The sequence below is a fragment of the Astatotilapia calliptera genome, chromosome 1 (genome assembly GCF_900246225.1).
Source record: "Astatotilapia calliptera chromosome 1, fAstCal1.2, whole genome shotgun sequence".
NCBI lineage: Eukaryota > Metazoa > Chordata > Actinopteri > Cichliformes > Cichlidae > Astatotilapia > Astatotilapia calliptera.
Genome location: NC_039302.1, coordinates 14574145 through 14714173, shown reverse-complemented (window position 1 = coordinate 14714173; position 140029 = coordinate 14574145). Strand labels below are relative to the sequence as shown.

The 140029-nt window shown below is 41.2% G+C and overlaps 10 protein-coding genes across 25 annotated transcripts in view; 6 read left to right on the top strand and 4 right to left on the bottom strand.

Moving 5' to 3' along the window:
* The window catches only part of tmco3 (transmembrane and coiled-coil domains 3), a 14630-nt gene extending 1737 nt beyond the window's left edge, over positions 1 to 12893 (bottom strand). The window contains exons 1-14 of one of the 4 annotated variants that reach the window (XM_026165457.1): positions 12874 to 12893; positions 10681 to 10833; positions 5926 to 6242; positions 5037 to 5204; positions 4520 to 4699; positions 4229 to 4429; positions 3997 to 4125; positions 3802 to 3894; positions 2500 to 2686; positions 1298 to 1415; positions 1015 to 1210; positions 734 to 884; positions 544 to 623; positions 303 to 452 (exon numbers count right to left, since the gene is read on the bottom strand). In XM_026165457.1, coding sequence (XP_026021242.1) covers positions 303 to 452; positions 544 to 623; positions 734 to 884; positions 1015 to 1210; positions 1298 to 1415; positions 2500 to 2686; positions 3802 to 3894; positions 3997 to 4125; positions 4229 to 4429; positions 4520 to 4699; positions 5037 to 5204; positions 5926 to 6183 — 1911 coding nt within the window. In that variant the 5' untranslated portion in view covers positions 6184 to 6242; positions 10681 to 10833; positions 12874 to 12893. Of the gene's footprint in view, positions 1 to 302; positions 453 to 543; positions 624 to 733; positions 885 to 1014; positions 1211 to 1297; positions 1416 to 2499; positions 2687 to 3801; positions 3895 to 3996; positions 4126 to 4228; positions 4430 to 4519; positions 4700 to 5036; positions 5205 to 5925; positions 6243 to 10680; positions 10834 to 11444; positions 11545 to 11564; positions 11629 to 12873 lie in introns of those variants that run through there. The other 3 variants (XM_026165431.1, XM_026165438.1, XM_026165447.1) reach the window with 3 other exon arrangements.
* Positions 11756 to 18328, top strand: dcun1d2b (DCN1, defective in cullin neddylation 1, domain containing 2b). 3 transcript variants are annotated; one of them, XM_026165474.1, is made up of 7 exons: positions 11756 to 11819; positions 14624 to 14840; positions 14914 to 15082; positions 15240 to 15370; positions 15456 to 15538; positions 15848 to 15944; positions 16485 to 18328. In XM_026165474.1, the coding sequence occupies exons 2-7, from the start codon at positions 14666 to 14668 to the stop codon at positions 16562 to 16564; spliced, it is 735 nt and encodes a 244-aa protein (XP_026021259.1). In that variant the 5' UTR covers positions 11756 to 11819; positions 14624 to 14665; the 3' UTR covers positions 16565 to 18328. The 3 variants fall into 3 exon arrangements, with proteins under 3 accessions (XP_026021259.1, XP_026021251.1, XP_026021269.1); XM_026165466.1 differs by lacking the exon at positions 11756 to 11819 and adding an exon at positions 12568 to 12645; XM_026165484.1 differs by lacking the exon at positions 11756 to 11819 and adding an exon at positions 12656 to 12914.
* Positions 18329 to 19711: 1383 nt separating this feature from the next.
* adprhl1 (ADP-ribosylhydrolase like 1) lies at positions 19712 to 29736 on the top strand. 3 transcript variants are annotated; one of them, XM_026165373.1, is made up of 9 exons: positions 19712 to 21657; positions 21760 to 22010; positions 23211 to 23375; positions 24620 to 24745; positions 24933 to 25073; positions 25170 to 25297; positions 25391 to 25523; positions 25608 to 25773; positions 27122 to 29736. In XM_026165373.1, the coding sequence occupies exons 1-9, from the start codon at positions 21515 to 21517 to the stop codon at positions 29196 to 29198; spliced, it is 3330 nt and encodes a 1109-aa protein (XP_026021158.1). In that variant the 5' UTR covers positions 19712 to 21514; the 3' UTR covers positions 29199 to 29736. The 3 variants fall into 3 exon arrangements, with proteins under 3 accessions (XP_026021158.1, XP_026021174.1, XP_026021166.1); XM_026165389.1 differs by having other exon boundaries at positions 21756 to 22010; XM_026165381.1 differs by having other exon boundaries at positions 19712 to 22010.
* Positions 29737 to 32087: 2351 nt separating this feature from the next.
* On the top strand, positions 32088 to 40605 carry grtp1a (growth hormone regulated TBC protein 1a). 3 transcript variants are annotated; one of them, XM_026165421.1, is made up of 9 exons: positions 32088 to 32106; positions 33766 to 33893; positions 35665 to 35816; positions 35898 to 36056; positions 36965 to 37089; positions 37697 to 37793; positions 38394 to 38566; positions 39860 to 40045; positions 40164 to 40605. In XM_026165421.1, the coding sequence occupies exons 2-9, from the start codon at positions 33823 to 33825 to the stop codon at positions 40254 to 40256; spliced, it is 1056 nt and encodes a 351-aa protein (XP_026021206.1). In that variant the 5' UTR covers positions 32088 to 32106; positions 33766 to 33822; the 3' UTR covers positions 40257 to 40605. The 3 variants fall into 3 exon arrangements, with proteins under 3 accessions (XP_026021206.1, XP_026021197.1, XP_026021188.1); XM_026165412.1 differs by lacking the exon at positions 32088 to 32106 and adding an exon at positions 32231 to 32249; XM_026165403.1 differs by lacking the exon at positions 32088 to 32106 and adding an exon at positions 32556 to 33507.
* Positions 40606 to 43173: 2568 nt separating this feature from the next.
* lamp1a (lysosomal associated membrane protein 1a) lies at positions 43174 to 50926 on the bottom strand. The gene is made up of 9 exons (XM_026165365.1): positions 50540 to 50926; positions 46750 to 46856; positions 46444 to 46663; positions 45401 to 45562; positions 45122 to 45315; positions 44865 to 44990; positions 44716 to 44779; positions 44448 to 44615; positions 43174 to 43819 (listed from the first exon to the last, which is right to left on the bottom strand). The coding sequence occupies exons 1-9, from the start codon at positions 50589 to 50591 to the stop codon at positions 43680 to 43682; spliced, it is 1233 nt and encodes a 410-aa protein (XP_026021150.1). The 5' UTR covers positions 50592 to 50926; the 3' UTR covers positions 43174 to 43679.
* Positions 50927 to 52530: 1604 nt separating this feature from the next.
* Positions 52531 to 63515, bottom strand: cul4a (cullin 4A). Of its 2 annotated transcripts, none has more exons than XM_026165354.1 (20): positions 63380 to 63515; positions 59727 to 59842; positions 59166 to 59269; positions 58453 to 58522; positions 58288 to 58361; positions 58049 to 58211; positions 57879 to 57968; positions 57718 to 57800; positions 56607 to 56674; positions 56271 to 56389; positions 55961 to 56153; positions 55688 to 55792; positions 55465 to 55575; positions 54747 to 54832; positions 54425 to 54532; positions 54189 to 54302; positions 53978 to 54083; positions 53719 to 53891; positions 53461 to 53613; positions 52531 to 53359 (listed from the first exon to the last, which is right to left on the bottom strand). In XM_026165354.1, exons 1-20 carry the CDS (start codon positions 63477 to 63479, stop codon positions 53264 to 53266), a joined length of 2232 nt encoding a protein of 743 aa, XP_026021139.1. In that variant the 5' UTR covers positions 63480 to 63515; the 3' UTR covers positions 52531 to 53263. The 2 variants fall into 2 exon arrangements, with proteins under 2 accessions (XP_026021139.1, XP_026021128.1); XM_026165343.1 differs by lacking the exon at positions 63380 to 63515 and adding an exon at positions 60881 to 61536.
* On the top strand, positions 60497 to 72776 carry tgfbrap1 (transforming growth factor, beta receptor associated protein 1). Of its 2 annotated transcripts, none has more exons than XM_026165331.1 (13): positions 60497 to 60713; positions 63936 to 64646; positions 65946 to 66140; positions 66752 to 66906; positions 67087 to 67169; positions 67717 to 67897; positions 67972 to 68132; positions 68657 to 68714; positions 68812 to 68955; positions 69207 to 69350; positions 70229 to 70388; positions 70586 to 71037; positions 71228 to 72776. In XM_026165331.1, the coding sequence occupies exons 1-13, from the start codon at positions 60542 to 60544 to the stop codon at positions 71414 to 71416; spliced, it is 2805 nt and encodes a 934-aa protein (XP_026021116.1). In that variant the 5' UTR covers positions 60497 to 60541; the 3' UTR covers positions 71417 to 72776. The 2 variants fall into 2 exon arrangements, with proteins under 2 accessions (XP_026021116.1, XP_026021108.1); XM_026165323.1 differs by lacking the exon at positions 60497 to 60713 and adding an exon at positions 62309 to 62559.
* Positions 72777 to 76600: 3824 nt separating this feature from the next.
* Positions 76601 to 87920, top strand: LOC113020962 (F-box/LRR-repeat protein 3-like). 3 transcript variants are annotated; one of them, XM_026165309.1, is made up of 6 exons: positions 76601 to 76929; positions 81457 to 81661; positions 83459 to 83623; positions 83733 to 83855; positions 84429 to 84600; positions 84818 to 87920. In XM_026165309.1, exons 2-6 carry the CDS (start codon positions 81458 to 81460, stop codon positions 85456 to 85458), a joined length of 1305 nt encoding a protein of 434 aa, XP_026021094.1. In that variant the 5' UTR covers positions 76601 to 76929; position 81457; the 3' UTR covers positions 85459 to 87920. The 3 variants fall into 3 exon arrangements, with proteins under 3 accessions (XP_026021094.1, XP_026021096.1, XP_026021095.1); XM_026165311.1 differs by having other exon boundaries at positions 76916 to 76965; XM_026165310.1 differs by lacking the exon at positions 76601 to 76929 and adding an exon at positions 76979 to 77474.
* A 2607-nt stretch (positions 87921 to 90527) lies between these two features.
* On the top strand, positions 90528 to 97320 carry LOC113020943 (LIM and senescent cell antigen-like-containing domain protein 1). Of its 3 annotated transcripts, XM_026165306.1 has the most exons (11): positions 90528 to 90729; positions 91808 to 91964; positions 92117 to 92183; positions 93649 to 93769; positions 93952 to 94101; positions 94255 to 94405; positions 95833 to 95925; positions 96107 to 96155; positions 96293 to 96368; positions 96567 to 96742; positions 97087 to 97152. In XM_026165306.1, exons 1-10 carry the CDS (start codon positions 90533 to 90535, stop codon positions 96703 to 96705), a joined length of 1200 nt encoding a protein of 399 aa, XP_026021091.1. In that variant the 5' UTR covers positions 90528 to 90532; the 3' UTR covers positions 96706 to 96742; positions 97087 to 97152. The 3 variants fall into 3 exon arrangements, with proteins under 3 accessions (XP_026021091.1, XP_026021085.1, XP_026021093.1); XM_026165300.1 differs by lacking the exon at positions 97087 to 97152 and having other exon boundaries at positions 96567 to 97080; XM_026165308.1 differs by lacking the exon at positions 96567 to 96742 and having other exon boundaries at positions 90530 to 90729; positions 97087 to 97320.
* Positions 97321 to 101265: 3945 nt separating this feature from the next.
* Positions 101266 to 110260, bottom strand: nkpd1 (NTPase, KAP family P-loop domain containing 1). The gene is made up of 6 exons (XM_026163594.1): positions 110182 to 110260; positions 108186 to 108249; positions 107146 to 107262; positions 105384 to 105712; positions 102522 to 103979; positions 101266 to 101782 (listed from the first exon to the last, which is right to left on the bottom strand). The coding sequence occupies exons 2-6, from the start codon at positions 108202 to 108204 to the stop codon at positions 101495 to 101497; spliced, it is 2211 nt and encodes a 736-aa protein (XP_026019379.1). The 5' UTR covers positions 108205 to 108249; positions 110182 to 110260; the 3' UTR covers positions 101266 to 101494.
* Positions 110261 to 140029: the final 29769 nt, after the last annotated feature.

Sequence of the window (140029 nt, the reverse complement as noted above, 5' to 3'; positions counted from 1 at the left end):
GACACTACACATGAAGATCTGCCCAGCTACTGTTCAAACCTGTTTTTGGGAGGGGCAGCCAATCAGAAGAAAACTGGCTGAAAGGGAGGGGCGAGTCAGCTACAGCTCAGAATAACATAAAAGTATTGACCTGGAACAGGGTATTATAGGTCTCGTCTAATTCTGCTTTAAACAATCATTAATAAATGATTATTTAAGGCAGAAGACGAAGCAAACAAAAGTCAAATTGAGCACCTACTATATTCTCCTCTGTCTGAATAGTAAAACAGATGCCAACACTAACATAAGAGGTAATCACTGACCTCTCTGGAGATGATGCCAGCTCGACGCGCACGACTGCCCAGGACGAAGGAGAATTCGCTGACCTGAGCGAGGCCAGCAGAGACGATCCACTGTATGTGCCGAGACCCTGGAGGCAAGATTGCTGACAGCACGAGTACAGCCATCATAAACTGGAAGGAAATAAGGAGTCAAATGAAACAGAAACTGGAGCTAGACAAAGAAAAGCAAAAAACAAAGACAAAACACAGGAGTAGTCTGTACCTTCATAATGACGAGTGTGAGAGTTAGCGCCAGCAGGATGGTGAGTTCATACAGCACAAATGTCGGGAACACGTGGAAACCTGCAGCATCACACAGACACACACTTACCATTCAGTAAAGTCACGGTAAACAACACAAAACTAACGCAACACCAAGGTCAGATCAGTCACATGATCGCGTTCAGGCTAACCGATAGAAGCAAAGAAGATGATGGCAAGGAAGTCTCTGATCGGCTCGATGCATCCCATGACCTCTGCTGTGACCATGTGACCCTGTGAGGACAGCAAAGCTCCAGCCAGGAAACAACCGAGCTCCATGGAAACATCCAGCACCTCAGTTACCTGCAGCATGAGTCAGCAAGAAAAGAACCAGCACAGACACACGACGGGTTAGACAAGAACATGAAATACATAATAAGTGAATAAAGTGAGATCTTTATCTAAAAGAAAAGGTTAAAAACAGACAGCATACTGTCAGCATGAAAAAGACAAAAGCTGCCATCCCCAGCACCAGGATCTCCCTGTTGCCTTTGCTCTCAGTGTGAAGCTTCTTGTAAAAGGGGCCAATCAGGAATGATCTGAAGAGCAAGCAGAGCAGAAGCACAGCAGCCAGCGACACCAGGACCTGGGCCAGGAGATAGAGCACGTGGAGGCTGCCATACAGGAAGCTGCGGTGCACAGAGGGAAGAGTTTACAATGCTGTGTGCGTGTTTACACAGAGCACACATGCAATAACAACAGAAAGACCAACACACCCGTCCAACTCTCCACTTTGTGCCTGGATCAGAGTCGGCATGACAGCGATGAAGAGGCCGAGCTGAACATCTTGCATCACCAACATCCCAAGGAGAACGCTGCTGTAGTCCAGCTCAGCTGCCACACACACACAAACACGTTAATGATCACTGGCTAAGGAAAACACTCCTAGTAATCAATATTGTATAAGCGGATGTAGTGTGATATTAAATTTGCCTACATTAAAATGTGTAAATTACCTAGAGTAATGGCATGGGAAAAGGCCTGTGGATAGGCAAGCTGCTCTTAAATGTAAAATAAATGTGATTTTTCTTCACTGTGAGCAAAAATCATTTACCGCTGCTGTGCTAGCAGAAGTCAACACAGGCATGCAGGTCACAAAATCCTACTCAGCTATATACTATCAGAGGTAAGGGAGGATCTGCTGAATGCTGCTATAACTGGTATCTGAGGTATGCTTAACTTTCTGGAATGTGGCCAGAGGGATAAATATAGATTTTCTCTGTTTTTTATCTTTGAAATGGAAGTAGTGAAGAGGAAAAACCAGCTAGTCACATCTCATAGCAATTAAATGCAACCTGTTCTCTTCATGTAACAGACACACACGGTCTGTTTCCCTCAAACGCTTTAAACAATCTAATGAGAAGACTTTCAAAACACTTGTGTGAAAGTGCATACTTCTAAGGTTTTATTATAGAACATAACCCCTTAGCAGGTCATAAACTAGGTTAGTACAACCGCAAGCAACATCAGCCTCAGGTAAACAACAATACAAAATATTATACCATATCATTATTTATTGAACAAAACTACAGGAAAATGCAGAAGCAGTGTGTGGAAAAACTAAGCACACTTTCCTGCTTTCATAGGAATTAGGAGGTAAGTAGCATTCAGGTACTGCTAATCAGATACATTTAACTGATCATCAGCAAGTGTGATCACCTCTATGAAAGCAGAATTTTTGTCAGTTTGTTGGTCTTGAGCGTTTCTCCTGCTAAAGGTGGTTCTAAAACCTAGAAGCTGTATGAGGTGGATCACCTCATACAGCTTCTGCATTTTGGCTTCATTCTTACAAAATACACAAGGACACTGTGTAATGTATCATGTGTTATTGTTCATCTGATACTGTATTTACCTAATTTTAGGACCTGGTAATAACCAGATGATTGCTTTATTATGTCCTGACACATAAAACACAAACCTTCCTTATCTCCTCTGCTTCCTCCTGCCAGGAAGCGGGACACCAGTGGAGTGCTGGACAAGGACAAACAAGTAGAGATGAAGACAGTCTGGGTGGGTCGAATATGCAGGACTTGTCCCCACAGCAAACCGGCTCCTACCATCAGCAGACTCAAAGAGCAGGAACCCTGAACTGAAATCTTCCATACCTATGCACACATAGACAGGTTGATGACTGGATGATGACTGTCCATAAAGTAAGTAACAGAGGCTTTAAAAACAAATGGTATTAAAACAACTAGACTGTGAGCAATAGTGGATTTTACAGAAACATTCTAATACTGATGTGGAATTAAATCTAGATGTATCAGCCAATATTCTTCAGCATGTCCGCTGCTACTTAAACTTTTTCTAAATTATCCCAAGCATAAAAAAAGCTTCTATATTAGCACAAACTGGACAGTAATTACACATTACATTGGCAAACATCAGCTGCTAACATCCAATATATGTCTGCGTAGTTTCTCGGTCATCCAGGTCACTGCTGTTTAAGGAGGTTAGAAAGAAAGCGACCAGACTTCTTTAAGTTTTCTTTTAAAATCATTTCTCTTCTCATCCAAGAGGCTTCTTCACTTCTAAAACCAAAAGGTTGAGAGTCCCAGGTATTTAAACCCTTGTGCGGTCTTCAAAAAACGTAAAGTCCAGTCGCCTTCTTTTCAGCTCTAATAATATACCAATCAGGCTCTAAACCAGGGGTCTCCAACTCCAGTCCTCAAGGGCCGCTGCCCTGAAACTTTTCCATGCGTCCCTGCTGCAACACACCTGAATACGACTAGTAGGTCATTAGAAGGACTCTATAGAACCTGACTGCATGCTGAGGTGGCAACTCAGCCATTTGATTCATGTTCCAGTAGCTCATGAGTGAATGAACATGGTGCAATAAAAGTACATTATTCCTAACACTTACATTTACTTAAACTGACATGAGTAGGGTTAGGGGTTGCCACCTCAGCATGCAGTCAGGTTCTATAGTCTTGCTAATGACCTACTAATCGTATTCAGGTGTGTTGCAGCAGGGTCGCATGGAAAGGTTTCAGGACAGCGGCCCTCGAGGACTGGAGTTGGAGACCCCTGCTCTAAACCAAACATTGAAGGACATAAAAGTATTGTTTTAAAAGTTGCTTTCATACTGATGTTGGTTAATTCGTGTCATGCTGCACCACCGCAATACAACACACAGAACAGTTTGACCATGTCATTGGCATCAGTGCCAGACTTGCCTTTGCCTTTGCATTATTCCAAAAGCAAAATCTTCTTCATTTACCTTTCTGAGGCGCTCAGGTGAGAACTCCAGTCCGACCACAAAGAGAGTGAAAAACACACCCAACTCCCCGAGAGTCTCCACCTGAACCATAGACTGCAACAAGCAAAGCCGAGCACAGATATAAACAACAAGCACAGAAAGTAGAAAAAAAGACTGATTTAAAAAAAAATTAATTACAGTCTCGCTCTCACACACCTTGATGCTGTTGAGCCCAGAAGGACCAAGCAGGACCCCGCAGATGATATATCCAAACATGGGAGGAAGACCCGCCAGAGTGCAAATCCAGCCACAGGGCAGAGACAACATCACCACTGAAACCAAGTCCTGCACATACATGTTTAAAAAAACCCGTCAATACTGACTAAAAACGACTCAAAACAAATTAATACAGAGTATCTGCTTCTTATACACGCGAGGAATGACTGACTTTGATAAAGTGGTGGTCGGCTCTCGGCATTGTTGAGTCTCGCGGTTTAGTCAGAACATACTGGTTGTTCTGCGAGTCAATGAGCATGCTCAGTCCCAGGTCATCCTCCACTTCCTTTTGCCTGGACTTGTTCTTCCTCTTGCTTCCATTCTCTTCGTCGTCTTCCACTCTCAGCACGGCCTCTACATTCACTCCTTTCATCTACACAGCACACAGCACGGAAGGAGCTACAATCACTATCATCTTCAGTTTTTGAGTAACCAAAATATGTGACAGTGAGTGTCTGCAGACCTGCTTGTTGTTGTCAAAGGCGTGCTCTTCGATCTCCTCCTCAAGTCGGTCGGCTGCCTTCCTGACATCCTCCAGGATCTCATCCAGGATGGACAGAGTCTTGTTCTGGGCCAAAGCGCTTTTAACAGCTTCCTGCTGATGCTTCTCAGCCGCCACCAGCTCCACGTACTCCTGTTCTTCCTGAAGTGAGATAAGAGGGGCCATGCATATGTTAGGAGAGATGAATGTAGGAAATGTGTATTAAAGATTCAGTCTTAAATTTTGAGGTCTGTAGGATGATCATATCAACAGTCTCCTATATTCACACAGGACTTATTTGATAATAAATTTACATTTTGGATAGTCTTTTTGGGAGTTTCCATTTCTGCTACAGGTCTCTTCCTGTTAAAAGACAGTTTTTTCTTTCCACTGTCACCAAAGAGCTTACTCATAGTGGGTCATCTGATTGTTGGGCTTCTGATATTTCCCTGTCTTTTGAAAAACTGAGATACAAATAATGAAACACAGCTGACTTCACCTTTATGGCTGCCTCCCTGAGGGCCTCCAGCCTTTGTCTGCTGCTCTCCTTCATGTTGACCACATCCTTGTAGTCTCCCTGTAGCGCTCTCTGCAGGCTGTGCAACGCCTGGAACACGAGGTGCTCGCTCTCATTCAGCTCCTTCTGCAAAACCTCCAGAGTGTGAACCTTAATGCAGACAAACAGAAACTTGTCAATCGGTAAAATGTCTCTGGTCATCTTTCACTGAAGCCACCGTGTGCAGTGCAGTTTACAATTCTTCATCGGAGACTGGACATGACAAACAGGACAAAACAGATTGTGATGAAGCAGGTTACAATAGGATGAAGGTGCATTTTATGTGACTCTCGGCACACATCAGAAGAGGCACTTAAACACAATAAAACAACTGAATGCACACTATCCGTATATGCAGAATAAATATGTGCAGAAAGTCACATGTTGAATTTAGATGGATGTCACAGCTCTGGGGAAGAAACTGCCTCTCAGTCTGGTGTTGTGTTTTAGTGAGTTAACCAGAAGGCATTTCATTCAGATCGTTTCAGAGGTAAACTCGAAAAAAAAACTTTGAAGATTTGAAGAAACCACATTAAATTTAAATGTGTTTTCAGCTTGGTCTGGTATAAAAGTCTAAAAGTGGTGCTTAGCTATTTCTCCTGTTAGTTGTTTTAATCAAACCAGTCATCTTATCGCTACATGCACATATCATAGGAAACATGAATTATAAGCATGCACAGTCATTCTGTGCAACAGTCAGAGAGGCAAACAGTTTAGAGACCTAAAGAAGAATTACAGGTTATGCAAAAGTTAAATGTCTCTAACTCTTCAGTGGATAACAATTTGAAAGGAGCTCTTGGCTCCATCAGATTGCTTTTTCTCAGTCTGGTACCTGGAAGTGTTTCTCAGTCTCTGAAAGGCTCCGGTCTTTCCCAACAGCATCGGCAGCAGCCTCCAGCTTCTTGAAAACCACATTTTTCTGACGTAGGAGGCCCACCAGCCGCTTGCAGTTACCAGCCACCCAGCTCTGCCCGTGTGCAGCCCTTTTACTTCGATAGAGCTTGACGGCATGCTGGGCCACCTGGTCTTTGTGGACCACGGCAGATGCCCCTGCCAGGCTGAGGCACAGCAGCCAACATACAGCCTGCATCCAAAGTCCTACTCGCGTCTTCACCAGGGTGTGAGGGGGACTGAAGACGGGTGTGAGGCCTGGATATGGAAAAGGTTTTTTTTAAAAAGTAAAAAAAAAAACAAAATAGTATGACAGATTAAGATGGGTTGAGTGTCAATGCAAATATATCTATATATCAGCCAGTCATATGGCAAAAATTCAATGCATTTGTTGACATGGTTGAGACAACCTTCTGGAACTGAAGCTGAGCATCAAAATGGGAAAGAAATGTGATTTAAGTAATCCCCTTAAAACCAAACTACCATCTACCCATCTCCCAATGGCTCCTTCCTGTAGGATAACACACCATCTCACAAAGCGCAAATAATCTCAAACTGGTTTCTTGAACATGACAATGAGTTCACTGCACTCAGATGGCCTCCACAGTCACCAGATCTCAATCCGTAGAGCACCTTTGGGATGTGGTGGAACATATGACTCAGATCATGGAGCCATGTGTGATGCTGTCATGTCAATTTGGACCAAAATCCCTCTCCCATGTTTCCAGCACTTTTTTTTTTAATATAAGCCATGAAGAATTAAGGCAGCTCTGAAAGCAAAGTGAGTGTTGTTATGTGAGATACAGTGTGTACTTATGCAACCTGTATATTTACTATTGTTATACCAACAGCCTGTTCAGTCTTTAAGCAGGGTGTGGTGGCAGCTGAACATGAGTTCCGTCTTGCTAGCAGTTCTTATTATTAAGCTTCACCTTAATGTGACTGAATGCTTAACCTGTAAAAAATTCCAGAGCTGCTTCCTCTGCTGCCTTCATCAAATACGCTGCAGTGTATATAGTGAGGGAAAGGATTGTATTTAAAAAAGAAACAACCAAAAAAACAAAACATCCAGTGTTTTGAAGGAAGGAAGGTTCAGGGCTTAAGCAATCAGCATCATGGGCTCATCCGGTTAGAATAAGAATAAGCAGTCATCTAATTATTCTCAGGGTTTTCCTTTTATTCTCCAAATCAATAAGGCAAAGAAGGAAGGAAAGAAAGACACACATGGACTGCTCTCTCTCAGCTGCCGCCCCATGTGGGAGTGAAGAAAGAGTGAGGGGTAGGTGAGTGCAGTCCTTATATACTGTGTGACATATAATGTGTGACAGGTGAGTGCAATTAAGGCCAAGCACCACACCCAATCAAAGGTGAGGAAAAGAAACAAGGTGCATCTGGTGAAGTGAATGTGCTGAAAGGTGAGCCTTTACAACAGCCGCCCCCATATTTCTACTGAGAAATATGTTCAAAGGATTAGAGATGCTCCTTTTCTCAAAGCGGGGGCAGAGGAATCAGACATGCTACAGGTCTACTATAGGTCCAGGGGGTCAACCTAGAGGTCGACAATGCAGGCTAGACAGTTCAGGGGGCCGACCATGTAGCCAGCGGTGGCGGCAAAGCAGGTCCAAATGCCAACCGCGTGGGATGCAGTGGCAGGCCCAGACCTGCAGACCGTTGGGCAGTTTTGCAGGTGCTGGGGGCAATGTACGGGGCTTGGCAGAGGCAGGACCAGGTGATGCAGGAGCAGGCAGCGCCCTGACCACTGGCGGAATGGCAGCCACAGGCGGTGGAACTGGTGATAGTGGCACTGACCGGTGACGACATAGGTACTGCTGATGGTAGAGTATGAGGTGGCTGAATGAATTCAGAGCCATCAGCAGATACAAGGATGTGCTGGAGCAGTTCTCCTGAACCTGAACTGGAAGATGTGAACAAACATTGGGCATGTGTGGAACTGCTCTGGGGTTGGAAGTCTGTGATTGGACCTTGGAGTGTCCATCCTAAGCGGGTTTTGACTGCTGCAGGAGATCCAAATGTTCCATGTCTAACTGGTGCAATAGGCGTAATAAGGTGGGTATGATCAGAGCCTATGAGCAGTAGTGGAGCTGCTTTGTTAATGAAGGTTAATGGGATACCTTGAAGATGCTTGTATCTCCGTTGAAGAGAGGATACGGGGTAGGTGTGGTCTGAAAGTGCTAAGTGACTTGTAGCGAAGGCATTATTAATTGTGTACGTTTTCTCTGGATGTGCGATGGGTGAGATTTTGAAACTTACGGAAGAACCTTGAATAGTTTCAACTTCTTGACGGACAGTTCTAAGTGATAATCTCTCTGCTTCCCCAGTTAGGTGGAGATGCTTAGCTGCAGATGTCAGAAGCATGGTACGTTGGGAGCCATCGTCAAGTATTGCATATGTTTCCAGGGTTCTTTTGCCATTACGCAGGAGCACTTTCACAACCTTTAAAAGGACACTGGGACAATCACTAGGTCTATCAAAGTGTAGTGTCCTCACTACAGGATTAGTTTCAGTTTTAGATCTCTTATTTACATCACATAGGATCTGTAGATGTAGTCCCATACAGGTGGCACATGCTTTCCTCAGGTCACACTTTGCGGCCTGATGAGTCCTAGCACAACGCCAACACCGTTTGTTTACTTTTATCCAGTTTATTTTCTCATCCTTTGTCTTCTGAATGAACTCAGGGCACTTGCTAATGTGGTGTTCAGGTGAGCAGCAATATGCACATCTAGCCTTAGTCATTATGATCAGTTGTGCTGCCTGTACAGGATCGGATGCATTTGTCCCATGTAATATTGTTGTGAGTGGAGAGGTGTACTTATGGGCAGGTCGTGGCTGGTTAAAGGATGAAACAGGACTGTCCTTTCTTGGTTGACACTTGCATTCAATTTGCAACCAGGATGAGAACAAAGGTAAGTCATACGTCATATCTCCTTGTTCCCTGTAAATGTGCCGTTTGAAGCGACTGGAATGGTCTGCGGGCAACTTTTCAAGTAGGCGATCGACATGGGAGCCACAATTTAGTTCTGTCCGTCCTTGATCACCCATAGTGCTAAGCAAACCAACTAAAGCTTGTACACGAAGAGCAAAATTATCAAGACTCTGACCATCACCTGCTCTGATAGGAGGAAGCTCCAGTATATTCCGTAGCTCTTTCAATGCTAGCTGTCTTGGTTGCCCATAACGCTCATCAAGAGCTTTGATGGCTTGAGTGTATGGGTCAGGAGCATAGGAAAAGGAAATAGCTAACCGTTTAGCTTGGTCTACTTTCAGATGATCAAGAAGGACATGATATTTGAAATGCTCTGTGTCATGAGGGTCAAGCAGGTTAGTAAGGGCCATTCGTAACAGCCTATACTGGATTTCATCTTCTCTGGTAAGGTCTGGGAAAGAAGGACCCTCAAGTTTATACACATGTGTTCTCGTGCTAGAGGAGTGACCCGAGCTAGCAGTACCAGGTATCAAAGGTTTCTGTTCATGCAAACCATCAGATGTAGCTGGTTGCTGCTTTACAGGGGGGTGCTGCCTTGGTTCTGGAATGCAAACGAGAGGTTGAGCGGGGTCTTCATCTAGAGGAACAGCAGGTTGAACACATGAAATCTGGTGGGGACCTTGCAGTGGCGTGGCCAGGAAATTAAAAGGAGTCTCATCTGGTGTAGGAAAAACTGGTCTAGGCAAACCACTTGAAGGAACTGCAGCATCTAATATTGTTGAATTAGGGAAAGGAGGGCTAGCAGCCAGAACTGCACCAGAGTGACGGCTAACCTGGGGGGGCTGAGAGGGTGATTGACATGTTGCTAGATCAATCACTGGGAACTGCTCATGTTGCTGATGTGTTTGGGGAATGGCTTGTAAACCGCAAACAGAGGATTTGCTCTCATCAGAGACAGTGTGAATTGAAGATCTGGAGGAACTGCGAGAATGGGGAGGAGATAACTGAATCATGAGTTGCCTAATCTCCCTCATTGTCATCAGGAGTTCCCTCATCACCTCATCTTGATTGGTGGGTAAAGGAGCAGGGGATGTCTCTGGTTGTCTTTCTGACTCTCCGACAGGATCCTGCGGCCCATGTGTGTCTTTGTCACTATGCTGGCATTCAGTTTGGCTCTCTGTCTCACATGTAGCTCTTCTAGCTCCAGGATACTGAACGTCATACTGCTGCAGGTAGGCAGGAGGTCGACTATCACGAATGGATCTTCTCAAACCTTCAGTCAATGGCTGCTTTGAATCCATGACGCTAATACCACTCCGGCTCGGAGGACCATGTTTTGAAGGAAGGAAGGTTCAGGGCTTAAGCAATCAGCATCATGGGCTCATCCGGTTAGAATAAGAATAAGCAGTCATCTAATTATTCTCAGGGTTTTCTTTTTATTCTCCAAATCAATAAGGCAAAGAAGGAAGGAAAGAAAGACACACATGGACTGCTCTCTCTCAGCTGCCGCCCCATGTGGGAGTGAAGAAAGAGTGAGGGGTAGGTGAGTGCAGTCCTTATATACTGTGTGACATATAATGTGTGACAGGTGAGTGCAATTAAGGCCAAGCACCACACCCAATCAAAGGTGAGGAAAAGAAACAAGGTGCATCTGGTGAAGTGAATGTGCTGAAAGGTGAGCCTTTACAACATCCAGGTTGCTTTACATTTAATCTTTATCCACACCAACACTGAATACATTCAACTCACAGCCAAGGCAGTCTGCACTGTTGTGAGCATGAGTCAAGCTGAGAGATGTTTACTTTCCAAACTCCTCCTATGTCCTTCTTCCTTTGGGCTAGGCTGCAGACGCTCTGCCACTGCAGCTAGAAATCAGTAATACCACTGTTCCGTCTTGAGCTGCTGAAATGGACAAGCACACATACGCGCACACACAGGTTCTCAGATTTAAGGCATTACAAACTTGAAAAAAGCCATGTCACCCTCAGAGAATTTAATGTAAACAAAACCAGAAGTGCAGTTTAAACATTTCCCCTACATTTCCTTTCACTTTACAAACGCTTGATCTATGAAAAAAGACCGCGTATACACCATGAAAAACTAACAATGTTAAATGACTATATAACAGGTTATGTATGTTAAAAATAAAACACCAATGCCATTATAAACAGCCTCCATTCTATTATTATTACTGACACAGTAACATTAAAGGTTAATGTTTTATTTGGTTTCGATAGAGTAGATTTTTAAAAATATAATACATTGCTTTGTATGACAAAGTCTTTGTTGTTGTAGTGATGTAAAAAGAAATACTCAAGTAAAATGAAAATGTTCCTTCCCACAGGTGATCTGCACTAAACTTTGGACTCGTACCTAAAACTTGAAGTTTTACCTTGTCAGGATGTGCATAAAAAACACATAAAAAATGGAGCACAGACGTGTCAATGTAAAATAAAACGGGGAGGACATTTAGCTATCTTAATAACACACACCGCCAGGTATGAATGACATACCGAGGAAACAGCACGGACAGCCAGTGAAATCACCCATTTTCTTCACTGTCCCAAACACAGATTACTCGACTTCTATGAGTGGGTATATCAGCAGAAACAGATGAGTAAAGAAATCACTACCTGCGAAATGTGTGTACTGTCCTGGCTCTCAACTCCACGACTGAAGGAGCAGCAGAAGAAGAAGGAAACAATCGTGCTGTTGTGCCGCACTACCACCACCCCTCCTCTCCTGCCACATAGCTGGAGACAGCGTCGGTGCAGGCGTTCACCGGTTTTTACTTGGCCACCAACTTCATGTTTACTCCGACCTCCGGGCCGTCGGTAGCAGTGTCGGTGCAGGCAGACAGGAAGGGGTAACAATACTTTTTTCCCCAGGTAGGTACAAACGCCCAGTCCCTAAAACAGCTGAGTTAGTTCTAGTGTGGCTAAAGTTGAATAAGCTGTTAGGTAAAGCTAAGTTAGCTTCCAAATTGCCCGGAGCTGTCAGACCAGCTCCAGCCAGCTGAGTCCACACACACACTTGTGACACAGCCGTTAACGCTATCTCAACTTTGCTAACATTAGCAAAGAAATGACAGTCGTGTGTGTCGACAGCGGATCCCCTCCCCATTTACACCAGGCGCAACTAAAACTAAACAACCCCTCCTCTGCTTTCAGAACATATTCCTGTCGATAAAAATTAAAGATCCATCTTCAGATTACTTCCGAAACATCTTTATCAGATTTGATATGGGAGTTGTAGTTCTCAGGTGTTTTGCGTTTTCGACTCGACTCTTGCGTCAAGTGCTTTTACGTTATGGTAGCGCTTCTCCGTTTTTTCTTTTATTTTTCGGTTATGACACATTTTCACTGTTGTGTAAAGTCGTATTATTTCGGTGAAGCGAGAAAAAATACCGTTAAATTATCTCCACGCCTAGTTCTATGACCCGTCCCCCTCAACAAGGGTTATACTCACGGTGTAGTATCGCAGTAATAGACGCGGAGTAATAATGAGACTTTTTAGGCGGTGTCAGAGACGTTGCACAATATTTAAGAATAAAACAAGTATTTTACCGAAGCGGGGATTGTATCTTGAATTTCAGCGGTGCTGAACTACATTACCCACGACTCCAATTGCCGTACAGTAGCCCAGTTCTTTTGCGCATGCGTGCCTGGGGGAAATTGGATCTCAAGTTGGCCAAAACAGCGGGTGATAAAAATGGTAGGTGAGATTAAAAATGAGAAACCGTTAGAGTTGTTTATCCCCGTTTATGAGCTCCTCAGACAGTAACAGCTGTCTCTGACGCTCAGGGGTCACCGCAGTGTGCGGGGTCGGGGTGTCCGCGGCCAAGTGTCGCATCGTCAGAGATGTGTGTGAGGAATGTGAGGGGAGACGGGAGGTCAGTTGTTGATGTTTTTGAGACGGGATGCATGCACTTGCGCCACGTACCTTTGCCTTTATGGGGTAGCTCGTCTGCGATGCTGACCCAGGTGAGGATACCCCGTGAAGGATCCCTCCCCCGTGCCTAGAAGGACCAGGTCGACGAGCTGTGGCCTGCCATAGTGCGTTTGCTGTTTGATCATCGCGTGGGTCAGGTCTGCAAAGACGGGCCACATGATCAAACAGCATATTCGTGGACTAACCGAACCTCGTGGCCGTGCATTTGCAAGTGCTAACATCAGCGCTGTGGCACACCTGGTTTCCAGCCTTTTACTTTTTAATTACATGCAAAGCTTAAAGTAGTGAGAGACCGCACAGCAAGTTTTCTGTGGAGTTTCTAGTGAAAGCCTCAACTTAAAGGGAAGTCTTTGCACTCTAGCGTACTCTAATAGCACTTACCCTGTATGTTTGAATGTTGGTGTGCAGTCTGATGATGCATGGCAGGATTACCAAAGCTGGCGAAGTGGGGGACCTGTCCTCCATTACCCCAGGACTTAGAGGGGTCCAGAATTTGTAATGTTGGTTTGATGAGCATTATTTGAATTTATATGCAGCTTGAAATATTTTAATTACTTGAAAGAAGGGCCTGTGTCTAGGGATGGGTATTGATAAGATTTTCACGATTCCGATTCCATTTTCGATTCTGTTTAACGATTCGATTCTTTATCGATTCTCTTATCGATTCTTATTTTTAAAAAAGGAGAACACTAAGGTCGATTAGCTTAGAACTTTGTTTTATATCTTCTCTTTGAACAAGATAGAAATTTAGGAGTAGCATGGCCTTACAAACCCAACAGTGAGATCTTAAGAGGTCCAGCCTATGGCTCTTCAATGGGGTGTCACAGGGTCCCCAGGAAAAAAAAATTGTAAATGTAAAATAATAAAATAAATATTATCCCGTTGCAATAACAAAGTGTAACATAAATTATTCTGTAGCAATTACACAAGAATATCCAGTAATGTCCCTGCCTACAATTAAACACATTCACTTACCAAAGTGAAATCGGGGGCATCTGCTGTGGCAAATAGGTTCAAGCCTTTGACCACAAACTTAGTCACTGCTCGGTGACATTCGTCTATCCTGGCCTGAAAGGAGACGCTATCGGTAGACTGCAGCGAGAACTGCCAGCATCTGAGCCAGACTCTGTCTGTCTCTCTCATCATGGTCACCTAAATGCACAGTAATAGCAGGTTTTGTAATAAGGCAGATCGCGCTAACATAATATGCACTGTTAGTTGATTATTTACCTGCCGCATTAACGGGAGAGGACGTGCAAACGTTACCGCTGCTGCTGGGTTGAGATTCACGAGTCCGGAGCGGAATTAAAAACACGACATTCATTTAAGGTCATCGCGTGTTTTGTGAGCAAATGCTTTTGCAAATTCGCAGTGTTTCCTCCCTTAAATTAAATCTCTACTTTGCAAGTATTGCAAGTTGCCCTGTTGTCATCCGTTCTCATAAAGTATAACCAAACTTTTGAGCATTTGAGCCGCTTAGGCACCGTGTTTCCTGCCAGGTAAGCAACGCTCTGCAACGTGGTGACGTCATTCGGGGCGACTGGAATCGATAAGGGAATTGTTTGCAAAAATGGCAAACACTTTCAAGGAATTGAAATAGTGGGAACCGGTTCTCAACAAGAACCGGGTTTCGATACCCATCCCTACCCGTGTCTATCTTACCTTATCACATTTGATACTCTTTCCTATTTCATTTATATTTTGGCCCCTGCATTCACCTGCATCCCTCCTTACTTTCCAGCACAAGCTGAAGTCATCACAGAAGGACAAAGTTCGGCAGTTTATGTCCTTCACGCAGGCAGGCGAAAGGACAGCTGTGTACTGCCTGGCACAGAATGACTGGAAACTAGAAGTCGCCACAGACAACTACTTCCAGAACCCAGACCTCTACTACAAAGAATCCATGAAAACCTCAGTGGACCGCAAGAAGCTGGAGCAGCTCTACAACAGATACAAAGGCAGGTGTCAGGGATTGAAATCGGAGCGATCCGCTCATTCCGTCGCGCTCATTATTTTCGGCTTTTGTTGTAGATCCCCAGGATGAGAACAAGATAGGCATCGACGGGATCCAGCAATTCTGCGATGACCTGATTCTAGATCCGGCGAGCATGAGCATACTGGTGGTGGCGTGGAAGTTCAGAGCAGCCACGCAGTGCGAGTTCAGCAGGAAGGAGTTCCTGGATGGCATGGCTGAGCTAGGGTGAGCAGTAACTGGCTTTGAAATCTATTTTGTGATTAACTGTACTGCATTTCTGACATAAGAGTGTATGTACTGTGCCGTTTGTCTCTGTAAGACGAGTCATACGAGTATTTAAGGTTTCATATTTCAGACTTTACATCATCATCATGTCCTACAGGTGCGACAGCCCTGAAAAGCTTAAGGCCATTCTTCCCAGACTAGAGCAGGAGCTGAAAGACTCAGGAAAGTTCAAAGACTTCTACCAGTTTACCTTCAGTTTTGCCAAGAACCCAGGCCAGAAGGGGTTAGGTAAGAATGACAGTGTGTAGGGAAAACACTGTTTTTAATCAAAAACATGAAGCATCCACCCTTAAACAGATTTTCTGCTTTCTAGACCTGGAGATGGCCGTGGCTTACTGGAATCTAGTTCTCACAGGTCGGTTCAAGTTCCTGGATCTGTGGAACCGCTTCCTGCTGGTGAGTGTGGGATGTTCTGTTGTCTCCCCGTTCTTTTCATTTTTGGATCAGTGGGACATTTGGGTATCTGACATGCATGAATCGATTTCCCTGGCATTTCAAGCATGCTTTGTCCATCTTGTTGACCTATATAAAAGAAATAATCCAATCCCCCACATTGATTTTTGACAGTTTAGAGTTATGTCACCTTTAATTGAGGCTGTTTGTTTGTTGCCTTTGTAATTTTAAAAAAAAAAGTGGTTTTTTTTTTAGTTTTTTTTATGATCACAATGAAACTCCAAACGTTTCCTGTTGCTGTGCTGCATTCAGGAGCATCACAAACGATCGATTCCCAGGGACACATGGAACCTCCTCCTGGACTTTGGCAATATGATTGCAGACGACATGTCAAACTATGATGAGGAAGGTGAGCTAACGAGTCTGGATGAAGATGATCGGTGAACACATTGAAAGCTCATCAGTTGTAACATTAAATACGAATAATTCAGGGTGTTGTCTCTTTGTCTGCCCCTACGCCAGCGCACAAGTGACTTGAAGTACTGTGCAAATGCTTTGAGCCACCAATAATTGCTTTCTTTTGCTTTAAATGAGCCAGATTTTCTAGTAGTTCACATTTCTTAAGCTAAATCTATGATAAAGGCCAACAATAAGTCAGTTTGACAGGTATAAAATTGTATTTTTTCAACAGCTAAACAGCTCTTAGCAAGAACTGGGTATATCTCAATAGCGTGTGTTGTGAATCTAAAAAAAAAATGAAGGAAAGTTGACAAGTAGCGGGCAAAAGAATTGGCAGGCCGTTAAAAACCATCTACAGCAGAGTCACTTCCTTTAAGGCCACCCTTTTATCTAACTTTCTTATCTCTGATGTCTTGAATCGTGATTTCACTACTTAAATCTTGTTTATTTATTCCCTCTAACATATTCCCCTTCTGCTCGCTCTCCTCAGGGGCCTGGCCCGTCCTGATCGACGACTTTGTGGAATTTGCTCGGCCGATTGTGATGGGGACCAAACGCAACGTGACATAATGTTTGTCCCGGCTTCATGCAGCGGATTGAGTTTCGCATTTCTTCCTGTTTTCTTTTCCTGAATGAGGTTTTTGATACAAACGAGCCAAAAATGAGACTACTTCTAATTAAGCCTGACTGCAGCTTTTTCCATTAGGATTGTTCTTCCAACTGCATACGATGCCTCTGAAAGGGAGAGACCCGAACTTTTAAAATGGAAAGCAGGACGGGAATCAGCCAGAAAGAGAACTTTTTTTCTTTTTTTAGTTGTTGTTTGCTGACACAAACAGCAATGTGAAGAGGATGTAAATGCTCAAACTTCTCACCGACAGGTGTAAAACCACACCTGTGGACTCACTAACCAGCAGCCTCGGTACAGTGACAGCCAGAGAGTCGGTTGGAAGTTAAACTCTGCATGTTTTGTGAGCTAGTGTGGAGTGGTGCCATGATGTGTGTGTGTGTGAGTGGGGGTGGTGCTATTAAGGTTATTTTCACGGATGTTGCGAATGTGTTGCTCTCCAAGTTACAGTGAGAGCAGACAGAGGAAGTGAGCTTGAGTGTGTTTGTGTGTGTGTCTGTGCATATTGCCTTATTTACAATACCATCCCACATATCTTTGGTTTTGTTGATATGTAAAAAGCTGGAATAATTCACCTTAAACTCCACATCTTGTGTTCAGAGATCTAGGTAGAGAAGCACGTTTGTTGAGCACCAGCAGAATCACAAAGGCTTTATCGATCTGTTACAGTGGTGTCACTTTCATTTCATCACACAAACCCCACTGAACGTCTGTCTCTGTCACTAACTGCAGGCTTTCTGTGCTGCTCCTGATAGCTCTACCTCCTGCAGAGGCTCAGAGAGGGACGTCTGTGTTCTGAATTAGGAATTACCAAAAAAAAAAAGCATCGTAAAAGGAAATGAAGTTGATGAGATAAACATGTTACTGCTGTTTGGGGCATTCTCAAGTGAGCTGAGGAGCTCGCAGGTGATTGCAGAGAGAAGTGCAGCAGTCAGTTAATGTGCTCGTATTCAGACTGACGCCGGTAGATTTTTGTTGTGACTTCTGTGGCTCGCTCAGGCCTGAAGCTCTTCTAAAGGAGCTTTAGAAGAGCAAAAACAGGTCGTGGCACTTTTTTTTGTTGTTGGTGCAAAAGCAGCATTTGGGATGCTGCAGCATTACACTTGTTGGTTTTATGTCTTGACTTTAGCAGCGATTAAAAGTACGAACACAGAGAGAAGCTGAGGGGCGCCCTGACTCTTTCCTGTCATCCCGGTGAGGATGACTTGTCACCTCTACAAACTGCACTGAAGTACACTTTTTCTGTTGTAGGATTATACGTTTTTATTTAATCAGACGGCACTGTGTGGAGCATCGGAGTTATTCGCGTTTCGTGGCAGTAGGTTTCTCTCACGTGCTAACGTTTTTATAATGAAGTTGTGCATCGCAGCAAGGAGTATTTTAACTGATTGTTTACACGGCTGAAGATTGCTTTTTATAGATTTGGTTGAATTTATTACATAGGACAACATGAACACTGCTCAGGCTGCCATCTAGTGGTGGCAGTGGGCTATAGCATTTCTCACTTTTCTGTAGTTTAATGAAGACTTGAGCCTTTTAACACTTAAGAGATCAGTGCAGCAATGCTTATTATTATTATTATTATTATCATTATTAATAGGATTAACTGTTTCTCTTTAAGTGTACCTAAAACACTCTACATCCCAGAGTATGGCAGAAGTAGGGGTGCAACAATACACAAAATTCACGGTTCGGTTCGATACTTTGGTGTCACGGTTCGATATTTTTTCGATACAAAAAAATGTTCATGCCTTTTTAATTTGTCATTTATTAAAATTATAAATATATATTTTAACTCAAAAGTACAGTTTTTAAATTTAACCCTAACCCTTGTGCGTGTTTTTTATTTTGACAGCGAATGCGCACCTGCGGACCACTTATGTGCAGCCCTGGTTATTTAGCTCGTCATATTGCAGCCACAGAAATTCTTTTGTCCATGAAACCATAAAGCTGCACTTTCTTTTTGCCTTATAGTCTGATTTGTCATAACTTCTCCGTTTTGTGGTAAGCTTTTCTTTGGCTGTCACTTCTTCACCCTGACCTGTCTTATTTGGCTCAGCAGAACTAAAATATATATCTGTCTGTGAAGGTTCTCAGTCATCCAGGTCATCGTAGTCAAATATAAATCCTGCTGCTTTTACACACGCACTCACATAAGCTCAGCGATTCTCTGCGCGATCAACCTCTCACATGTTTAAGCTGCAGGAGATTTCACTTGTCATGTTTGCATAGTAAGCTAACGATTAATAAGACGATGTCAGAGGAATTGGTGCGCAAATTATCATCACTCACAGATCAGTGCTGTCGCTCTCTATACACAGTTCGCACGATTGCAAAGTGAAAGCAAAAAAACAAGCGCAAATTCAAACGCGACTTCAATATGTCACATATTGACAGTGGCTCACCGATGCCAATGACATAATTACCCAGCTACATTTCCGAAAGAATGCAAAAGCATTGACATATATTTTTCCTTCCTACAATAGCCTGACAGGCAGGGAAGAGATAGATTTTGGTAGCCCGACTGAAAAAATCGCTAGCCCCGGGACGTCGGGCTAGCGATATTGCGAGCCCTGTATCTGATTGAGGAATCACTCATCTTTGGAAAAGAGAGTTTATTACAGAGAAATGTCTCTTTCCAAAATAAAAGCTATACTATCCGCTTCTTCTGGGCTATATTCTCAGCAGCATATTAAACAGCTGTCTAAATGACTCGGCTAAAGTTAGTAGCATGCTTGTTGTTTTTGTCTTTGCACTAGGATGATGTCGGCGTAAATGTGCAGTCATATTCGTTGTGTTCCCACTAGTGCTTTCAGGTTAATCTCGTTGAAATGACGTTAACGCCACAACACGGCAAATCTCCGTTAACGAGCTACCGCCAATCGCCCCGTGCATGGGGCTAGACGGCCAACACGTTAACGAGTGAATCTGCGTTTGACTACTCCGCCTAGGCTGCACTGTCGACCCTAGGCGGAGTAGTCGAACGCAGATTCACTGAGCGCTCAACACAGACAGCATCGTCAGAAGGAAAGTTGATAAAATAAATTACAAATTTTGTATTGTTCGATACATATGCGTACCGAACCGAAAGCACTGTATCGAACGGTTCAATATCGATACGAATATCGTTGCACCCCTAGGCAGAAGGTACCAGAGCTCAGGTCCCCGTCACCCTCTCCTCAGTCAGGGTGAGCTGTGCGGCTTCCTGTATTTGTCAGTTCTGGTTCTGTCATGTGTTGTCACTTCAGTTAAACCATGTGCTGAAATAAAGATAGTAATTCTCTTGCATCTGCAGCTACCTACAGGGGGAAATAACTTGACAACCTGGTTGGAAATGCTCATATTTATGTAAACACAGTCACTCATAAACTGTGGTGGTATGTGTGTGAATGTATCATTTTCTTTCTTTCTTTTTTTTTAAGTTCAAGGTAAATCGGGACTGGATTGTGGGTTCACTTCCAGACTGATTATTGCGTCACAGTGTTTGCCGTTGTAATTAAGTTAGACATCTTGCTTTAATAACAAAGTTTCCGTCCTGTCAGCATCGCCACCGTCAGCCAGGGTGGCTGTTATCTAACACCTGTGGTTCAGGAGTGACAAAACAACTTCCAGTATTTAGTGTTCTGTTACATTCAGTGCATTTTTAGTTGTCGAATGTGCGATCGGCTGTTTCTAGTCGCACGTGGTCATGGTCTTTAAGACAGTGTTATTTTTGCTGGCAAGAAAACAGGTATTTACAGAGTAATGTTTCTGCTGCAAAAGCATACCGAACATTGTTTTCTTGATAAATGTTGTCAATAAAGCATGTTGTTTTTAACAATCTTGTAAAAGGTGGGTTTTTTCACAACTATTTGTAGTTTTTGATTTTAGTTTAGTTTTAATTAACTACAGTTGCCTTGATCCAGTGACCTTTGTATATTTACCCCTCAGAGTTTTCAAACAGCTAGATGGTGATGGGCAAAATGCTTGAGAACTATGAACATTGAAGTTTTATTGAAAAAGAGAAAATGATGTCATTGGTAATGTGCTGGAGAGGAGTCGGAGTGCCCTCTGCTGGACAAACTATCCGATGACCCCACTGTGAAATGATCCCATGCCTCTTTGTTTTACTTTTTTTTTTTTAAAGTTCTTTCAGCTCATATTGAACAACACATACCAATTTATAATAATAATAATAATAATAATAATACATTTGTGTTATATAAAAGTTGTTTATGTCCAGTTGCACTTAACACAAACCCAGCACAGTGATTTCAGAGATGTTTTTAAAAAAATCAGCAGGAAATGGGAGGGGAGAAAACATCCTCCTGCTGAGGACGAGTTGCCCATCATGTTTGAGTGTATGTAAAATGGCTACTTGTTAACAGTTGCCTCTTATCAACTTGCATTCCTGCTGTATATCATCATGATCATTGTTCTTCTGGTAATGCTTTGTCTAGTGTTACTCTGAGTATAATAATAAGGGCAGCTGATGAATGTAAATAAGGGTTGGGTGTGGCACATTTGTGTAATTTGCAGTCAACCAAGTAGGGATTAAAGAAACTGAGAACAGGTCTCTACCAGTGCACATAATTGAAGCATAGATCAGCTGCTGATGTCAGAGGAGGTGATGAATAAAGATGCTTAAAACACTGAAGGAGGGATTAAAGTGTTGAGCTCTTGAGCTTATATGGTATCAGGGGGTCACTGATGCTCCCCTCTTACTCCTCTCTCATGGGACAGGAGGATTCTCAACAAGGTCCAGCACCAGCTGACAAGCTTGCACTCGAGCCCACAGCACATTAGCATCCTCTCCAGTGTGTCCGGCCCCTGTTACCATTCCACACCAAGCTTTGGTACCGGGGGGATTGCCTTTTTAGGAGACACCTGATCACTCACCACCGCCCAGCTCAATGAAGCTGAGGCTGATAACACGATGCTTTCGTGTTTGCCCGCCCTTAAGAGTTTGTCTGCTAGAAACTAATGAGAAACTACAAGAGAGCTGCGAGGATGGGGAAGGCAGTAGAGCTCTGATGTGTCACGAACAAAGGAAAATGTGAGTTTTGACAAAAACTTCGAGAGCTGGAGAAGCTTTTTGAACTTCTTTAGGATGTTTTGGGGGAAGAAAGTTTGATCTGTTTCTTGTTTTTTGAGGTAGTAAAGTACACCTAAAAGGACCCAGATCAAAAAGCAGCATGGAGAAATTCAAGGCAGCCATGGTTTTAAGTGCTGCAGGAGATGCCTTGGGCTACAGAAAGGGCCGTTGGGAAAGGTGCACCTCGGGAAAGATAATCCAAGAGGAACTGGCCTCTCTGGGGGGACTGGCGGCCCTAAAACTGGATCCTGATAACTGGCCCCTAAGTGATGCTGCGCTGATGCACATGACCACAGCAGAAGCACTTGTAACAGGTACGTTTGGGATTAATGACAATTATGATTTATGATTGTGATTCTGATCAAGATAAAAACACATATTTTACACCCAACTTCACAGAAAACCAATAATGGTCCGTCTTTTTGTGTTCACGGACGCAACCCTGATTTGATGCAAAAATAGACACGTAGCATCTGGCCTGTTCAGACTGGCTCTAATCTCTCTGTGCTCAGAGGGACCAGAATAGCTGCTTCTATACGGGCAAAGGAAGCTGCTAATCACGTTTTGGCAAATCAAAACTGAATGACAAAACCTCACATACCCTGATCCATCTCTGCCACAGGGGGATCAAAGACAAAAATCTTAACGGGAACCTTACTATGCAGGCCTTCACCCAAATGCCCTCTTGAGCTCCCGCAATGTGGCTCGAAGTTTCCAGGACAGAAGAGTCCAAAATAGACTACTTTGGAAAAGCCTGTCCTCTGCTCCGCTGTCGGGAACAATAGCAGGCCTGACTCCTCTGTAATCTGCTGGTATCATGTGTGCCTGCAGATGTGGCTCAAAGCCAGTGACAGTGGTCCTGAGAAAGAATGGTGATGACATATTTTGAGATTAGCAAGCTCTATTTAGCAACAATCCAACATGCCTGCACATATGCACTTATGCACACATACACACAGCAGCCAGATAACAGCACATGGAGTGTAATGTATGCTGCGCTTCTCAATGTTTGCCCTGTCACTGGACTTACAGGGACAAAGTAAAAGCAAATGTTACAGCAATTATTACTCATTAAAGTAATTACATTACACAGTCTTCTTTAAAGCAGTGAGTAAAAATTTAATCTGAAAGAAAATAGTTCATATTTTCCCAGCACCTTCTTTCCACACATGCATTGGAGTGGACAGACTTCTTTATGAGTGAAGGTCTGAGTCCTTCATCACAAGTTATGAATCACTGACTAAAAGGTGGTTCTTCTCTGTCCACACGGACACTCTCTAATCCACACACACACATGTACAGTCCACAGATTCTAGCACACTGTCTGCGGGCTCTGCTTGTGGCTCCCAGTTGACCTCATAGTGTGTGGAAGTGACTCCATGCACGCCGCTGCTAATCAGCAGTGTGGCAGGCTGAGGCTAAATTTAGCTCATCAAAGCACCACTCAGCTCATCTTCCACGCCAGGCATGAATGACTTTGACTCGGGGGTTTGTGTGTGTGTGTGTGTTTCCAGATTACTGGTGTCTGGAGGACCTGTACAGAGAGCTGGTGCGTCTCTACGTTGAAGCCGTGGTGTCTCTCCAGGGCCGAGTCCCTGATCCCGCCACAGTGGAGAACTGTGCTCATCTCAAACCTTACAACTTTCTGCTTGCCTGGCACACACCTTTCAATGAAAAAGGTCACTGGAGATTTTAAATATATATATATGTAAATTGTATTTTAGAGTTCATGATCACATACGGTTCACATGCAGTCATCATGGATTTGTAATAATTTCTTGTTCTAATGTTCCAGGTTGGAATGATTGTAAGTTTGAATTTATTTTCTGTAATTCACACAGGGTCAAAAGTATACATACAGGCTCACTTATGTCTTTAAACTTGACAAGGTCTATTAACTTCTTGCTAGTGATCATGGTTGACTGTAACAGGTAGTTTCTCTTTGTGAGAATAAAAAGGATTTATTTGACAGGACTCACTGGATTGACCAATACTCAAAACAATGGGGAACTCCAAGGAACTCAGTGAAGATATTAAAGGGGGGAACTGAAGATTTATACAAGCTGAAAAGGTCTCTTGGAGATATTTCTAAAACAAACTGCAGAATCCAGGATCATCAGTTCAAGCAACTGTATGTAAATACAAGGAACCACCCAGGCTCGAGCCTAGCAGATACAGAAAACTGCTGGAACACCAGCTTCGTCATCCACAGCGAAGCCAGTTTTACATCGCCTGTGATCGAAAGGGTGCAGACCAAGAAAGAAGTGCCTTCTCCAAAACCAACACCTTTAAGCTGGACTAAAATATGCAGCTGTCCACATAGACAAGCTAAATCTCTTCTGGAGAAAAATTTTATTTGACCACAATGACAAGGACAAATGTAAGAACACTGTACCAACTGTCAGGCATGGTGGTGGTAGCATCATGCTCTGGAGCTGTTCCTCCCAGGAATAATAGTACATTGCACAAAGTGGATGAACGAAGGAGAACTACCTCCAAATTCTTCAACTTCACCTAAAATCAACATCTTGCACAGTTAAATGAATTCTGCCAATAAGAGTGGTCAAATATTCAGACACAAATATGCCAGAAGTTTGTTGACGGCTGCCAAAAACTTGTTGAGATGCAACTCGCTAAGGGACACTTAACAAAATATTAGTGGGGGTGTATTTATATATATTTGACCCTGTGTAGATTGAATTTATTTTGGTTTTTGTCCAAACTTGTGCACCCAGTTTTTTTTTAAAGTTAGTAAACATGCTGTACAATCATTTGACCTTGGACAAAGAACAGTTCAAAGAAATTAAAAGCCTCAAAGTACCATGACATTCATACCCATGATGAGCTTATGTACGTAAACTTCTGACCACAGTGGTTGATACAGTACAGAAACGTGTATCTGGATACATGTCTCCATGTTCAGGGTCTGGGTTCGGTGCAGCTTCCAAGGCCATGTGTGTGGGCATGAGATACTGGCAACCAGAGAGATTAGATAGCTTGGTGGAGGTCAGCATTGAAGCTGGAAGAATGACTCACAACCACCCTACAGGTGACGATGTTAACAGCTTCTAATCCTAAGAAATCTGTCACAGGCAGATAATTAAGCTGCTGTTTGACTGCGTAGTATTTCTATTTTAGCAGCAAGAACACAAATTTATTATGGATGTAACTGGTGAGCCTGAGCTATCAGCAGACTGATCAGGCGAAGTGTCTTGTGATCTCATTTGTGGCTTCAGGCTTTCTAGGTTCCCTGACAACGGCACTATTTGCATCCTACGCCATCCAGGGAAAACCTCTTGTGACATGGGGTCGTGAGCTCTTGAAGGTCATCACACGAGCTGCGGAGTACTGCAGGAAAACCATACGGCACATGGCAGGTTAGGCCGGGCCTGTCTGTGGTATGAAAGAAAAAGCATTTAATATGTGCACAAATGTCTGTGAAAGTTGATGTGTGAATGTGTATTCTAATGCAGAGTATCAGGAAAACTGGTTCTACTTTGAGGCCAAGTGGCAGTTTTACCTTGAAGAGCGAGAGATTGATAAGGAGGGACACAACAAAGCTTTGTTCCCTGATCGCTATGATGCTGAGGAAACAGACAAAGTAAGGCTTTTCTTTCAGAATTTCATGCCAATAGATGATAGTTCCTAACAGGCATGTTGCATGCCCGTTAACTCTGTTTTTCTGTCAGTACAGATGTACAAGCGTTGGAGTTCAGAGGGCCGCGCAGGCCGGAGAGGCCACGATGCCCCCATGATTGCCTATGACGCTCTTCTGGCCGCAGGAAGTGACTGGGCTGAGCTGTGCAAACGAGCCATGTTCCACGGAGGTGTGAGCTACAGCTCTGAGGTCCTTCACAGTGCTATGAAAGTGATATTTAGTGTAACTCATACTCTTTGTAACTTAATTATAGGTGAGAGTGAAGCCACGGGCCTGATTGCGGGATGTCTTTATGGCCTCCTGCACGGCCTGAGCCAGGTTCCCCCAGGTCTGCACCAGGATGTGGACAAAAGAGAACGCCTGGAGGAGCTGGGAGAGGCGCTGTTCAAGGCATCATCTGCAGAGAAATGCATAGACAAGTAATCCTGATATTCACTGGCCTGAACTCTGCTGGCTAGCAGCGACTCTGCACATCACTCTAGTAGTTTTAAGTTGTAGCCTGCTTCCTCCTTACTACTTTTGTCGTGCTATCCTTGGTTTTCCTTGGATCAGTATGTACAGATCTAGTTGCAGATCTGTCATGAATAACCTTTTATTATGGGTCACACTATCCAGCGTACAAAGCTGAGAGGAATGCTTTGTGTGGGATTGTCTGTTATCTGTCAGTCTAATATTCAGTTGATGGTAATGCAACACCTTAAGTGCCATGGAAAAGTATTTGACGCTTCCCCTGTGTGAAAAAGTATTTGGGCCCCTTGTTGAATCATAATTAACCACAGGCATGATTACTGGCAGACCTGTTAAAAAATGACTTAAATAGAAGTAGGCTAAAAGATCTCAGAAAGCAACACTAAAGAAACAGCTGAGAGACTTCTATCAGTCTGGAAAGGGTTACAAAGCTTAAAGCTTTAGGATCCCAACGAAACAAGCTTTGAGCCATTATCCGCAAATGGAAAAAACTTGGAACAGTGGCGAACCTTCCCAGAAATGGCCGGCCTACCAAAATTACTCCAAGAGCGCATCAACGAGTCATCCAGGAGGTCACAAGGGAGCAAATATTCTTTTCACAGCACTCTAGTACCTCACATACTAACGACTAATGACATGCCTCAATTATACTGAAATGACAGAGCAGTGGGGGAAAAAAGGTTATTTTATAACCTGCTTTAACATGAACTATGTACTTTTTAGTCCAGATTAAATGTATTTTTAGCGCATGTGAGATGTGGTTGGGATGATTTTAACGTTTTTAAGTCATAGAATATTAATTTTGTGTTCTAATACCGTGATTATTATTGATGCTCTTGTCAGCAGCACATTGTCAAAGCACCTCTACACAGTTAATATTAAAATGACGTGACAATTAAAGTGTAGTTATATCACACGTAAAGTGCCCAGCTCTCTTTGTCGCCTTAATTTGATGCACAGCTTCATAATTCTATCAGACTTCCTTCTTGTTACACAAATCGCCCTCACAGTTTCCTGAACTAATTATCTAATTCATGCTGCTTTGCTACCAGTCTGGACATTTTGCTACGGGGTTAAAATGACTGCTGGAACTCCCATTTACAGCAAAAGTATTGTTTTTTTGTTGTTGGTTTCTTTTGCTTGCTGGTGAAATAAAACATGAAATCAAAGACATGCAGTTCTAAAGCACTTATTCTGGCGATTACTCCCTTAAAGCTAACTCTAATGTCCCCCCTTCTCTGCTGTAACGACTGCGCTTAAACAATAGTGGTGGTTTTACATGTCCTCTATTCTCTGTAGACAAAACTCTCAGAAAACTGCTAACATCCCGGATGCCAGTATGTTGAAGAAGTTGATTAGAGATCCAAAATGCCGTCCGGTGCTCCGTGGGATTCTCGAGAGTCTCCTGCAATACCTGACACAGGATCTGCCCAAGTGGATCACCAGAAATAGAAACTCGGAAAAGCCAGATGTAGATAATATATCACAAAGAAACGCAAGAAACAAACATCGTTCTGAACCAAGAAATGAGTCTTCAGTGAAAATGGCTCAAATTCAGAGAAACTGTGAAATTGTTCACCTGCCTGAACCGGAAAAAATAACCAGAGGGAAAACTGCTGAGACAAGTTCAAACCTCTCGGAAAAGCGCTGGGTGGAGACGCAAAGAAACAAAGGAAATCATACAGCAGGAGACTTAATACCCCGACGCCTTACCACATTCCAGCTGCTCCAGTCCAAATTCATAAGATCCACACCCAAACCTCCCATCACCCATCAGAGGGAGGTGGGAACTCTCCCCTGCAGTAGAGGATTGCTGGGTAACATGAACCGAGACAGCGAGGATGGCACGCAGAAGAGGGAACGAGCCAAAAGACAACGGAAGAAAGAAGGCGGCGTGAAGGATATGGTGGCCAAGTTTGCCATGGCTGAGCAAAAAGAGCAGAAAGTGCTGAATAAACAGCCGGTCAAACCAAGACTCATTGGAAGAGGGATCCTCTTATCTTCCATTATTGAGAAGTTCGAGACCATGGCGACTGTGTGTCAGGGAAGTGATTTAAAGATTTCTCATGAAAGGAGTTCTCAAGGAGTCAAAGTGGCAGTTAATGTAAAAGACAAGGTAGCTTCTCTTGAAAGAGAACAGGAGGGCGTCCAAAGTGTCCACAAACCAAACGCAGAGAATCAAATTCTTCTCGGGCCGGAGCCGAAAGAAGATGAAATTAGAAATGTGCAGGATGACAAGAAAGATCGGGCACACTCACACTCGGGTGACAGAAAAGATTTGACGGCAGAGCAAATGGGAGAGAAGAGCTTAGATGATGAGGTTTGCTGCTCATTAAAACATGTGAAGGCTCAAGCTTATGATTTCAGCGTCCAACGGGAAGAATGTGATGATGAAGAACATTGTAGCAACAACAGACTAAAATATGCACATGTAGAGCTGCTCTGTTCAGCTTCTGTGACAGAGTGGTCGTTCCCAGAACCTTACAGGCTCTTGCCTCAGGTAGAGTTTCCACTCAAGTGGCATGTGGTGACAATCAGGACCTGCTCTCCTGTGTGGTCCATGTGTGTAGATTCCTCTTTCGAGCAGTTAGAGCAGGAAATCAGTCCAAATAGTTCAGAATGCCCAAAACAGGACAAGACAGCGAGGATAACAACAGCTAGTCCTGGTGGAGATGTGCAACAGTCTCTCAGTGAATCAGCTGCAGGTGAATCCTCCATTGCTATAACCAAAGGCAATGCAAAACCCAGTATGAAGGAATTTTCTACACACGCACACATCGACACCAATCACAACATAGAAGCAAATCCCCGAAGACCTATGGCAGTTCAAAGCAGGTTGCCCAGGTATGTCATCCCACGTGTTTACAGTTTTGGTTATCAACAAGGTCCCGATCAGAATAATCCCTCCTCTCAATTAGCTCTGCCCCCACAAATCATAAATCCTATCGATCCACTTCCACCAACGCAATCTGATACGTCTTTGGCTGCTCTTAGCACTGCACTAAAGACGCTGGAGAACTTTCAAGACACTAACCCAAGCCTGCGTAATGGCATCAGCCTCCCTACACACAGAAGAGGAACAGCAGCAGAGGGTGAATCACAAGAAAGAGACGGGGAGGTCGAAGAGGAAACAAAAGCAGCAAAACCAGTGGACAGTAAAGGCACAAGTACGATGCAGAGCGTTCGACTTTTAGAAGATGCTGCCAGTAAGGAAACGTTTGAAGACAGTCAGGTCTCTGCTGTAACTTTACCTCAACACAAGAGAGAGGATGCAAAGCAGAGACCGAAGTACACGACAATCAACTACGGGGATCCATCAGTCAAGCAAACATATAAACCCAAAGTTATACGATTTACTGACACCTTCACGTTCTAGACTGATAAATTCATGTTTTCAGTTTGCCCTGACAATACTGACTTACAAATGAACCACCAGGTAACTAGTATTATTCAATTAATATTATAAACAGCAAATTAGCTGCAATCCACAGGCTCATACAAACTAGGAAAAAGTCAAAGTCTAGTGCCGTTGGGTATCTTCTGTCATATTTATGGTATATTACAACATACAATATCCCTCCCAAGAATACTAACATTTTTACTGATAGACCAAATGTGTGTCATGGTTGAGTTGTTGCCATTTAAATCTGTGCGCAGACAAACAACACTGATGTTACACTCATTTGTCTTTAAACTGCTTTTCTTTCTGAAGCTGTGGTCTGACTGAATTTACTGTAAATGTGCTCAATGAAATGTTCAGGAACTGTACAGTACACACTGCTGTTTAAGTTTAACTGTATTCTGTCTACATATTTTACATGCAATACCCCTTTAATGCAATATCCCTTCTATTTGTCCATGAATAAAATGAAACAACACAGTATTATATGTTAGTGAATCTAGGTTGTTCATTTCTTTTTTTCTAAATAAATGCAAAACAGGACAGGAGCAGAACTCTAAAAATCTAAATTTTCCATTTTCATATGTGTGTCATTCAGGTCACCGACAGCAAAATACAGCTGACTGGGTTAATGAAGTTCTTAGAACCTTAATAGTGCATCTTAATAATATTCATTCATTTGTATAGATTGTTGAGTATAACTGAGACAGAGGGAGGCAAAAGTGCTGTCCACATCTGTTAGCCAGGTAGGTGACATGTTTGTAAAGTTTTGTATTTATATTATTTTAGAAAAATGGGCAAAGTGTTCTTTAACCTCCTAAGACCCAAACTCTTTTATGGCATGCATTTTTAATTTCTCATTGCTATTTGGGCTGATTGGGACCTAAAGAATGTAAAAACAAAGAATTACCAGAATTTGTTTTTGAGAAAAATGAGATCCACATATGAGGAGATTCATTTCAGATGTTGATAGAACAGTGGCATAATGTCCTCCTAAGTGCATATCAGGCCCTTGTAGAGAGTATTTTGGTCTAGACGTCCCAAAATGTGATGTCCACATATGTGCCAGGTCCTAGGAGGTTAAATACAATTTCAAAATGATTAAAAACTGAAATGTTAAAAATGTCAAAAAGTACTTTCTTTCGTGCATTTTAGCTAAGCAGTAAAAATCATGTGCTCCATCACTGAAGGACATGTGCAAACTCAAATTGTTCTTTATTGTTATTTTTAAGCTGTGTGGTTGTCAAAGGCCCTTTGACATAGACTAACATGGTTTACCTATTTAACTTACCAAGGGCACAAACACATGCCCTCATATGAACGTTTCAGGGTCATCAGAGTCTGTTCTGAAAATGTGGTGGTTTAATCTTGTTCAGTTCATTCTTCCTGTTCCCATGTGAAGACGCTGATACAAGAACTGAACTGCTGCAAATGCACACTCTATATGGCTAACCATAGAGTAGCCTGTATTTTTATTTAGGTCTACCTTTAAAAAGTATTTGCTTTTGGTTGTTCAGACAAGAAAGAAAAAAGTGTGGTAACTTTGAAGCACTAAGAGTAAGTAGTATATACAGAGATGTGAACAGTCAAACAGGGCCTGGTAGGTCCGGATAGCTTTTTTCACCTTAATAAATGAAATCATCATTTAAAAGCTACATTTTATATTTACTCGGGTTATCTTTTTCTGATATTACAAATGTGCTTGATTGGAAACATTTAAATTTGACAAATACACAAATAATAAAATAATAATAAAAATAATGGGGGCAAATACTTTATCACAGCACTAGACAGGTTGTTGTAGAAAAGATAGAGGCTAACCTGTTCCATTTCCTGTACACCTCAAGGCTTACCCTCAGAGTTACTGGTGATAAAGAGCGTAGCTTCATTGTTACTGTGTTGAGAATAGTTAAAACTACAAATTTGGTGTGTCTTTAATGTAGATCCATTAAATGTCTAATATTAAGACTCAGTCATGCAACACAAACACATACTGATACTTCTGGCTGCTGTTTTGGTTAGGAATTTCTGTCATCATCAGCCTGGGTCAAATTATTATGACTGCTGCTTGTTTGTCGTTGCGTTTGCTGTCCACAGATTCAAAAATAGTCATGACTCAGCGCCTGTTCCTATGACATGACATATTAAAAATAGGTCCAGGTAGAAGAGCTGCATTAAACAGTCACAACAATATTATTGTTGTTTTGAAAGGCCTTCCTGGAAATCAGTTTTTTTTTATCAAGGTTACCACAGCCATAAGAAGGAAGAGTGGTTTGATGACATCACAGAGACATAATATGACACCAGTGTTGGTCAAGTTACTTGAAAAAAGTAATCAGTAACTAATTACTGATTACTTCCCCAAAAAAGTAATCCCGTTACTTTACTGATTACTTATTTTCAAAAGTAATTAATTACTTAGTTACTTAGTTACTTAGTTACTTTTTAAAAACACGATTTACAACCTGAATAGGTGATAAAGCGATAGATCTTTCAGCCCAATTCTACTTTTTCTACATAATCCATCATACAAAATGTAATCAAATGGAAAAGTCTCTTTTTTAACTTGTTTTATCATTTTTAATCTTTTAACTTTATGCATCAAGCAAAAATTTAATTATATGCAACATTCTGTGACTTGAATAAATGAGTTTAACATTTAAACCTATTTTCTGCACATTCCAGCACATAAAATAAAATAATTTTTTGTGTTTACACTCACTCTTTCAAATAGATGCAAGTAAAACACAGCAGAACATAAATAAAGTCAAAGACTCAGCGGTCCTGTTGCTCTATTTTCACCTGTAAAGCAGGACTGCAGTAGGCGGAGGTTTACCCTGGTGCAGGTGTGCAGCGGTCAGTGGAAGGATACGGCAGTGTCTCTGTGAGTTTCCCATTACCTCGTTGCACACTCGGTGCTTCCTTGGAAGTTTAGGGGTTTTTTTCGCTGTAAAAAGAAGTTTTCTTCCCACGCACGATGGACGCTAATGTTTTTGTCACTTTTTATGGAATCAAACTCAAAGTAAGGTCAGTACTTCCACGCTTTAAACGCTGCATGCTCATACTCTCTCCCGCACTCGATATGTGATCCATTGTTGATCTGCACACAGCTGTTGTCACTAACGGCGCACTCGCTTACGTCACTGTCGTGAGACATTCTCGCAAAAAAACACGGTTTTAGTAACGCAGTAACGCAGCGTTCCTACGGGAAAATAACGGTAATCTAATTACCGATTTTGCAATAGTAATCCCTTACTTTACTCGTTACTCGAAAAAAGTAATCAGATTACAGTAACGCGTTACAAGTAACGCGTTACTGCCCATCTCTGTATGACACTAGCTTGATGTTTATGCTGTTTTTATTTTTCAAGAGATTTCAAACTAGCCTTAAAAAGAGTGAATGTTATTTTAACCACTCATGGTACTTTTTGAACATGAATCTATGCTGAAGGAAGGACGACAAAAACTCAGGTAAACCGATTAATTTGATATACTTTGACACGTATTTACTTTGAGCTTGGCCTTTAATGTTTATTTATAGTTATTTTTGTAGTCCCGAGTCACCAAAACAGCATATATTAATTTAATTTCAGGCATATTTTGTACGACAGAGCGGCCCAACACGTGGCTACGTTCACCTGTGTGACGTGGCCTTGCAGGGAGAGCTGCTTACAATTTATGATGCTTTTACTTGCAGTAGGACATATTGGTACTTTTAAGACACCCTCGTTCCAGTGCACGAGTTCAAACAGTGTTTGGCTTATTATTATTATTTTTTATAAGTAAGTTTTAATTTGCTTATAAGCTTTTTATAAGCAAAAATATAGTGCGTATAGTGGAAAAATAGTAGCATTTTTAACTTTCCAGAAGAAAGGGTGTTTTACTTTTAAAGCAGTTATTATTGTGCGTTTCTATACCTGATGAGCAAAGCCTAACCTGATTTATTTCAAACCTTAGAACAATGCTTACATCTTCTCCTTTTCTTTTTCTACTTCTCTACAGCTCTGCATCGTATTCCCCCAAAGCCTCCTGAATGCAACATAGCTGATAGTTTGTCCCGTGAGAGCTTTGAAACGGGATGTTACGGAATCCCTCGAAAGCAGCATTACGGATTGATTGAAGCGCGTGTCCCGGGACATACGTCACATGTACGAGATCCTCCATGACAACGGGAGTGGAAGTTACCGAGCACCCGAGTGGCTTTTAGAGCGGGGATAGAAAAAAGGGAAACCGCAGTGTTTGCTTGTTAGCTGCACTCTATCGCGCCTGGGACCCGCAGCAACAGGTGCATGTAGATGGCGATAAAACTCGAGAAAAACTCTACTTTTTCACCAAACACGGTCTGACGGATGGGACGACACTAAACAACTTGTTAGTTCGCGCGAAAGACAAGAATGAGTCTCTCCCCAATTCCGGGGAAAAGCAGCTGTGTCTCAGCAGGTTTCCCACCGCTCGCACACATGGGGGAAAAAAGTCAGGCTTGGGGCTAACTTACCCTAACTTTGATTTTCTTGTTAACTGTGAGCTTTTTTTTTCTTTGGAGCAAACAACACGGCGGATACATACAAGGGATATCACCGGAGCAGGACTAGAGGCGGTAATGGAGAAGAGCAAACCGAGCAACGGGAGCCGCTCCCCCGCCGACCGTGGAGCTAAAGACAGGGTGGACAGGTAACGTTGAAAAATGGTTAATAATCACAGAAAGCTTAAAACAAACAAATAAATAAATACGACTTGTTATTATTTTTCTGCTCTCAAAGTTAGTTGAGTTTCGTAAATCACGAAGCAGATATCACTTTGTTTATTTGAGCTGTTAGGTACTTCTGACGGTTACTGTAATAGTAGCTTAAACCTGACTAAAGCTAACATATATAAACAGGAGTCAGGTTATTAGTCAGTGTTAGCATCACAAAGATTTTGTTTTCAGGCCGCCAAAACTGATGTTGACTGTATTTAGTATTTTTATTTAGTATTTTTCCCCACCATGTTCACATATATCAAAAAGTGTCTACTGTGAGTACTGAAGTATTACAGAGTATTGTACGTGTGTAAAAAGCTTAGGATTAAATTACAATTACTTGAAGTTTACTCCACTGAATAACTGCCACGTTACTGAATTCACCCAAACTAATGCAGACCCATAATAAATCCCACCTTCATGAGAATTATAATGTTAATGCTTTGTTAACACTCTTCTACAGGGCTTTGTTAACTTTGACTTCATTGTAGTGGTCATTTGGAGGCTGTAATTTTGGATTTTACTTCGTCCTGTAAACATTATTACTCAAAAGCTACATATCGTACTGATTAATGGCTCCACGTTTTTATATTTGGATTCTACAAGAGTAGTTCTGAATAATTTACCGTAAAAAATAACCCTTACTTATCTTTTGCGCTGCCCTGGTGTCTGATTGGCTGCTCCTTACAAACAGATGGTTTGAATAGCGGTTGAGTGGGGTTTCTTTGCTCATAACCAGAGCAAGGTGCCTGTCATCATAAAGACCCAAGAGTAGAAAAAAAATGTCTGAAACTGAGGCTCTGAGCTTTCACAGACTCACTCCATGTTTACTATAAGCATGCACCACTGTAAGCATATATGTTTATGACAAAATAAGAAGCTGTATAAAGAGTTTACTCTCTAATGGAGAGTAAATTTAGAGCCATCACACTGATAATGAATCAACACCTTTTTACAAAATGTTGCTAACTCCCTATGAGAGGGATTTTTGTCAGCTGTGGTTTACAGTGAATAAGCTTCGTTTCGATGTACAGGTGGTGGTACTGATTGGAAACGCTCTTGAATTTACTAACGTTTATATATATATATACTCCATACTGCACATACAGTTGTTTACTGTATGTGAAGTGGAACTGTGAACACAAACCAGCACGACAAATCAGATGACACATTGGTAACATCAACACTGATACATCCAATGTCTGTGCTTACTGTTGCTTTGGCAATAAGGACACTCTCAGAGGAGAAACTTAACCTTTGCATGAAGATAATTTTAAAGTTTGTGTGTTTATTTTTCACTGTAAAGTAGTTTCTGCAAATCCAGACTCTTGTGTGACGGTGGAGTAGGAGCATTTCTTCTTCAAGGGACGCCTTTGCTCTTGGGTTAATCAGATTATTGTGTTACCTAATTCGTAAGGTTGAGCCACCTACAGCCACAACTTCTTCACGTACTGTAGGACCAGATTACAGATGGAGCTATTGGTATTTATAAAACACAACATTAATAAAACAAAGCAATTTTTTGATATCTACTCAGCTTGTCTTGGCTCACGCTCAAAGAATCACAACACAAAGGTACACTTCCTGTTTAAATAAATGTTTTCCAGTTTGTTTGTTTTTTAAGCTTTGATGATGACGAGCCTGAAAACTATTTCGATAACTTGCTTCTTTGAAGTAGTTTGTAACTTTGTCCACTTTTCTCAGAGTGGATCCGTATGGCTTCAAGCGGTCAGAGGACTTTGATTATGAGTCATATGAGGAGCTCATGTCTGAGTATCTAGTTGTGCTCACCCGACGAGCCATCAAGTGGTCCAAACTACTGAAGGGCAAAAGCAAGGTGCAGAAGAATATGAAATGTGAGTATGAAAACAAAACACACTCACACAGTTCATAGTCCATAAATGTGAACTCAACATAAATACTCCCCTCTGTTCCAGTAAAGCGTTACGTACGCAAAGGAATTCCCAATGAGCACCGGGCTCTGATCTGGATGGCAGCCAGTGGGGCTCAAGATCAATTGGAGAGGAACCCAGGGCACTACCAGTCCCTGCTGGGAGCTGAGCACGACCCCAAACTTGTGGAGACCATCAAGACAGGTCAGCCTGTTCAGTTTCTCACTCAGAATATTTCACGTCTTCAGCAATAAGCTAAGGGTACAGCTTATTGCTGAAGATGTGAAATATTCTCCACCATTTAAATTATGATTGGCCAAAATTAATATTAGATTAACTTTTTGACACACAAACTTTAAGTATTTGCAATTAAAAGCTCTGTAAAATTTAGCTTTGTTGTGTCTTTGTCTTCATTTTAATATCTTTATTTATTTGTGAAATAAAAAATGAAATAAACCTCTACAGGCTTTGTGCACCTGGATTTCAGTGTTTTGGTTCTTTATTCCTTCAGGTTCTCCTAAACTCACAAAGCAACTCCTTAACCCTCTATTTCACTAGTACCTACTCAGCTCGACTCTATTCTGTTTCAGTGGTTTTTCATTACAATTGAGTACCACCACCTCAAAGTGCCTGGGGTTGTTATAGCAACGCGTGTGAAAGTCACTCAAATAATTTGCATGCAACACAGACGCAACACAATGGACCACATTGAGCGACTGTGGCTCTGGTGGTAGAGTGAATCGTCTACCAGTCGGTGAATCAATCCCCGACTTTGAGTTCTCAGTTGAGAGGCGCTATAAGAGTGCCGGTCCATTTACTATAATAATACCACCTCTGTGTTTCACCTTAGGGGTGTTTGTAGCCAAGTGGTGAGCAGTGCCTGGAAGAAATGCTTGGATTTCTGGTCATCAGAATGGAAACATTTTTCCATGTTTTCCGAGCCCGTTTCAGAATAAAAGACACAAAGTCCAAATATTCAAGTTAATGTTTAGACTGACACGGTCTCACATTTAAAAGCAGGGTTTCAGTTTCCTGCTCCTTATCTGTTACAGCGTGTATACAAACACTCCACACACAGTGTGATCGGTGTCCTTGTGGTCTCTCGTTTTCAGACTTGAACAGAACATTCCCGGAAAACATCCACTTCCACAAGACGTCAAACCCATGTATGCAGAAAGCTCTGTACAATGTGCTGCTGGCCTATGGACACCACAATCCAGCTGTGGGCTACTGTCAGGTACGGCTCAGCGCCACAGATTCTACCCTGATGTGGATTTTGAATAATATTTAAGGAATGATAATGTAATGAGGTAAAGCAAAAAATCTAGTATTATTATTCTGTGATATTAGTTTGGATTTCAGCAAAGCCACCTTGCGTTGGTCCATCATTTAAGAGTTGTGCTGCGGGGTTAAAATGTACAGTAATGTAAACTGTAAATAAAAACAGCAGTTTTTATCCTTAATGAAGTTACTTTATCATCAACACTTACCAATAATTTGCCTCTGTGTCCAGAAAGAGGCTTTATGTGTCTATGCCAACTGACTGTGGTTATTATTAGCATATGAAAGCCAAATTCCATTCACCAGATCATATGCAACTTGGTTTGCAATTTAAACAAGGGTGTGTTGATGTTACATTTGTTGCCAGGCATAAATAGAATCCATTTATCTTTAATTATACTCAGTGGTTGTTGTTTTTTTTTTTCTTAATTCCCATTCAGTCAGTGTACACTTACTGCTCTGTGCCCTAGATGCTTTATTAAAGAGCTCTTCTGTCTGATACAGTGTGCTCAGGCAGGATTACAGGACTCATGTGAAACCTAACTGTGTGTCTTTGGCTTCAGGGGATGAACTTCATCGCTGGGTATCTACTCATCGTCACAAAAGATGAAGAGAAATCCTTCTGGCTGATGGAGGCACTGCTCGGCAGAATTTTACCAGGTGAGTGTTTCTGTGCATTCACTTACTGCCACTCTGAGCCCTGTGCTATGAAGCACGTTCAATATAACCAGTGTGTCTCAATTTAGTATCTAGTACTACATGTGTGCCCTTTAAGAGCTTTAGTCAGTAAGACTGTAAAATATGTGCTGTAAAAACGTTTTGCCCATTTTAAGCCTGTAAAGAAAGCTGAAGCAATAAAATTGCACCTGTGAAACTATATTTACTGATGCTCATCAGGGAAACAGTATAAGTTACCTTGGCAATATAACGTAGTATAAAGTGAACCAGCTTCAAATTACAGAAACCCCAGGGTTAACCCGGAAGTTATGCGGATAAGTTGAAATCCTGCTTTGTAGTACAGACCCGATCTTGTGACAGGTGTGTATGCGTCCAGGCCCTTTGGGTACCAGTGCTGTAGGCTAAGAATAATCCTATCACGTGGCCTCTGTGTGTGGCTTCAGAGCTGCACTCTTTTCATTTGGATCTTGTAGTCAAACAAGAAATGTTTATTAAATTTACATTTAAGCTCTTCATTCAGGTGTTGTATTGCATATATTGCTTTGTTCTTATCAACGATGTGTGTCTGCGTTGTGGTTACAGACTACTACAGTCCAGCCATGCTGGGTCTGAAGACAGATCAGGAGGTGTTAGGGGAGCTGGTGAAGGTAAAAATCCCGCCAGTATGGCAGATCATGGTGGACCATAACATCATGTGGACCCTGGTGGTCTCCCGGTGGTTCATCTGTCTCTACATAGACATCTTGCCTGTAGAGGTGAGTGTGTCTGTGATCAGCGTTTCATACTCATGATCCAACTCCTATCAGTACTGCCACAAAACTTTTTTTTTTTTTTTTTTATTGACATGTAGTTGTAATATCTGAAAAATAGTCAGATTATTTACTAAATACTCATCACAGCCCTTTTTTTTTTTTTTTTTAGTGGGTTTCGATAAAAATGACAACTTTTGTTTTATTCCTTGTGTTTAATTAATCCAGTGCAGCTAACCCACTTTATACAGAAGTCTTTATTGTTTCTGTCTCCCTCTGTTGACCTTCAGGAGGGTGTGAGCTGCTATGTTTGTTCCCCAGATACAACTGCTGTAGGAGGGTGTAACACTTGCAGAGAAAGTGGAAAATAACAAGTTGGATGTGAAAAATGAAAGGAAAAGAAAATTCTCCCCACTATTTTGCACCTCTCTACATTAAAAAAAGACACTAGAAATACAGAAAATAGTCAAATTTGTATTTGCATTTTTAGCAGCAGTGCTGAGGAAACTACAAAATTATTACAAGTAACTGCTTGTTTTTGTAAATGCATAAATATGTAAAAGCACCACAATTTATGGCAAAGTTACTGTGAGCTTTGTCCAGGTGGGTCAAATCTGCATGCACCAACTTCTCTGAACAAACAGCAGTGGTGAGATGGCCGCTGTGTGAGCACTGCCGCTGTACACGTGCTCTATGCACATGTGTGTGGAGGTGACCTCACATTACATTACACAGCAGGGAAGAAATGGTAAAGGTAAAATAGTTTATAAAATAAATGACTTTTTTAAGCCAATGCTGTTTGTAGTTTCTGTAGTTAATTATACACAAATGGCAAAAGAAGTAATTAAACGGCTTTTGAACCACTATGCAAGTCTGAATGTAGCTGAACTGCCAGCAGATTCAAACACCTCCTTTTCTCTAGTGTCAGAAATGATACCTGAACAGGAAGAGTTTGGGGGTGATGTGAAGTTTTCCTTCATCCACTGTTACAAACATCTACCATGAAAAATGCTTAAAAATAAAAGTTAAGAGCTTAAAAACACTGGAAAATTTTTTAAGGTAAATTGAAAAGGAGGTGAAAATTGTACTTGCCTTCATTACATCTACTAAAGTTAATAAAGACAGCTGATTCTAATTGAGCAGGAGGCCTGTTTGACCCTGCAAACTACTGCAAAAATGCTGTTAACCTGCATTAATACTTCCCAAGCTCTGTTCAGTAGAACCTTACATATGGTTTACTCTTCATGTTGTGCACTACTTTGTTGTTGGGATTCAGTGCTTTGCTGCTGCTTTTCCCAGACTGTTCTGCGGATCTGGGATTGTTTGTTCTACGAGGGCTCGAAAATCCTGTTCCGCGTAGCTCTGACTCTGATCCATCACAACCAGGATCTGATTCAGCAGTCCCAGTCACTGCCAGATGTCTGCCAGAGCTTCAAGCAGATCACACACGGACCATTTGTAGAGGAGTGCCACACATTCATGCAGGTAAAGACCCCTACAACTCTTAAAAATCATCATGAGTCATTTTACGGGATGAAAGATTAGAGATATTACTTTTCCTTTTTAGTAATCCTTTAATCCCCGTTTCTCTTGCCTTTCCTAGAAAATCTTCACTGAACCAGGAAGTCTCTCCATGGCAACCTTGACTAAGCTCCGGGCGACCTGTCGCTCTCGTATCACTGCTGAAGAATCCTGACCTCTCCCTGTTACTTAAATTCAGCACTCATTCCAGCAGATGTTTGCACTTTTTTAATTTTTTGTTTAAACTGAGTCACTGTGACTGCTGTACATACTGTGTGTGAAACAAACACGCAGCAGTGTAAATATGTGATTAATATTCTTAGGTCTGTGCTGTATGAAATGGTTGTGTAGTTTGGTAAACATTTCCTTTTGTTTAAACATGAAATTCTGCACTTTAGTCTAGAAAATGAGTCACGGTGAAGAAAATGCTTAGCAGTAAATGTTCAGGTGTGATGAGTTGTACACTATACATAGCTGGAAGAACCTGTCTACTGTATTTCACATTAAAATCCATCAAGAGTATATACAGTGATTGTTCAATTAAATAGAAAGTTGACATTCAATACTGGTACAATGTTGTAATATAGTATGAATAAGTGATTAATCTAAGGTGTTGCAGTACAGTAAGTTAAAGGGGTGGATTTCCCCCCCCTCACAATTGTGTTCAGGGGTCTCTTTAACAGTTAAACAGTTTAAGTTCTAGTTTGACTGATTAGAGTTGGTTCAATATGTTCTTGAGTAAAATTGTGGATAATGAAAAGTATCATCATAACGAACCAGTCTGTAATACAACAAAAATCTCTCAGCTGAATATTTAACATACACCTGAGTAACCAGCTTTGAGTTAAAAATAATAATTAAAGCTGCAAGCAGCGTTATGAGGGCCCTCACACCCCGGCGTGTCGAGCCATGCCCAACTTTGAAAACCAGCACGTCCGATCTCATGTCACATTGATGGAATTCATGCATTCAACCACCAGCTAACATTTAATCTCATTCTACCACGATTATAGTCGTCCCACTAGGTAGCGCTCTAACCATTACTGACAAATGGCATACCAAACATTTCCGACCTCAAGTCTCATCAAATCTGCGACCTTTGGGAGAGATTGGACATTGTGTTTTTGAGTGACAGCAGATTACTGCTTTTTGGCGAGTGATTGAAACTCCACGTGTCGCCATGACCACCCCGTTTCCCGGAACGTAAAAAGCTTCGCAATTTAACATCACAGAGGTCTTTAGATTCGACACACAAGAGATAGCTTCAATCTGACGAAATCCCTTGGAGGAGTTCGTTAAAGTACGGTGCCTGAAAAGAGGGGAAAATGGCACCAAAATTACACATTAATTTTAAAATGGCTGACTTCCTGTTGGATTTGGGATATTGCTCCAAGAGACTTTTTGTACATCTTGATATCTTCCATAAGCTTACAAGGTCTCAGACTCATAGATAAAACACAGAGCAGGGGCTGTGGTTTTGAAATTTTGTAGGGGGCGCTGTGGAGCCATTTTGCGCTATTCAATGAAAATGATCACATAAAAACAAAGCTTTCATCACATTGGAGGTGTGGGCCAAATTTCAAGCCTCTATAAACTTTCCAAGCCCCACAAAAGCCACTTCATCTTTCACGGTGAACTGCGCAGCCACCAGGGTGCGCAGTTCACCGTGGTGGCTGCGCCGTTCAGATTTTAAACTGAACGGCGCAGCCACCACGGTGCGCCGTTCAGTTTAAAATCTGGTACTAATCCGACTGGATTTCATGGAGTTATACTAATTTGTTTCTTCATGGCGAGACATCAAAGTTCGCCATGCTGCTGAGGTCACACCCTTTTGTGAAAAGTCAGTTTTCACTGTACCCCAAGAACTGCTTATGGCTTTCCTGGCGAAATTTGAGGCTGCAGATGTCACCCATCATTATACTGTACCCCAAAGTGTAAAACATGACATTTCCTGTTCCCACTAGGTGGCACTCTCCCTGATGTCAAATATGGCAGTTGAAATATGTTCAGGGGTGAAGCCTTATATGTGTGGTCTTTGGTCCAGATCGGACAATGACAGAATGAGAGGCAATAAGATTTTCATGGCGAGTCATCAAAATTCGCCGTGGCCTCGCTGTATCGCGAAAACTCAAAAGCTCCGCAATTTAACATGGCCCAAGTGTGTAGTTGACACTGACCAAAGATGAAGCTTATACGACCAAATCCCAAGGAGGAGTTCGAAAAAGTTCGAGGCATGGAAACGGCGAAATTAGAGCCAAAATGTCACCTTCACGTCTAAATGGCGGACTTCCTGTTGGGATTGCGTCAATGGGCCCACTGACTTTTTGTTCGTCTTGGCATGGTACAGATGTGTGCCATATTTCATACATGTAGCTCAAACGATGTGGTCGTAGGGCTGCATTTAACAAGGCATAGGTGGCGCTCTAGAGCCATTTCCCAGTGCTCATATGTAAAACCATTAAAATACAAAAAAAAAAAAAAAAAAAAATTTCCAACAGACCTGGCATGTGTGCAAAATTTCATGAGTTTGACCATGTTTAGGCCCTCAAAAGGCCCTTGTTTTGCCTGAATAATAATAAGAAACCGAGCAGATACAATAGGGCCTTCGCACTCTCGGTGCTCGGGCCCTAATAATAATAATAATAATAATAATAATAATAATAAGCAGCAGCACATCACTCTACAGTAGGAATAGAATTTATTATACAATACAAAAGATCAAACTCAGTACTCCATTAAAAAGAAATTAATTTTTTACATTTTTTTGGGGAGGGGGTGAAAAGCAAGACTGGAAGTCAGCCATGCAGCTGTTAACACGTCTATTGAATACATTCTGATTTTGTTGACCAAGTCTATGTACAGCTTCAGGGGGCACATCATTTACATTAAAGTAGGAATCCACACTTTATTGGCACAACTATCAGACTGCATTTGATTAGCTGCATTAACTGCAGTGCACTGATGGGATAGGCTTTGTTTCATCTGAGGAGGAATATTACTATAGGTGGCAGGGGAGAGGAGAAAACGAAAAAAAAAAAAAAAAAAAAAAAAAAAAAAAAAAAAAACCCCACACACACACACACACACACACACACACACACACACACACACACACACACACACCAAACAAAAAACACTGCAAGCACACAGAGCCTTCTCCTAGGAGTTGCCAGGATTATCTTATGCTCAGGAAGGAGAAAATACACCTGTGAGCATGTTTAGGTAGTTGATGGGATTCCCTCTGCCTCTTCAACTGGAAGATTCTTTATAAATAATTACACAGCTAAAAAGACAAACAGCAGTTCAAGAAAATACAATCAAGCTCCTAGAACACGAAACAAGAGCAGACCATTAATGGTTAACATGCTGCAGCAAATTCAAACTCTCTCAAACTTTGAGTCACCTCACGTTTTGTCAAGATGCATCTAAAGTTAGCAGTTTAATCATAATCTACAGAAAAAGTGAAAAATATTCCGCAGATATGCACACTTCCATTCACTCAGGTTCATGCCCATAGAGTCATCCATCACCGAGTAACACCCTTTGGTTCATCCCTTCACCAATCAGCCTGTATGGTTCAAGTCTAATGAAGGGTTGCTCAGATGGCCTGGTAACCAGCATGGCTCCTCCTCTTGCCTATTAGATAGGCAACAAGGGTGATCAGCACCAGACCAGCCAGAGCTGCTCCAACAATGATGGGGATAATCATCTGGTTCTGGTCCATCTGACACTCCTCAGCTATAGACAAACAGGTAGAGCAGAAGGTTACGCTGTGCAAACAAAATGACAGTTTTTCCTTTAACACCACTGTGCTATATGGATTTAGCATGTGAATGTTCCAGCTGGTCTGGTAAACTGCATTTCAGACTTATCATTTTAGTACAGGGTAAGGCTTCATTTCATCTCCATCTCTGATTATTCATTCTGAAACAAGTTATGGATGTGTTCAACTGTCACCAGCAGCATCAGATTTCTCTTTTTGAATGCAAACCAATTCAAAAACTTTTTGCATGTAAAGAATATGGCAAAGTTCACCTTTTTGAATCAAGTTACAAAAACAAACTTGTCTCAAAGTTTTTTAAATTTTGTTGTTTGTTTTTATTTTTTATTTGCAGGGTTGTTCATGGTCATAATAAACAGTTGCTGACCACTATCAGGCTACACAAATGCTCCAGCTGCTAGAAACAAAGGCTTCAGATATCCAATCTCAAAATGTTTGATCCAACTATTAAGTGTGCATCTGCCCTCCACACATCTTCAGCCAGTGTGGAGAATCTCGTTCAGCACAATTTTCACAATGAAAATAGGTAAAAACTGAGGAATGACGTGTAATGTCAGACGAACAACATGCTTAATTCATTCATACCTGTAGCAAACCGGCCACTCTTGACACCGAAGGGCTGGACTTGGAGATCGAATGTGTTGAGAGAAAAGCTTGGTGTCACAAACAGAGTCTGCTCTGCACTGCACATGTAGGAGTAGCCCAGCGTACTGCGCAGGTAGTTCAGACTGTTGTTACTCATGGAAAAGTTAGCTGAGTAGAGAAAGTTAATTTTATTCAGCTTCAAAAAGTCAAGGGGGAAAATAAAAAAAAACCAAAAACTAAATGCATGTTGTTCATAAGAGGTACTTACCACTGTCTGACCAATTTGCAAGCAGTGTTACCCCACTCAGATGGTACTTGTTGGTTGTGGAGTTCTGTGGACCAAAGGAAGAGCTGAGCAGTTTTGTAAAAATAACTAATGTAACATTAACAAAAAAAATAAAATAGGGTTAAATTTACCAGAGTGAAGTTGAAGGTGAGAATAGTAGATTGCATCTGTGTCAAAACCAGTGTAGCACTGCTGGCTCCACATAATCCCGTTGAGTTTGTCACATTAGGATTGAGGTTTAATACATCCTGGATAGTCTGGCCAAAGAGAAAAACAAAACACAAAACCCAAGATACACTTTGTTTCAAGTATGTTTTATTTCTATTGACAACTGGTTAAACATTTGCTGTTTTTGGAGAGAATGGCTACGCTTGAAGCTGTAGTTTACCTTATTCTGAGATGTGTAGGAAACATTGAGCTGCAGCCCCATTTTAGCCAGGAGACATATGGTGTCATTGGTGTCCTTCACAGTGTAATTGCCCTGCTGAGGTGTTCCTGGAGGGGTCTGAGTTGGAACTGCTGTTGTACTGACAGTGATAGGTGAAGGTGTTGTGCTGGTTTGATCTGCAAAACATACGGTCTCTGCAAACAGAGAAATAATACTGTGAACATGAAACCGTTCAAACTTAAAACCACTCAAAAGTAAAAATCTTTAACATCCACCTACCATTTCGACTCAGCTCATTCCCTGGCATGTATGCCTCCAGCCTCATGTCAGTGAAATTAACATTTGCGGTGGCAACTGTAATAACTGTAGGGCTTGCACATTTGTAGGTGGTGTTGACTTTTGCTTCAATCCCAACAGAGGCAGACACCAGAGTGACCACACCTACAACAGAGTAGGTAGAAATCACCACAACAGTACCTTGAATACCATTCTGTTGTTTATACTGACATTTCAGTCCAAGTCCTCCTTCAGTTTTCCCAAACAATCTTGAGGCACTGCTAAAAGTTAAAGCACTCAAATTTAAAATAATCAGTGTGGCCATCCTCACAACTGTTATTTAAAAAAAAAAAAAAAAAAAGCTCATCCAGGCATTCATAAGAGAAGAGCTACAAGTTAGCTAGCTGACATCTGAAGACGATCCCTCTAAACCCCGACTTTGAGGTAAAGGTCACACATTCAAACACGTTTTTTAGTAGATGCACTTAGTGTCATTTTGAAGCACCTATGTCACTTCATTCTCACATTCAAACTTTGGGGTCCAAGTTGCCCACCCACCTGGGTCACGCATCAGCCTTTTATTGCCGATTAGGAATAACAATTAGATACCTCAGACCTGCACTATGAAGAAGGACCTAACCAAGTGTCAGTCATCCAGGACATTGTCATTTTAAGAACTTGAAAATAAGCATAATTTTTAACATTTCCCACCTTGCAAACTTCTTGAAATGTCTCCCCCCAAAATAAGAAACCCTCCAGATTTTTTGTTCAACATCAACAACCAAATAAATTCCTAAATGAAATTTATGTGCAACACTGAAATGTCTAGTTATACATGTAGCATCCCATCTTTATGCTACACTATTAAGAACAGAATTCTGACATTTTTTAAAAACCACAAAATATGGTAAATGGCCTGTATTTGTATAGTGCTTTACTAGTCCCCAAGGACCCCAAAGCGCTTTACACAGTCTGTCATCCACCCATTCACACACAGGTAATATATTCAGATCTATCACATTATTCAGGACAATGCATGGTCTCACCGGAGGTGGTCGCATTGGGGAAGACTGAAGTGTCGCTTAGGTTGTACTGCAGAGTCAGGCTAGAAACCTGATACAGGGTTCCATTGGTTGAGAAGTTCAGCCCAAGAGTGTAGCCAGATCCAAATACTGCCACCAGCCTGGCGGAGCTGCCATCTTTGCCACATGTGCTGTTTGCTGTATCCACTGTGGTAGAGTTGGGCAGAAAGACCTGCACTGTTCTCTGAGGACACAACAAGTGATACAACAAATAAATAACCGGACACACAGAAATGAAGCGGTAGTAGGTGAGCAAACATCTGTACATACGTTGGCATGGGTAGTGTTGTATATAATGGAGAATGACGCAGACAGATCAGCTTTAATGCAGGTGGTGTTGCTCTCCTTCACCTCAAGAGTAACTGCATCGATACAACCTGGATATGATAGACAATAAGAAAAAGTAATAAACTGTTTAAATCAAAATCATTCAACCATTTAAAACTGCATCTTTAGGCAGAAAAAGGAAGAAAGGAAAAAAGTGGCAACAAGTCTCATCGAGTGATAAATCCAAGTCTGAAATGTTTTGGTTTCACAGACTTTCAGGGGTGTTACAGTCAGTGTCTACATGTTTGCAGGCTTCAATAAGATCCCAGAACCCCATTTTAAAGAAAGGCATAGCTTTAGATATTTACATAGTAATTAGATTACATGCTGAATTGTGCATTGTCATTTACAACACAGAAAACCCACAGTCAAACTGTAAGCACTGATATACTCATTAGCTCAGAATATGATCCAGATGATCCAGTTTAGAGTCTGACCCCTAGGTTTGCTATGATACCAAAATAAACGGATTTATTTAAAACCCACACTTACACCATGTGCATATTCTTCCTCAGTCTTTAACTTGACCTTGTTAGATAAAGGGTAATTAACAGTGATAATCGTACAGCGCAGCCTCTGTTACAAGACGGCATGGCCTACATTTACCTTGTTAAACAAAAGAAAAAACAAACAAAAAAAAAAAACAACAGAAACCACCACTAGAGGTCTGCAGACTGCTAAAGCCAAGCACGCATGACCACAAACCCAGAAGCATTTCAAAAGACAGCACTCAGTGAATACTGTGCAGAAGGCTTTTTGTGACCGAGGTCCACTTAATAATCCTAAAGGCCGATAAACTGATTTTATGACAGCCGTATAATGATCAGAGTCCACCTATGGGATTAACAGCCTGTTGAAAATTCAAAACATCTGTGGGTCATGATATAAAAAGGGAAGACGCACAACATTTATATGACCTGTGTCACTTATCAGCCATGTTGACCTTAGTGACCGTTGCTATGAACTGTTGAGCCAAATTATCTCCTTTGCCTTCATAACAGATGGTCCCATGTATCCTTTGCTAAAGTAATGAAGCAAGCACTATCTGTAGGTTCTCAGTAATCCAGGTCATTTTCTGTGTTCGTGTTGAAGGCAAGCAGACTCCTTTCAGTTGCTTTAAGACCTCTACAGGGTAAACGCCGAGAACACATCAGCTTTTATAATTGATGCTTTCAGCTGAGGTGAAATCTCTTCAGAACCTTTAAAAAAAACAAAACAAAAAAAAAAGTCTGCAGCTACCTTCAACATTAACATTAAGAGAATTCAAACAACTTATTATGCCTGTCAGACACACCCAGGTCACTTAGCAACCTTCCCAAACAAAATCTGACTCATGCACTTGTTAATGTTAACTACTGAAATTAAAACTTCAACTAAATGCCCAAATAGCTGCCAAAAGATGTTTGAGGTGGCTACAGAGACCTGATTTTTTTTAAAATAACATTAACTTAGACAAAACCCATCTGACCTAATGTTGCCAATCCAGTTATACAGAAAACTCAGCCTACTTTCACACTGGCAAAACACACGTGGGCTATTAATACCTTCATCCTCTGGAACCTTCTACCCACTGCTACATGTTTCACTGTGTGTCAGATGGTGGCTATAAATTTCAAACACATTGTTATCTACAGTAAACACTTGTATCCAATCCAACAAATCAAATCCTTTAAATATAATGCAATACTAGGGTTCTCCCACTTGCGTCACACTTCCCATAAAGTCAATAGAGAAGCTGATGTGCTCTGGGTTGAGTTTGACTGCTTTATTTAAATTCAGAGAGAGACAGTTTGACTTTATCAAGTTCTGTCTGGCGTTCTCAGAATATGCGGGAACAATAAAATGAGAAATGCCATCAACAGAACAAACATGCTGGTGAGTTAGCAGGAAAAAAAAAAAAAAAAGAAGAAAAGGATGATGACACACTGAAAAAGTTCTGTGCATTTCAGGAATTTATTTGCTAGGGGGCAGATTTAACCAGCCTTTGGCCTCATCCCACTGCAAATTTCATCATTCATTTAATAGTGCACTGACTGCTCTTCCTTCCTCCATTTGATCTGAACATAAAGACCACTGTGCTTCAGCCCTGTTGGTGGTCTTCGTCAATCACACCCACTCCTTTCTTGCTGAAACGTAACCCCATGTCCCCCCTTTGTTGACCCTGCAAACATACTGCAGACTGTTTAGACACTGCAATCCAGTGAGCTGCAGACACTGTGTGCACAGACAGGATGAAGCATATCAAAAAAAAAAAAAAAAAAAGTATAAAACACTGACCCTGTTTTGTAATACAGATTCAAAACTGAACCCCCCAGTTAGGTTTTATTTTAAAGCAATGTCAGTAATGTAGTTTTATATTACAGAGTGAGGATGGCAACAACTCGAGCTAAAACTGTGCTGGCCTGTTTCCCTGTGTCAGCAGCAGCCAGGTGCCTGTGTTTGCAACACAAAGCAAGCATGGCAGTCATGTGAAGCTCTCAAATGACACAACAATGAGGCTGAGCTGCAGCTCACCAACATTTAAAAAAAAAAAAAAAAAAAAAAAGGAAAGAAAAAGATTACTAAATCTTCAGACTTTTCGGGCAACTGTGGTTTGGTTTCACAAATGACTCAGTGTGAAACTGGAACTTAAATAAAATGCTTTTGGGTACCTACTAACACAATTTTACACTATAAAAAGAATTAATCAGGAAGCTGTAATCGCACTGAATCAGAGACATTCTACCTTTATGTTACAAAAGACTTCAGGCAGTTATTGGAAACGAAGGCCATTTTGTACTGAAAACTCAAAGTTTGATTTCTTGGTTCCAGTCTTTCGGAAGGGGAGGGGGGGGGAGAAACAAACACCACGACTGATCTGCGTGCATCAAGACTTGACAAACAGACAATAGGAAAATCCATAAGTCTTTGTTAATTGGAAAATATCTAATATTTTTTTGCCACATTAAGCATAAAAACTGTGCTCTGTTTGCAGTCACACCCATAAAAGCCAGGAAAAACCCTGGTATGCACTATTCCATTTACATTATGTAAATGTAGCCTTGATAAAAGAGAAGTAGAAGGCTCTGCTGCACAACTGAGCAAGAGGACAAGTCTCTAGTTTGATAAGCTGCAAATAACACCCATAAAACACCATCCTCAGCCACCCAGCTAAAGGTGTGGTGACTAAAATTTACTCGTTTTGTTTAAATGTTTGACAGTCTTAAAGTTTTGTTTTTCCCCCTTTTAAAACCAGCTGAGGTCAAAGAAACAAGTAAAGGCTGATGTTCTAGAAACTCAGTAATCCATACTTTCAGCTTCTTTAATCACTACAGTAGCCAACAGCTATCCCATCACCCACAGGAGGCTGTTTTTATCATTTTTAGCCTTTAACAAAGAAAGTGTGCACACAGGAACATCATGCCATGAGGAAAAACTGTTTAAAAAAAATAGTCATGTAAATTATCCTCCCGAGTTGTTGATGTTTTAATTACGTTATGAGTTTGACATTTATGGATATTAAATACAATGCAATTTGTAGTCCATGCGAAGGCACCGGCAAGCACTAACAACCTGAACGGCGGGGGGGGGGGGGACCTTAAACCTTTTTGGCTAGAACGGTTAAACGGCCCGGGCCGGTAACGCACCGACAGTTTTTGCACCTGACAACTAAACCTACCGCAGGTTGCTCGCGCTTACACAGTTTGGTCCAACAGTAGCTTCTCAAGAGGGGGAAAAAAAAAAACGAACTCACCTAGGACCACAAACCAGACGACGAGTCCGGCCGTAGCGTGGGACACTTTCATTTTCAAGCAGAGCAAGAAGCACTTTTTCACCCTTGCGGAAAGCACGAACAAGCCCGGAGAGATAAGTGGTGCTGAGCCGCGGCGGCTACTGCTGTTGCTGTTGTTGCTGCTGCTGTTGCTGTTAACACAGGTGGGTCTACACGGCCACACTTGACTCCGCAGTTGCTCCCGTTCACGTGTGTCTGCTGTGTGAAGGAGGGTAGTCGAGGCTTTTTATTGTCCCTAAACTGCGTCCAGCTGGGGCTAAAGGACCAATTAAACAGAGTCGAGCGTCGGTCACAGGCGTACAGTCTGATTGCGCCTCATCTCATCATGTGAACTGTTAGCCTTTAGAACCCCAGTCACGTGAGACCGCCCCTCCCGCTTCTCTGTGAACTCGGCTCGGCCATCTCCGCCAAACAACGAAGGCTGCACATTTGCGCTGCTATCCAAGTGGCAACAGCATTTCATTCTGTATACCTGCATGGCAAAATATGATTGTTCTAGCCCCACATTTACTGCCGGGTAGGATTTGTCAGCAGGATGTTAATAGACGCCTAATGAGAAAACTAGGGCGCAATAAAAATGACTTCTCACAGCACTGTCATACGCAGGGCTCATTAATTAAAATGCTACTGGCTGGAGAAATAAAATGATGGGATATTTTGACTTCCGGGTTCTCCTTTTCTGTTCCCAATTCATTAAAGAACATTTTAAACCACTTATGGAATTTTAGATTTTCGTTATACCATCTGTGCGAACTACAGCACAGTGAACTGTATATTTTTTTATATGAGGGTGTAGCACGTGAAAGGCGCCTCCACTCTATGCCGTGCACTCTGCTAAGTGCGTGTTGTGGGCAGTCAGCTGACACCTTCAATTCACGAGGGCATGCAAAACCCTAGAAGGAACTCAGAGGGCCCTGCTACATTTTAGTGTACAGTTCAGCCATCCTTCTTTAACAAGGGACCCACCTTTTTTTCTTTCTTTTTTTTGCCTTAAATGAGACTATAGTATCAGTCAGCCAGCCATTAACCCCTATATTTCTATGAAAAAAGCAATATCAAGGGAATGGTGAAAGGACAGTGCTATTAGTACAGCCTACAAATCCTGAACCAGAATGTATATTTGGCTCTCTTTAAAGCACTTTAGGTCAAATTCTGTTGTTTAAATGTGCTATATAAATTAAATAGACATGACTTTCCCCACAATATGTGCTACCTGTTTATTCTTTGCCTCTCTGAAAGAACTGTGACAGTGGGCTCTCTCTCTGCTGAGGGTTTATGTCATCCTCTCAGTTTCATGTCTCTGTCACTCTCCACTGGCTTTTGGTTTGGTGTAGATATTGGTTTAAAATCTTCTTTAAAATTGCTAATCTACTCCCTGTTCTCCAAACTGGATCCTTAGGTCCACAGACAGAGGTCTTCTGGTGATTCCACATACCCATCTGAAAACTAAGGAAGGCTGTGCATTCTAAACCTTAGTGCCAAAACTGTGGAACCGCTTATCTCTCTCTCTTTCCACCCATGACTCTACAGCATCCTTAAAGTAAAAAAAAGAAAGAACAAAAAAGCTGAAAACCCATCTATTCTGACAGGGATGTCAGTAATGGTTTTGTGTTGTTTCACTTGATTTAGCTGTGTTCACTTTGTCCTTGTTTTTAATGCCTCTCTGAAGCATTTTGTGGCTGTTTTTTTTTGCCTTAAAAAGCGCTGTGTAAATAATCTTTACTTACTAGGTCTCAAACGATGCGGAAATCTGAAGTGTACAGTAAAAGGAGTTTCCAGTTTCGCTGAAGTTAGGACGTAGAATTCCCACAGAAGTCTAAACCAAGCTTCAACAGGAGTATTAATCCTATCTTGCTAGTGTCAGTTCAATACCAACACCAGCGTTGGTATCTTTACTATCGATATTTGGATCCGCCCACCCCTACACATCACCACGTGCACACATCACCAACTGAATCATTAAATACCCATTTATTCAGCTTCACTTTCCGCACTCCTACACAGAACACAATCTGGTCTACGAAAACATCAGCACATGACAGTGAACATTTGGACATTTTGGTCAAAACAAATAACAAAGATGCCAAACGTAATACCCGAGCAGCTTGCCTGCATATGTTTTAGCATCTGTGCTCTTTACTCGTCTCATCCTCAACAGCTGTGTCAAGTAACCAGCCAGTCAGGCTTATACTCAGCAGTTTATGCAGCCGTTCATAAGAAAAACATCTAAAACAACAACCAAAAAAAAACAAACAGAACTCATAAAACTCAAGACAAACAACCTATAATAGAAAATAAGTGATATTAGAATGACATGGAGAAAAATAATCCAATCTGAGGGGAAAACAAAACTAAACAAAAACAGAGGAAAGTGCTAGTTATTTTCTGTTGTGTGTTGCATTAGCAGATTTGCAAGTCACATGAATCAACCATCAACAACCTGGGCCACTCCTCCAGCCCAATCTTAGAGTCCCACTAAGGATATTGCAGAATGGGAGCAGCACAGCCAAGTGTCTCTCGTCTCTCTGGAGCTCTGTGTCATCTGGACCTTGTGTCCAGGAGAGTGGACGGAGGGAAAGATGGGCACCAGAGGAGAGTCGGGTGGCTGAGGGGCTGTAGTCCTGTGCTACGGGGCCAGCTGCACGCTTGCTGTGAAAAAAGCATGACGGTGACAGCGGTACCCCTTCAGGCAACATAGTGGTACTGGTTAGGAGTCTCCTTGTCACGTTCCATGTAGTCTCTATCTATGAGCGACTCGATCCGCTTCTTCAGATCACCCGGCTGTGGAGAGTAAGGAGAGTCAGGTGAGCTTTAGGTGCATGGGGAAATAAAATTAATTAGTTAATTTAAAAAAGCCCCAAAACAGGCTTAATCTTGATCACCTTGACAGGGAACTTCAGCTGGTTGTAGAGCTCCGATACCAGCAAGTTGTGACTGAGGGTCTTCCTCATCTTCATGATGCGCACCACTGCTGCATCGATCTGATACTGTCTGTCCTGGAACACACGCTCTGTGGTGCTCACCTGCTCCTCTACCTGTAGGGAAAACAAATAAATAAGTGTGATGAGTAAAAAAAAGAACAAAAAAACCCCCAACTAGTGAACGAAAAAACCAACCAAAGACCAAGACGTTATTTTTACCGTTTCCTTCATTTGGATCTGGTTGATCTTGATGCGGAACAGTTTATGTTTAAAATCATTGTTGAAGTTGAAACGGTCTCCGTCCTCCACGTCTTTCCCTCGAGGGTTCTTGTTGAGGACGCGTGCCTTTCCGCAGGCCAGAGACTGCAGCGTGCGCTTGAGCTCTCCCTCTTCTGTGAGGGATAAGAGAGCAGCCATGTGATACAGCAGGTACCCCTCCCCAAACAGAACGGTTAAACTGTATAAAGACACGCGTTACCTATGCCAGTGGCAGCCCGAATCTCCTCCATGCTGAACTCTTCTCCCTCATTAAACATGAGCAGTACCAGCGTCTGGAACAAGGAGACCTGCAGTTCCTTCTTACCCTGCAGTACAAAGTAGTCATTTTAAATCCAGGTGCAGTCCAGATGTTTTCTCAGCCCAGTGTATCCACCTTCTCCACGCTCCATTATCTCTTACAAGGCTCTTACCTCTTTAAACTCTGCCTTCAGTACAGCATGGCCCAGTGTGGGCTGCCACTGCAGCTTCCTCCCACTGTGCTTACCCAGATAGAACAGCTTGAACACCTCCTGGAGTTTTACCATCTACCAGAACATAAAAATATTATTTGTATCAACACTGTCTTGGATCGAATCAGCTGATTTGTTTTGTTTCATGCAGTGGTCAAGTGTATTTGTGTGCCAGACCTAAATGCAGAGCTGCTTACCTCTGTGGGCAGGTGCACCTCCATGGGTGTGTATGAAGGCCAGTAGCCCATAGTGAGGATGTTCACAGTAAGTTCTATGTTGCTTGGCTCACTCTGGTTCTGCATATACTGAGTTAAAAAAGAACAATTGTTTTACAATGATGCACTAAAAAAAAAAAAAAAAAAAAAGCATTTTGAGACACAAATAAAGTGGAGTGTGTCTACAAAGCTCAACAATATCTTATTTTTCAGGAGCTTGGGGGAAAACAAGTGACTGGACTTCTCATACGAGAAGCTTCTTCATTTATCTAGTTTTGTTTATGTGCATGAAGACTTCAGGTACCTGTTTGAACTGGATCATGATGTCTTTGGACAGCTCCATGTCTTTAAACATCCCCTCGAGTTTACTGGTAAACGCCGCCCCACATTCTGCAGGAAGTCAAGACCATGAATATTACAGCTGGCTGCTTCTCACACTACCACATTACCACAGACACCCATGAGAGTCTATATTAGCATTAATAACTTCATATTAGAACTTCATTTAGAGCTGCTGCTGCTATATTACTGCAACATAAAGATCCTCTCTGCGGTTAAAGCGGCATCAATCAAATTTCAGAATATACTGCATGCACAGGATAAGGTCAACCAAAAGGCCAGTTTCCTCATCTAACTGCTCTAAAACATCAAGCATATATCTATAAGTGAGGCATGCATGTTGATTAACAGCAACGTGCTGACTGTGAGGTGTGAAACATTTCCCATCTGCCTTAAAAAACAGCTACTCTGCTGACTCAGCATATAAGAGCAACAGACAATTGTTCAGGGTTTCCAGTATAAACAGGATATCTGGATGACGGATTACGGAAATCCAGTTCAAGATTTTTCTGTAGGACTGTCATTGTTTTTAAAATCTAATGAAAATTTAAACTGTCATCAGACAGCTGATGTTGTCACTTTTATTTTTTTTTTAACTGAGTCTGACTGGTCAACAGAACTTGGACTACAAGCGGACTCTCATCTGTTTATAGACTATATAAGATATCGGACTAGAGACTTACCGTGTTTGAGCTTGGACAGCATGGACTTCTCAGCATCAACAGAGGCACTCTTGCCAACCAGCAGGCGTTTGGCCAAGTCCTTCTTATAAAAAGCTTCAAACACATCTTTTCCTGGATGTACAAAACAGATCAAGAGGCGTCAGACGGAAACAAACTTCCTATTCACTAGTAAGACTAACTGGGTGAAAAGCAAACAGTGACATATTCATTAAATATAACTAACCGTGTATGAAGCGGAAGATTATCATTATCTTATCCAGTATTCTCTCCAGCTCCTCCTCCGTAGCCTCCTTGTTCCCAGCTCTTAACTTAGAATCCACATATTTAGCTGCATGGAAAGCACAAAAGCGGTTATCACATGCTGGAACTAATGAAAACCGCATTAAAATGAGCTGTGTAAATTCATTTAAGCGCACAAAGGTAGTGTTTTATACTTCCAAAACTCTTAAAAATCTAAATTACTGAAACAAATTCATCATTAAATGACCTGGCCTACCGATAAGCTCTGCAGGCTTGTTGGGCCTCTTGTTGATGAAAGTTTCAAAAGCCTCCTTCATGGCATTGATGAAGCTCTCATTGCGTGCAAAGCAGCTCTGTGCCACGTTGTCCATCTTGTCTTTGAAGTCCAGCAGGTCTTGTACCATGTCTTTGTCTTTCTCTGGAGTGCATACAATCTCTCCTCCAAAGGACTGAAACCAAATACAGTGTACATACACACGTCTTAGACACAAAAAGACCAGGACACATTTATTTTGACAGTAATGATTTGTGTTGATGTTTACAAATGTGTTGGGTCTTGTGTGTACCTTGATGTAATCCCTCCAGAACTGCAGCAGTGTGGGAAGTCCTCCCTTCACTTTGCTGAAGAGCTGGTAGAGGAGGGTGAGTTCAGTCACACGATTCTCATCCAGCAGAGTGCTCAGACCTGTCACAAACATGCTACACGTGAGTGCTTTTTACATACTGAAAATGTTTAATTACGTACATAAAAACAGGATACAGCTCTACAGGCAGGACAGCTCAACTAAAAAAGTTGCTAAAGGAAAAAAAGAAAGAAAAGAATACTCATGTGTACCAGTTTAACAGAAACCCAGCACTACGTCAGTTTGTGGCTGTTTGCAAAACCTTTCACACTGACATACCCTTTTGCAGTATTGCAGTCATATGTTCTTCTAACAGCTGTTTCTCAACACAGCTAATGAGACGTTTCCTGTTAAACAAAGAAAACAATATAAGACAAACCAATCGTAAACAAAGTTCTCTGCTTGCAAAGCAAAGCTGCTGTTCTTCAGAATATCTGTTACCACACCTATAAAAAGAAAAAACTATATAATAAATAAATATTTTGCCAATTATTCCTTCAGGATCGTCTCCTTGTGAATCCATTCACCACTTCCAGCATGACTGCTGTTTTTTTAAAAAGGCTCTGTGGGAATCCAGTTCGGTCCATATGCAGATGCACTTTTGTGATGCACACTGGATTCCCTCCCCCATCAGCTTAAATTGCAATTTGAAGAGGAGGATGAAGTCAAAAGGAAACAAATTTAGCTGGTGCTCAGTTGTGGTGTGTTTGTGGGGCTAAAAAAATTCAAGTTATGTGCACCAAATATAATCAGTAAGTCCTGCACAACCCCGTGGACAATGGAAAAATAAGGAGCAAGCACCTCATACGGGCTTGCAGACTGTGGACTGTTTTACTGAAACATGCTGTTTGATGTCTGAGCTGTGGTCAGAGTTCTCATCCACAGTGATGATCCTTTACATAAATGCTTACATCAATTTGCATTTGGTGCAAGTTAGAGCTGCACAGTTAAACTGCAAATGCATAGCTGCACGTGGTCAGAAGGGAACTTCCAGGGTGCGATTGAGACGATCATAAATGAGTAAACCAACCAAAACATGTAGATTTTTTTTATTTAAATAGAATCAAAAGATAGTGTAGTAGTGTCAAAGTTTGTGATGGCAACAGTGCTTGTTGACACTTTAAGGCACCACTGGCCTTCTGACTCAAAACTAAACCTCATTTAGCAGTTTCTATATCACTATATGGTAATGAATGGTTTTTAAATGTTCTTTCTGAACGTTGCATGAGAGCTGTTTTAAATGGCGAGTAGGCAATTTTACCTTCCTTAAGCTCCCGCAACCCTTGAAAAGGATAAGCAGGTATAGCTGATGGTTGGATGTCTCAGCGATATGCATGAATATAATAAAAATCCAAATAAATAAATAAATAAGTAAATAAATAAACATTACTGAGTGCTCTGATCGAGGTAGCTCACGATTCGATCATTTTCCTCCTCCAACCGACGAGCCACGTGGTGCAGGTACTCGGGTACCTGAACACACACAAACACACACTCAGCACTGCTGATGACAATCACATGACACACACACCCACTGGTGGTCTCACTCACGTCTCTCTCCTGCATCAGATGCTGTCCCTCTGCTGCATACAGACGATTGGTCTCAGTCAAAAATCTCTCCTCAAAGGAGTCTTTGTAAACCTAACAAGAGTTGAGAGTCATGATGGAGAAATACTGGCATGCACTCTAAGCGCCCACGTGACGAAGAGGCGATTGTGTACCTGCAGGTCTGACAGCATGCCAAGAAGACTCCTAAGCAGACTCCGGTCCACGGTCTCTCCATTCCGCTCCAGTTCAATCTGCTCCAAAATGCCTTCCACTGTTCGCTTTTGAACAGCACTGTCGCTCACGATGTGGGTGCGAAACAGCTCCAAACCGGTGTCCCTGCAGCGAATACATAACATCAGCTTTCTGAGAACATCTTTACAGACACAGTGACTGGAATTAACTATAATTTTACCAGATAGAAGGGAGTAGAGAGTTCTGCAGCACATAGGTACGATCCAGGAAGAGAAAGATGCTCCGGATCATTATCTACAAAGAATTATTAGATTAACATTCCTACAGTCCACTAAGGTTTGAGCAGAGCAGATTTAAATGGATATCTATCAAACATCACACTCACAGTTTGCCTACAGTGGTCCTGCCAGCAGCGATTCATTCGCTTCAGGAAGGAAAGGTTGTCCAAAGACTCTGTGAGGTCCAAGTTAAAGAAAATCTTTTACTGAGGCATCAAACCCCAGCTCTGAATTATATTACAGTACCTCTAATGAGATATAATGACAAAGCATGTTTATCTAACTTCCTCTTAATACTTAAAAGAACAAACTTCAAAAAGCTGCCCAACCAGTGTTAATAACCAAACTACACATTTAGCATCGCTTGACGTCTGCCAGCAGACCCCAGATATCATTGAAAGAGTAAAGCTACCAATAAGCTCCAAGCAAAATCCACCTTGAGGTCCCAACTGCAGATTTATAAAGAAGGTGGAGCACTGCTTTATCTTATCTGTGTGCAGCCGATCTCAAACAAATTGCTACTCACTATATAAGCAATACCCAACTCTTGTCTGCACACAGATGAACAACATCTGGAAACTAGTGTCCGGTTACAGATTTTCCCCTCATCAAACTTAAGTAATTTAGATATTTATCTCTTATAGTGAGAAACTTGTTATTATCAAGTCAGTGGATATAACATATACTGACAGGATTTCACTCCACAGTTAGCGGAGAATCATTTTGGTTTCTAGTAAAGAAGATATCAGGCAGATCCTACTTGCTTCAACATTTCAGCACATAGCTTGCCTGACATGCCTGTGCACATAAAAAAGGATATTCTCTAAACTGGTGGATCTGGGCCTGCACGTGATCTTCACAGACTTGCCGAAGCTGCTTGTACAGAGTCGGTGAGACTTTATACGAGCACAGGTTCTCCACCGCCTTCAAGTGCAGCAGAAACAAAGAGAAAACAGGAGACAATTGTTTTTATATGACAGGACAGACAGGTGATTTGGAGAATAATAACACTTACTTTAACACTATTAGTAAAACATCATGGATTTATGTGAAAATGTGGTGAAAGGCTTTGAGATGCATAACAGTTTAAAAGCAAACAAACACATCAGCAGACGTCCTGTACGTGATGCAACATGCTCAAAACAAATGGCAAGTCTTCACAAGTTTATTTTAATCCTCGGCTGTTCTTCAACTTCAGACTCATTTAATATTCGTGGCTTTATGGTGTTAGAAATGTCGAGACTGCAAAGCATTTGAGCTTGACATGCCCCGTTGTTCCGTACCAACATGTTTTTAAGGCCCAGCAGTGCAACACATTACTCAGGGTGTGAAGAAAATAAGTCTAACTCTAGTTTGGTAATTAAAAAGACAAACAGCAAACCTGATAGAGCTCCTCCAGGTTATACTTGATGGAGGTGCTGTTCTGGATTGCACCCACCGCATCTCGCAGCTTCAGCCACGTGTCCTCGGTGTAGTTCTCTGCTAGTTTTGGCCTATCTGTTTACAAAAACACAACAAGACTCACTTATAGGACTAAAATATGACCATATTAGGATGTGGGCAGCACATCCTAGTATCATTTCCACTTGCAGAGCATTTGTTTATTACAAATGCTCTACAAGTGGAAATGATAAAACCTGAAGAATAAATGTTCAATGACATTTTCAAAGTTTTCTGTCATATGTTGAAGGTAAGGAAAGCAAGTTTTGATACAATAGCTTTACTGTACTTATGAAGCCATCAACACTGGGATGACTGACAATAACCTACAGAGGGAGTACCTCCACACACTTTGGACTCTCAGCTATGTTGGCAAATAAACATTTATCCTGCTGGAAATTGAACAAAGCAAATTTACTGGTCTCTCTGACTCAATCATTTATTGACATTTATTTATTTGCCAATCTTTTTCCACACACGAAATTTCTTTCATTTCTAAAATGTCCAAAGTAAATGGTTAATTGTAAAGTGAAGTGCTGTAACTTCTCAATATTAACATCAACCTTGATTTAAAACAACCTCTTATTTAACCCTGGAGAACCCATGGGATCAAATTTGACCCCATGGGTTCCCTAGAAAAACAATAGGGTCAGCTCTGACCCCATGGGTTCTCCAGGGTTAAGTTTTTTCCCCATTTGTGGTGTGAATTAATAGACTGACAGAACAGCGGTATCTTTCAGACGATCAATTCATTCAATGATTAGTTATGTCAGATATAAAACCTCGTGCTTTTACTTTATACAACAGGTGCTGGGATTTAGGAGTGGCCCAAAACTCCATGGCTGGTGGATTTGGCACAAACAGCTATGCAGCATAATGGAAAATGCATATCAGTCTATCAGGAGCAAGCCCTGGGTAAAGGTGACATGTGAGTGCTTGAGCACGGCAGTAAGGGCAGCAACTTTTTTTTGTTTTGTTTTGTTTGTTTATCTTTTTACAGGCATTATCTGAAAGTAACATCCTCTTACGTGCTATGGTATCTCTGTGTAACTGCTGCTGTTAGGTAACGCATTAGAAGAGGCTCAGTGACAGTACCTTTGAAATTTTTGATCACTAGTTTCTTTGACGTGCCGGTTTTGCCTGAGGCCACAGCGGAGGTCCTGGCCATCCCGTTGGCACTGTGTTCCGTTATAGAGAAGCTGGCCCTCTTGTCCTGTCGGGTGTCCTCTGCCATTATCAGATTAGCGCTTTGGCTTATCGCTGTATGGTTCAAGTGTTTTGCTAACTTACTGACGGGCTGTTTACTCGCCGTCAGCGGGGCAGCCTCTATATTAAGTTACTTGTCTTTGGTTGACAGCACAGGCACTCGCAGCCTATTTAAAATACATTCACGGGGAAAAAATGACTTAATACGAGGTTAACTAATCCGAAAACATAACTACCTCCTGCTAAGTAAACACACTGCTAGCTAACAGTATGTTATCTGAACCTGCAGCACACTTTAGCAAACACTTCTCGTCTTCTCATCAGCTCTATAGCTTCACAAGCTAGTCCATATCCCCATCGGCTACTTACAGGCCTCCACGAGTTTAACTGTTGTATTTTGCGACAGTACACTAACACATAAACGCGACATCGTTAGCGCTGACATAAAAATCCCAAATTACTGCTGGCTTTCTCTAACATGAAGCTAGCTAGCACAACAAAATGGCTTTTCTCAGACGGTTCAGTTGGACAGGTGCATCTTGGGTGAAAACCGGCCGGGTTGCGTTCAGGAACATATGGTGCATTTTAGTGTCAGAACAAATTGGTCAAATATTTTTGGTTTGAGATACTGTGTAGTTAACTTAAATATCAGTAACAATAAATCAGTTTGCCATCAAAAGGACAACAACTCTTTTTTTTTTGCATTAGTCATTAAATTAAGAAGCTCTAGTCATAATAAGAACTCTAAGGAGGTAAAATTGAGGCGTTCTCTGGAGAGAAGGGGAATGAAAGTCAGTGGAAGCATGACAGAATGAATGAGAAGGAGATAGGTGTAACAGTGAGGAGCAGACGTAGTGAATCTGGATGAGTTTAAATGCAACAGCACCCCTTACTAATGCTAGTGAGTACACGTTTACTGTTATGGCACGCATTTTCTTGCACACATGCTACTAGGACCAGTTTAGAAACACTTAATCACCTCTGATATTTGTTTGGCTCTTGTCATTGTAACGCACTTGTCAGCTATGAGCATCACCAGAGATAAAGATCTATATTACTTGTTAATGAATGAAATATACTGAAATATTTGTGTTTAGTCTTAATGTCTGTGAAGGCTCTCAGTCACCCATGTCATCGTAGTCTGAGGAGCTTGGAAGTCCAGATGCTTTTCTTTCCAAGCTCCTTAGACTGTTTAGTTTAAATATTTTATATGTGAAGAGGTAAACAAGGAATAGTACTGATGCACCTGCCTCACAATAACACTGCTCCAGGTGGTTTCTTAGCAGTGGCTACTGTTGAAAAACTCGTAACAACGGTGAACGCACCACTATATCACCTGCAGCCAGCAGGGGTTCAATGCAAATGGGCGGCGTTTCATATTGGACATGCAGGAACTCTCTGGCTGCCATTCAGCTTGTATTATCCGGCTGTCGGTGCGGCAACGACCCCCAGCAGCATGGCAGTGTTGACGTTTAGGTGTGAGTTCATGTCCTGGTTTTCGGAGTACTGAGGCTTTTCTGCGTGTAGTGACTCCGGCCTGCCGTCCCGAGCGCCGCCTGCATTGATAGGTAGGTCTGCTGTCTACGCCAACTGCTCCGGGAGGAACTGGGCAGGGTGTGGACGCACAGAGCATCATGTCAGTGAAGGGGAGATTGACTGGAAAATAGGTTGATTTTCCTTGTGTGGGCACTCCGTGAGGGTTGTAGCCTTGCAGCTTTAACCACACTGGAAATGTAGCCTAGCTTTAAATTAGCTTGCTAGCGTTAGCATAGCAAGAGAACAGTGTTTAGAAGCTAACTTTAGCCGAAAGAGCTCAGCTACGTGGTACTGAAACAACCTATCAGATTTAAAACTGGCCACGGCTTCCTGACATGACTCATATCCTAATGATGACTCTCTCACCTTCACACAGTCACTGTCAACAGTGATTTTCTTTTTCGCTGCTGCCTCTGTGTTTGGGGAGCTAGCTAGTGCTAACACCATTAGCTCGTACTGTTTGAGCATGAGGGTGTGAGGAGATCAATCTCTAATGGGTCAAATATAAATGAGTAAACTATACGATAAAGTGTTACTATAGTAGTGTAACAGGAAACTCAATACAATTGTGCTGTTGATATAAAACCGCATATCTGCTTTGTTAATCTTTTTGTGTCAGAACACATAACCTTTCACGCAACCCAGATCCGAAATCTCATGCCTTTAAATGTAAACACCAGCAATCCTCAGCTGTACTGTCAAGGAGAGACTTTAAAGAAATGTCAATCTCCTTATCTTAAAGAGAAAACGTCTTAAACAGTATCTTCTGCTCTTTATCAGGCTCTCGGTTGTAGGAACAACAGGTAGGCATAGAAGCCCAAACCTTCCTTTTCTTTACCTCCTTCAGCTCACCTGGCAGGGAGGCATTAAAGTGTTGAGATGTAAACCCTCCAGTGTATCCTGGTTCTGCCCTGGGGTCTCCTTCTTGTAGGACATGCCTACAAAACCTCATCTAGAAGATTTTTAGGAGGCATCCTAATTAGATGTCCAGCACCTTAACTGGCTTCTTTTTATACGGAGGAGTGGCTCTACTTCCAGCATTCCTCCTAAACGACCAAGCTCCTCACCCTCTAAGGGAAAGTGCAACCACCCATCAAAGGAAGCTTGTTTCTACCACTTGTATCCGATATCGTTCTTTTAATCACTACCCAGGGCTTATGGATGTGGGAGGGCGTGGGAATCGACCTTTCAAATCGACAGCTTTAAAGCACCTTACATTCACAGACTCACACATCACACATGTAAAAATTCACATACATGTATAGTTTTATGAATAAATTATATGCTGAGTATATCCAGAGACTTAATGATTCCTCACAGGGAAATGTTGTACAGTCCGCTTTCCACATTGATTATTTGAATTTGTCTGCAGCTTTGCTGACGCAAACTTATTTTGTACCTCCTGTAGATGCCTTGGCCAAGATGAGCGTGAAGGCTTTTGAGCTAGTCCCCGCTGTGGAGCGAGATCTCCTAATGGGCGACAAAGCTCGCATCAACATTGAGTGCATTGAATGCTGTGGAAAGCACTTGTACGTGGGCACCAATGACTGCTTCATCCACCACTTTCTGCTGGCTGAGGTCGCCTCCTCTAAAGGGAAGCCGGGTTACTTGGCTCAGAAGTTGCTGCACAAATACCTTGGCCTCAAGAAACCTGTTGCTGAGCTGCGGGCTGCTTCTGCTCTGGAGCGTCTCATAGTGCTCTGTGAAGGGTTAGTGTTCCTCGTTGACATGGTGACGCTGGAAACGGTGCCCTCGGCAGGTGGAGGTGGAGCCAAGATCAGGGGCGTGGCATCATTTTGTGTTAACGAGAACCCGGTGAACGCCGATCCGTTCTGTGTCGAAATGGGCGTGCTATCCTCCAAACGGCGGACAGTCCAGATTTACATGGTGTACGAGGACAGAGTGCAGCTGGTGAAAGAGTTGACAACGCCCGAGCAGCCCTGTGCTGTCAGTCTTGACGGTTACTTCTTGTGCCTGGCTCTTACCACACAGTATATGATCCTGAACTACAACACGGGAGCCTCCCAAGACCTCTTCCCTTACAACAGCGAGGAGAGGACACCCATTGTAAAGAGAATTGGCAGGGAGGAGTTTCTCTTAGCAGCACCTGGTGGTCTGGGTAAGTCAGAACAAAAACAGTCCCTGCAGTGAATACTTGGAGTTTTAAGATGATATCTCAATGGGTGACAAATTAAAAGAAATTCCAACACAAGGGGCCTTAGTAAGAACAGATCAGCTGCGCGAGTGTGTTTTTCTGAGAAGAAATACATTGTGCAGGATGTATTATATTAAATGTTTAGTCTGTTTGAAGCTGCAAAAGTTGTGACTCTGTAGTTTAACAGACTTATTATTTCAAATCCAGATACAAACTTAGTCTTCATGCAAATTTGATATGAGGTCAAAAAGCACAAATTGCTGTGTTTTGGATTAATGATTGTAAAACAGAATTTTTCTGAATCAAGATTACGGATCCTTTTTTGGATGAAAGAAAGACTAAAGCTTAAAAAAACCCCACTAGTAATATTTGTGATCCTCCTATCATTGTGATTGTTCAGTACACAGTGATTTCACACCTACTGATGTCTTATCTTGAACATAATCTACTCTAGAGCAGGTTTGTCCTGCAGCACAAGTTTCCATAGTAATCTGTTTCTTTTAATTGAACCTTCTTGAATTAAAGGTGAATCTACCAGGATAAATCCAAATCCTGCTTTGTAGTACAGAGGATTGTACATTAAACATTCTCATCTTCATGAAATAGTTTGATAAGGACAACCAGAGGCATTGTCATGTTTGAAGGGTCCACTCCCATTGGCATAGAAATGTTTCATCACAGGATGAAGTTCATCAGCTTTGTGTTGCTTTTAATTTCTCTCTCTAAACCATGTAAAGCACTTTGCTCCCCACAGCATTACACAGTCACCAGCTCCATTCACTGCAGCGCTCCGGGTTCAGCCTTTCTTTTATGTGTCACACATCTGTGTGAAAATACATTTCAGGCATTTTGTGTAGGCTAACATCTCAAAATAAAGAGCGTATTGTTTTGCTCACTATCTCTTAAATGTTGTGATTCTCCAAACTTATTTTTGGGGCTGTTTAAGGGAACATGTGCATTTCCTTTTTAAAATTAAAGTACTGTGTGTAATTGGTGGTGTCTGAAGGATCAAATTGTGTTCTGTAACTTTGACAGCATGTGTGCATCTGCTTGTTTATTAATAAGAATCACCTTGGGGTTTTTTATTATTGGTCAGCTGTAAAAAGCTGAGGGGGAATGGTTGTCACTCTGCTGGGAAGGCAGGCAGAGTATTGATCCAATACCGATACCAATGCTCGTATCGATACCTGAATCGGTCCGCCCACCTATACTTAACATGTCCATGTTGATCATTAAAACTGCTTTTCCACATGCCATCTCCAGGAATGTTTGCCAATGCAGAGGGTGTATCTCAGCGAGCTCCGGTCAGGTGGTCAGAGAGCGTGATTGGTGCCGCTGTGTGTTTTCCATACGTGGTGGCGTTGGACGAGAGCTTCATCACCATCCACAGCATGTTGGACCAACAACTTAAACAGACCCTTTCATTCAGGGATGGCCATATTTTGCAAAACTTTGAAGGTATGTTTGCATATTGCTTGTTTCTAATGTCTACCAAAAGGTATCACAAATGGGAATTACTATTTAAGTAAATAGCATTTTAATTTCCTCAAGGATTAGGTTTAACTAACAGGTACTTTTTTGATGCAAAGAGCTCCTGAAAAGTGCGTTTGAAAAACAGGAAAGGATTAATAAGTGATATGGGGATGGAAATAGTTATTGCTTTGGCTGACTGGACTGTGTAACCAAAACTGTTCATCAGAAAGCGTCTGGATGGCGCTGTGCACTCAGGTCTCAACTCTTAATGGGATCTGAAGCACTATCGACCATTTCTTGCTACAGAGGATTTCAGTTCTGTGTTAAAATGAAACTTTTATTCTGCTTGGCTTTAGAATAAAAGCATTGAAGTAATATGAAGTCATCTTTGAGCTTCAAGTGCAAAACGACACTCATATGTGCTTGAAAGTGAACTTGAAGCTCTGAGCTAAAGCTCTCTGAAGCTTTCCGTGCGCTATATATTATCCCTGGTTTGGCTGCAATCATCAGGTGCATGCAAAGCTTTCAATTTATGGAGCTGTTGTGAGGAAAAATCAGTCTGACCCCTCAGTGCTCTGTGTTTGTGTTTTTTGTAGGGAAGGTCATTCTGGCTTCTACTAAGGCCGTGTACGTCTTAGTACCTCTGCCGCTAGAAAGACAGATTCAAGACTTGCTGGCCAATCACAGAGTGGAGGAGGCGCTCATTCTCACAGAGGGAGCGCAGAGAAATATCCCCAAAGACAAGTTCCAGGTAACAACATGTTTAAGAAGATGATATGTTGGCCACACAGTGCACCTGTTGTCACTATTAGAAAATCTTAATATGTTAATTCTGCTTCCTAAACTAATCTTGCTGAGTTTCATTAAAGAGAATATTTTTCACAACTACAAACTCGATTCACTTCTAAATTGTCACTTTCTACTTCTGCAGAATTTGCACAAACGAATCCTCCAGCAGGCCGGATTCATACAGTTTGGCCAGCTTCAGTTTCTGGAAGCGAAAGAACACTTCCGGTAAGTCTGGGTCAGTGCTGGTCAACCCTCAAGTCATCAGACAGTTTTATTGACATTTATGAGAATGCCTGGAATATATTTTATAAAAGAATCATTCTTAATGGCTCCAGTTTTTTCTTTTTTAAATGCGATCAGGTCCATAAGATGGATATATTCTTTTGGAGGGGACACTTGCTTTCTACTTTTGTCTCTGAATACATCTGCAGTGGATTTTAGAGCATGGAATGGAGGTGTGATTTTAAGTGTAGAATTTCAGCTTTAATTGAAAGACTTTAATATTGTAATATCACTTACGAACATACAGCCGGGTTACTCTGTTCCTTGAATGTTAAAGAGCTGTGATTAGTTTAGCAAGAAGTACATGACTCACCCTAAAGTTTATCTCTAATCCTCAAAATCTGCCACATTTTGTACATTTTATCAGACTCTTGTGTTGTCTGTGTCTGCAGTGAGCTCATCTTTTCACTCCACTTTGAAAGTTCTGACAAATGCCAGTTAGAGATGTTGAGTTTTTTATGACCTTACTCTTATTTATTTGATCCTTCAGGAAGGGTCAGCTGGATGTGCGGGAGCTGATATCTCTCTGCCCGTTACTGCTACCAGCTTCCTCTTCATTCACGCGGTGCCACCCTCCTCTCCACGAGTTTGCAGATCTCAATCATCTGGCACAGGGTGACCAGGAGAAAGTGTTGCGATGCAAGAAGTTCCTCATAAGTTATTTAGGAGAGGTAACTGGATTCAGACCTGCACACAGTTTTGTCACTTGTCTTGTGTTAATGGTTTTCATTATCTGTACGCGCAGGTACGAAGCACAGAGGTGGTGAACGGCTGTAGAGAGGATGTGGACACTGCACTGTTAAAGCTGTATGCCGAACAGGACCACGACAGCCTTTTAGACCTCCTGGCTTCAGACAATGCCTGCGTGCTAGCAGACAGTGTCCCATGGCTGGAGAAATATCACAAGTTTGTATACTCTTACGATCTAATCTTTTATGTTAACATGATTAAAAACTCAGAAACTGGTCCAACACAGAGAGACTTTATGATCTCCAAAATGTTGTTAATTATAGCTTCATTGATAAACATGCACAATGACCTAAAAGCTTTGGTTTCTAGTGTGTGTGTGTGTGTGCGTGCTCGTGTGAGCGCATGGTTTGACTGTTGTATAAATGGTGATTAAAGTAAATTAGTCCGACTTCTTTCATATGAAATCAGGCTTAAAATTCAGTAATTGGCAGCAACAATAACACTTGGGAATGACTGGGAAACAGAACTTTAATTATTACAGCTACAAAATTCACTAGAGGGATGGACTGAGATGGGTCTTCATTGGGTAAATGCTCTTCCTTCCTCCCACACTGTTAATTAACACCCTGGTAAAGCTTTAATACTATGTCCAGTTTAGGAAGGCAATTTAATTGCTTTATACAGAAAATGTAATCCTCCAGGGCGGCTTTGGCTTCATTCAGCTCTTTTCTGTCTTTAAGATATTTTGCGCTGGGGCTGCTCTATCATTATAATGGTCAGGATTCAGCAGCACTTCAGGTATGTTTGCAAATTTATTTTTTTTCTCAGTGATTTATGACTGAAGAATCTGCACTAATACGATGTTTATGAATTGAACCCTTTACGTTTCTGATAGTTGTGGATTCGTGTGGCAGATGGGGAGCTGCAAGACCCTACTAGATCTGATCTTTTTGAGTACATTGTGGACTTTCTCTGCACCTCCTCTAATGTGGACCTTGTATGGAAGTATGCAGACTGGGCCCTACGGAAGGATCCCATCGTAGGTTACCAAAAATGTAACGCTGCTGCAGAATTATTAATACTGGTCTCACTTGGAAGTTTTTGAGTCTTGCTGTCTGTCACTAGCCAATGCTTGCACAATATTTCCTAGTTCTAGTGTTTGAGTGTACTTATTCTGTTGCAGTACATTATCTTAAAGAGCTTAGAGCTTTGCTCTGCAGACAGTTTGCGTCACTTCCAGTCATTTTGCAAAAGCTAAAGTAGTAACCTAATCTCTTTTCTTGCCCATAGATAGGTGTCCACATCTTCACTAAGAGGCATACCAGTAAAGACCAGCCGGAATTGAACCCTGATGATGTCATCACTTACCTGGGAAAGCACAACCAGGCGCTTCTGCTCTACTTGGAGAACCTGGTGCTGGAGAAAAGGGTGCAGGTACAAAAACACAAGCTGTGATGGCTGATAGACAGTGTTCAGGTCTCAGGCTGCACTCCCACAGAATGTTTAAGTATGAGGAGACGTGAAGGCGTAATATTCAGCTGTAGGTTGTTCATATTTTGGCAGCACAAATGCACAGCCTCTGCAGTTAAGTGAGCAGGGGATTCAGAAAAATTGGAAGTGTAAACATTGCTTTCTGTCACATTTAAGGTTAAATAAAACCAAACCTTTCCTGCAAGGTGGCAAAGGCATCACCAGAAATTGTGCGTCCAGTATAAATGTTCCCTAATTCCGACATGAAAATGCATTTGAACACTTGACTAAATGTGAAAGCATTTTAGTGAAGCAGCTCACGTGAGACATGGTAGCTTCGGTGGTTAGCTCTGTCTCCCCGACTTCCCCTTCTAGTCTTGAGCTGTCAGAATTAAGTTACTTCTAAAGGGTGTGCACATCCTTAATTTGGAGCTTAAGTACAAGTACTTTTATAAATGGTTGGATGAATATTTTCATGAGTTCTTGAAGCCTGAAGTCTATAAATGTTTTCACATCAGCGAACTGCTGCACATGCACACAACTGAACACTTGCTGCTGCTCAGTGAAACCACAGTCTGACCTGTGGGCTGCAGACATGCTTCACTCTTGTAGTTTGGGAATAAGATCCTTAAAGTGATCCTGAAAGTAGGCCCCACGATGCCCCTTTTTCATTTTTCTAGCTAACATTAGATTCTAGAAACTTGCTTACCTATAGTATTGAATCATTGTAAATGGTTATTTTGGACAACTCTCATCGTGGATTTATTTTTAGGTTTCCATCTACAGATGTGCATCTTTAAAAGCTTATTTAATTTGAACTGTTTTCATGTTTGTGGATGCAGAAGGAGAAGTTCCACACACATCTAGCTGTGTTGTACTTGGAGAGGGTGTTATCTTTGATGTCACAGTCTCCAAAAGATGAGGAACAACTGACCAAAGCTAGGGAAAGGCTTCAAGCCCTCCTCAGGGAGTCCGACCTATACCGTGTACAGTTTCTTTTAGGTGAGAAAAATATCTGTTTGTTTGTCTCTAACAGGAGTTTCTTTTTTCTTGTGGAATTACTTTGTAACGTCTCTTTAAAGATTATGAACAAGATTTAATTGATGCGCTCTAACGAGGTCTTGCTTTTCATTTAATTGTGCGTCTGGTGATCATTTTGGAGATTTTCATGATGTTTGGTGTTCTTGTGCTCTGTTCAGCTAAAATGGAGAACTGTGAAGAACTGCTGCTAGAGCGTGCAACACTACATGGAAAACTAGAGGAGCATGACAAAGCGCTGCACATTCTGGTGCACCAGCTCAGAGACTTCCCGTCCGCCGAGGCCTTCTGCATATGGGCCTCTTCTAGTAGAGATTCGGCGTACCGACAGCAGCTCTTTCACCTGCTGCTGGGGGTGTATTTGGATGGGAGCCCTCCTGGGCAATCGGGAGACAGCGGAGAGCTGGAGATGGTGGCAGTGGATCTCCTAAATCGGCACGGGGAGGTGTTTGACGCGGTCCGTGTCCTGCGAATGCTGCCAGAAGGCTGGTCACTTCAGCTGCTGCGTCCCTTTCTGGGTCGAGCCATCAGGGCCAGCATGCACGCCTGCCGCACGTCCAGGATCGCTTTAGGGCTCGCACACTCTGAAAACCTTCAACTGCTGCATGATAGGGTAAGAAACGCATTATAGTATTAAGCTAGATAAGTATATAAATAACTGCTCTACTCTTACGCTTAACGAAACACTTTCATTTTTAATTTTCTGGTTTCACGATCAAATAAACGGGTAAACAACCATGAAAAGTTTTTAACAAAACACCTTAAAACTCCTTTCCCTGTTATTTTTTTTTTTTCTCGTCCAGTTGAAAGAGTGTAAGAGACCCGTCTTTGTGTCTGAAAAGAAGGGATGCCACCTGTGCCACAACACCTTCAGCGAGCCCAGCGTGGTGTGTCTGCCCGGTGGAGTGCCTGTCCACACCCACTGTGTTGCCCAGAGAGTAAGAGACTCTCCCACAAAGAGACAGTTGACTAATAGCAGTAAACACACGTGAGACCTAACCCTTTTTAAGAAACCTCATGGCTTGGGATGAGAGGCACCAAACTACAGCAGGATGCGCTGAGATTTTCAATGGCTGAGGACTGTGGGGATGACAAAAGCACAGAGCCCCAGTTCCCCTAGTGGGCTCTGCAGCTGTGGAGTTAACAAGACACACAAAGAAGGCTGGGCGACTGTGTGGGGGACTCGAGCGCCGCAGTTGTACTGCACTTTCAGACTTACAGTTTGATTTCTGTTCCATTCTGTGGCCGTCCTGTCTTTGTTTTTTCTTCTTTTTTTTTTTTTTTTAATCCTAAATTCAAGAAACTGCTTGAACTACAGAACATAATATTTGAATCTCATTGCATATATTTCTGAAGCATGAACAGTCTTACACTTTTCGGTCTAATCGGCTCCATATGGGTATTGTATTAATACTGTTCTAACCTGTCTTAACTCGCACATTACAGAGTTGGGTTGTAATGTGAATACTACAAAGGCTCATCAGTACTGATGGAAAAAGTCTGTTCTTTTTCTTTTTTTGTATGTCTTTGACTCTTTGTTCTGGTCTCAAAGCTGCTTTCCCTCCACCCACAATGATGTTGTATTAGTTGGTAACTGACAAGCAGCAATTTGATCCAAACCCACTAAATGATTGTCATAGCAAGGTTTAAACAAATAAACACCAACCTTTTGTGGAGCAGCAACAACATAAAATGTGAAAATAACAGTGCTTCACTTATGAATAAGTGTAATTGGACATTTATTAGACTATACACATCACATTGACCTTCTACAAGTTGCACAAATGAGATGAATCCTTAATGATGTGACAGTTAATCTTACAGCGTAACTGAAATGAACCTGCATACATTTTGTCTGGTTTCAAGCAACAAATAAATAAAATTTCCATTGCCCCAAGCATGCATGCATACATTTTGTTTGTTTGAACAGGCCACTCATACTGTTAGATATCCTAATGTATGCATGTACGCAATACTGAGCAAAACATTTAAGTTGAAGTATAGGCTATTTGTTTAAAATTTGTGTACAAGATCAATCATGTAGAACAACAGGCCACGAACTACAACTCTCTCCATTGAAAGTGCAAAGTGCACCCGTCTCATTTCTGTGATTCAAAGAGCCTGTAAAATTCTCAGCTTTCTCAGTTTTGGATTTGCATTTAATGCAACAAGTGTTAAAACTGCCCGCAGTGAACGTGATAACAAAGATTGTGAGACTTCATAAAAATGGCAGTGTGTCCAAGAGCAGCAGTAGTATGCAATGACATTTAAGGTGAAACACTTGAGGAAAAAATGAACCGTGCACAAAATAAACTGATGGGTAAGTGGGTGAAAGATCCTGCATGAAGTCAATTAACAGTGTCTGTTCTTCACACACCTGTGACATCGTAACAGGAAAAGTAGTCAAGTTAGTTATGGCATCATAGTCTTTGGTCTATGAGAATGAGGTGGACATGCAAAGACAGGCTCCAAACATAAGTGTAATATTCTTTTGTTATGAAAATATAACAAAGGAATATTACACTTATGTTTGTCTTTGCAAGTTGCCTAAACTGTTTAAATGTTTTAAAGATCACAAACGTCCCACTAATACGTTCTTTTTAAAAAGATCATTATTTCACTGAGGTTTTGTGTATTCATTTGAATCCTTTCAGCAAAACACGCTTCAGAGGAAAATGTGTGTGTGCGGGATGTGTATAAAGATGTTTTCATCGGAAATTAAATTAGGTTTGACTCTCCAGAAATTAATTGTTCCAAACAGATAAAAATAAATAAAACATTTCAATTTCAGAAAGAATCTGGCAAGAATGCAGTGTGATAACTGTAATTTGTCTCTATTAATATGCAGGGGTAAATTACTTTTGGCAGCCTTTTCATATTTCAACACAAGAACTTCATCTCCCTGTGACTGTTTCTAAAGACACCAGAAGATGGCAGTAATGTGTCTGAAACCAGAACGCCAGCTGATACCACAATCTCTACAGTTCAATGTTCTTGGCACATGCTCCAGTTTTGAGTTTCAATAAATTCAGCCTGGTTGTTTTTGCATAAACGGGTTCACAGGCAAACAAATAAAGAGCATCACTCATGTCTTTATGTTGGAAAATTAAAAGAACCACACATTCGTGGAAATCACTTTAAGGTCCTTTACCACGGCTCCACTTACTAATGGGTATGCTTTAAATAACAGGTGGGGTGGCTCTGGAATAAAGTGTGTTTTAAACGTGTTTAATCTCACTTTCAAATTATACAACCTCAGTCTGACAGTCACTATAACTGCATGATTCAAAGATTTTTGGGAAAACAAAAACTTACAGCTGTATCCGACTCGCTGCCACAGTGTGCAGGCTGAGTGAGGAACAATGATTTTTTTTCCTGCATTCATAATGAAACGACCAACTAACTAATGCATGATGCTGCACTGCGCTTGTTCCCCTAAAACATCTTTCTCCTCTAAACGTTTCACAAGTGTGACAAAAAGTGTTTAATCATCGGGCGCTGTCACACCTCAGATCACATGCTGTTGCTTAACAAGTCTTCATAACTCATAGCAGGTGGATGTCATGTTTGTGAAGAGAAGATTTGGGCATGTTCCTAAATATCTTTAGAAGGTGAGGCTTTGAGAAAACAGAGGAATGAAGGAAACCCCAAAGTAAACATGACTGTGTCCGTGTGCTGCCCAGAGAATATACTCAATTTAAATCATTGTTGATCTCCATGTTTTTTAGGGGAAAACTTTCATGAATTCAAAGTTGTCCAATCTACTAAAACCCGTGTCTCTGAATGCTGTGGTGGTGTTGATGTTAGCTACCTGCTGCCTATTTCTACATGTAAAGAACTTTGTGCATTCATGGGCTATATTTCTAACTCGGAAGGCTGAGCTTTGTGGATGCATTGGGTTTCACTCCACAGCTGCTTCTGTCTGACGAATTTAGTCATAGCTCGCTTAAAACTCCTCGCCATGACTTCAAAGAATGATGATAAAAGTATTCAGGAGAGCTGTGTGAAAGCATCCTGTCGTATTTTACATAAATATATATCTATACCTCTGTATATACTGCATTTGTATCCCTTTGCTGCTTCCTCCATCAATGCCCGTGTGGATGGAAAAAGGACCAACCTGGTTTAATAAACATGAAACTGCATCAGCTCACAAGTAATTCCAACGTGCATTTTAGCATGATAAGCAGGATTACTGTTTGTTTCTGTTTTTTTCCTCACTTCTTGGGAATTAAAGTTTTTCTGTGGATTAAAGAGTAATAAAAAGGATTTTTTTAAAAGCAGCTGTTTTGTTGGATGTCAGTTAACCTCTTGAGTGTGAAGTTAAAGCATACATTTTAGCAGCAAAAACTCATTGCCTTACACTAACTGCTAGCTGTGGTGGCAGTTAGAGTGTAAGGCAATGAGTGGGGTTGGGTATTTGTGTCTATGCGCACAAATACCCCCCCCCCCCCCCAAAAAAAAACCCACAGAATTTTTTTTTTCAAACGTGCAAATGGTGCCAATAATAATGTCTTCATGTCAATCCTGACAATTCTGGAGATGAGAACTAAGATTAAAAGAAGCTGATTATAAAAAAGACACATGGACTTTGAGAGCATTTATGATTCAAACTGATAACGTTTCTCATATCTTCTCTTTTTCTTTTGTAGTTTTGTTGAAGGCGCGGTAACAAATATTTCAGGCGTTCAAGATGAAATTGGCAGATAAGAGACTCCTCGCTGTGTGAAGAGACGGCGATGCAGTTGGAAGCCTGTTGTGGCTGCAGTTTTGATGATCCTGATCACTGACTGTTTTCAGACGAGACATTCACTGTGCAGAGCAACACGAAGCAATTGGAACTGGAAAACAACCAACCAAAGGAAAACTGTGTTTCCATCTTGTTCTCCAGCAAACCCGTCCTACCTCTGGAGATCCTGACGCACTGATCCCGACTTGCTCGTGCTGCCTTACTTAGGGAATTACAGGTCATCCATGCTTTTGTCTTTAAGGCATGGCTGTAATTTAATTAATTAATTTGATTAAGCTGGCTTCATGGATAAATAAAGCTTGGTATCATCTGCATAGCATTGTAAGTTTATGCAGTATCTGTATTAATATGATCTTATCACTCACCAGTCTTCACTGTGCAGGGCATGGTGAAGGAGAGTACACACTTAAGAGCCAGAGGCAACACAGTCACCATTGGACTGTTGAGCTGAATAATGCCAATGCCAGTGACATGCCAGGACAGGACTGTGTTCCCAGTTTGAAGCAGAGGATTAGTTAAATTCCTGTGGTAAGACTGTTTGAACATGACACTACCTGTGCACAACCAATATGTTATCCTGACTGAGAGACAGTAACAGTCTATATTTACTTCCTAGCACGGTGGGCTTCTCTCTTAAATATAGTGGCAATTGTTCTCCTCCTGTATAACATCAACCCTCTGCATGTCCACCACTACACCATCACTACACCCATGAATTTTCTTTCTGGTCTTGCTCTTTTCCTCCTGCTTGGTAGTCTTATCTTCAACAAGCTTTGTCCCATATATCCACTAACCCTGCTCTGCACATGTCCAAACAACCTGAGCTGTCTGTCTGATATTCTCATTTCTTATCCATCCTGGTCACTCCCAACAAAAAGCATCTTCAACTCTGCCACCTCCAGCTCAGACTTCTTTTTGCTTGCACTACTCTCTCCGAACCACATGTCATAGCAATTAATCCTTTGCTTTCACTCTTACTCCTTTCTTTCTGTCACAAATCACCCGTTACGCTTGTCTCCACCCCCTCCACCCTGTCCCCACCTCTCTTGTGCTCTATCTGCACTTTGGATGGTTGACCGCAGGTATTTAAACTTCACTCCTTGCAGCTTCCCTATTACACCTGCCTCTCTCATTCACACACATACATTCTGCCTTGATTTTACTGAGTTTCATTGCTCTTGTCTCCAACACCTCAATTTTTCAGGTGGTATATAAATGAGGTTTATTACTATTATTAGTATCATTATTATTGGAAAGTAAAATGTTTTAATTTTTAATGAGGATATTTAAATGACATAGCATAAATGTCACTCTTTGGATTCAATTTCATATTATTGTTTAAAAATGTAATTTCTTCTTCTTCTCATTTGAATACCCCCATATCTCTGTATGAAAACATCTTAGGGTGAAATTGCTCCCCCTGCTGACCGTTCACGGTAACCGTGGAACGACTGTAGCCCACTGGCTGCTCCGCACAACAACACAAACGCCATCTTTAGCTGACAAGCAAAGTAGCGAAGCTGAGAGTTGAGAAGCGAAACTAGGTCAGGCGCTCGGAAAGCCAGCACACTTTTGAAAACCTCATTTCACCAGCTTCCCGGCAGTTTTCGCTAACCTCCCGACACACCGTGCTGTCGTATGGTCCAATGTGTTTGATCGGTCGGCCAGCTCGGACGCAGTTTTCTTGTGTCGGTCCCGGTTGACGTTGAGTGACCGTCTCTAAATAAACAGCCCCACGGAGGAGGTGATAACCAGGTGAGGAGGGTGAAGATAAATAACTACCGTAGACCTGTAAGTGTCTGATCGAGCTGTTTTTAGTCACCGTTTTATGTTAAGTGGGTAGACTTTGCTAAGTAGTTGCCAAGATGTATAGTTGGGCTGAGCTAAGCTAACTCCTGACGGGTGTGTTGTTGCTGTAAATTGCGGTGGCATTAAACGGCGTCCACAGCTTGGCATTTATGCGTGGGAAAAGGCGCTTTTATTAAAAGACAGTATCAGCGAGGAGAAGCTAACTTTGAGGCAGCTTGACCACACGGTGTTGGTGGTTGAAGCAGAGGGAGGCGTGTCCTCTATCTGTACTGTTTTCATTTTCAGGTGGGCAGAAGAAACGCTGAAGGAAACACGTAGGCTGTTCTTGCAGTTAATCATCAGCGTGTGTGAGGCAAAACACGCGGAGTGGTCCAGTGCACACAGTAGTCAGGACAGACTTCCAGGAAATAAACACGTTGCTTTCTAACTTGGTGCTCGCGTACCTGTGAGAATCGACCGATACTGGGGGAACGGGAAAGCCGATAGAGGCAGTAAGCTGTTTTAAATTGTTAATGATTAAAGAAACTCGTCACGAGTGTTTTTGTTTAGAAAACCAGTCAACTAGTTAACCAGTATCCATGCAGCCACAGGTTAAAACTAAAGATGTATCATTAGAAAACAGAGTACACACACACATACTTTAGTGGACAGCAGAGTAAATATGCTTTTGTGATGTTCTTTGAAGTTTTAAAAAAAAAATTCTTTTCGATTTAGTTTTGGTTTGCTTTTTTTCGTGTCCCTTTTATTCATTAAACATGTTCAGCATTAGTTTTCATTAATTTAGCTGTTAGTTTTATTTTTTCTGGAATTAAGATAACTCTTTATTGTCATTGCGCAGTCATACATAGTAAAATAGTACTATGAAATTGGAAAACCGTTATGTTTTGACAAGAATGACAGCTAAATATACTTCCTTTATATATTCCGTGATATAAAAATGCAATATTATTTCTGTTTTCATGCTTTTTTTTTCTAAAGGTCAGTTTTTTATTTTTTGCATCTGCAGCAGTATGCAAACGTTTTGATTATTTAGATTTTATATGTATTTATTAGGGGTGCAACGATACACAAAATTCACGGTTCGGTTCGGTTCGATACTTTGGTGTCACGGTTCGATATCTTTTCGATACAAAAAAAATGTTCATGCCTTTTTAATTTGTCATTTATTAAAATTATAAATATATATTTTAACTCAAAAGTACAGTTTTTAAATTTAACCCTAACCCTTGTGCGTGTTTTTTATTTTGACAGCGAATGCGCACCTGCGGACCACTTATGTGCAGCCCTGGTTATTTAGCTCGTCATATTGCAGCCACAGAAATTCTTTTGTCCATGAAACCATAAAGCTGCACTTTCTTTTTGCCTTATAGTCTGATTTGTCATAACTTCTCCGTTTTGTGGTAAGCTTTTCTTTGGCTGTCACTTCTTCACCCTGACCTGTCTTATTTGGCTCAGCAGAACTGAAATGCTTTTACACACACACACATAACGCTCAGTGATTCTCTGCGCGATCAACCTCTCACATGTTTAAGCTTGCTGCAGGAGATTTCACTTGTCATGTTTGCATAGTAAGCTAACGATTAATAAGACGATGTCAGAGGAATTGGTGCACAAATTATCATCACTCACAGATCAGTGCTGTCGCTCTCTATACACAGTTCACGTGATTGCAAAGTGAAAGCAAAAAAACAAGCGCAAATTCAAACGCGACTTCAATATGTCACATATTGACAGTGGCTCACCGATGCCAATGACATAATTACCCAGCTACATTTCCGAAAGAATGCAAAAGCATTGACATATATTTTTCCTACAATAGCCCGACGGGCAGGGCAGAGATAGAATTTTGGTAGCCCGACTGAAAAAATCGCTAGCCCCGGGACGTCGGGCTAGCGATATTGCGAGCCCTGTATCTGATTGAGGAATCACTCATCTTTGGAAAAGAGAGTTTATTACAGAGAAATGGCTCTTTCCAAAATAAAAGCTATACTATCCGCTTCTTCTGGGCTATATTCTCAGCAGCATAAGGAGAATCATGTGCTAACAGCTGTCTAAATGACTCGGCTAAAGTTTGTAGCATGCATGCTTGTTGTTTTTGTCTTTGCACTAGGATGATGTCGGCGTAAATGTGCAGTCATATTCGTCGTGTTCCCACTAGTGCTTTCAGGTTAATCTCATTGAAATGACCTTAACGCCACAACACGGCAAATCTCCGTTAACGAGCTACTGCCGATCGCTCCGTGCATGGGGCTAGACGGCCAACACGTTAACGAGCTAACTGCGCTAACACACTAGTTCACACCAATGTAATTGAGCATTGCATGGCACATCCAACATACTGTTTTACTTTAGTCCATGACTCGCTTACCTTCAGGGTCATACGTCACATGAAAACCAAAATAATTCCAAACGCCAGATCTGAATGAGGTCCAATTTGCCTGTTACAAGGAGAGCTTAACTTCTGTCTCGCTAGCTTGCCCTGCGCTCTTCCTTCTGACTATGCTGTCTGTGTTGAGCGCTCAGTGGATCTGCATTCGACTACTCCGCCTAGGCTGCACTGTCGAGCCTAGGCGGAGTAGTCGAATGCAGATTCACTGAGCGCTCAACACAGACAGCATCGTCAGAAGGAAAGTTGATAAAATAAATTACAAATTTTGTATTGTTCGATACATATGCGTACCGAACCGAAAGCACTGTATCGAACGGTTCAATATCGATACGAATATCGTTGCACCCCTAGTATTTATATATAACTTTGCATTTGTATGTAAACATGTGCAAACATACAGGGAAATACAGTGTAAAACGCAAAATAGTTTGTACAGTTCTAACAAGCTTAAAAATCAATATTTAGTATGACCACCTTTGTTATTCAACACAGCCTGAACAGCTTTCGTGTAATATCTGGATATATTCACGTATATCCACAGACCAGTTCTTGTATCATTTGGGACACTTCAGTCTTTTCTCCACATTTCCCTTCCTTAACAATGGCTTCTTCTCAGCCACCCTTCCTATGAGACCATTGCTGAGCTTCAGTGAACGTTAGAGAAATTTTTTTTGTCCAGTTTTCTCAAACCTTTTGAGGACACTCTGCACACCATACTGAGATATTAGAAGTTGTTGTCTAATAGTACTTTGGAAGTCACCTTGGTGCAAAAATAAATTTTTTATGGTTAGCAGATGATGCTATCTTAAGCATTTTTCACAGATTGAGCTAAATACAGTACATTGGAAACAAATTGTGTCTTTCTTACAGGCTACTAGAAATGAAGTGCCCAAGATGCAATGTAAAACTGGTTCTTTGCTAAGTTGTCTGTTATGTGTTGACACAACACTTTTAATTTAGGTGCCTTTTTATGCTTGAATGGTCAGTGTTAAAAGTCTAAACAAACAAACAAGCAAAAACATTCCTCTTAAAATGGTCAGCTAGAAGGAATAGAACAGAATAGCTCTTTATTATCACTGTGCATGTGCAGCAAGATTATGGGTGCTCCCCACCAACTGTGCAGGAATAAAATATAAATGGTAAACGGCATGAATAAATGGCAAACAAGAGAAATGTTTTCAAAAATAAGAGAAAGGCACATTAAAGTACAATGGACTGAAAATGAATGAATGAAAAAGCAACCAATGTCCAGAAAAGAACTGCAAAAGGCCTTCTTAAAGCCTGGATAACTATTATTCAAACGCACTTAAGAAAATACAAGGAAGTTGAGCTCATTTTAAGCAAAATATAAAGAAACAAGGGGTAACTCAAAGAGTTTTGCACAAATAATTATTGAAGAATAATAATAATAATAATAATAATATATATAGCGCTTTTCAAGGCACCCAAAGCGCTTTACAATTCCACTATTCATTCACTCTCGCATTCACACTGGTGGAGGCAAGCTACGGTTGTAGCCACAGCTGCCCTGGGGCAGACTGACAGAAGCGAGGCTGCCATATCGCGCCATCAGCCCCTCTGTAGAACTGTACTGTAGAAACCTTTGTGCTCATATGTTCTAGATAGTCTTGTTTAATCAACTGCTGATTTTTAACTAGCTGAATTCAGTCAAATACACAAAGTTATTGACCTAACCATGGGGGATTGTGATCCTGCTTGGAGTCTAAATTTAGAAAGGAGAAGCACTCCTCCTGGTTTTCATTGATAATCTATAGGCACTGGTAGTTTTGTCATCTGGTCAATTTTTAAATGGGTACATAAGATTCACATATTTGTCACAACAGCTATATATGTTGCTGTGAAATGATTTTTGTTTTTGTTTTTACTAGTTCATGACCCAAAATATGCAAATCTATATATAATTAACCAGATTACCCAATAAAAATATTTGTGGCTTTAGGGTCATGTGTCAGGCTTCCATATATGGGCTGCAAAAATAAAAACAACTGGGATAACATGCACAACGGCGAGCAGAAAAACTCAGCTCATCTGTCTGGATTTTAAACCCTCATCTTTTCACCCAGGATGAAACGAGGTCTCCAAGGGAACGAGCAGGAGGATGGAGGTGGAACCAGCGGTGGGTGTCAGAAGACTCTTAAACGGTCCCGCAAGCAGAGGAGGGAGAAAGATTTGGAGGATGAGGAAGTCCGCTGGGAGTGTCTGCCACAGGAGATCCTGCTCCACGTCTTCCAGTACCTGCCTCTACTGGATAGGGCTTTTGCCTCCCAGGTACCTGTATAATAATAATAAAGCAGCATTTATAGCTGCTCTTAGTTTACAATATGTAGCAGGGGGCAGTATTTATTAGTTGTAAGAACTAGAACAGCACAGTCACATTTTTTCCCCCTCATACTCATGTGTAAGCCTCGTTTGTATTGCTTTACTTACACGCTACATTGGCATTATTATACCTAATGGTTGCTGAGTTTATCTGATGGAGGATTATGAGCCTTAAAGGCCATAAGTGGGTGCTTCAGCTTGACTTTGATTGTGATACATGCTGTATTTGTTCATATAATGAGAGAGGTCTTCATTTGGCTAAACTAAGAAGGTAAAGCAGGGTTCTGTTAGTTTGTGGGTATGGGGTCATGTTTCAAAGCACTGCCTCAATTCGAACTGCTGCCAGTTTATCTCTTTTTTAAAGTTGCAGCATTTTGCTGTTAACACGTTAATGGAAGGTTACTCATTCATGAGGGAGATCAACAAAATGTTTTCAGTTTTTCTGCACAAATAAAATGCAGCATGAGCATCTAAGTGGTAAACATAATGGAAAATGCAAAAGCATATAATATTTGAATGTTTGACAGCTTTGCTGTTGCAGACAAAGAACTTCCCCAATCCACTTGTTTGTTAAGCTACAGTACGGCTGTTTCAGTGGACTGAGACCAGATGCATTGGAGTATTATAAAGTCATACTGTTCATGAGCACAATTTAATTTATGTACAAAATTTTAAAAAAAGCAATATAAAGTAATCAACTGTCTCACCAGTAGATCTCACCTCAGGGTAGTCTGACTTCATCGTGCTGCAGTTCAGTTCAATTTTTATATCAAATCACAAGAACAGGTCTTTAAAATTATTCAAGACCTCGTATGTAAGGAAAAGGATTTTAAATTTGATTGTGAATTTAACAGGGAGCCAATGAAGAGAAGCCAGTCAGTTTTCTGGTGCTTCGAGGTCTGATTAGAGTCATTTTCCAGCTCAAACCATTTTAATAGAGCAGAACAAGGAACCAGCTGCACACGTTTGAGTTGGATCCTGCAACTTCGAGGTGGGAGATTCTCTCTAAGGCTAAGGCTTTGCAGTTAAAAAAGAAAAGTAGTTAGACACCAAAATTGAGTGATCTCTTTTGGCCACACTTCACCTCTCCACTGTCTCGTGACTTTAAGCCGGGTAGTCTCTCTTCCCCCCCCCCCCCAAAAAAAAAAAGAAAAACTAATTAGTCACAATCCTGCAGAGGGCACCCAGCAGCAGAAACGCATAAGAAATATTTTATTTATGTGTTATGTATATATTTACACCCATGAAACAGGCAGTGAGGATTTTGACACTTCTTAATTTCCTTTCACACCCAGTTGGCTAAGGAAGTTGATGCAATGCAGCATGTTTGAAGGTTCTTACGGCTTCACACATGCTTTACTGTTGGCTCGGAGTCAAGTATTTTTAAAAAAATCATTATTAATATTAAATACTTATTTACCAGTTTACTGTGCCATGTCAAACAGATGCTACCTACTGCTACAAAATATTAGTGGTATTTATTTTCCTATTTTTCCAAATAACTTCTGAGCATTATGATTACGTAACTCAGCAGGAGTTTAAACAGTAAGCAAGCAGATGTATAGTGTTGCTGTTTTCCTGTTTCAACAAGTCATATCCTCGACATTTGTGCCAGGGTGACACCTCTAAGATTAATTATTGGTTTCTCTTCTCTGAGTCACATTTTGTCCTCTTGCCTGAGGATGAAAAAAAGAAGTATTTTTGTCTTCAGCATGAAAAATTGAAAAGTTTGTGTTGTTGCTGCAGGTATGCCGAGGCTGGAACGAGGCCTTTCACATGCCAGAACTGTGGCGATGCTTTGAGTTTGAGTTGAACCAGCCAGCCAGCTCCTACCTGAAGGCCACACACCCAGACCTCATCAAACAGATCATCAAGAGGCATTCGGACCACCTGCAGTATGTCAGCTTCAAGGTACGAAAGAGAGGGGGGCAGTTTGAGGTTACAGCAGTTCAGTGATGAAGCGAAGTGGATTTTTATGTGCTGCCCAACTCACAGTGCCATTTTCTCTGTGTGCTGCCAGGTGGACAGCAGCAGAGAGTCTGCAGAAGCAGCGTGCGACATCCTCTCTCAGCTGGTGAATTGTTCTTTGAAAACTCTGGGGCTCATCTCCACAGCCAGGCCCAGCTTCATGGAGATGCCTAAGGTCAGCCTCAGCAACAGGGTTACATCGTGTGCATTTTCAAGTAAAAGAAAACAGACGTGACACCACAAGGTGGACTTTTGCAGAGCCTTAGAAATGAGGCATGACTGAGAAGATTTGAGAACCACTGAAGCACTCAGACATGAGCGTCTCTGAATTGTAACGCACCGCAGAGATCTGAAAATCCACCGCTTTAGAGCTCCTTTGATTAATGCCTGAAAGGAAGCTGGTCTGATTAAAGTCAAGTGCCTGTGGGAAGGTCTACAAGTTGATATCTCCAAAATCTTGTACTCAGCCCCTGTTTTCTTTGACACTTTATCTCAGAAGACAGATCCCACAGATGCATACAATGTAAAAGAAACTCTGTGGAATTATGGTAATTTGCTGTGCGGCGGTCTTGTTTTGTTTGCAGCTTTTATTTTACAACTACCTGCACAAATGTGCATCTGCTCCTAGACAAAGCTGAAAGTTTCAGTGTGTATGTGTAGTTGAATTAGATGCTTGTTACTAGATCTGTCTGCAGATTTCTTAAATAAAATGTTTGCTTATTGTTTCTCTCTCTTCTCTGTTCAACAGTCCCACTTCATCTCAGCACTGACTGTGGTTTTCGTCAACTCTAAATCCCTGTCCTCCCTGAAGATTGATGACACGCCTGTGGATGACCCGTCTCTTAAAGTCCTGGTGGCCAATAACAGCGACACGCTCAAACTGCTCAAAATGAGCAGCTGCCCTCACGTTTCACCTGCAGGTACTGACAAATGGAACAAATGAGAGAAATTAGGGGCCTTAATGATTAGTAATGACTAATTAGTCATTGTGTAGAATTTGATTGATTGATTGAGAACTGTTATCGCTGAAATTGTAAGGTTTCTCCCTTGTTTCTCAGGGGCTTGGGTGCGATTTATAGACGTGCTGTACAGGTTGCCAGTAAACACTGCATTTATTTTTTGGGCGTGTATTTCCAGGCATCCTGTGTGTGGCTGATCAGTGCCATGGCCTGAGAGAACTGGCTCTCAACTACCATTTGCTGAGCGATGAACTTCTCATCGCCCTCTCCTCGGAGAAGCACGTGCATCTCGAGCACCTCCGCATTGACGTGGTCAGTGAAAATCCCGGCCAACAGTTTCACACCATCAAAAAGAGCAGCTGGGACGCCATGAAGCGTCACTCGCCTAAATTTAATCTGGTCATGTACTTCTACCTCTACGAGGATGAGTTTGGCCCTTTCTTCCGCGACGAAATCCCCGTCACGCATCTGTACTTCGGCCGCTCCGTCAGCAAAGACGTGCTGGGGCGCGTCGGCCTCAACTGCCCGCGTCTGGTCGAGCTGGTGGTGTGCGCCAACGGGCTGCGACCGCTGGACGAGGAGCTGATCCGCATCGCCCAGCGCTGCACGCAGCTGTCTGCCATTGGCTTGGGAGAGTGCGAAGTGTCCTGCAGCGCCTTCGTGGAGTTTGTCAAGATGTGTGGAGACAGACTGACGCAGCTATCCATCATGGAGGAAGTACTGGTTCCAGATCATCGCTATGGGTTGGATGATATCCACTGGGAGGTATCAAAGCATTTGGGTCGCGTCTGGTTCCCAGACATGATGCCTACGTGGTAGAGCTCTGGTAGAAGGCTCATCTTTCAAACATGAAGAAAACTGATTTTATTTTATTAACATGTATTGATTTCAGCTACAAAGTTCTGTATATAACTTTTGTATTTAGGAGTATATTTATAGATTATAATTTACGTAATTTGTAACATTTAGTATGTTGTTTTCTTCAGCCCTTTAATACTGGATAAATATAGTGTTTGAGGAGGGTTTGGGAGTGTCACTTTTCCAGGGGGATTAACAAATATGTCTGGTAACTAATGGCCCGTTTATGCTCGCCGTTTTTGCCCTCACGAACGGTGATGTACGACGAAAGTGACATCACATCCACCGGGCAATCCACGCCTTTTATTCGTCATTCTGGTCAATCCACAAACTTTTGTAGCTTCACACAGGTGTCCGTGCCATTGCTGCAGCAGCTGGTTTGGGAGTGCACTCCTGTCAGAAGTAAACCTCTTGTTTAATTCTATCATTGCAATTGTTTTGCTTCTGGTTTTGACTTTTTCTCCTGTGCCACAGTGAATGTGGATGTTTTACGTCAGTGGTGACACCTATCATTCAGGAAAATCCTGCAGCAAATCCTGCTTTAAATGATGCGCTATTGCGACGTCACAGTTGGCGTGCAGAACCACCGGTCCGGCGAGCATAAATACACCTAATTAGTTTCATACACACAAGATGCATGTAACAAAGATTCCTTTTTGCCTTGTAAATATAATCCTTTTAATATAAATCAGAAACTTTAAAGCACTGAGCTTAATTTCACTTAAGCGAGTTAACATGCAGATTTTAAAAAGAGATTATCATCACCACACTGAACCCAGTGTCTTTGAAGCCAGGCAGTTTAGTCTTAGAAGGGGATGATCACCATTATAAGCTAATGTATTTTAGTACTCATTCAAAGCCACCCAAATTAATGTTATAGAAGCTTTTCTGATATATTTTTGTTTGTTTCTTTACAGCTGCAGTAATAAGTTGTGACTGTACAAGAATGAGTGATTTTTTTTATTTCACAGTGAGGCGACAGCTTGTTATAGATTGTGGTTGCTGATCATGTGATACTACAAGGAGGGAGGCAGCGGCACAGACAGTACTTCCTTGTTTTGTCTGCTCCATCCATCACTGTGTCACGACTTCAGTTTTATTTGAATGTGCTTTTGAACCTCATGTTTCTGCCCTGTGTTTGATTTTGGACAGCAAATTGTGGAGGCAGTTTTCTTTGGTCGCTTTGGCCATGATCGCGTTTGTCTTCATATACTGTATAAATATGTGTATATATAAACATATATGTGCGTGCACGCGTAATGTACGATAATTTATTTTCTGCATTGCCTGCACCCACGTTCCTGTAATTGTAAATATAAAATCTGTTATATTTAAAAACAAATGTAAGAGAGAAATTCTAATCATATATCTGTACATTTAATGATTCCTTTCGATGCACTTTTACCCTAATGAAGGTCCCGAGAGTAGCATTAGGGAAGGAAATGGAACAGTTTTGGAGCTAAATGGTCACAGGATTTAGCAGCAGTTCTCCAGTCTAATAACTCTGAGCCACCTTTTGTAGTTAACTTGATTTTACAAGGTTCGTTTCTTACAAACATTGAGATTATAAGATCCTAAAGTGGATTTTTTTTTTTTTTTTTTGTTAACTGACACACAGAAATCATCCTGGGAAACCAAAACCCTCGATACAGCACAGTCACTGATTATGCTTCTATTTCTAACTTGAAGAAATATTAGAGTGATTCAGGAAAATTGTAACTAATTGGGAATCAAATTCAGAATTTCAAAGGTTATTTGATTGATGTGCGCACCGTTGTAACGTTAGGGCTGTGTTGTTCAGCCTGTCGCAGACACAGTGGACTTTCAGAAATGAAGCGGGTGGTTGTAGATGATATTTGAAATCGTGCAGCCCTGCAGACGGGACAGTATGGCAGCTGAATGTTGATGTAGCCGAGTGTTTTCATGAATGTGTAAGCTTGAAATATTTATCTTTCTCTATTGTTTTTCTTGCAGTGGGCTGAAAGCTGATTTAAGTTGGACACCTTTTAGTCTGTCAGTCATTATGTTCCGAGTTTATGAGGTTCATATTTCACCTTATCTGTTTTTTTTTTGTTTTTTTTACTTTTTATTTTTTGGGCAAATGTTAATAGAAGAGCCACTCCTTTATATTGATATTCTACCCTGTAACAGGCCCTGTAACATCTTACTTGCAAGTTTTCTGTTTCTGCGAAGCTGCCACGCCTGGCAGTGGACTTTATCCTTTACTAGCGCACAGTACAGTTTATGGTGTATCTATACAAATGTAAATATGCCGTCTGTTGGTTAATATTAACCACATTTGTGTTGTGCTTGCACATGATTATCGTAGCATCAGAAAATTGGCCGAGTAAGGGCTGCAGTTGTATAGAGAACAACATGTTGTTTATATTTAATCTAAATAAAGCTGCATTGTATTGAGAAGATTTTTGGAGAGTAATGTCTCGTTCTTTTCCCAAAGAGATGAAGCATTCCAGTAAAAATCTTTAAAAAAAAAAATAAAAATTGTACTATAAAGACAATGATGTGCTTCGGTTCACATGGATTTAAGTTCTTTGAACTGTTTCAAGATCATATTCAGAGTTCAGTGAGGTATTTGGATAGATATAGACTTTATTAATCCCCATACTGGAGAAATTCACAAGTTACAGCAGCACAAAGCTCAGTAAGAAAAAAAAAAAAAAAAAAAGGCATTAGAGATATATGAGAACATCCATCCATTCGCTTCCACTTATCCTTATTCAGAGTCGCGGGGGGGCGCTGGAGCCGATCTCAGCTGTCGTAGGGCGAGAGGCAGGCAGACAACCATTCACACCTAGTGGCAATTTGGATTATCCAATTAACCTATCCCCACAAGCTGCATGTCTTTGGTGGGTGGGAGGAAGCCGGAGTACCCGGAGGGCACCCACACAAACACGGGGAGAACATGCAAACTCCACACAGAAAGACCCCGGCCTGAAGGTGGAATTGAACTCAGGACCTTCTTGCTGTGCGGCAACAGTGCTAACCACTGTGCCACTGTGCTGCCCATATGAGACCAAATGAGGAAGAAAAAGACAGTGTATAAATAAAACAAGCAAAAATAATATGAAAAAGTCCATTTTTATGATGTGCAAATGGTTGCTATGTACAGTAAAATATACTAGAAGACATTTCACTAAGCTGTTGGTTTATGTGTATATTAAATGCATTAGGAGAGATAATACAAGCACACATATCCGAGCAGGTATCTATTCTATACGCCTATTTTAAAGTTAGAAAAAATGTTGCTGTTGTGCTACAAAATCAGAGAGAAATGTGAGTATAGATTTCATAAGATGCTATCATAACTCTCTGAGAGCAATGAAATGCAGTGTTGTTAAGGATACCCTGAGTGTAATGTATTAATTAGGAGCAGACTGTTACTGGATTCTCTTTAATCCATATTTAGCCCTCTTTAAGTCTCTTCTCTCTATCCTTTGTCCTCTATTTGACAGTCTGTGCAAAATATCTTATTTAGAAAGGCTAAAGGTTTATTAAGAAGAGCAGGTTAATCACTCATATCACTAGCTTTAAAAATAAGCTACCACCACAAATAGGCCCACGCTAATGCATATGCTGCGAGTCACCTCGTTTTCATTTTGCTATGCAAGATGCTGAAAAAGGTTAAATTACACTTCAAACATCCCTGCGAGGAAACTGGAGAAAAAAGGAATAAAGTGTATTACCAAGCGAGCAAAACTTTATTTATGCAGCAATTACCTCCAAGCCAAGTGCTTTTCAAGCAGCTTTATAAACAGCAGTAAACATGAAGACATAAAAATAGACACGAGCAAGAGAGGACACAATCTAGTAAGAGTTCCATTAAGTGAAATCAGATAAAAGACGTAACCTGCGGTGCTGTCTCGTGTTTCAGCCACAGCTAATTAAATTTTTAGGTCTCAGGATTTAAAAGGACAATAAGTGATATTTCTTAAACAGGAAATGCTCTGAGCTCCTGAGCTGTGGACTAAGAGCCGATGAAGTCAGATTATTGGTTCAAGATCCACAGTTTGGGAAGATTAAACTTTCTTTAAAGTTCTTTAAATTACTCACTTCATGTGCAAATATGTGCTTAAGTACATTTCTGAGCATTAACACATGTATAATTATAAACTTTACCCATGTAATTGGTGTTTTTATCTATTTAAATAGTGCCAGTTCACAATATCAGGTGCCCCTGGCGCCTCCAGCATTTTTTCATAGGGATGGCCATATGAGGGCCACTAAAAACATTGGGGCACACTACTGGGGCGGCAAATTTTGGGGGTGCCCCCCTGGTGGCGCCCCTGCCAGTTGCCTCAAACACTTCATATTGTAAAGTAAAGACTCAATATTAAAGATAACCTATAACGAATGGGAGAAAACAAAAATACAATCTTAATTCTAAATTGGAATTGCGATTTTGGCAGCTGTGACAATGACAATGAATGAACTCATGTGTACACTGTGGTCATGAATTGATGGGCATGGGCAGCAATAATCCAACTAAAGAGTTTAAAGTACACCAGGAAAATATCCTCGACACCAACACCAAAATAAGCCAGAACCATTGATCCAAAGTGCGATGGATCTATGCTTTTTTTTCTTTTTTACACAATTTTGACCCTACCAACTGAATTTTGCAGCAGAAACTGAGATAAATCAGACCAGGGAATCTGCTATAGAATCTTTTGATGAGCCCATGCGAACTGTAGCTTCAGTGTCCTGTTCTTTTGTGAATTCATTTTGCAAGTGAAATTCATTTTACTAAATTGTCAAAGGAGCTTGCAAAGAAAAGCGTCTGGACTTCTTTAAGTTGCTGAACCTTCACAGACATTTTACTAAATTCGTTTCTTGTATTAATTATTAAACCACACACTTCACGAAAGTAATTTAACAACACCCTCTGTATTTTTAATCCTAAATGAACATTTATTTTCTAAATATGGTTTTATGTACCCATATATGAGAAGCATGCACGGAGCTCTGCAGTAACTTAATACATCGTGTCTCTATAAACTCAGTCGAGGTTAGGCGGATGCTGCTCTCCGGTCACTCCCACCGTGGGAGGACGGAGTCACTGCCGCCGGATAGTCCCCCTCAGCTGGGAGGGGCAGCAGAGCTCTCTGAAGTTGCTTTACTTGGGGAAACGATCGAGCACGTTAGCTTTATAACAGTTTTCTTTCAAGGTGCTCTACTCTCAAGGATGTTGGGTGTGGCTGGAATGCCTGGCAGGTACGTTTTTGTGTGTGTAGCGTAAACATAAACTCGCGTAGAGGTTAAATAGCCCGTTAGCTTTGGAAGCCAGCAGGCTAACACTAACAGCTTGCCAGCGTAGCCAACCTCTGGGGAGAAGTTAGCTCATCGCTTCTCTATAGTAGATAGGACGCTTTTCAAAACAGTATAATTATCGCAACACAAGTATAATTATCACCACACCCCACATTTTGGTACAAGGCAAACAAAGTGTAGAGATTACTCTGCGGAGTTTGCGGATTTCATTACACATACTTAGCTTAGTTTTTTCTATGCTACACGGTGCCAACGGCTAGCATGCTAAGTTAGTTGTATTCGCTATTTGTATAGCTCCTTTTTCAAAACTCACATAATTTTTTTATCATTCAATCATTCACAGCGCTTTATTGGTATTTACAAAATAAATAAATGTATCTCATGTGCCCTGGATTAATGTCAGAAAGTTGTAATACTGTAATAATTAGGAAAATTGTTAAGCTTATTTATTTGAAATTGTAGAACTATTGACCAAAAGGCTAAAAATAGCTTTTTCCTAAAACAGTAAAACAAACAAACAACAACTATAAAATAGAAATGTATAAACAACAGGAGGGTATACAAACAACCATATATATCTAGACATGTCTTTGATTGATATGGCAGCAGATATAGTGCGTAGATAAGTGACTCGTTTTAGTTATTTACATGTAAATAGTACTGTAAAGGATAATGTTAGAAATTGTGAGATAATTTAGTTGTCACATGTATCAGTAATTATATATACATATCTATGTAGAGTGGTTGTGTGTTTGGGAAGTTGCAGCCAGAGAAACCCCTGACTGTTCTGTGCTGTTACCAAATTAGGTGATGACTTTGCAGTGAGTAATAGTGTTAGTGGGTTCAAATATTATTTCCATTCTCCATGGTGACAGCTGCATGAAGGAAGTTCAGGAGATGATATAGGAGTTATGTGAGAAATGATAAACACTAGTCTAAACTTGCACTGCAGTCATTTGTCAGCCCTGCATGTCAGAGGATGTTGCAGACCTAATGTATGTGTTATTGTTTCATGCAACAGCATTGCTAATGCCCTGGCCAGTGCAGCCTGCGAGCGATGCAAGAGCGGCTTCGCTCCGACTGAGAAGATTGTCAACAGTAATGGAGAGCTTTACCATGAGCAGTGCTTCGTGTGTGCCCAGTGTTTCCAGCAGTTTCCAGAGGGGCTGTTCTACGAGGTAGACATCCTCTAGTAGTCACTGCTCATTTTACACTACATCAGTACAAAGCTCAGTGTGTATAGCTCATAAACATGTGTGGAAATATTTGTCCCCTTTTCTTTTCTTTATATAACGACTTTTTTTTTCTTTAAATTATTATTTGTCTACAGTTTGAAGGGAGGAAATATTGTGAACATGACTTCCAGATGCTCTTTGCTCCCTGTTGTCACCAGTGTGGTGAGTGTTACATGGCTTCAAGTTGGTATTTTATTAGACTTGTGTTCTGTGGTGACAACTGGACTAAATCATGGTGAAAGTCAATCAATCAAACAAACAAACAAACAAAAAAAAACATTTGCACGCAGTGCAACAACAGTAGGAGTGGTTTGTTTTGGCTTTTTGGTACTCTGTGGGGATTTTAATTCATTGTTTCTGGCTTGGTGGCTAACACTAATACTGTGTGGCACAAACTGCTACTTCATTTACTGCTGATGGGAGAAGAGCGAGGGACCATGGGGAAGTAACATAGGCTCAACCAGCGGGAGAGCACCATATAACTGTTAACCTTTTTCACACATAGGAATGAATGATTCAGCCCACCGTAGTTAATGCAAACAAGCGGATTAATGTCAGCTGGACTCCTGAAGCTCAAACGTTATTGCGTTATAACATTTGCATGGCTCATTTTTATTTCCTGATAGTTGTAGGGTTTCCACCAGTGTGTTACAAGCCTGTTGCCTTGCCAGGCCTATGTTGAGCCATCCCTCCAGGGTATGTGAGAATAGCTTCAGCTGTTAAGTTCGCTTAAGGGTGTTACTGGAATGCAGTCCGCATTATCTGTTGTCACACAAAAGAAAAAAAAAAACTATAAGAAAACTGTTCTGTCTTTTCAGCTGATATCCTTGCACAGAAGTGTATTAATCAATTCAGGCTAAATCATTCATCTCTATGTAAACCGTGCCCTCCTGCAGGAGTATATACATATTCATCTTCATGTTGGAAGTGGGGAATAAATAAAATCCCCCGTGTCTTGACGTGTTTCTTAGGCTCGCAGTGCACTGGTGGAAACCATACTGTTGTTTAGCTTTTCTCAAATAAACTGTCTGTGTGGTTAATTAAGCATTCATTCATTTATTGCTGTCACTGATGTGCTCATGCTGCACTTTTTTTTTTTGGCACATAACGACCCCTGTGGATAATTTTCTGCTCAGATTTCATGCAACAGACCTTTCACATGATGTGTAGCGTCTCCTAAAGCGTTCACTGTTTACTGTGCCTCACTTTCTGTATTGGTCCTTGTTTAGATCAGATCCCAGTGTGTCCACATTGGGCTTTAGGGCTATTTATACTTTTATTTAGAGCTTCCCGCTTGTATTTAGGTCATCCAAGATGCCTTTTAGTGCATCTTGGATCTATCCCATAAGCTTAACTCAAGTGCTTCTCATCCATGTCAAGGGAAACACAGTCTTTGTTAATTTAATTATGCAGAAAATTAAAAGGCATTTAACAGTAGTCTTATTTTAAGTGTCACTAAGAGAACAATATAGAAAATATTGTAGTGTGTTGTTGCAAAACTGTATAATTGTGTTCCTGTACACCAACCAAAAACAACATCATGTAAAATAACATCTAGGCCCAACAAATATTGAAAGTCAATCTTAGGATTGATTCAGGCTGATCTCTCACATATGGTTTCCCTCAGGAGAGTTCATCATTGGTCGTGTCATCAAGGCCATGAACTATAGTTGGCACCCCGACTGCTTCTGCTGTGACATTTGCCAGGCTGTGCTTGCAGATGTGGGCTTTGTCAAGAATGCTGGCAGGTAAGCGTCCCATCTGATTACAGTCATAAGACAGTGACAGCCTGTAAAACAGGTGGTTACACACGTCAAGCTGCTGACTCGATTGCTTTTGCATCCTAACAAAACAGCTATGATGGAGGGTGTCAAAACAGTTATTGAAGCTGCAGCGATCTCTCTTCACATCCCTTCCCCATTTACCTCAGGCACCTGTGCCGGCCGTGCCATAACCGCGAAAAAGCCAGAGGCCTGGGCAAGTACATCTGCCAGAAGTGCCATGCCATCATCGAAGAGCAGCCACTGATCTTTCAGAACGACCCCTATCACCCGGACCACTTCAACTGCACCAACTGCGGGTCAGTCTTCTCACTCCACACCAGGGTTTTAGTGCAGAAAACCGCCCACACGCTTCAGAATACATTCAAGGTTCATAGAAAGACCGTCTTCATTAGTGTGTTCAGCCTGTGTTCGGCAGCTCATCATGCATTTCATTGTTTCCCTTTGCACAGGAGGGAGCTGACAGCAGATGCTAGGGAGCTGAAAGGAGAGCTCTACTGTTTGCCCTGCCACGATAAGATGGGTGTACCCATCTGCGGTGCCTGCAGGAGACCTATCGAGGGGCGTGTTGTCAATGCCATGGGCAAGCAGTGGCATGTGGAGGTTCGTGAACGAGAACGGGCCTGTTTATGTACACAAAGTTACAGTCATGCAAAAGAAATCAGGGGTAACATGGCTTTGATTAAGCAGCTTGCTCCTTCAAAGAAAAGCCAAAGATTTTAGGAGTTTGCTGCAGGAATCGTGTTAATGTGAGCCTGATTTGATATTTATTTAAAAGAAATGGTGATAGATGATTTTTTTTTTTCCCTCCTTGCAGAGTAGGAGCTTTACAAAAGAGGCCATTAAACACAAAGTAATGACAAAACCATTCATCCATCCATCCATCTTCCTAACTGCTTATTATATGAAAAAAATCACATTAAAGTAATTCAGGCAGAACTTATGTGAGTGTCACAAGTGCTTCTATAAAATTAACATCACAAGTCAGAATACAGGAATGTCTCAAAGACTAATGATAAGTTCATAATAGTGTCTGACGTCATGCTGGCCGCCTTCTCTTTGCTCGCAATACACTGCTCAGCCACCGCATTAAAACCACTGACAGCTGTAGTGAATAACATCAATCATCTCATTACAAGCATTGTTGGAAAACCTTTGCTTCTGGCAAGATTTTCCAACACAACAGCATTGCTGAACAGCTGCATTCTGTCCAGCACGATGGTATCCTGTGCCATACATCACAAACGGATCAGGAACGAATAAAGTCTTCCCCTATTATCCAAACTCCTCAGATCCCAGTCTAGTCAAGCGTAAGGGAGAAGCCCGATCCAGAGGTCAGTCGTCCATGACCAGAGTCATTCAAAGATTTTTTCGAGGTGTTTTTAATGCTGTAGCTGTTAAGTTTATGTGCAAAACAGTCTTTCCTCAAAAGCATAATAAAAATCTATAATGACTCTCATATTTAGTTACTCTTACTTATGCATAAGAAAATTAAGTTAATTAAATATCCAATTTGGAACCAAAATGCTGTAAGTGAGCTAATTTGGGAGATGTGAGCGCTTTTAAAAAGCTTATTTCTCCGGAGGCAGAGCGCGGCAGATCGAATTGTGTGTTTATCTGTATGGAGACTGCTGAGCTTTGTACTGTTCAAAAAGCTATCAACGGCGTATAGCACTCAATTTAATGCTAAAGATGGTAATTAGCCAAAATTAATTTAGATTCTACCCACTTCAGGAGTTTAGCTGGCAAGTGCCAGGAAAGTAGAAGAATTTTAAAAACACTCCGTGCACACCACCGGCAGTTTCTCCACAACAGTGAGAGATAACCGCATCTTAAAAACAAACGGCGTAAAATAGCGGTAGCGCTCTTCCAGTAACCATTTCTTCTGTGGTCTCTGTATATGGTAGTAAACATACTCTGCTCATGTAATATTCATGTTTCTGACCGTTAGAGAAGTTGGCATGCTTTCTGGGTTTTTTATTTTTTAAGAGGTCTCCTTAACCCTCAGCAGTATTTGCTCTTTTTTGCAGCATTTTGTGTGTGCCAAGTGTGAAAAGCCTTTCCTCGGTCATCGCCATTATGAGAGAAAAGGGCTGGCATACTGTGAGACTCATTATAACCAGGTAAGAAAGAAAAACACAGCTCTGCAAGTACAATCTTGGTTTTGGAGAACACGACAGTGAAGTCTAAAAAAACCAAGAAAACCCCCCCAAACAGCAGCGCTAACCTCTTACTCCAGCAGCACATAAAAGAATTTGTGTTTGCTGGATAAACGCCTAATCTCCTTGTTTCTCTGTTATCAAGCTCTTCGGTGATGTGTGTTATCACTGCAACCGTGTGATTGAAGGCGATGGTGAGTATCAGGGTGATAAAGCTTGTAATCAGTGCAGTGTTTTTTATTTTTTAAGAAGTGCTGCTTGAAGATAGAGGAGCTCCATGTTTAAGATTTGTCCACATTTTTTATTATATTTTACATCTTTATCCCTCCAGTTGTGTCCGCTCTCAACAAGGCCTGGTGTGTCAGCTGTTTCTCATGCTCCACCTGCAACACCAAACTCACTCTCAAGTAAGTTGAAGTGCTCATTTACAGCCAGCTGATTGTCGCCGTCCTCAGTTTTCTCCAACACCTCTGCATCGAGTCCTAACACTTGTCCGCGCGTATTATTCACTTCTCCTCCGACAACTCTTCCCTCTTTTGGCTCTTTTCCTTCTCTTCCAATTTCTTCTCTTACATGCTTCACTTGCTGCGTCTGTGGTAACTCAGAGATAAGTTTGTTGAAATTGACCTGAGGCCAGTGTGCAAGCACTGCTATGACCGCATGCCCGAGGAGCTGAAACGCCGCCTGGCCCGACGTGAGCGCGATGCCAAAGAGCGCAAGAAAAAGTCTGCTGTCTGTCAGTAGAAATCTTATTCTTTACAACTCGCCACTCCATCGATTGGTTGGTGCAATCGCTTACTTACTACTTTTATTTGTGCTGTGCTCGTTGTTCCCCCCCCCGACAGTGTGGCATGTTATTATTTCTTATTTATTTTGCAAAGCCAGTTATTTTGTGTGAGTGGTGTTTGAGCAAAACCTCTAAAGCGTACATGTTTACGCATGAGTTTGGTTCAGCTGATGCTTTAGTAGGACTGCAGTACTTATTCTGTATTAACTGCTGCTTATTTTCACTACAGCCGATGGGTTTTTAAAAGGGGGGGAAAAAAGCAAGGTTCAGATGTTTTGTTGTATCTGGTCAGCAGTGATTTTATATATTTATTTATTTTTAATCCTTTCTCTTTGCAGGAACAAGTTTGTTGAGTTTGACATGAAGCCTGTTTGTAAAAAGTGCTATGAGAAGTTTCCTCTGGAGCTCAAGAAAAGGCTCAAGAAGCTGGCAGAGTCCAAATGAGCTGCTTCAGGCCAAACAACCTGGATGTTTTTGTCTGTGATGTATGTGGTGGTAAAATATCCAGGGGAACTACTGCTTAACAACAAGAGCCTGGCATTTAATCGGTACATAAATATTAGAAACTTAAACCATTGTGGTCGTTACATAAATGTGCTTCATTAATGTGCTTTTTAGCTTTTTCCTTTTTTTTTTTTTTTTTTTTTTTTTTTTAATACATTCCTAAATTAGCCAAAGTGATCATTTTCTTGTAAGGTAGAAAAATACAAGGAACAAAATTTGATCTTTACACTTGTGCCTTTAATATTTGAACATGTAATATGACTATAATGTGGTGCTATGCTTTCCTATATTTGTTTTAACGAGTGTGAGTCATTAGAAGGGGACCATTGTGTTCCTCAGAGTATTGTAACAGTGCCTCTTTTTGGGGGGAAAACAAAATCTTAAATGAGCTGTTATTTTTGGGAGCTAGTAGCAATTTTCATCATTATGTGTTAATGAAACTGCATTGGGACAAACAGCTGCATAGTCTCTGGCACCACCTCTGTACCAGCCCGACAGGCTATTCAGAGAATTATTACATGACTAAAACTGGGCCTTTGGGAGAAATGGGAACAGCAGAGGGTGCTGCTACTACAGAATCCGAGCCTTGTCTTTTAAAGTGTTGTCAGCATGCTCTCTATGCCTTCATTGTGTGTGGCTGTGTAAGGTTGTTCGTACGATAAATGTTCATCAGATATATTTTTTTTCTATAGACAAATTAACATTTTGCGTCTTCCTGTGAAAAACTCTTCAATGGATTTCCAATGAAATGACCCTTCAGCTGAATATTTAACCTGCTTTGTTTAAAATATTTTGCCGTGTCAGCATTTTGCTGGCAACAGCAAATCTTTTTAGAAAAATTAAGTGCCACACAACAAACTGCATTTGTTCGAATGATGAAATACTTTGGGGGGGAAAAAAAAAAAGTTTACAGTTTATGGCAGCATATATTCAGTGTTTACCATCAGGATGAATGATCAATAAAGTATTTCTGAATACATTATCGTGACTTTTATTTCAAAAACACTCACTGTCCACTTTTTAGGCACACTGGTTTAGCTGATAATTAACACAAAAATCTAATGGGCCAATCATATGATAACAAGTCAAAGCATTTAGGCATGTAGACATGATCAGAGGACCTGCTGGTTTTCAAACCGATCATCAGAATGGGGAAGAAAGGTGATTTATGTGACACTGAACATGGCATGGTTGTTGGTGCCAGATTGGTCTGGGTAGGGTTAGAAGTGGGAAAAAAAAATGAAAGAAAAGAAAGCATGGATCAAAATGCTCGTATCAAAGTTGCAGTCTGCTGGTGGTGGTGTCCTGTTGTGTAATATTCTGTTTGCACACTTTGGGCCCCTCAGTACCAACTTCACAGCCCTTAAATGCCACTGTCTACCTGAATACTGTTGCTAGCCATGTCGGTCCCTTTATGACCACCTTTGTAATGATCGCAATACATGTAAAATTCCCCGCGAGACCTCCGTGAGTGTTCATCCTGATGTTGACGTTAATATCACAAACCTTCAAATGATCCAATAACATTTGAGATGTTTCTTACACCACCAAAGTGAACCTGAATGTGACAATGAATGAAAAGCAATAGAATTACTAAAATCATTTGAATACATTGCCCTGGGACTAGAAATACTCTGAAGTCTGGTGGCAGTTCCTGTGGGACATGGAATATAATTTTAGATGTCAAAGCAAAAACCCTCTGGCGGTGCCAGAGTTGATGGGGTTCACCAACAGCAATAGGATTCATCCTTTGGTAAGAAAAAAAAGAAAAGAAAAGAAGTTCAAATGAGTCCTCTCTTAACATTTCTGATATTCAGTTTATAAAATAGCACAAGTTTCTAAAACTTGTGGCATAGGCACTTTAAACAGATCATTTTCAACATTCACAGATTTCCATGTATAGAATAAATGTTATAATACACAATAAAAAGGGCAATCCAACAAGACAGTAACAATACAAATATGTAAAGGTTTAACTTACATTACAATAAGGTATATAAATACATTATAATGATTAGTAAAATCTCTTCACAGCTTTCATTATGTTACTTTTACATTTGCCACCTGACACTGGAGCAGATGACATTGAAATGGTATCTAGGCAACACTACAGTTAGCTTTGCTCAAGTCATCTTCCTCAAATTGACATTACGAGCGTAATTATTCATTTCGGTTACACTAAATTAAATAGTTTAATTTCTAGGTAAGGTCTGACAAGGAATTTACTAAAAAGAGTTCATGTTTAACAGACTGCTCAATTACTATTTAACAAATGTGGTCCTTATTATGGAATAAGGCATGCCTGAATAACTGCAGTGTGGCTGCTTTAGACTGAAATGAAGTCTTTCATGAATGTTAACTCATACATTACTTAAAATTTTATAAGGTGTAAACAAGCTAGGATGATATATTCACACCTGACTGTTGTATGATTGTTGTAATGCTACAGTCACACTTTAGCACGACTGGGATTATTGTGATGGTGTGCAATGACTTTCCGATCTTGTCTTTGAAATCATTGCTTTGACCACTTGCAGTCAGTCGCTGTCCTCAGAGTGACTTTGGTGCATCAAGTCAGTTTACTCTCAGTCTGCATCAGTTTGTGACTGATTGCTGTCAAGTTGGCAAATACATGCATACAATCTGTGATAAATGGGAGAAAATTGCAGTTCTGTTGCCATCTGCATACACAGAAAGGCACATTCACTTCTTCTATTCAGAGTCCAACCAGATCCTTGTAAATAGAAATATAATTTCATCCACAAACAGTGACGTAGTTGCTCATAGACAGCAATTTAACTGCAAAATGACAACCTATTTTTTTTATACAGGGCCATAACTAGAATACAACCAGTTGGCAAGCAGCTGAGTTAAATCCCTTATTGCAAAAAGATCCAATGCAGATGACTTGTGCTTATCAGCTGATGATGAATGTGTTGGCAATCTCTCTGCATTTATATAACAATTATTTGTAAACTTCAACCAGTCTGTTTGAGAGTGATTGCATTCAATCTGAGTCAGTCATTGATTGGAGACAGGTTGCTTCCCATCAGGTGACTTGTGCAATCGCCTTGTGGACAAATGCAGTCCTCCACAGGTTGAGCATGTTGCAACACTGAGCCTCTGGTTGCAGCAGCTACTTGCTATTGGTCATCAAAAGCAAAAAAAGAAAAGAAAGAGCCCAATGACCCAAACCACTGACTTTTCCTTGTTGCTGTTTTTAATCTATTGTGTCTGAGCTACAAGTCAGCGGTTGGTTTCCATAAGCTACTTCGTCCTAAACCTAATGAACTGTATGTATTTAACAAAAAGTTTAGGATAAAGTGATACACTCAAACTATCCAGCTCAGATAGACTACTCATTACAAATAAAGCACAACCGAATGGAAGGCAATTCATTGTGATTAAAGATTAATGGCTCAGCCCGGCACCGAGCAGCAGGTGAAAGTACAGGGCGTGAAGAGTTAAAATCCCACGAGAGCACTGTGGAGAACAGGTCGAACATGTTTGAGGAGAGAGCAAATGAGATCTCGCAGAGAACTGAAGAGGAGTTTAGAAGTCACAGCGTTGAGTGACACGGCCATTAACTCAGATTGAGATGTTAAACACAGTGGTACTGTTCAGCTTACTGTAATGGAAAAGCCACAAATAGCCTGCTCAAGAAGAGGTCTGTGGGGGACAGTTAACTGGTTTACAGATGATTTCCTGACAAACTGTAGTAAATAATCTAACCTCTAAACAAAGCAGAGTTCATCAATAAAATCAGAAGCAATCAGATAAGATAATGGGGACATAAAGGGCTTGTTTGTCATTTGGGGAAACACTTATCTTCTTTCTGGCCAGAATCTATAGCAAACCCATGTCTGGGTGCAAAGAATAAGGCGCTGGAGCCAGAAACGTGATTAAGCTGGCACAGGAAACAGACCAGGAGCAACTAAGGGAAAACAGCTAGCTCTGCTAAAAAAAAATGTAAGGCTCTCAAAGTAACTAATAAACATGAGGCATACTGCTTGTTTGATCTATGCAAAATTGGGAATATGAAAAAGTCATTTGCGGGTTTTATTAGTTCTGTGACAAACAAGTGTTTAGCCTTTATGCTATAACCTGCTAATTACCTGCTAGCTAGCTTCACATAGCATATAGATTTGAAAGCCCTTTCTGGCTTTTTAATTAATTCAGCAGTATAAACATGTTAGAATTATATGTGCACAAAAAAATTCCTGGAGACAGATTGACTCCATGTTACATGTTAACCAGATTGGGATTAGACAGATAATGATGAGAAACCTGAGGGTGGAATTTCGATAACTGGTTTTTAGAGTGAGAAGGTATTGTTGCCATGTTTTTGTACTGTGGTCGCAGATGTGATGGAAACCCCAAGAAGTGCAGTCTGAATGTTGCCCATTCACCAAAAGTCATTTGTAGGAGGTCTTTAAGGTCTTCCACATCGCCGAAGACCAGCGCTGACCCATTGAGGTCATTGCTTTTCACAATGTCGATGTACTTACTGGGGTATCGCATCCTCTCCAGCTAGGAAAAAAAAGAAAATGTGAAACTGAGCAATATTATCCTTCCTGAAATAATTTAATTGATTTATAACACCACACTGCTTGTTTTCAGCAAAAGCCCTTCAGCGTAATTAGCCTACGTTTTAGCATTTCCCTCTATATAGCAATGTTAAATGTTTACAGTCAACCTAAGCAGGAAGGATAGTAAATGGTGCATGCAATTAAATACTCATTACAGTTGGTAATTTTATCACACCAGTGTCATTGCTGTTCATTCTCTCTACATCATATCTGTGCCTTATAAAGTTCTTTCTAATGAAAATACTGCGTGCTGCAGTCAGGATTTTCAGTGTATTTATCACAAAGTGGTAAAAGCAAGCCTTCATTAGAAACGCTTCTGCAAAATGTTTATTTACTGTGCTGCTTTTTTTTATACAGCATCTGAGTAATGGTACAATAAAGTGAGCTATTAGGGGAAGAGCTGCAGGCAGGCAACACAACTCTAATCTTTCAGGTAAAACTCCTTTTACCCTAGCCCAGTGTCGCACCATGTGAAAAACTGAGGTTATATATGACTTGATTAAAAAAAAAGAAAAGGGGTATTTATTGACTGATTCTTCATTATTATCAAACCACATTGAACCAGTTGTCTGAACAGGTGTGTTTTCTTATGCATTACTGAAAATCAGCTGCTCAAGATGTCACGAGAGGTCAGCCAAGACTGAAATCTTACAGAACATAGCTTTTAAGGAATTTCTTACCTCTTTACATACATCCTCGGTGTTCATATTAATGATCTTTGTGATTGGCAGTGGAGCTAGGTTCCTCATCCAACCAGAATCTTTCAGCCTGGATGTCCCTCTGATGTGAGCCAGCTCATTCTTAATTGAATGATCTAGGTTCACTGTTGCTGCTTCAAATGTCTTCAAGTCTTTTACCTTGAACTGGAAATCTACTTTGAGAAGATTTTCGAACAGCTCAGCATCTCCATCCTGCTCCAGGAAGTCCTCAATCTGTCCACTCATTACATACAGCTCTGCTTGGGACACACTGAAGACTTGCCATAAGGTCTTTGAATCATAATCGCTGGGCCCAGCCTCACCATCAATATCTGCCCTTTGTTGAGCATCTTCCACACACTGGAGGATCCAGCTGAGTCGGCAGGGCCAGTGATTGGCTAGGATCACCCATGCTGCAATGTATTCTGGTTGAGGAAGCTCTAGGTTTAAGGCTTTCATGATTATCACAGTTACTCGAATAGAGTTGATCACTCTTCTCATTGACATGACATCATCTAGCATGTACTTGCTTAGATTCCTGTCATTGCTGCTTAGGATGCTTCTGATTAAGTTATCTAGTTCATCTTTTATATCCAGCATTGCTGCTTTTGTATTGATCAGAGGGTACATCTCCTTTGCTTCAGATGTAACCTTCTCTAGAGACGAATTGGAGGAATCGTAGGAATAAGGAATTCCTCTGTGTTTGACTTCAACCGTGGGAGAATCCTCTTGAATTTTTGACTTGCTACTAAGTCTGTAAAGTAAACTGCGCTTTGAATCATTGGACAGTGGTGGGACTGTGAAGGGCAGAGTCACTATGCTGTTCAGCAATGCATATGCTTTGTCCTCTTTGCTCAAGCATCCATCTGCAAAGTTCACTTTCTCTACAAGGACTTCCGGATTTACAGCAAGAATGGAAATAAATGGGCTCTCTTCATCTGAAAGCAAAATGTTCATAGCATCCAGGACTGCAACAATTTTCTTAGGAGAGCAGCGGTCCAGATTAGTGATATTCAGCACGATTCGGATCCTTCTCCTCTCGAACACTTCCATAAACTGGATGAAGCGGGACAAACACCACATTTCCATCCTGACTTCGTTCATGAAGCCCAACTGACCACTGAGCCGCTCATTGTCCATCCCTCTCTTAATGTTCAGTGTCTGGCTGAAGATGAAGTTCTTCCCCATCAGAATGATAAACTTCAGTATGCTCACTGCAGGGACCCCTAATGTGGCAATTGCCAGGCCTTCCAGCACACCCACCTGGCCATTGCTGTCATCCACCTCCTCATCTGGTTTCAGTCCAAATTTGGGAAAGCCAACCGTTAACAGGATAATCAGGATGATAAGTGGTACCACCAGAAGGGAAAGGAGAAAAAGCCACAGTGGGCAGCAGCAAATCTTCTTGGAACTCCAGTGGTTAGGACCATCCTCCACAATCTGAGTTTTTTTTTAAAACAAAAACAAAGCAAAATAGAGAAAAACATACATATATACATACATTATTATCATGCTTTTAAACATGGATTCAGAGTTGCCAAATGAGGTTCATGTTCTTACATTTTCTGTACCATGAGGTCTTATTTCTCATTTTGGTTCTGGGTAATATCTCCAGAACTACTGGCTAGATTGATGGAATTTGGTAAAGATATTTAAATGCCTCTATGGATCAGGTCAAAACATTTTTTGTGATTACTTTCATGAGACTCGACAGTTTACAGAACTAGTTACCTGGTCTCAAAAACCAACACACCTTCTGGTTAACATTTTTTCTTGGGAATTCTTTCTACCAGTGTTAAAAACAGACAGCATAGAAAAGTCTGGTTTATAGTTACAGGCTTAACTAAGATATGACTATGTTGAACATGATCTTTATAACATCAGAATAAAAAAGATTGTTGTTATAAACCTCTAGAATTATTGTCAAGCGGATTTTATTGGCACGTTTGTCATTATCGAGATTTATAATGGTTGAAAAAGCAAAATTAAAAAAAGTAAAAAGGATGCGCAAAGCACCCTCCACTAATGTTGTGAGTGTTGACATTGCATAGTTTGCCCAGTAGAGGGCACTCTGGAACTTGACAACACATTTTGGAATGCCACAGATACACTAAGCCAGTGTTTCCCAACCTTTTGGAGCCACGCTACATATTTCACATTAGAAAAATCACACGGCACGAATTGGCTTGGTTTTTCTGCCGTATACCATTTTTGCTTTCTACTGACCACCACTCATGCTAGGGCCTTAATTTGGGTCAGAATTTTCTCCTGGACCCAGGTCAGATTGTCTATTTTCTCTTTTCAAATACTTATCTATTGCTATTGCACACTGCATTGTCTCACTCACAGCATGACTATTATGTAATTTCATCTTCGTCTTCTTCTGTTTTACTGGCAGTTGACAACCCATTTAATTAGAGCAGGAAGTTGTACTGCCCTCTAGTAGAAGAGAATGTAATTGCTCTGCCCGTTACTCACGGAGTACACTTAGAGTACTAATCAGGTGGAACCAGATAAAGGCACACCTGATCATTTGTTGTGGCACATACAGTGGTTGGGAAACATTGTACTAAGCAGATAGTATGAGCAGAGTCGGGTGGAGTGTATGTAAAAAAATAGCTACACATTATGTTATTATATTAGCGAAATCTATATTTTGTGTTTCTGAATGAAAAAAAATATTGGCCAATATATAGGAATATCAGATTTTTAAATCACCAAATATTGGTATCTGTATCGGGTCAAATTGTCAGTAGGACCATGTTAGCAGGTTGATGTTAGCATTTTGCAAATAATCTGCCGCTCTCAACAATTAGACAAAAATGTAGCTCTATTGAGACAAACCTTGTTCTTGACTTCCTCTTCTTCATCATGTTGAGCTACACGGTAGAGTAAAAGTTGTAATTTTCCAAAGTTCATTTGCATGGCCTCAATCAGCCGTATAGCTATACCGGCCCAAAGCAGGTCACTACCGGCAAAATGCCAAGCACTGAAATGCACATAAATGAATCTGACGTTTCGTTCCTGCTGGTTCTCCTTTGTCCAGATTGGCCTGTAGAAGAGCAGTCGTCCAATAAGTGCAAAAAAGCCGGTAAATGAAGGCTTAACCGAACGAGGCCTGGATCCTTTTGCATATTCCTGCTCAATCCTTGAAGCCTCTGAATTCATGTACACTGAAAATACACAAAACAAATAGAATACTGACACAGGTATCTGATGGTTGAGTTACATTTAAGAATAATATTAATAAAGGCAGAAATATGGTTATTTGGCACAGAGTTGTGGTCACAGAGTTGAATGTCATGGTAATTTAAGGCTTTTGATAGTTTCTCTGAACTGTTATTTTTCCAGGGTGGAACAAGCACAGCATTCATCTTTAATGATTTTAAAAACAAAAACTGGGTGCACAAGTTTGAATTTATTTAAGATTTTCTCTGATCCACACAAGTATGCATACAGGCTCTATATATATACAATCACTTAAATCTTTTAATAAGTGGTGCTCAAGGTTCAGCATTGTTTTAATTTGACAAGGACAAGTCCTATTAGGTTCACACTCGGCTGCAAACCATTCCAGAGCGATCTGGAGGCCATCACCTGATGAAGCCAACAGAACCACATCATCTGCAAAAAGCAGAGAGGAAATTCTGAGACCACCCAAGTGAAAGCCTCCCACCACTTGGCTATGCCTAAAAATTCTGTCCATAAAAATTACGAACAGAATCTGTGACAAAGGGCAGCCCTGGCAGAATCCACCACCCGCTGGGAACGAGTCCGACTTATTGCTGGCTATGCGGACCAAGCTCTTGCAATGGTTGTATATAGATCAAATGGCCTGTAGCAATGGGCCAGACACCCCATACTCCGGAAGCACCTCTCACAGGACACTCCGAGGGACACTGTCGAATGCCTACTCCACAAAATACATGTCTACTGGTCTACTGGTTATTACAAGAAAATATAATATACACAATAATCCATCATATACAGAGTTAATGAATAACACTGTATATCATCTGTCTGCAACATTTTGAAGCTTCATTATTCTACGAGTATTTTATGTTAGTATCAAATCCTTAAAACACCTACGTTTTAAAAAATGCTACTCTAATAAACCTGCTTCATTAAGTCTGCTCGTGTTATTTGTTTACATGTTGAAATGCCTGCATATACAAACTATACTCAACAGGATTATGTCCTCATTTGTGGAATGTTTGATGTCATGTTATCTCTTTTACAACAACAGCTTAAGTGTGGTAAAAAAGCTCAGTCAGTCTGTAAAGTGAGAAAAAGATTGCCTATAGTCAGTTCATATATGAGGAAGCAAGAGCTCTATTTTTTGACTCATTACAAAAACAAAACAGCACGTTTAGCAAATGTTATATTGTTATACACCACAGCGTTATTGCGAAAGCTGCAGTTTTTATAGTCACCATGCTATAGTTCTACACACTGCAATCATGTTCACAGCCATCTGTTGGCACTGCGATAAAGAAACAGATTCAAAACTGTATTTACATGCAAAACACGGAGAATTTAGTCGTGTTTGTCTTCAAAATAAGCATCCTGTCGTTAGCGCCTGGTAGGCTGGGCCAGACAAACCTACCTTGCATTTGTTTGAGGATCATGTTGATTCGATTCTCACATGAAGCGTAGAGTCCCACAGTTAAAGGTGATGAGACTTTTGTAAGTGTCTTGGACAGTGCGTATGCATATATGTCATCTAAAAAATTAAAAAGAAAGAGCATCATGGTTTTCTTATTTTACATCCTCATGCATTTTAAACGTAAAGTCTTATTCAGAGAGTCCCCACAGTTCCTACCAAGTAATCCAAAGCTGCTAAACTGTTTGACATACTGCAGAACATCAGTGCAAAGTCAAACTGAAACCGGGGAAACAAGTTCTCCAGTCGGAAGTGAATTTCAGAAAATGGGAAGGAAAAATTGAGCAGCAGTGGACAGGCTGCTATCAACCACTGTAATTTTTAATATGACAAATCTAGGAACAAACCAACCATTTCAAGTTAATTTGACTGGATGAAGGCATGCACATAAAGTAACTGTACCTTTCTCTAATAGAAAATATATTTAATTACTAACTTAGTAAAACACAAGAATGGATTGTTGGTCAAGAAAAGATGCCAAGATAAGCTACGGATAGGAAAAGGGACTACTTAGGAGTCTGTGGTCTAGGTGAAAACAATAATGATGACATTATTAGCCAGTAAAACTGTGAGCTCCCAATGCAATGTAATTAAATTAATAATAAACTATTTGCAATTACAATGGAGAGAATTACCTATAAGGCAAAGTGCAGAAACACTGAAACAGTTGTTCATATCAAACAGATTCAATGCCATGTATGCACATTAAACCAAACACAAATACAAAACAACACCATCGACAACAACAAAAATAAATGGAAAAAATAAATTAAATATCCCATTAAAAAAAAAAAAAGCCCAGAGGGCCTTTATATGAGCTGGGCAGAGGGAAAGAACTGAGGATGGAGGCACTTAGCCCGTGGTAAATCACTGCATTAATAAAAATGCACGAAGAGGATGTCTCATTTGTAAAGTGAAACTGAAAATGAACCCCTGCTGAGGGGGTGGAGCTTCAAATATGTTATTATTAAAGAATAAATCACCTTCTGTTGTGTTCTTCATGATGATTGTTTGGTGAGACCAGCTTTCACAGACTATTCGTTCAGCCTGTGAAGAAAAGAAACAGCAGAGATCTCAGTGCAGCAGGGTTTCTTTCTGCTGCCCCATGAACAATGTGGCCCTTATCCACTGTGGCATCTTTTTGGAGAGATGTATGGTCAGGTCCTTAAATATATTGGAAAACAGCTCATGTTTTGTCATTGTGCCTCAATACAAGTGAACAAAATGCGATGTAAAGTGTGAAAATTCAGCTTCAAGAAATTTGGGAGAAAAAAAAAATTAGAAACAAAACAAACAGAAAAACAATTAACCAATCAAAAACTGCATGACAACGAAATGCCCCAAAATAGACCCCTGCCCATCCTTCACTATGAGCACGGGCGTGTCCTCCTTCTTTTTTTAAGATGTTATTTTTGGGACTTTAAGCCCTTATTGGATAGAGAGAGTGTAGATAGAAGCGGAGAGAGAGTGAAAGACATACAGCAAAGGTCTGCAGGTTGGAGTCAAACCCTGGCCTACTGCTTTGCGGCCATAAAGCATATGGTCGCCTGCTCACCCACTGAGCCAAACCGGCGCCATGGGCACGTCCTTCTTTCAGGTTAAAAATTAGCCAGTGTTTACTTTACAAAGGCTGGAAACAGAGCCAAGAAAAAGTGCACTAGTCTAGTTCCCTCTCAGACCACTTGAATTACACCATGTGTTTGAGTCATCTCCAAATGCAGTAAAATGGCGTTGCCTACTGAGCTCATTAAAATGGCTGCAGTTTAAAAAAAATTCTGATGGCTGTCGGGATTCCCCCTCAGCATCCTATTACATGGATGTACGATATCAATTTAAAAATCCAAGGTGACATCATCCTCGATTTTGTTTGCAAGATTTTCAGAACACTTGACGTCTGATTTATACTATAGATGCACCTATGGTATCAATTTCAAAATCCTACGTTGCCTCCTTCTCGAGTTATCATATTCACAAACTTGGGTATCCATGCCGCCCTCCACCTGCCCGCCCGTCCAGTTCCATGGCAGGATGACATCAATACCCCATCAGTTTTTTACAGCTGAGCGGTCAAAAAAGTTAATTTTCTGGAATTAAAGCAGGAAGTGTGCGCTTGAATCACATCGTCATTGCTTCACTTCAGATCCTCTTCAGATCTTCAAAAGCATTTATTTGCTATGACTGCACAGATTAGTTATAAATCATTATTAAGACACTGATAGAAAATCCTTGCGTTGCTTTTCTCTTTGATAATTTATGAGAAGGACTTGAAGTTGAAACGGTCTCCGTCCTCCACGTCTTTCCTCGAGGGTTCTTGTTGAAGAACATCTGCAACACTATTCACTAAAAGTTTCTGAAAATTGACCCCGCCCAACCATAAATATAAACTAATAAAAATAAACTCACAGTTCCCTTTGATACCACATAATCTTATATTTACTACATATAATCTTATAAGATGCACCTGCACTTCCTGGCCAGTTTGGTTCAACTGCTCTCAATGCAAATATCAGTCACACAATTCAATTTAATTCAATGAAAGGATCTGAGCTGCAATACAGCAATTCAGTGAATCTTTTCTTCTTTTCTAAGTGTTGGTCGAAAGGCATTTAAAGGATAATGACACTAATGTAACGCACTTACACGAGACCTCAGGCCATTGTCTTTTAGTCCACAGGAATGTCAGCAGCTTACCTGAGTCATTATTTAGCATTGCTATTATGTTGTTGCTTTCCCTGCCAACAACACATTTTCAGCTTGTGCTCTTGTCTGCACACGTCTAACAGAATCAGATCGACTGTGGAAAACAGAATGGCAGTACTGACTTTGTTTTGCGTTGAAGTAATGTTTAACTTTCATTGTACGATCAGAGTATGTAAACTGCAGCCCTAAAACTTCTAAAATTATGTCTGAAGCTTCCATAAAAGAATGAATGGTATATTATTCTTGGCTACAAGTGTGGTACTAAACAAACAAGCTTACCTGTTCTTTGTTTTAAGTGGTCTGGAGTAAAACAGAATAAGACTGCCAGCAACAGCTTAGTTGTGGTGAACTGTATGTCACTAAGACCTCTGTGCTGTAAAACTTTACAACCCTAATAAGATTAGAAAAAAAGAACCTGGTAATGAGAGGCCGTCTCTGTAGGCTAGGCAGTTTCCAGGAAATGAGGTCACAAGCAAGATGAAATTATTTCTGAGAAATTAAGGTGTGCATTTCTTCCATTCTTCTTTACTTTGCACCTAACTCATGCTCCCAATCTCCTATCTATTCACAGAATGTGAGTGAAGTGGGTAGTTCCTGAAAGCATTACAAGGTAGAAAATATCCCTATTTTTGCAATTGCTCCTGGCATTAACTGTCCAACTTTTTCGTCTCGTGGAAAAAAATGGAAAAAATGAGTGATTTTATGCTGGAGCCTTGGGTGTGCATGATTCATGAGTTGAATTTCTTGGTATAGAGTCCCTCAGGTTGAGAATGACTGGATTGCTCTGCCCAGCCTGAACTGACATGCAAAGCAGTTGCGATGCCAAAGCAGCAACACCAAAGCTTTTTGCCTGGAGTAGGATTTGTTGTGACATAACTGGTTAGTCAAGCTTTGAAAAACAAGCTAGAAGCTTAATTTCCCTTGGCATATTTCTTTATTTTTTTATTTCTTTATTTTATTTTAATTTTTTGCATTGGCCTCTTCATACCATCTGGTGTCGCAGTATACCTTGTGCTACAAGTCCTTCAACAAACTACAGCAAAAGAACTGGGCAGAAAGTCATGTCAAGGTGGCTGCTTTCAGAATTCATTTCTGATATTGCATTTAAAGCATATAAAAAGACAGAAGATTGGAATGAAAAGATTTATCTTTAACTCTCTTTATCTTCAGTAACATACAAATGGCTATAGAAGTTTGCAAGTCTATAGGCCTGTTATTCATTGGAGCGGAGAAGGAGATCAGAAAAGTCAATTTTACCTTCTGTTGCTCATTATATGAAGATTAATGGGCACTTGGGCAATGGACAGACTTTAAAATATAATGTATATATATATATATATAATGAGTTTTGAAATAAATAAATAAATAAAATATAAAAAGGAAAACACACACACACAAATTACCACCTGTGGAGTTGTTTTGAAGGCGAGATCAAAACCTCTTTTTGTATCAGCAATAAACATGTTTATTTCTGCTATAAAGAGTGTATGTGAACTGACTCACATTGGGAGCCAATCCCAAGTGGTTATTAGAAGAATTGCAGTTTTTTTGAACTTAAGCTTTGGGCTTTATTTTTCATCTCCACAGGCTGCTGCCAGGGTTGGAAAAAGTCATCTTTGCAGAAGCTCTTTAAAGAGCGATACCCATTAGGATCTCAGCGGGCTCCAACACACTCTCATTCCAAAACTGTGAACTCCTCTCCCAGCCATCGTAGGGTGAGAGGTGGGGTATACACCCCCAGAAAGGTCAAGATCACAGATAGAAAGACAGCTACACACTCTCGCAGCCTACACCTATGGGCAATTCAGAATCATGAATTAACCTAACATGCAGTTCTTTGGACTGTAAGAGGAAGGCTGTCTCCAAGAGTTTTTAAGTGGAGCAGGGCGGTGTGCACGGAGGAAATTCAAATTTTGAATCCGAAAGAAATACAGTAAAGTAAAGTGGCGACATAAATATTTAGACCCTTTCCTGAAGTAAAAGTCATAATCCTGGTTAAGTAGCCCAACTTCACTAAAGGTAACTACAGCAAAGTACTCCTTAAGCCAAATGGTCTTTTTCTGAAAAAATATATTACTGGATCATAATCTTACTCATTCAGTGTGTACCACATTTTTTAGCATATACTTTCATACTTTTTTTCTCTCTCCTTTCTTTATTCAAATCAGGCAACAAAATATATATCTCATTTACATTGACATAGTTTTTTTTTCTTTTTTCCCCCCTTCCCTTCCCCTCCCCTCTTTTTCCCCTTCCCTTCCTTCCTCTCCCCATCCTTTTTACATAAAATATAATTATCATTATATAAACAATCATATCTATGTCTATACATACACATTTATTATCCTAAATAAGTATATTCAAAGGAGGGAGAGAGGGAAAAAAAAAACAAAAACAAAAAAACAACAACAACAAACGAACCCCCCCCCCAAAAAAAAAAAAAAAAAAAAAAAAAAAACAAAAAAAAAAACAACACCTGCGTAGACCCATATATATAATCTTGGGGCAGATATGAGAGGAGGCCAAACCTCTCAGTTTTACTTATTAAAGTAATCTATAAAGGGTTGCCAAATTAGGTAATACTGTTTAACATTATCTCTTAATGAAAATTTAATTTTCTCCAACTGTAAATGATACATTGTGTCTCTTAATAAAGCAGAATGAGTTGGGGGGGCTTTATTTTTCCAATTTAGAAGTATAAGGCGTCTTGCAAGCAATGTTATAAAACTCAGAGCATGAATTTGTTTATTATTTAAGTTTTTAACTGTAGCTACACCGAATAGTGCCATTACTGGGTCTGGGGGGAGCTGTTTTTAAAAAATATCAGACAAAGTTTTAAATATTTTAGACCAGTAGGTAGCGATATTAGGACATGTCCAAAACATATGTGACAATGAGGCAGAATTCTGGCCACATCGGTCACATCTTGAATCGGCCCCTGGAAACATCCTTGAAACCTTCAATTTAGACAGATGGAGCCTATGCAAGACCTTAAATTGTAGCAGTCCGTGCCTGCAGCAGACAGAAGTGGAGTGAACCAGTTCTTGTGCCTTAGTCCTTTCATACTTTAATGACTTATATACAGAATCATAAATTAGTAGAAACTGATCTGCCTGTGTTAGGACACCTGTCAGTCAAAGTGGCCAATCCCCTGATCCCAAGTGTCTCTAGAGACCAAAACAATGCTGTAAATGCCTTTATTTAAAAGACAGGAAGTGGAGAAAGAGAAAGAAAGAGGGAGAAGACACACAGCAAAGGACATCGGGTCTCAATTGGACCTCAACTGCCCAACCTGTGGGCTAAACCAGCACCCACAAACATGCTTTTTAATGATGCAAAGCTATTTTGGGTTTCCATGGAGACAGACTCCCTTTTGGAGCCAAATGCGGTTTTTGGTACTTCCCTCTGTCGGCTTCACTTTTTAGCCTGAAAGTTGCTACTCTTACCAGGACGGAAGCCAGAAGCTTCTTGCTGTGCGTCGACACTGCTAACCATGACTTCCTGAGCTTCCATCCATCTCCCCTTCAGGGCTGCAGTAGTGTCGCAGCCTATCACGGCTGTCATAGAGCGCAGGCGGGGCACGCTTTTGAAAGGTCACCAGTTGTACTGCTAACACAGAGAGATAGACAACCATTCACACCTACGGCCAACTTAGATGAACCAACTGACCTAACATGCATGCGTTTGGACTGCGGAGGATCTGAAGCAGGAACTTGTTGCTGTGACAATCGATACACCACCGTACCACCCAGTATAAAACTTACAAAACTCAGGTCCATAAAAAAACTGATGATGTCATGGTGAATATGTCCACTTTTAAAAAAACAAACAAACAGTAGGGCCATATAACAGCATCACACACATGCATCTATCCAAGTTTGAGGCTATTTGCTGAAATGAGGTTTAATTAGCATATGTCTGATTAAGATTTAAAGTGCTTGGCTCAAGGGTGACTAATTCTGTCTTTACTCCAAGTACCTGATTGTTCAACGACTTTAATTAACTTGATTGTCATAGATCGTTAGGCTGTGTGTCCCTGTATGTATATGTATATATGTCTGTGTGTGTGTGACAGAGAGACAGTTCTCAGTTATTGCTCGGCTAGAAGTCTTTTGCAAATCAATACTGAATGAACTGGATATTACCTCCCCCGCCACACCCATGGCCTTTCACCACATAAACTTTGCAATTAAGGTTAATGAATTCACCTTCATGATTAATCAAAGATAGGCATCAGACACAGATAAATTATAGCTCAGGACTGCGAAGACTTGGAGTAATTTTCTGCTAAAGTCGAGGGTAAATTAAACTAATATTGTAATGGTTTGGGTTCAGGGGATGACAGTTGTTTTCTGACAGGAGCTTGTTGAAAATTTGCACACTGAAGATCATTTGCATAAGCTGGGATGCATAAACAGGTCGGGTGATGGGAGATTTTTCTTTCAATTTTTTCATTTTCCTCAAACCCTGTTGTGACCGAACATGCCGACAGAGGGTGCTAAAGTATTGTGCAAGAAAGCGGGACAATAATGTTTGATCAGTGGCCCTTCATCTCTCTGCTCTATTTGGTATGTAGGAGCAGACCTGACAGTAAAGAAGGCATTTACTGAGAACAGGGTGCGGTCGAGGGCTTAAAATGTGCTAGAACTTCTCTCTGCTCGGGTGATGATCATTTAATGTAAATCAGGAACTGCAGTGCACAGGACACACACTCTGTCTCTTACAAACACACACACACACACACACACACACACACACACACACACACACACACACACACACACACACACACACACACACACACACACACACACACACACACACACACACGTGCAGAGTAATATGTGTCTGCCTTTATTCCTTATCCATTCTTCCTAAGGGCAGACAAGCTTCAGTATTGACACACAGCCTGACACCAGCTTGGCCCCAGCCCATCTTGCCCAGCCTAATTGGCCTCAAGACCTCTTGTTGGTGTGATCTATTGATCAGTCTCACTGCAGATGCTGCTAAGTCTCAGGGAGAGGACAGAGAAATAGGCAGATATACTGAAAGTAAGCGCTGCCAAATCTGGGCATGATGTCTTAAGCTTCGCCGTTCCCTCTGCAGAGCTGTGCAGCAAGCAAAGATGATAGGGTCTTCACCCTTAGGTGCAGGGGTCCAGATTCTTGCCACAAGCTGATTCACACACATTGATTGTCCTTTATTTTTTACCAAGTGGATGATGGCACGAACAAATGGAGGTTTCTGAATGCTGTGACCCCCCCACCCCCAAAAGATCTATAGATACTGTCTGCTTTAACAATCCCACCAGAGACAGATGAAAACTCCTCCACACTCGCAAAATCCACTTTTTTCTTTGAAACCTCTGTGGTAAATATTAGGAGGAGAAGGGGAAAAAAGAGAGGCAGCAATGAGATTGCCACTGAAGAGCCCTTCTGGGGTAGGGGTGAGTGAAATGCCATGCATGCTGATCTTGTATCTATCAGCGCAAACGTCCTATACCTGATTATTTTTGTCTGCACCTTCAGCCTCATTTCTATTCACATTCAGATTCCCGATCACATCATCTCATTCCCATCTATTTCCATTCCCACTTCTCCTGCTCATCGTCTTCCTTCTCAAACAGTGGAGCCATTTCAATGTAAATAGTATCTGTGCTTATCCGCCTCTTAATCCGGCTCCGTCATTCTGTGCAGACTTCCTTCAAATCCCGGAAAAACTCATAAGAGAAACATGCATATGTTTATGAGGCCCTTCCACACAATATGTCCTTCACTACCTCATAAAAGGCAATGCATTCTTCTTCATGTGGAGCACAGATTTCCTATTCTCTGCCGTGTGCGCGCGAGCTACATTCCCATATGGTATTACATTTATGATGCATGACAAGGCTCGCAATTCTCTCCCTCGCCTCTGCAGCACAGTACGACTAACCAGAGCTGTCCAAAAGTCACGCCTGTGACAACGGGGATCATTATACATTTTTCTTTCAGTGCTGCTGCCTCTCTGTATTCTTCTCCATGCCTCCATGAAATCTGTCTTTATCCTGCCGAGTGAGAGTATAGCTACCAGGTGCACACTGAGCCCTTCTCTGAGTGGTGGTGCCTGGAATGAGTGTCCAATCTTTGGACCTTTTCACCATCACGCAAACTTACACGCATGTGTGCACACATTCACGCAACCTGCTGATCCTGCCTCCTGTTTTATTGTCAATATCAGTCGGCTCAGGGGTTGTATGGGTTGACGGCTGTTGACAGGGGCTGGATTGTGGAGGTAAGGATGATGGCAGCTCTTGCGGAGATAGAATAGCTGTATCTTGAGACCTCTTGGAGGGTGTTATTAGGCTGTTATGAAATCTGCTCCCTATCAGACCTTCGGTGAAGCAAGGGGGGGAGGGTATAGCCAGATGCAGAGCAAAATACAAGTGTTGAGTCTCTCTCACTTCCTCCTATAGCATCCTCTTATCTACCCCGCTACCTCCTTCTCTCATGCTGCCTTCTCTTTAGTATGGTGCCACCTGTGCCCTTGTTTTTCAGTCAACACAGCCTGCAGTCTCTCTGCACACTTTCCACAAAGGAATTGTTTCATCATAGAAGGAATGGTACTAATCTTGTTTGATATCTCATGAAAATATACATGTACACCTGAAGGCATGCAGCACGCACTGCATCATGATGCCAGGAACCTGCTGTCAGGTCGCACCAAAGCACCTGACGAGTTACTTGAGCACACAGATCATTCCAGGACATCAGCTGAAGAAATGCTGTATAAACATCAGAAAAACGTCAGTCATTAGTGCACATACACAAAAATGCTAATACGGGTACTGTACACAGCATGGCGGGGAACCTGCACGTGACACTAAACAGATACAATCGTTTGTGCATCAAATAGGAGTTAAAACAAAGCAATACTGGAAAAAAACATCTCTTTTGGGTGTATCCACAGCACTGAGGAGCAGAGGTGACATTTAGGTAATTACGCTTGCCTGTTTTTGTTGGTTCCTTAAATCACAACAATAGTTTTCATAGTAAAACCTTTTGGCTTCTCTCATTATCGTGCCACTGCTGTTGTTTCCTTGCGGTGCTAATTGTGAGGGAGTCTCATTTACGCTGTACAGAAAATGGCACAAAAAAGTGATGCTAACCCAGTAGTGCATTAAACCTCCATTTCGCTGTGATAAAACATTGGCTCCACGGTGGAGTAGTTAAGATAGCCGGTTTGAGATCTGTTTGGAACTCAGCCTCAGTGGGTTACAAGTCAGCGTACTCTCGGTGTTGGTCCCAGGCTTGGATTCATGTGAGGGTGGCATCTGGTGCAAAATCTGTGTGAATCCATCTGTTGTGACGACGCTTTGGGAAATAAAGGAGCAGACAAATGCATCTGGGGAGGCTGTGGCTCAGGAGGCAGAGCAGGTCGATTGCTATTTGGACGGTTGGTGGTTTTAAATGAAACAACTCAGATGCAGTTGAAGTGCAGACTTTCAGGTTTAATTCAGTGGGTTGGACAAAAAGACTGCATAAAAATGTGAGAAATTAAAGCATTTAAAAAATGCAATCCCTTCATTTCGGGTGTTTAAGAAGAAACTGAACAAATTAAATAACTGAAAAATAAGTGACATCGCCAGATGCTGGGTTTCCACCTTTGCTCTGCCAGGCCTTTTCTTGCTGTTTGTTTGTGGACCTTTTTGTCAATAAACATTAGTCTCCCAGTACCACTGGCAGCCATGCATGCCCAAGTCATCACACTGCCTCCACCATGTTGTGTGCTTTGGATCACGAGCTGTTCCATGCCTTCTCATCATCTTGCTTTCATCTGTCCAAAGAATGTTTTTCCAGAACTGTGCTGGCTTTTTAAAAAATATTTTATTTAGCACAGTCCACTCTAGCCTTTCTATTCTTGAGGCTTATGAATAGCTTGCACCTTGCAGTGAACCCTCTGTATTTACTTTCATGTAGTCTTCTCTTCATGGTAGACTTGCATATTGATACGCCTACCTCCTGCAGAACGTTGTCCACATGGTTGGCTGCTGTGAACGAGTTTCTCTTCACTCTGGAAATGATTTTGCGATCATCCACCACTGTCCACCAGTCCTTTCAGAATGCACCAAACTGTCGATTTTGTCACTCCTACTATTACAGCAATTTCTCTGATGGGTGTTTTCTGTTTTTGCAGCTTAAGGATGGCTCGTTTCACCTGTATGGAGAGCTCCTTTGACCACATGTTGTCTGTTTACAGCAAAATCTTCCAAATCCAAGCACCACACCTCAGATCAACTCCAGGCCTTTTATCTGCTTAATTACTAATGACATAACAAAAGAATTGTTTACACCTGCTCTTGAAATAGTCTTTGAGTCCAATTATTTTTGGTCCTTTTAAAAAGAGGGTGGCACAGGAGCTGAAACTCCTAAACCCTTCATCCAATTTAATTGTGGATACCCTGAAATGAAAGCTGAGCGTCTACACATTATGTCCATGTCTATTACATAACTATAACTGGAATGTGTTTCATTAAACATATATATATGGACCTAACTGTATTTATGAAGAAAGCAACTCTTCTAATCACCTCGTGTATCATCATCAGTTTCCTTTGTGGGTTTATCATCCGAGTCAGCTGTTTAATATAACCTGATTTTCATTTTGTAAACTGTGGTCCTGTTTTGAGAGTATACCTTAAGGTGTGGGACATGACTACCATATGTTTCCTTGGTTTCAGTGGTGGATCTCGCTCTGAAACCAAGGAAACATGGTTTCAGAGCGAGATCCACCACTTGTTTGTGGTGTGAGGCTTCACAAACCAACGGGTGCTGTCACTATGCATACTTCCATCTTTTATATACAGCCCATGATCAGCAACTTTTGGTCTCTTCTTCTTTTTTGCATAAAAGTGAAGTTAGAAAGAGAACGTTAACAGAAGAAACTACAGGAGGAGTTAACAAAAGCACAAAAACAAGACAGTGCCCTTCATTTTTCTCACTGACAGAAAGAGCAAGGCTGTTATGAGAAATAGGTCTTTATTTCCACTCACCCCTCCTTTTTTGTTTTGCTATTGTCTTGATAAATCCAATATTTTCCTATTTTCTTCCTCCACTAATTTCATTAGAACAGCAAGAGTCACGTTAAGCGTTCCACTCTCTGAACACATCATTAAGCTCCTGTCAGTGTGATGGGAGATTGTCCATGTTGGTTTCATTTAACCATGACTGTTATTACACTTCAAAGACTGTGTGAACGAAATTCAGAGATTTGTTTCTGAAGACATTATGAATGGCAAAAAATAATGACTGAAAACATTAAAAACAACATGAACTGTGCGGTGATGAATTAAAGAGTTATGTTGTTAAAGTGTTTTTTTCTTTTTGTCAGTCTCGTGTTCAGGATTCAGCAGAACTCGTGCCACAGTGACGACTGCCGCCAGATTTAGCACGACCCCCGTTACCTAACTTAATATTGCTATAAAAGCTAGATAGCATTAGCATCACTTGTTCCTCTGGTGGTGCCCCCAGACTGTATGATCTGCCAATAGGTTCTGGGTCTAGTCAGGGGTCTTCTCCAGCACACACCTGGAAATCCTCCAAAGAAAGGCGCCCATGAGGCTTCCTAATTAAACGCTCGACCCACCTCAGCTGGCTCCTTTCAAGCTAAAGGAGCAGCAGCTCCACTCCGCGCTCCCTCCAGATGTCTGAGCTCTCTTAGGCTTAGCTCAGACATCCTGTGCTAGAAAACTCATTTCAGCTGCTTACATCCACAATTTCCTTCACTACCCTAAGTTCATGACCATTATTGAGGGTTGGAATGTAAATGGACTGCTAAATTGAAAGCACTCCTGTCTGGCTCTGGCTTTTTTTTTGCATGAAATGTCTCTGGGAAGCCCTGTGATAGAGTAGCCACCTGTCCAGGGTGTACCCTTCCTCTCGCCCTGTGACAACTGTGATAGCCTCCATCCCCCAACCCCCTGCTCCACCCTGAATTGAATAAGATGTTAATAAAGTGGATGGATGGATGCCTCAAGGAATGCTATGAAATTTGTTGCAGACGTCCATGCCTACTAAATCTAAAGCCCCATCCCATTAGCTCATCACACACCACTTTGAAGTTGGACTTCAGTGAACAGGCTCCAGCTGTGTAGGTAATCCACTTGTGTATTTCCCCCTTCCATCGTGTGTCAGTCATCAGAACTTTGGTAGTGGCTTCAGCTGGTTGCTTCAAAGTTGAGATTCATTTAACTCGGTAACCCTGCTTTGCAGTGGTAACGATTAGCCTGCCAATGCTACAGACTGCTGGAATTCAATGAAATTTAAGGTTTAATGGTCACCAAGTCACAGCTAGGTGAAAATATTTGTATTACCTGTACCTAATGTTTAGTTTTCATGATCAAAAAGTGACATCATTTCCATGTTTAGCGTACTTATGAGGCTAACTTTATGTTATACTAAGTATCAGCATGTTAGCAGTGCTTACTCAGGCAGAGCAACTAACTGTCAGAGTAAAGCCTCAGAGTGCAGCTAGCCTGGCCAGGTCTCAGTCTTGTTTAAATCTTTAATGAACTTCAGTATAAAATGCCAAAGTGTAAACACCTATGGTGTGCACATGGGATGTGTAAAGATCTACCTTCTCAAACCACCCCAAGAGGCAGTGAGAGATTCCTTGGAGAGGCAAAAGTGTAAATGCACAATCAATGTACACCCAAAAGCATCAACACAAGGCAAAAATAAATGCTCACACAGTAAAAAAAAAAATTGTTGTGAGGCTGCTGATGACTTTTGATCTCTTCTATTGTGCTTCTCCCTCTGTGTTTGCCCAGACTGCAACATAACACAACAGCGTCCGTGTGCGATTAGTAACTTTATTGAAATTGGCCACCTGCGGCACGTTTCCTGACAAAGGCACGTTTTAAAAAAATAAAAGAAGCAGTGCTGGCATTGTTATGGATTCTGAAGAGCCCACGATGTTCGTAACAAAGAGAAATCATTTTGCATTTGCTGTGCAAAATGCTGCCAGTTCAAACCATCCTATTTCTGTAAAATGCAGCTCTAATGCGAGTTGTTAGGAAAATATGGATCATTGAAAGAATATTACCCAGGTGCTGCACGCAGAATAAGGTGGAAATGAGATGTGAAGTACATAAAGTGACGTGTGGAGGCAGGAGGTATGTCTGGTTTCTTTCTTCTGGGAACAAATAAGTTGGATGCACTCCTCTAACTCTAATTTGTCACAGCTCAGCACTCATGCACAGAGTGGGCAAACGCATAAACATGTATATGCTGGTTACTCGAGATGCTATAGTAATGTCTTCTTATTCAGTGCAAAGGTTCTGTCAGCATCTACTATAAAGAAAGTCAGATCTCCTTACATGGTGCACAGATACAGAAGCCATTCAAACATCCTGGCTGGAGAAAGGCAAAAGGTGGACACAGAAATATTAGCGTGAATGTGAATCTGATTTGTGAGACAAGAATCATTCAAAGTGACTCTCAGAGCTCACTCTAAACCCCTTCTGTCAGCTGTGAGAGAGGCCGCTCTAATCCATTGTCACTGGGTGGATTAATTTGCATAATTCCACTATTGTGATGTCCCAGATCTTTTTCTATCTCCTCCTTCACACAAAATGAAGAAAAGGAAGAAAAAGAAAGGAGGCGACTCTCCTCTCAAACCTCGGCAACTTGTTGCTTTGGCAACACGGGTGGAAAAGTGAGCAGAAGTAGAGCAGGGCAAGAACACGAGAACTGGCAGAACAGAAAGGACCCAGCATTGCAAGGGTGTGGAGATAGAGATATGATGAACAGGGAGCAGAGAAAAGGCAGAAGGAAAAGGACAAGGTGGAGAAAGACTGAGAGGAAACACAGAGAGAGAGACGAGAGGAAACTACTGTTCAGTGAATGGAACACAGAGCAATTTTCTTTTGCTTAAAAAGTCATTTATCTATGTCGACAGTCTATTAGTCATGTATTCGAGTGTGAACCCCCCCCAACGCACACACACAGTGCGTCTATGCGTAAATATAACTGTGTGTTCAGGCTGCATTGTGGATGCAAGTTGGAGGGAAGAGAGGCAGTTCTAAATTGCACAGATAGGATCAATATGCAGTTAAGGGGTGGCGCTGCGCCTTACAGAGTGAACACTGTGTAATACTGCATTAGCCCCACGCGGTGTTAAATGCCTTATTAAAAAATGGGATGTGAATAAGTTACCTGTCAAGAAAAAATGCATCAGGGCAGTCATTTACATTTGAGTAATTTTCACTGTGTCAAGACCTGAGCTGAGGTGGAGGCAAGTTGAATGTTTAAATGTCATTATCATTAAACTTTGGTGCAATATTTTTACGATTTTGGGGTTTGTCAGATTTATCTCCATGAGGTCCATGCTGCTCCTAAAACCCAGCCCGTAAAGGAATGATAATTTTGGTTTCCACTGACCCTTGTTACTTTATTTTGTTTTAAGAAAATGACAGTGTATGTCAGCAAAACTTTAATATTTCATTCATTAAGATCTGATATGTAGTTTAACTGTCCCTTTAATTTTTTTGAGAATTAGTTTATTATTGTTTTACGAGTAAGCTTGCTGACATATAACCAGATACCTTTCAATCTACACACACCCATGTTACAATTCCTACAAACAGTACAACTGACTGCCCAGGTTAATGTGTCAAATGATGTTGTTGATGCCTTTTTTAAAGTGTCGTACAGTTGTGGTTACATAAACTCATAATCAGCATTATGTCATGGTAATTTGGGGCTTTGAATGATTTCTTTGAAATGCTCTTTGTTTAGTGTGAATTTTTTTAACAGCATACATCCCTATGGACTTTAACAAGAATCAGGCGCACAAGTTTGAATTTATTTTGGATTTTGTCTAATCCACATAATGTCAAAAGTCATTCTAGAACACGTCTCCACTTCTCTAGAGACCAGTGGCTGCGTACTTTACACCACTGGATCCGATATTTTGCATTCTGCTTGGTGATGTAAGGCTTGGATGCAGCTTCTGGATGATCTGATATCGTCTTGGTGTTGATCCTGGAACAACATAGTAAATGTTGTTCCAGGATCAACATTGCAAGTGACCAATCACATTGTTGTGACGTTATTCTTTGGCGTGCCAAACCATTCGTGCATTTATGAAATTCCAATGTTGCAAGGACAATATCAATTCTGCTTAGCGTTTATTAAAAGGCTAGGGTTAGGGTCAGGGTCAGGGTCAGGGTCCGTTGATCGGCGGCCAGAGGCGGTTTCTCGCAGCTTAAGTACAGTTTTTTGTTGCGAAGTTGCAAAAAGTTGCAACATTCTGATTGGTCACTTGCAATGTTGATCCTGGAACAACATTTACTATGTTGATCTGGGAACAACACCAACACGACGATATCAGATCGTGCGCAGCTTCTTGGCCATGGAAACAAATTCCATGAAGTTCTCTTCACACTGTTCTTGAGCCAATCTGAAGGCCACATGTGGTTTGAAGGTCTGTAGTGACTGACTGTGCAGAAAGTTGGAGACCTCTGTGTACTATGCACCTCAACAGCCACTCACTCTGCTCTGTGATTTTATGTGGCCTACAACTTCATGACTGCATTGCTGTCGTTCTCAATCGCTTTCACTTTAACTGGGGAATATTTAGTGCACAGGTGGCATCCTCTCACGATATAAAATATAAAAAATTATGTAAATGTTCATGTCTTTTTTTTCAAATAGGCTGCCATACTAATTTGGCAGTTAAAAATATCTTTATAAACCAAATAAATATGAGTTATAAATTACATAATGGGATTTTTCTGTTGCCTGCTTACTAAGTGCTTTTTAGTATGCATGGGTGGGACCACACACATCTTTGATCTGTCCTTCATTTTGATGTCAACAACACATCTGTGAAGTTTTGTGACTGGATCCTGCACAGTTGACTAAATCAGTGCCGTTGCAAGCTGTCGCAGCTGTCTCAGTTGTGATGGCTGTCTCGACTAGTGCAAAGAAAACACGGGCTAAGCCTACACCTGACATATGTCAGCACAAGCTGCAAGAGTGTAGATTTAGGTGCAGCCCTGCCAGATGATATGAACCCAACATTTGCCCAAAACTCCAGTCGCTCACAAGCCGCAGCACTTATAACAGTCTGAAGGTCTGTGCCGTGGTCCACTGCACAGGTTAATAAAGTTGCCTTTGGCGACTTCCTGACTCCAGGGCACATTATGCATGAGTAGTTGTGGTCAGAAGTTTACTTTCACTCACCATGAGCATGGTTATTTTATGATTTCATTTCAGAATTTTAGCTTTCTTTACAAAGCTTAAAGCATTTCTGTTTGCACACAATAACAGAATTATTTCAGAAACACAAAAATTAGCAGGATCAATATTAGTAGGCGCTGAAAAACTGACATTTTTGTTGACCCATAGCAAAAACTACTTCTGCGCAATGATCTGCTTTAACTTTGTAATGCTCAAAGCTTCTAAAATCAAGTTAAATGTGAAGGTTGTGTTCAACGGGGGTTTGAACAGTCACTTGAGAAAGCATCATGCCAAAAACAAAAGAAATCAGTTTACTTGAGAAAAAGAATTGTTGCTGCTCACAAAGCAGAAGATGGATATACAAATGTTTTCAAGTTCAAGAACTAGAGTGATAAGCATCACGAAAAGAGAGCCACACAGTACAGAACAATGCTGGAAGAGGTAGGAAGTCACACATTTCAAAGACTCTGGAAAGAAAACTAGTGAGAGATGTGCCTAAAGACCCCGGAGCAACTGCCAGGACACGAGTGAACGACTTAGCCAAGCCAGGAATTATAGTCTCAAAGAAGATAATCACTAGAACCCTGCACAAGAATGGACTGCAAAGTATCAGACGAAGAAAAACAACTTCTGTACAAGACACACCTTCAAACCTTCAAGTGTGAGACTTGAAAACTACAGATAACTGCAGCAAAAGTGATACAGAATTAGTTATTAGCATCAGGTGGGCTAATGTTAAATTATTTATTTTCCTTATGTAAAGTAAAAATAGTGCAAACATTCAAAATAAATATAGGATGTTTGGAAAATCCGTGTTAAAAACTTCCTTACTCTTGCACTTAGGAAATGTTTAAAATTACTTCTTCATATGGCGTGTAATGATTCTGTCCTCATCTGCAAGATGTACAAGATGCAAAGTGCAAAAATTAGCAGCTGTCAAGCAAGGTGGTGGTAGCATCCACATGATGAAGAAGGACATAATCAAGTCATCTTCATGAAGATGAAGAAGGACTACTTCCAAATTCTTCATCTTCATCTCATATCAACAGCTATGATCCTAATCACACATCAAACTGTTTGAAATTGAAAAAGCAGGCTAGCATTAAGCTTCTGGACTGGTCTTACAAAGTCCTGACGTCAAGCCCACTGAAAGGAAGCTAACCAATTTAAATGAACTCTACTATTATGCTGTTTAGGAAGCAAAAGACTATTCCTCTGAACTCAGCATGATATAGTTAGATATCCTCCTACCAGCTCCCTGCCACAGAAAAACAGTACCCAAACCAAACAAACAAAGAAATTAATGAGACTGAATAAATAATATGAATGTAACTGCCTTAATGCGTCATGCTATAGATTCAACAAGGTGCTGGAAACATTTCTCAGAGATTTTAGCCCACATCAACATGATATCATCACACAGCTCGGCTGGACATCCACGAAAACCTAAAGGTGCTTTACTGGGTTGAGATCTGGTGACCGTGGAGGCCATATTTGAGTACAGTGAATGTATTGTCATTTTCAAGAAAATGTCACGGTTCTGGATCAGTTTGACCCAGCCCTTTCTGTTTCTTAGGTTTTGGTGTTTTTTCTGAATTATGATTTATGTTCTGATTATTTAGTGATACTGTTTTGATTATTGATATTATTGCAGATTTAGTTTAGTGTTAAGTCTGCGTCTTTGTGATCTGTTTTGTGTTTCCTGTTTTATTTTGATAGTCACAGTCTGTTGTCAGTGTGCTCAGTTTTACTGCTCCCCTGTCTCGTTAGTCTAATTTCTCCCAGCTGTGTCTCCCTCCCGTTTTCCATTCCCTGATTACGTCCCTGTGTATTTTAGCCCTGTGTTTGTCCTTCCTCATTGTTGCGTCGTACCCTCAGATTATACCTGTGTGTTTTTGGTCTCTGCATTCCGTGTTTAGTTCATGTTTTGTTTTCATGCCAGCAATAAAGCTGTGGTTTTGAGTTGCATTCTGTCTTCGAGTCCTGCATTTGGATCCTCATCTCCGTCTGCCCGCACACAGAGCCCTGACAGATCGACGCGACCAGTAATGGATCCAGCGGACTCATGTTTTGCCTCAGAGGAGGAGTATCTCGCACAGCTGAGGGATTATTGCCAGCGCATACTTCACTCTGTGGATCACTTCAAGAGGCAACTGGATGTAGTTTTTTGATCATTATTTGTTGTCCCCTACCTCCACTGTCAGCTTTATGGACATAAAAAGATTAAAACAAATAATAATTGATCTGAGAGCGAGGCTCAGCTTCAAACTGTTTAGCATGGGCAATCCGGGGAAGGACAGTTCAGCTGCCATCCTGGAAGCCATCGCCGCTTGGTATTCTCGGCACCAGCGGCCTTTCCCATCATTATTTAATGCCAAATCACTCGATCCACCCTTAAAGAAGAAGCTGCACCCTCGCCATCCTCACCCCATCACACCTCCACCTTCACCTGTGGTGTTAGTTGAGGCAGCAGTCATGGGGACTGCAGCGCAGTTAGAGGACCTGTCTGCCCAGTCAGGCTACACAGAGACGGCGATTCTCCCCAGGGCTTCCCCAGAGGCTGAATTTGTGTCTGTTGCCACCTCTGGTACGGTGTACATTTTAGGACATCGTCAGGTCTCAAGAAAAAAATTTTCAGGTATCAGACAAAAAAATGTCAGGTCTCAGTTCTCAAGAAAAAACATTGGAATGCCCAGTGCAGTAGCAAATCGCTCGTGCTTCACTGTACAAGCTGGACCCACAGAGTCTGCTAAGGTTTGTCACTGCCATATTACATATGATATTTATATAAACCCATTTAGAGTGAGGTCCATGTAAATTTACCATTCTCTATTTGTTTATCTTCTGACAGCGAAAGATTACAAGTGTGCTCCAAAGCTTCCTTTGCCTGTTAGACTTGGGAATGCTGCAGACCATCAAGGAGTGTACGGTCCATCAAGCCCACAGAATAGAGCCGGACTGGAATTTGTCAGTTCATGAACTGATGGCATTCATTTCAATCCTGTTTGTAAGAGCAATCCTGTGTCCTGTTGGTGCCATTGTGGATTGCTGGTCAAAAAGATTTCTGGTGCCAGTAATCAAAGAGACAATGCCCCGAGATACTGTAGATTCATTTCAATTATGCAACACCTTCGATTTGATGACAAGGACACGCGGGCAGAACGGGTGAAAACAGATAAATTTGCGGTGATCTCCGACATCTGGACACGCTTCAACAAGAACTGTGCTAAGAGTTTCACTCCAGGAGAACACATGACCATAGATGAACAGCTGTTCCCTACCAAGGTTCATTGTCCATTCACACAGTATATCGCAACCAAGCCAGACAAATTTGGGATCAAGTTCTGGATGGCCACGGACTTGGACACCAAATATGTCTGCAGTGCATCTCCTTACTTGGGAAAAGACCCCAGTCGTCAGAAGGGAGAGAGGCTGGCAGAGAACGTGGTCATGAAACTGATGGAGCCGTTTTTGGATGATGGGAGAAACGTCACAACAGACAATTTCTTTACTTCACTGTCTGTCATGATCCTGGGTCTTTTGACCCAGCGTTTTAAGTTTGAGTTTATTTTGTTCATTAGGTTATCTAAGTTCATTTGGTTATTAGACTCCTTGTGTTTTCTTCCCCTGCATTTAAGTTTCCCCTTAACCTTCGTGTTTCATGCTGCGTGTCTTATGTTATCAAGTTTGTATTATCATGTCTGTCTCATGTTTCCTGTTTTATTTTGAAGGAGTCGTGTGTTCTTTGTTCATTGTATTTAGTTTCACTTCCCTTGTCCTGTCATTAGGCTCATGTCAGTCAGCTGTTCCTCCATGTGTTCCCACTTCCCCTAATCACCTGCTGTGTATTTAAGTCCTCTATTTTCAGTGTGTGATTGTCAGGTCGTCTGTTGTTCATGCCATGCTTCCAAGTTTCTTGTCTAGGTTTTTCTTATTGTTTGTTTAGATTCCCCAGTTTAGGTTTGTGTTCATTTTGCGTCAGTTTGCCTTGCCCTTTGTTTGTACCTTTTCTACCAGCCATATTAAACGGCTCGCCTTTTGTTAACATTTCAAGTTCTGTTCCCTGTTCCTTGGAGTCTGCGTTTTGGGTCCTTTTCTCAATTCATACAGTCTGCTCTCGCCAGACTGTGACACTGTCACTGTCGCACAGACTGCTGCAGCGCAAAACGCCGTTATGGGGCACGGTGAATAAAGTCTGGCATGAACTTACTCAACTTGTGTGGATGTATTCCATAAGAGCAGCAACACGCAGGTGGTCAGTAGCGGTTTTCTACAATATCCTGGACCTGGTGGCGGTGAATGCCTACATTTTGTACAAGGCATGTACAGGGTGGACAGGCAAAAGAAGATTGTTTCTGAGTCTTCTAGCTCAGGAACTTCGTTGCCGATTCATGTAGCACAAGGAAATATTAGCACAGACGCAGGCTGTTGAAGCTGCTGCAGCTGCTGTGCCAGGGACTGTAAAGACAACGCAGTGCCAGGGGAATTTACGCAAATTTGCGCAGGGCTAGTAAATCTAGTAGTAGGGACTCGCACCAGGGGAAAAAAGGCTCAGTAATTCTAGTGTTAAGGTGTGAAACAGCTGTGTACTGCCTTTTGTTCCTGGAGAAGGTATTTAACTGAGAGCCATGCTAGGCTCAGGGAGACTCTGCTGACCGTCTGTCCCGCAGTCATGCAGGGACTTCATCAAGCTTGGTTGTCTGTTCTTTGTGTGTTTTGATTAAAGAATGTTAGCTACCGCTCACCGCTCGTCTGCAGGCTTTATTTAAATGGAAAACTTCCACAACAGGCAAAAAAGAAGCATTTTGCTAAAAAAAAAGATTTAGAGCAGAAGTTTTTTGCACTGCATTTTAAAATGAAAACATATTGCATTTATTTATAATTAAAGACACACAGAGCAGGAAGTGTGTTACTGTTTTACATCCACAGACACACAAGAAAAGAAGCAGGCAACATGAGGTCAAGTTATGGAAATTTTATTTGTGTATTTCAGTACATGTATTTAGATTAGAGTTTTTAAAAAAACAAACAAACGTCCCAAGAAGAAGGATGGGGTGAAAGAAAGGTGGAGAGAGGGGGAAGGAGGAAGAAACTATTGATCTCCTCAAACTTGATGCTGCTGGGTCAGTTCTTTCTCAGCAGTCTGCTCCAGAATCCCCTCCTGTCCTTGGCTTTCTTTTCTTTTTCTTTTGCCTTCCGTTCTTCTAAGGTTTTGTTGAGCTGCTCCTCGGCATCTTTAAATTTTTCTTTTAGCTGCTGTTTTGCCAGTTTCACTTTCTGTTTGAGGAGCTCTTTAGCTTCCTTTTTGTCCTTTCGTATTTCTTTAAGTGCGTCTTTGCAGTCTTTCTTGGTCACCACAGAGCCGGTCATTTCTTCCTTGAATACCTTCACCTCAATTTTCTCTTCTGCAAGTTCTTCTTGCACTTTCATCAGTTCCTTCTTCATGTTTTGAGTGTAACTCTTTGTATCTTCCATTTCTTTCTTTGCTTCCTGTATTTTAATTTTCTCTTCCTCTAACACTTTTTGAGCTTCCAACAATTCTTTCTTCAAATTTTCAATCTCATTTTCTGCCTCATGTTTACGTTTTTTCTCCTCTTGAAGTTGTTGCTTTACGTGCAGTAATTCCTTCCTTAGTGTTTCAGCTTCAGCCGTTACATTTGCAGCTTCTTGTGTTTCCAACTGCATTTTCCTTTTCCCCTCTTCAAAAGCTTCCTGCACCTCCTGTAATTCCTGCATCACATTTTCTGCCTCCTTCTTTGCAGTTTGATATTTATTTTTGGCTTCTTGTGCTGTGCTTTTCTCTTCCTCCAATGCTTTTTGAGCTTCCAACAGTTCTTTCTTCATGTTTTCATTCTCGTTTTCTGCCTGTTGTTTTCCCATTTTCTCTCCTTTAAGTTTGAGACCCACATGCAGTAATTCCTGCAATACTACTTCAGTTTCAAACTTTGAATTTTTAGCTTCTCCTCTTGATTTTTCTGCCTCTTCTTTTAATTTGACATTTTCAGCCTGTATCATTTGAAATTCCTCTTGCAGGTTAATCAGCTGTACTGACTTGTATGGTGAAGCACTCGCCGATTCTCTTCTCGTTCTCCCTCGATTCATTTTGGCCTTTTAAACAAAGGAACCAACGTATTGTAGAGGAGTGAAGTGAAGTTTTCGATGTTTTCTTCGTCAACTGTCGTTTGTCCTGCACAGAGATGCTGCTGTAGATGTGTCTCTAGCTGTGTCTGGATACAATGAAACATGCTGTAACTAAGTGCTTGTGTTGCACAGTTCTACTGAACATTCCATTTCATGCATGCTCCGCCCACATGGTCAGGAATGTCAGGTGCTGCATTGCCAAATGCTGCTCCCGTTGCCTAGGAATAACAGCTGTTTACTTTTTGGGGTCTGGTTCATTATTTAATAAAGAAAACATGTCCAAGTATTGGGTGCTGAGGCTCAGCGCATATTCTAGCCTGCTGTGTGGGTGGGCAGCTAGAAATCACTGGTGGGCAACATGAGTGAGGAGAAAACTGGAGCAGCCAAGCAGGGAGCTGCAGGTTGCTGGTTTGAGTCTCTGTTCAGATGCTGGTGTCTCCTCTCTCTGAGATGTCTGCAAACAGTCCCAGATAAAACAATAAGGATAATAAACAAACACGTGACTAAAATAACAATTATGACTCTGATGTGTTTCATGTGTAGCAGGATGGCCTCTATACAGCAGTCGCTGCAAGCATCCAAATCGCCACACTTACTTTTCTTTAAGCAGGCGTGCTGGGCTCCTCCTAAGGAAAGTTTGAAACTTCATTTCCTTCATGCTGGTGAACTTTTTACCAAATATTTTCATCAAAGCTTCTCCATCACTGACAGGGATTGTTTGGATCTTCACACTCATCTCCACGAACCCTAAAAAATGAGTCTCACTTTGCTCACATAATGCCAGGAGTGTCTCCATATTTCACAAAAGTCTATGCAAACACGTAACAGTATCCCATATTCATATAAATACTATTGATATTATAACAAAAGCTGTCACCAACACAATTGTCCCAAGTGCTTTTTTTTATTAGTTATTGCAAATGCTTGATTGCAGTTCTTGCTAGATGACAAAACCACTTATTAGGTTTAGAAGGAAATGAGTTTTTCTACATGAGGTAAAGTTGGAGAGCTGTTTCCCCAAACTAAATGAAATCATCATGTAAAAAACTACAGTCTGTATTTACTCTGAACATCTGTGTTAACATTTGAAATTGGAAACATGTACGTGTAACAAACATGTTAAAACATAAGAAATCAGGAAGGAGCATGTATAGGAATTTCTTTTACTTATGTATTAATCACATTATTTTATTGTATGATACCTTGGTGCCACTGGATTTTAACATAAACTGAGCAGATATTTGATTTTTACATAGCATACATACATCTCACCTGAAAATATGTTAAAAGTTTATTTTGTGACCCAGAAAGATTAGTATGAGTGATTTTAAAACTTAGTAGCAGCCGCCATTGTTGGAAACTGGAGTTTGGCTGGGCCGCGCTATGAATTCTGGGATATGGTAGGCCACGAAGGACACACCCGACCCATCCTTCAAATTCGGGGAAAAGGAGGATGCATTTGTTGGCTGCATTCGGAGGAGTCTACGAATTTGGACAGCTTTCGGCGCGTCGCTGTGACGCAATCGGTCTACAAATGCGGCCTCAGGAGGATGCAGCCCATGAATTTGGACATGACCAAAGTTAAACTTACCTTGGCTGTATCCCAATTCAGCATCTGCAGCCTTAAAGGCTGCATTTTAAGGCCAATTACGTCACAGCGACACGACGAAGGCTATCCCAATTCAAAGGCTGCTCGAAATGCGGTCCTCAAATGCGTCCTTCATTTCATTGAATTTTAAGGATGTGGCAGTGTAGACTTCGTGGCCCAACATATCCCAGAATGCATAGCGCGGCGGTGGGTGTGGATAATTTTGCCGGAAAAAAAATGGCCGAAGAGGGGCGGCCGAAGAGTAAACTTTTAAAAGTAAGTACTGAATATTATGTTACTTATTTATGTGCGAATGTTTAATAACGAAGAACATTAAAACATTACTGTTGGCCAAATGTCGGCAAAGTTATGTGACATTAGCGATGTTTGTACTAACTTTGTTTTAAAGCCTTTACTTTAAAATATACGCCGTTCAATAGTTGACCTTAATCTTACAGAGAATGTGATGATTTTATGGATATTTAAATTAAGCACTGAGACAAATTTAGTAATGCCAACATATTAAAAGAACAATATGTGTCTCTCATATATATAACACAGTTATATATACAGTGTCAAAGAAACCTGTCTTTGAGTGAAGATTTAAGGTGACAGGAAATATAAACAATATAAATAAATGCAGCTTAAATCTTTACTGAAGCTCAGTATTTGAAACAGAGTTCATTCACTGCTGTAATAACTAATAATGATTGAAATTATAACTTTAATATTGGCCATATTATATTTACATTACCAAAGTGAGATGACTTTAGTCTCATGAACAACATTAGCTAATTGTTATTTACTAGGTAATCTTAAATGATTGTTCAGTACAGAAGTGAAGCCCAATAATCATGATTTCACAGTCAGCCTCAGATACTTATCAAATCAAAGCTCATGTACAAACAAACAAACAAATGAACAAAAGATTTTCTCCTTCATTTCTGTCAAACAAAGCTGTATGAAACGTTTCCAGCTGTTAGTGTCATGGTTGCTAGGCATCCAGGGCAGCGCGACGGAGGCTAGACCGTCCCATTTCACAAGCCTCTCACTTTAAGTACGCAGCCCTTGTGGACTGTTAAGGCTGCGCACTTTAAGGCTGCAGACCCTGAATTGGAATACAGCCCTTGTGTCGTTAGGAGCCTGAACCGCAGTAAAACTCCGGTGAGGTCAATGACCTTACGCTCTCCCACTGTCACACGTTGATGACGTATTTGGCAGAGGTGTGGACTCGAGTCACATGACTTGGACTCGAGTCAGACTCGAGTCATTAATTTTATGACTTTAGACTTGACTTGAAAAAATGTTCTAAGACTTGTGACTTGACTTGGACTTTTACACCAATGACTTGGGACTTGAATTGGACTTGAACCGGTTTACTTGAAAAGACTTGATATTTTACCCCAAATATAAAATTTAACATGCATATTATATAGAGATTGAAAATGTGACGTCATTCACGGGTAGAACCGCAAAGGATTCTGGGAACTCGTGGCAAGAGGTACTAGCACGCAGGCTTTCAATTGAAATCAGTTATACAGCGATAAAAAGAAACACAAAAATGTCAAGAAGCTGTTGTATTATTAACTGCAATAGCCGGTCGCATGACAGCCACGGGAAGCCGACGGGTAAAGAGATCGGTTGTTATCGGATTACGTCGTTGAAGAGAAATTGTTCGAGCCGTGTTTCCGAAGTAACAAAGACGGCCTGGATTGCAGCCATTCAAAGATCAAATATAACGTCCCAGAACACTCCAGCTCACAGGTTAGTCTGCTCCAAAGCATTTACACGAAGGTCAGTGTTTTTTAGTAGTTAATACGTCATTTTTCTTAACATAATTGGTGATATAGGTTACAAGCAAGTCTGGCGCTGAACAGAAATTGTCGCGCTATGCTCCTTTGTTTATTGTGCATAAATAGTGAATTGTCCTGACACAATATTGCGTTTCGCTTCTGTTATTATGGTACATTGACAAAAACATATAGTTTTATTCACAGGATAAAACAGGGTTTTTGTATCACTAATTGCCCAGTACGATTACAGCATACAGTATTATTGTCACTGCTACATTTCTGTGATGCTACCAGAAACTATTTCCACTGCTAATTAATTACCGTTGAGCTCAAAGGTCCTATTAATAAACGGTTAAGGAATGTGTATTTATGACGACGATTTGTGAGACTGGTAAACTTATGATACGTACGATGGTCTTTCGTTCTACACGGTGCATTTCAAGGTCCTGTACCCATCCGTCGGTAAACTGTACCTGGGCTTGTTGCAGTGACCTGAAGTTACTAAACTTCACGAGTGTATGCACTCACTCCAAGAACCGTATAATTATAAATATGCATATAAATATGCTAAGATGAGATAGCTGACTTCATCTAACTAGCAAATGTTGTCCAGGCTACGTTGGTGATACAGTTTTTTTTTAAATGTGTATGATATTTTTGTCATGCGATTTTAAAGCCGGTCCTACAACCGCATCCAAGAATAACATGCGGCTTATCTCAGAACTGTCGGTGAAAATTATTCTTGGAGCTAGGTTTAATTGAGCTGCATTTTTTAAAGAGGTGCAATTTCACAATTTGTGTATATTTTCTAAGTTCACTATTTTGTCATGTGTTGAGAAAAACACAGATTTTAAAATTACATGGTCTAATATTTACATTTAGCATAACTGCAACATTATTTTTTCTTTTTTTTTTTTTTAAAGTCTCGAAAGGACTTGAAATTCAAAATTTCAGACTTGTGACTTGACTCGGACTTTTACACCAGTGACTTGAGACTCGACTCTGACTTGCCTGACATTACTTGAGACTTGACTTGAGACTTGAGGATAAAGACTTGAGACTTACTTGAGACTTGCAAAACAATGACTTGGTCCCACCTCTGGTATTTGGAAATCAATTCGGGTGGGACCAGTGTTGCCAACTCCTCAGTAAGGAAAATCGCTATTGGTTGTCCTAAAAGTCGCTAGAAGTCGCTAAATGATGTCATCGCCTAATTTGCATAATTGTCATGCTAATGTAATTGTAACCTACACTGTTGGAGAGAGAAATAACATCGTGGAAGAGACATAAAGTCAGTAAAAAACGTCTTAAATGCATTTAGAATTTATTTAGAACTACAAATTAAATTTCTTTTAGCAATTATTGTTTTTTTAATGTCACAATTCCAACCCTGCTCCTTTATCCGGGCTTGGACCGGCAAAAGTGACCTGAAATAGGCACTCTGGTGGAGTTATTGTGTGTTTGTGTGTGTGTGTAGTTTTAAACTTTGTGGTCCACAAAACAACATAACAGTAAAAGAAGAACTGACTGCATTACAGTCAGTGCGGGAGCCCTGCCCTGATAGCAGCTGGGGGAGGACTATCCTCCGCCTGTGAGTCCTTTGGCACGGGCGAGGTGCCCACCGCAGCACCCGCTGCTTATTGAGAGTAAGAGCGATACGCGCTTTCATGTCAAAAAGTCGTCATAAATAAGTCTCTAATAACGCCAGAAAAAGTCTCCAGATTTGTCGCTAGTCGCGTTTCAGAAAAAAAGGTGGTCTGAAAACTCGCTAAATATAGTGACAAAGTCGCTAAGTTGGCAACACTGGGTGGGACATGACAACACCGCCACCTGCAGGAAGATTTTCTCTCTGGTACCTTGTGTTCTGAGACCTGACAATTTTTTTGTCTGATACCTGACAACTCTGGACTCCTGGAGAAAGTAGAACCTGATGGGTTTCAGTCCTCAGCTCAGTTAGCCGTCCAGCAGCCACCGTCAGCTCAGTTAGCCGTCCAGTAGCCACCTTCAGCTCAGTTAGCTGTCCAGCAGCCACCTTCAGCTCAGTTAGCTGTCCAGCAGCCACCTTCAGCTCAGTTTTCAGTGTCCCCTGCCCAGCAGCCACCTTCTGCTCAGTTTCCAGTGTCCCCTGCCCCGTCTTCAGCCCTGTCAGCCGCTCAGTCACTACCACAACCAGACAAACTTTGTTACAGTCCATAGCCCAGTCAGTAGCTCAGCTGGTAGAGGAATCATTTACTTTGTCATCAGTTCAGGCCCCAGTGCTTTCACCCATTCAGTCAGTCACTCACCTTCACCCTCAGCCAGGGGTCCCAATTGCCTCTGGCCCTGCATCTGCTCCAGCTGCAGGGCCAGAGGAGCCCGTCCAGCCTCAAGTCTCGTCGGCTCGGGTTCAGGAGAACCCAGCCATCTTCCTGCTTTGTTGGCTGGAGGGCCCGAGGAGCCCGTCCAGCACCATGCCTCGTTGGCTGGGGGTCCTGGAGGACCCAGCCAGCACATCCTCATGTCTGCTGATGGTCCGGAGAAGTCTGTTCAGCCGTCACCTGCTGTATCATCCCTTGCGACTTCTACATCGCCGCCTGCAGCATAGCCGCCTGCAGCATCGCCGCCTGCAGCATCGCCGCCTGCAGCATCGCCGCTTGCAGGTTCCGCAGCCGCCGCGCTGCCATCAGGTCCAGCCTCTGTGTCTCCACCCTCGTCTGGTCCAGCCTCGTCTGGTCCTGCGATTGCTACACCATCATTAGATCCAGCTTGGCTCGTACTGCCTTGCCTTTGCTGGCCACCTTCCAAGTCTTTAGTTGGGCCTCCAGACCTGCTCTCTCGCCGCTGCCACTGCCTTCTGCGTGGCCGGCCCCTGGACCTGTTTGGTCGCTGCCACTGCCTTCCGCGTGGTCGGCCTCCTGATTCGCCTCACCTACATTGGTTGCTGACTTTATGTGTGTATTTAACTCTTTCAGAGCTGAACCCCCCCCATGTCCTTCCCTGAGTCTGAGGAGGTTTCTTCCTCGTCTCGCCAAGTGCTTGCACATTGTGGGCTGGTTGATTGTTGGGGTTTCTCTGTATTATTGTAGGGTTTGTACCTTACAATATAAATGCCTTGAGGCAACTGTTGTTGTGATTTATTGCTATATAAATTATATTGGACTGAATTGAATTAGCAGTGTCCTCAGCAGACAGATATCAGAGCTTCTCTGTACTACATTTTTGTAGCTAGTTTACTTGTGCATAAATGTAAGCCCTTCTCTTTAAAGCTGTTGCCCATTCCCACATTTATAAATAGATGAGAGTGACCCACAGGTACCACAAAAAATTATTATTTATTTATTCTTTTAGTTGATTTATCTGCAGTTGTTTTCATTGCAGCTCAGTTTTGCCTCTTCTCTCCTGTCTGCATCCACTCTGTGTCTGTCACAGGTGAAACAGACAGCTACTTTATACAAAACAAATAGTCCCATATGGAAAAGGCTGACAGTTTATCAGAGTAACAGGGATACTGTTTCTGGTTTATATTTTTGTGTTTTTTTGTTTTCTTTTTCATCTCTGTCAGCATCCCTTCAGGGCTTTTGGGTTGGAGATAAAACTGGACAACAAAACCTACCTGTGTGTCCGTGTAGAGCTAAGTGACAAAATGTTATTTATAATTCAGGTGCAGCAGCCTGAGATTAACCAGAATTAAGTGTGTCTTGACCTGCATGTCGTTAACCCTATTGGCATAGGGTGAAAACCCCACAGAGCCATGTCCTCTGAGTCCCCCGGTGCCTCTCTCTCACTCTCTCAGCTGTCGTGCTGTCACAATCAGCAAAACATCATGTCCTACTATAATCAGCACGATATATTAAACATAATCAGGTGTGCTAATGAGGTTGTAATTAAAATAATTCATGCATTAATTAGCAAATAATTTGGAAGACGGATTTTTAAACAGTCCAGCCAACAATATGATCTGAAAGCGTGGTCACAGTAACATTAACACCTGCGCGATTAAACACAGTACAAAGCGCACTGCTTTTGTGAAGCGCACTGCTTTTGTGAAGCGCACAGCTTTGTTGTTACTGAGACAGCGAGGTGTTTATTGGAATTTTAAGCGCTTTGTTTCCGCAATAGTTAAAACTGACTTTCAAAGTGTTCCTGTCATCACCTTGTAATCACCATTTTATTGCCCTTGCAAAAAGGATCAAAGTTTCAACACTGGGTTAACAGCTAAAACTGACTTCAGCTAAACTTGTACATTAGGAGCTCTCCACTGAGAGTGTTCATTGTATTATATAGTATTTGTTTTTTGTTCTACTCTGTAGAAAAAAGAAGGGAAAAGAGAACAAAGACGAACTTCTAAATGAGTAAAGTTATTAAGACTTTTGACTGGCACTTAGCACTTGTTAGTTTACGAAATGTAGCTAAACTAACTCCTAATGAATGTGCAACTTGTTGCATGTTGCTCTCTATAGCTTCATGTGTAAACAGGCAACTGACAAGTTTCTATATCTCATTAAAGAAGTTCAAAGGTTTCAGTGTTGTGTTTATTGCTCCCATTTGACCAATAAATACCTTAAAGCTGGTTTCAAATTAAAATAGCAGTACATCAGAGAAAATAAATCAATAGTGTTAGTTGTGGAAATTTTTAGTATACCATACAAAAACAATCAATTACAATAGATTTAAAATGACAGAATCAATATTCAATTAAAGGGAAGCTTTAATTCAACAGATTGAAGCTGTTGCATGATGAAGTGTGTAGTGTGCACTCATTATTTCTTCATAAATTAAGCCGGGGATGATTCTGAGTGCAGGGTTTACATCTGGAAGATGTTGCTGTGAACCTTCAACATGCAGTCAAAACATAAACATGCTGAGAAAATGCACTGCAGCAACACAAGAAGTTCACAGAAGAAAACAATGGTGGTTGATCATAGGAGGCTTTCCATGATGATAAGCCTTCCCGATATAACCAGCCATCTTTCAGTCTACATTAAAGAGAAAACCATGAGAAAAAAAATACAGATGTTGCACCAAATGGTGGAAACCAGTGGCGCGCGATGACTTTTACAGAAAGGCAAGCAGAGACGTCCCATTTCCCTCATAAACACAAACAAAAACATCTTCATTCACTATTCACTACTTGGACATCTTCACATTTCTGCACTCCTTCCTGGCTGAAGAATTGCCAAATATTATTACTCCTATAGTTAAATAAATATAAACAAATATCACCCACCAAAAGTGATTTACTATTAGCTGACAGTGGGAAGTGGTGGATGAATCTTTCAAACCATTCCTTTAGGAAAAGAAGCAATCAAACTGAAATGAAAACACCTTGGTACACATAAAACTGTATTACTGAAAAATTATGCATAAAGTATCAAAAGTAAAATTAATTATTAATTATTAAAATGTTCCCCATCAGTTTTAAATGAATTAATATTAGTGCTGCATATGCTTAAGGTTGAGCCCATTTTCAATACTTTAATGTGTTTAATTAATAATAAAAAATCAGCTGAATTAAAAGGCTTGGCTAGTGTTTGATATGGTCAACTGTCAACATCTACAGGATGGGATTAAAATATCAAAAACCGGTGAAGGTGGAGTGCTGGCAGAGAAACTGGTCAAATGTTAAATATTAAATTCAGAGATTCTTATAGGTGCCAATGTGAAACTGCTGCTGAGCCTGCACCTGTTCAACCTGGCTGTTTTATCAGTCTGGACATCATCAGAGCTGCCATCCTCTCTCCATCATCATCACAACTTTCCTTGTTATTATACTAAAGCAGTTAGCAGTTAGAAACTCCATCTTCTCTCCATCACACCTGTTAGCCAAGGTGGTTAGCAAGAGGAAACTCTGTTTCAATGTTAAATCACTGAAGATCATTTACTTGCTAATGCTAACTGTGATTCCACAAAAAGTGCAGATTGTAACCGATCTCAGAACAGTGAAAGCAGACAAGCGTTAGCTAGTCTTACAGTCTGTTCCCCCCTCAGTTTACCGTAAAATACCAGGGGTTTATCCACAATGCGCTTGCACAAACTACCTTTTTAGCTTTCTCGGCTCCAATCATTGCTAACAGGAGACAGACATGTGGTATGTCAGTGAGAGTTACAGTCTCCAATGAGCACGAAATAAGCGCAGCTTTTGATGACAACAGCTGACTGCGGCCACAAGATGGCAGTAATGTAAAGGCTTGATGCAACATGCGAGGACTTTTATGACAGTGCTCTCTGAGATTAAAGAAACAAGATTGATTTACTTTGGTGTGTTTCAATTTAATGCTATTTTAGATTTGACATGGTTTGTCCTGATAGAACGGCACTTGCGCAAACCATTTATTTGGCTTAAGATTAAGCTCAAGTTTTAACAAAATGACGAGAGAAAAGTAGCTCGGAGAAGCCTTTGAATG

Coding starts and splice junctions, on each gene's coding strand:
- dcun1d2b (XM_026165484.1), top strand. CDS start 12,792: ATGTGTGTGAGGAATGTGAGGGGAGACGGGAGGTCAGTTGTTGATGTT. Junction 12,915..14,623: donor CGTCTGCGATGCTGACCCAG/GTGAGGATACCC, acceptor CTTACTTTCCAG/CACAAGCTGAAGTCATCACA. Junction 15,539..15,847: donor TGTGGAACCGCTTCCTGCTG/GTGAGTGTGGGA, acceptor TGCTGCATTCAG/GAGCATCACAAACGATCGAT.
- adprhl1 (XM_026165373.1), top strand. CDS start 21,515: ATGAAGCTGAGGCTGATAACACGATGCTTTCGTGTTTGCCCGCCCTTA. Junction 21,658..21,759: donor TGTCACGAACAAAGGAAAAT/GTGAGTTTTGAC, acceptor TTTTTGAGGTAG/TAAAGTACACCTAAAAGGAC. Junction 25,774..27,121: donor GCAGAGAAATGCATAGACAA/GTAATCCTGATA, acceptor TATTCTCTGTAG/ACAAAACTCTCAGAAAACTG.
- grtp1a (XM_026165421.1), top strand. CDS start 33,823: ATGGAGAAGAGCAAACCGAGCAACGGGAGCCGCTCCCCCGCCGACCGT. Junction 37,090..37,696: donor CAGCTGTGGGCTACTGTCAG/GTACGGCTCAGC, acceptor CTTTGGCTTCAG/GGGATGAACTTCATCGCTGG. Junction 37,794..38,393: donor GCTCGGCAGAATTTTACCAG/GTGAGTGTTTCT, acceptor TTGTGGTTACAG/ACTACTACAGTCCAGCCATG.
- lamp1a (XM_026165365.1), bottom strand. CDS start 50,591: ATGAAAGTGTCCCACGCTACGGCCGGACTCGTCGTCTGGTTTGTGGTC. Junction 45,563..46,443: donor CCCCAATGCGACCACCTCCG/GTGAGACCATGC, acceptor ACTCTGTTGTAG/GTGTGGTCACTCTGGTGTCT. Junction 44,991..45,121: donor CCTACACATCTCAGAATAAG/GTAAACTACAGC, acceptor CTCTTTGGCCAG/ACTATCCAGGATGTATTAAA.
- tgfbrap1 (XM_026165331.1), top strand. CDS start 60,542: ATGATTAGTTATGTCAGATATAAAACCTCGTGCTTTTACTTTATACAA. Junction 60,714..63,935: donor GCCCTGGGTAAAGGTGACAT/GTGAGTGCTTGA, acceptor TACCTCCTGTAG/ATGCCTTGGCCAAGATGAGC. Junction 68,956..69,206: donor CCCTACGGAAGGATCCCATC/GTAGGTTACCAA, acceptor TCTTGCCCATAG/ATAGGTGTCCACATCTTCAC.
- cul4a (XM_026165343.1), bottom strand. CDS start 61,019: ATGGCAGAGGACACCCGACAGGACAAGAGGGCCAGCTTCTCTATAACG. Junction 57,969..58,048: donor GCATGCTGTCAGACCTGCAG/GTACACAATCGC, acceptor AACTCTTGTTAG/GTTTACAAAGACTCCTTTGA. Junction 56,675..57,717: donor TACCTCGATCAGAGCACTCA/GTAATGTTTATT, acceptor TTTGTTTAACAG/GAAACGTCTCATTAGCTGTG.
- LOC113020962 (XM_026165309.1), top strand. CDS start 81,458: ATGAAACGAGGTCTCCAAGGGAACGAGCAGGAGGATGGAGGTGGAACC. Junction 83,624..83,732: donor TGCAGTATGTCAGCTTCAAG/GTACGAAAGAGA, acceptor GTGTGCTGCCAG/GTGGACAGCAGCAGAGAGTC. Junction 84,601..84,817: donor CCCTCACGTTTCACCTGCAG/GTACTGACAAAT, acceptor GTGTATTTCCAG/GCATCCTGTGTGTGGCTGAT.
- LOC113020943 (XM_026165306.1), top strand. CDS start 90,533: ATGCTGCTCTCCGGTCACTCCCACCGTGGGAGGACGGAGTCACTGCCG. Junction 93,770..93,951: donor TTTGTCAAGAATGCTGGCAG/GTAAGCGTCCCA, acceptor CATTTACCTCAG/GCACCTGTGCCGGCCGTGCC. Junction 95,926..96,106: donor GTGAGACTCATTATAACCAG/GTAAGAAAGAAA, acceptor TCTGTTATCAAG/CTCTTCGGTGATGTGTGTTA.
- nkpd1 (XM_026163594.1), bottom strand. Junction 105,713..107,145: donor GATCCTCAAACAAATGCAAG/GTAGGTTTGTCT, acceptor GTGTATTTTCAG/TGTACATGAATTCAGAGGCT. Junction 101,783..102,521: donor CCGAGGATGTATGTAAAGAG/GTAAGAAATTCC, acceptor TTTTTTTCCTAG/CTGGAGAGGATGCGATACCC.